General features: G+C 38.9%; 1 protein-coding gene across 1 annotated transcript; it reads left to right on the top strand.

The window, feature by feature from the left end:
• The first annotated feature begins 42,646 nt into the window (after window positions 1-42,646).
• On the top strand, window positions 42,647-129,705 carry LOC122492632 (translation initiation factor IF-2-like). Its single transcript, XM_043596118.1, has 7 exons — window positions 42,647-42,834; window positions 51,708-52,631; window positions 58,099-58,234; window positions 58,774-58,930; window positions 61,390-61,508; window positions 90,828-90,918; window positions 128,743-129,705. The coding sequence occupies exons 1-2, from the start codon at window positions 42,647-42,649 to the stop codon at window positions 52,483-52,485; spliced, it is 966 nt and encodes a 321-aa protein (XP_043452053.1). The 3' UTR covers window positions 52,486-52,631; window positions 58,099-58,234; window positions 58,774-58,930; window positions 61,390-61,508; window positions 90,828-90,918; window positions 128,743-129,705.
• Window positions 129,706-144,179: the final 14,474 nt, after the last annotated feature.

Here is a 144,179-nt window from a genome sequence, read left to right as displayed (position 1 = left end):
AAGTATCTAACATTTGCAAGTATTTTATAACAGCTTTCATTAAAGGAATAATCTAGCTGAGAAGTCACAGAATAAATATATGAAAAAATTAAACACCATTACAAGAGATACATAAATATTCAATATAGCAATGCAAAAGGATCATAAGATAGTTCATGCCTAACAAGTTTTTATAGAATCAAACTGAATAGAATCATTATGGTGGTAAAGGAAATAGAATGTTTACTTCATTTTCTTCAGATCTTTCGAACTAATGGGGAATGTAACCACAAACAATTCTTCTAAAATATTCTAGAATATTTATAAAGAAAATTGAAAACCCATAGGAAGGCATGAAGCAGGTTGTGGAAAGTGTCAGGTAACCTGCTGTTTATCCAGATAAGTGCAATTGTATAATTCATCCACAAAAAGTGGGTGTTATGGTGAACTCGTAATGAGGTCATGAGATGTGTTAGGGTTTGGCTCACAGGCAGTGAAAGATTGAGGAGTCAATTCCAGCCCACAACAGCCAGAGGTATGTTTTAAATGACTCTACTTCTATCCTAAATAGTCATACCTTCTCATGGGGCATCAGGAAAAGCCTCTCTCCTCTGTCATCTTCCCTTGACTTAAAACTGATAGATTTAATTTTTTTTTTTTTTTTGCTGTCAAATTCCTTCTCAGATTTTATTGTGTGTCAGCTCTTCTTTATGGGTAGCTTTTTGAGATAGAAAAAAAATCTGCAATTCTATTTTTCAGTGATGGCTAAGGAAAAAAAAAGTAATTGATCTGTGTGTTCTGCTTCACTGCTCATTTTAAATGTCTCCTATCCTCCTGAGTAATAAATTATCTATTTGTTCTTGTAAAGTCTAATTTTTCTTTTTTTAATGGTTTTATTTATTTCTGAGAGAGAGAGAGGAGAGAGAGACAAAGCATGGGTGGGGAAGGGGCAGAGAGAGGGAGATACAGAGCCTGAGGCAAGGTTTAGGCTCTGAGCTGTCAGCACAGAGCCTGACACGAAGCCCGAACTCACAAACTGTGAGATTATGACCTGAGCCTAAGTCAGACGCTTAACCTAATGAGTCAGCCAGGCATCCCTGAACTCTAATTTTTCTATTTATCTTCCAATATAAGTTAGGGTCAAGGACTGTACCAGACTTCATGACACTGCTAAGATATTAATCCTAAACTACTTTCTTCCCAGAATTCTATCTTTCATGCTTCTACTCTATCCCACACCCCAATTTTTTTACACTCACAAATTTACGGCTTAGTTGCCTGATTTTCTCCACTTGCGATGACTCCCACTTTGTATTTCCAAGGACATTCAGATGAGTTAGAAAGCTCTGAGGTGGGGAGAAAATATGGGCGCAGAGTCACTGTGGCATTTCTAGATTTCTGCCTGTCCCTCTGAGCCAAGGTGTTATACAAAAGTAAAGCTTGGGAAGGATCCAGGTTTAGTGGGCCCAAATATTAACAATTCGAGGAACCCTTTTAAGGTAAAAACCGCACAAAGCTATGAATACAAAACTAGGTAAAAATAAAACTAGATATTTCTTTAGAATGAGAAACTAAGAGGCTTGGGATGAGGGTTGTTTTAAGTAAGGGATCCTGAAGTATAAGCTACATGATTAGGTTATTCTGAAACCGCTCATCGGGGAGAAAATGTTAGGGCATGGTATTTGAAGAATTATTAACAAGATCCCTTATCCTTAGGTGAAAAGAAGTCTAATAGATTTGAATTTAAATGTAATGAAATGATAATTTTATTTACTAAAATGAATCAGAGTGAAGTTCCTTTCCTTTGTTCTCTTTCTTTTTTTTTAATTTAGTTATACAAATGACACACAATATCATCTTAGTTTTAGGTGTACAACATAATTCAATATTTGTATGCACTGTGAGGGGAGCCTGGGTGGCTCAATTGGTTAAGCATCTAACTCTTGATTTCAGCTCAGATCCTGATCTCACAGTGGTGAGATCAAGCCTCGTGTCAGGCTCTGTGCTGACAGCGTGAAGCCTGCTTGGGATGCTCTCCCTCCCTCTCTCTCTGCCCCTCCCCCACTCACACTCTCTCTCAAAAAATAAATAAACATTTTAAATATGTTTTTGTATACACTGTGAAATGATCACCACAATAAGACCAGTTACCACCCATCTTTATAAAAGTTACAAAATGTTATTTTTCTAACATTAAGAACTTTTAAGATTTACTTTCTTGGCAACTTTCAAATATATAATACAGTATTATTAACTGTATTACAGTATTACCATACTGTAAATTACATCCCCATGACTTATTTATTTTGTAACTGGGCAGCTTGTACCTTTTGACTCCATTCTATTTCACCCACCTTCATTCCCTGCCTCTGGCAACAACCAGTCTGTTCTCTATATCCATAAGTTTGGTTTCTTATGTCACTTAGCAAAATGCCCTCCAGGTCCTTCCATGTCTCTGCAAATGGCAAGATTAAATTCTTTTTTATGGCTCAGTTTTACATATATCATATGTTCTTTATCCATTCATCCACCGATGGATACTTAGGTTGTTTTCATATTTTGGCTAACATAAATAATACTGCAATGAAATTGGAGCATATATATATATTTCTGAGTCAGTGTTTTCATTTTCTCCAGATAGATACTCAGAAATGGAACTACTGGATAATGTGGTAGTTCTATTTAAAAATTTTTTTAAGGAAACTCTGTACTGTTTTTCATAGTAACTACACCAATTTACATTCCCACCAACAGTGTGCAAGGGTTCTCTTTCCTCAACATCCTCGCCAAGGCTGTTTATTTTTTGTGTTTTTTATAATAACCATTCTAACAAGTGTGAAGTGATAACACACACTTTTGATTTTCATTTCCCTGATGATTAGTGATGTTGAGCATCCTTTCATGTACCTGCTGGTCATCTATAAATCTTCTTTGGAAAAATGTCTATACAGATCCTCTATCTTTTTAGTCAATTTCTTTTTTTTTTCTATTTAGTTATATGAGTCCTTTATGTATTTTGAATATTAATCCTTTAACAGATATATGATTTGCAAATATTTTGCAAATAAGTAAAGTTCTACAACTTGGAATAAATTGTAAGACTTGAGCTGCAAACTCAAGTACCCTAGTTCTTTCTGCTATGATAGAGATAACATAGATATAGATATATATAGATAGATAGATAGATATAGATATAGATATAGATATAGATATAGATAGATATTATCTGGAGAACATATGTAGAAAAGAGGGTATGGAAGAGAATTTTTAAATAGGCCAGATAAAGGAACAAAGGAGGAGCTTAGTACTGCCTTATGGAAAGCCAGAGGAGGGATCCTGCTCACAGAGTTGCCCAAAAGTCTCCTCAGAGTACAGCAAGTCCATGGGGTAAGAGGTGGGGGATTGGGTGGTTCAGTTTCTTTTTTTGAGAACTGGGCAATATAATCCACACATAACTGCCTCCAGCCCATGTTTACCACTCCTATCTTTCTCACTGATGCTTTGAAAGTATCTTGTTCTGAATCCAATTTGCAACTGACCCAAGCCAAGAAGAGACTGTATCACAGGTTTCATGAGCAGCATAAAGTGTGGAGGGTTGAATGATTCTATAGAAACTATGAGAAGCAGAAATAAATTTTTTTTTCAACGTTTATTTATTTTTGCGACAGAGAGAGACAGAGCATGAATGGGGGAGGGGCAGAGAGAGAGGGAGACACAGAATCGGAAACAGGCTCCAGGCTCTGAGCCATCAGCCCAGAGCCTGAAGCGGGGCTCGAACTCCCGGACCGCGAGATCGTGACCTGGCTGAAGTCGGACGCCTAACCGACTGCGCCACCCAGGCGCCCCTGAGAAGCAGAAATAAAAAGAAAATTCACTTGCGTTTAATGTGAAATCATTTGTTTCCTGTTCCATTATTCCCATTTTTTAGATGGAACAAAACTAATAATGTCTGTGCTTTGCCTCTGGATGTCAGGTCCAGAGAACACACCTCTTGCTTCTAAATCTAGTTCCTCATATAGCCCTTTTCTTTCCCCCAAAGAAATGCACCTCTTACCTGCACTAAGATTTGCACACTGACGGCCACCTGGAGTTTGTGGCCTAAATCTGCAGAGCCTTGTGAGCATCTAAGTTTGAAGAGCCCTATGAGTGTCTAAATCACAAAGACTGAGCTTTCAGTCAGCATTCTACTAGCACACAAATATCACAGCTGCCTGCTTGACTGTTCTATATGGTCAGCTCTATTGTCTGCAGATCAGGGCAATATCTTCATGAACAGTGAAGTGACCTGGAAACATTAAGCACTAATGAGACTTCTCAATGATGCTATACTTTTCAAATGATTGAACGGGGGAATGGATGATTACATTTCCTTTTGTTTGCACTTAGATGATCAGAATTCATTTTTTTTTTATTATTTAAAGTTCTCTGTAGGACACCAGCAATTTACATAAGCACTATTAAATGGTGAGTCATCCTGTATTCTCTCTTGTAACAGTCTTTTTCTTGACAGCTTGTAACTTAAGCTGTTGTATTTATTTGAGCCTGATAGAAGCAGGAATCATGCAAGGTAACAATGTCAATGCTGCCCAGGAATTGGAATCCAGTTGCAGCAAACAGCATACCAGATTTCAGGGGACAGTGCAGACACTGCATAAACTTTAAGAAGTGGATGTATCTACTGTTGGTGGGAATGCAAACTGGTGCAGCTGCTCTGGAAAACAGTGCGGAGGTTCCTCAAAAAATTAAAAATAGAACTGCCCTATGACCCAGCAATAGCACTGCTAGGAATTTACCCAAGGGATACAGGAGTGCTGATGCATAGGGGCACTTATACCCCAATGTTTATAGCAGCACTTTCAACAATAGCCAAATTATGGAAAGAGCCTAGATGTCCATCAACTGATGAATGGATAAAGAAATTGTGGTTTCTATACACAATGGAATACTACTTGGCAATGAGAAAGAATTTAATCTGGCTATTTACAGCAACATGGATGGAACTGGAAGGTATTATGCTAAGTGAAATAAGTCAGTCAGAGAAAGATACCATATGTTTTCACTCATATGTGAATCTTGACAAATTTAACAGAAGACCATGGGGGAAAGGACGGGGGAAAAAAGTTACAGAGAGGGAGGAAGGCAAACCATAAGAGACACTTAGATAATGAGAACAAACTGAGGGTTGATAGGGGGTGGGGGAGAGGGGAAAATGGGTGATGGGCATTGAAGAGGGCACTTGTTGGGATGAGCACTGGGTGTTTATGGAAACCAATTTGTCAGTACATTATATTTAAAAAAAGAAGTGGGTATGTCTGGGAGAAACTTTTTAAGTAATCTGTTAATTGTAACACATTTTCCAATTGCATTTTGGAGTTATTCAGTTTTATTTGTATAAATGGTTTAAAGACTTGAATGGTTTTATATTTGTACAATAATTTATGTCTATTCTATGTGTCGAAAGCCACAGCCACAGTTATGTTCAAATAAGCCTCTCTAGACTATATGTATATTAGGATTCTGCAAGACCATATCTCCAACATATCCAAGATTTAGCTGGATACATCTGTTCAGCTAAAGGGATCTACAAGAAGCCACCTTAATGCTTTCAGAACTACCAGCAAATGTGTAACAACCACCTCCTTGATTATGTCTTTTCCATGATTCTTAGTCTTAACAGCAGTGCTCTGGATTTTTGTTTTTCTTGTTGTTGCTTAGCAGCTTAAAAATCACACTTTAATTATCCTACCCTTTCTGGATGACAGGAGTTTGGGCATGACTTAGCTGGATCCTCTATTTCAGAGTCTCTCACCAGGCAATGAGTAAAGATGTTAGCCAAGTCTGGCGTATCATCTAAAAGACTGATTGGAGACAGATCTGCTTCAAAACTCATGGGCTGTTGGCAGAATTCAGTACGTTGAGGATTGTTGGACTAAGCCTCAGTTCCTGCTGGCTATTGGATGGAGGCTTTCTTAAATACCTGGCCATGTGAAATTCTACAGCATGGAAGCTTGCTATCAAAGTGTAAAAGCTTCATAGGCAATAAAGAGATTCTTATAGCACAGTACAAATTAAAATCTTGGGTAGGCCAATCATAGAAGTGACATCCCATCACTTTGCCTTATTCTATAGTTATAAGCAAGTCACTAGAATATGTTGCAGTGGAGATTATACAAGAATGTGAATACCAGTAAGTGAGGTAACTGAGACGGAGCATCCTAGAGTCTGCCTGCCACAATAATTATGCACTTATTGTGTACTTATTTAATTTTGTGGTTAAATTAGTACTGTAAAATATTGATTTAAAGGTGTAAAATTAGGTTGTTGGCATAAAAAGACATTATATATATTTTTAAAGACCTGATAAAGGCAAGTTGCTAAAGATAAAAGTTTTGAGGGTCACCAAGGTGACTCAGCTGGTTAAGCATCCATCTTTGGCTCAGGTCATGATCTCACAGTTTGTGGGTTCAAGCCCCATGTCAGGCTCTGTGTTGATAGCTGGGAGCCTGGAGCCTGCTTCAGATTCTGTTTCCCTCTCTCTCTGTCCCTCCCCTGCTCATGATCTCTCTGTCTCAAAAATAAATAAACACGAAAAAAAAAATTTTTGAATAAAAAAAGGGGGAACCTGGGTGGCTCAGTTGGTTGAGCGTCCAACTTTGGCTCAGGTCATGGTCTCACAGTTGGTGGGATTGAGCCCCACTTTGGGCTCTGTACTGACAGCTCAGAGCTCAGAGTCTGCTTCAGATTCTGTGTGTGTGTGTGTGTGTGTGTGTGTGTGTGTGTCTCTCTCTCTCTCTGCCTCTTCCCCATTTGTGTTCTGTCTCTGTCTCTCCAAAATAAATAAACATCAAAAGGATAAATTTCTAAAAAAAAAAAAAAGAGAGAGAGAAAGAAAGAAAGGAAAAGATAAAAGTTTTGTAAAGTATATGAGCTAGGCAACTGACAATGACAATAAAAACCTATGATTAAACCTTCAGATTTTTTCACATGTTCAATTTCTTATTATACTTTAAATAAATAGGAATGAAAATTATGGGTGTTTCACTGCAAATGTGATTTAGATAACAAAAAGAATGCAGAAATTCTATTAGCCATACTCAAAAAGGTCTTGTAACTGCATTAAAAATATGGCAGCCCCAAATGTTTTAACAAATTAACTTTTGGTGTGGATACTGGAAAAAAATATATGGAATCTACATACTATGTGCTAATTAGGAGACATTACCTACTGAGATACATGTTCCTCAGGAATTTACAGAAGAGTTAAAGGCCATTCATTGTCAATAAAACTGAATTAAAGGGCAACATTACAAAATATAAGAAATGAGTCTAAAATTAATACGTGTTATATTTGCTTAAAAATATATGGCTTTAGGGCATCTGGGTGGCTCGGTCAGTTAAGCATCCAACTCTTAGTTTTGGCTCAGGTCATGATCTCACAGTTTGGTTCATGGGATGGAGCCCCACAATGGGCTCTGCACTGACAGTGTGGAGCCTTCTTGGGATTCTCTTCCTCAATCTCTCTCTCTCTCTCTCTCTCTCTCTCTCTTCTCTTCTCTTTCTCAAAATAAGTAAATACACTTTAAAAATAATATATAATGGCATTAAAATAAAAATCAGAGTAAGCAGCATCTATCTTCAGAAATCCAAGTAAGAAATTGCATGGATTTGTTTTTTTATTCTAAAGCCCATAGCTTTTAAATGTCCATAGCTTTTAACTGCCTGGAAACAGTTTCATTTTACCACATTGCAGTCCTCATATTTCAGGGCTCTCTATATCTCTTTTCAATAGTTTTTGTAAGCCAGAGGTACTCTTCTGAGCTTATTTCTTCCTCAGTGAACCTTATCAAATGTAGTTTCTAACAGCTTACCTTTTCAATATTTTGCCTTGGAATTCTGTCATACAATGCTTTATGTCTATCAGGTACATTTCTGTCCTTGCTTTGTTGAAAATATGTTGATATTTTTCTAGTCTCCTGTAATAGTTTTATTGACACCTATTGTTCTTTCTCTGTGTTAGTGCAATGCATTTTAAGTTCCTTATGGCAGCATACAACTGTCAGTATTGATTTCTCTATTGGTCAATTGGTATGACAATACTGTGGCATAAGAAGCTCCCCAAATTTAAAACAGCATTATTATGTTCATGGGACTGTAAGTTAACTGGCATTTAACTGATCTCTACTGGCCTTAGTTTCAGGCTGCTGTTTCAGTTCATGCCTACACCAGATATGTTTGTTCAGAGACCTCAGCTAAAAGTACAATAGCTGCATGGTACATACTCTTCTCATGGTGGATCATTAGATCAAAGAGAAAGAGCCCACACATGCATACACATTTCAATGCACTACCTGTGTCAAAACTTCTAGTATTCCACTAGTGAAGCCAAGTCACCTGGCAAAGCTCAAACTCAGTTGCAGGAGAAATGTATATTGTGCCAACCCTATGGCCATGGCAATGGGGAGACTGTGAATATATTACATGGTAGTAGTAAAATTGAGACTAAATAATTAACTCACCATTGTGTTAGACCCAAACTGGGTCAATCACAGTCCTTTCCTTGGGAATGGAGACTAATAATCTGCCCATGTCAATACCATCTATACAGCTATACCAGAACTCATTCCACAATAAGGTTTGGGAAAAGAGAGGCAATTTTAAGAGAGAAGACCAAAGCACCTTTGTCTCTGAGAGAAACATCTATATCTTTGTCATATATTACAATTTTTTAATCTTAAATTCACTCAAGTAATTTATTATAACTTGAAACCAAATGTGCCCACCTGATGTAAAGGCCTGGATGTTACTGAGGCCAAAGGCATCAATGCTATCTCATGGAGACTAGCTTTCTGGCCCCAGGTATTTAGAAAACAGACTACGTGATTTTGTTGGTCTCTGCTACTTCTAAAACTATGGAGAGAGCCTCTCAGTGATGCTACTGTCAGGGGGAATTGGTGTCTTCCACACAATAGCAAGTGAAGAGTGAGTAAATTATTAAAAATAACACCACTCTGTTACTAGAAAAAGAAAACACCTCAAACTGCACACTCTATAGGCAGCATGAACAATTAGTTAAGCATTCACTAAGTATAGTCTTTCTGAGTCCAGTTCCACCATATTTGTTTCAGGATTAATGGATTTTTCTTGCTTATATATGTGAAAAAAATAAGACTAAGTCATAGAATGAACAGGAAGCAAAGGCAATTTACTATATAGATTTCAACGGGTTTTATAAGTAGCAATGACCGTGTCTATAAAAACACTGCAGCCTGTTGTTGTAGCTGACTGAATCACTTCATGATATACATCCTTACATGAAAACTTCCTAGTTAAGTGGGCTAGGGAATCAGTCACTGGTCATCACACTAAACCAAATAATTTAATGCCATATATAAAATGGCCCCCAAAATTGCCTTCACTTAAATGATGGTGGTTCTATTTAGTCTTAGTCAGGCAGAGCACACTGTGTACTTTCGGAACATTCTAACCCCTGTACAAAAATCATGAAGTCAGTGCCAGCTCAAGGGTACTGACTAATGAACCTATGTGTGTCTATGTGTGTGTGGTGGGGGACAGTGGAGAGTGTACTGTCTGTAGAATCCCAGAATCTTGTATTTTGATATCCATTTTATAGGCTTTTATTCCTATAAGAGACACTTCACTGTTCACAGGAAATTCCTTTTGCTTGGTCTGAATGTCAGAAGGTCAATCCTATTATATTTGCCCAAGCGGAGGAGGAATGAAGTTTCATATAATATCATAGACCCTGCTGATCATGTGATGATTAGTTTTTCTCATCACAATGACAGATTAAATGAAATCAATAATGTTATAAAAATAATAAAATAGAAGTACCACAGGAAAAGAAAATCAATACTGTACTGTTTTCATACATCATTCTTTCTGGTATTTGCAAAAATCTCCTCAATTAATGTCCATTGAAAATACAACTGCTTTGTTTAGTTCATTCCAGATGGAGTAAAGGAATAGTGGCTTTAAACTTAGAAAGATATGAGTTTGAATATAAAAACACAACTTACAAGTCCTGTCACCTTACTGTCTCTATGCCTTCATTTATTTACCTCCCAAAGATGAGGTAATAAAGCCTACTTCTTAGAAATGTTGTAAGGATCCTAAAAAGTCACCATGGGAAAAAAATAGCATAGTGTTTGACTCCTCCATAGTGTTAAACACCTCTTTTTGTGATTACTGTTTTATTATCTTTGATTTATAAAGTAACATTGCACATGAATGCCCCATTGGTGAAGATTAATTGTTATTGGTAAAAATTAAGCACATTGCATAATGGTATTCCTTGTTCTATTTATCTATATTTCATTCATATACAAATATTCACTATACTATAGCAAATATATTTCCCTTCAGGCTTTGAGGTTTTTGAGTCATGTGTTTATAGAATTTTAAATTAGAAAAGGTATTAGAACTGGTTCATCAAAGCCCTCAAAAGATAGAATGACATAGTTCAGGAAAGTAAGTGAGGCAGTGACAACTAAAAGTAGAATCTCTGATAAACTGTTTCAGTAAAGACACTCAATTTGTTGATTCCTCCCTCTGCCCATGTCCTTGGGTAGTCCCTTGTCATAGTGGCTCTCAACTCAGGGATATGGTTTGCTGTGGCCACTGAGACCACAGAAATCTGATTCATGCAGAGACTTAAAAAGAGATTGTGCACTGGAAGCTAAAGTACCATGGAATGATCCCTACTACAAAAACTGAGGCAACATTTCATTTTTCTTACCTATCATTCCTTGATATGTCTTGGAATCTTGCCACTAAGATATAAGACGTTCATCTACTAGTAGATAACAGAGATGTAGAGAGAAATAATACTCACCCCAGGTATTACAAATATCCTGTACATCCTAGCCAAGTTCTCATCCAAAAATAGCTAAGCCAGGACCCAATAAGTAGGATAGCCAACCGAGTGGAGCCCAAATGTGTAATCCACACCAACATAAAGAGCTGTTGTTTAAACATACTCTGTTCTAGGAAATTTGGTTACAAAGCAAAATTTAATAGATACAGAATTAATTCCAATTTACCTTTTGTTCTGGCATCTAACCTAAGGGATAAAACTTAAAATGTTATTTTGTTTTTTACATCAAGATAGATGAATGGATAAAAATGCTGTGGTATATATTTGGAATATTATTCAGTCATAAAAATGATGAGATCTTGCCATTTGCAATGACAGGGATGGATCTAGAGAGTATCAAGCTAAATGAAATAAGTCAGACATAGAGAGAAAAATACCAAATGAATTCACTTATATGTTGAATTTTAAAAACAAAACAAATGAATAAACAAAAAAATCAGTATCAGACCTATAAATACAGAGAACAAATTATGGTTGCCAGAGTAAGGGGTGTGGGAAGATGGGCAAAATGGGTAAAGAGACGTGGGAAATACAGGCCTCCAAATACAGGAATGAATCAGTCACAGGGATGAAAGATACAACACAGAAAATATAGTCAATGGTATTGTAACAGTGTTGTATGATGGCAGATAGAAGCTATACTTGTGGTGAGCATAACATAAAGTATGGAGAAGCTGAATCACTACGTTATAAACCCAAAACTAATGTAACATTGTGTGTCAAATATACTCAAAAAAAAGGAATAAAGAAAATGTTATGAATTTTTCTGGGTTGAGTTCCTAAAATTATTGAATTAACATAAGTGAATTAAGGATCTAGTTTGCTCACTTCATTTTAGCTCCAGATTATGTACCTAAACATTAAATTTCAAGTCTCATAAGTAGGAGGCTAGAACAAGGGTGATCATGAGTTTATTTTAGACAAAGTGAACAAATCCATTGGTCCCACAGCTTCTAAAAAACAATTATTTTGAAGAGTCCACTACAGGCCATCTCAGAACTCATACAGGCTAGCACATCCAGGAATACCTATCAGGCAACCAAGGGAGTAACCTAGAAACAAGCTTAATTAAATGCATACTAGTGGATAAATTGGGATCACTTGCACTGTTAAGACCCAGACTCTGGGTCTCTCAAAGCAGAGAGAAGAAAAAAAGAAAGAGAACTTATCCATTGTAATTCCAAGAGAAACATGTTGTGATTGCTAGGATATTCCACCAGAGAGCATCTGCATCAGACAGCTAGATCTGAAAATCACTGTTCTGTTGGGTGTCCAACACTAGAACCAAGGCTTTATCAGGAGCAGATTTCTTAAGCTGCATTTGAAAATAATGACTGTGTCTTTGGGGTACAGTGAGACTTTCAAAACTTATGACTTTATAGGCACTGTTTTGTGGCATGTACTGTGTTGGCCAAGAAAATAATGGAAGGTGGGCCATGGTTTCATTGACACTGGTCTTCTTGACCTTACTGGATAGATGAGGCAGACTACCCTCTCAAGATAAGGATCACCTGAAGTACCAAAACCTCGTTACCATCTAAATGAAACAGCGAGTACAGGAGGAATCCAAGTGAAGAGACTGTGTAGTTGGCGGGGAATGAAGAAAGACTTCATGGACTAGGCTCAGTTAACACATTCCCACGAGTACCCACTTCTTGAATCCTTCTCTTCGCCCATTTGGTCTTGGCATTTCAGTTTGAAGTATATGTCCTTTAGCCGCTGGTAAACTTCAGATTCCGATTTAGGGCATTGAAAAAAATTGCAGCTATAAGTTCCTATTCTTAGCTCTACCTTTCTGAATGTTCAAATATCTGCCCAAGAAGCTCTTCTTCAACTCAACATAACAATAGCTATGCTTCCACTTACATACATTCTAAGCCCTTTGGTCTTCCTCTGGGACACCTTATCTCCATCTATTCGCTCCCCCTACTCCATATTTTAATGTGGTTTCACCCTAATAATGCCTCTGGAACAGTCATGTTTTCCCCCAAAACAGGTATTGCTTATTTGTGCATAAACCACTGGAATTTCTACTTTTCCTTTTGCTCACCCCTTTGAATGAAGCAGTTCCTGAATGATACATGATTTTTGCTTATCTGTGAAATACCAGAGAATCTCTTCACTCTTATAGTGCACTTGTCAAGTTGGATTTAAATATCACAGTTATCTATCCACAACACGAGATAAAAGTACTCTGGGAGCCTTTTAAATTTTCCAAGACATATGCTGTAGTTGTTATCCTTAAGTGGTACTGTTACCATTATTAAATAGTCCACTAACCGCTGTGGGAAAAAGGCACTTGAGAAAACCTTGGAGTGTAAATGGGAAGAATGTTGACAAGAGGTGAAATCATTATGTAGGGTTGTAGGGTTGTTTCAGCAGTGTGGAAGGAAGCATGTGCATTTGTCTTTAGGAGCATTGCTTTGATGACTCTAGTGAGCAGCAAATTAGTTTATATTTGTGAAAGGCTTTGTTGACTTATTTTATTTAAAAAATATTAATTTATTTTGAGAGAGAGAGAGAGAGAGAACATAAGCCAAGGAGGAGCAGAGAAAGAGGGAGACAGAATCCCAAGCAGAGCAGGCTCCTCACTCTCAGCTCAGAGCCGGGTGAGGGGTCAAATCCATGAACCCTGAGATCATGACCTGAGCCACAATGAAGAGCCAGTTGCTTAACTGACTGAGCCACACAGGCACCCCTGTTTACTTATTTTAATGAAAGTATTTGTTAATGGTTCTATTTAGCTATTCCCAGATACATCACCCCTTGGTATAAATAGGCACTCCTTTTATTATAATCTGTAACAGGCACAGTTACTTATTCAACCAAAGCGTGCAGGAGTCCAAAATGCAGTAGGCACAGAACGGGAACAAAGGGTAGGATAATGAACAAAAGGTCTCTGTCCTTACATTTTAGGGAGGAATCTATCCATATGTTTACTAGTGTGAGTATGTGCTTATACCTATTTTAGAAGAAAAGTGCTGGGTCATAATGGAAACTTAAAACAAAATAAATGACCTAGTGTGAGAGTGACTGTTATTCGAGGAAGGTTTTCCTGAGAATGTGAAATCTACACAATGCTCCCAAAAGTAAGCAGGAAAGAAAGAGGATGAAGTAGGGCAGAAGAGGAGTCAGAAAAATCCAGTAAAGAATGGTAGCATGTGGAGACCTCTGAAGCAGGAGGTGGCATGGCGCATTTAAAGAACTTCAGAATATCCAGTGTGGCCAGAAAACAGAGAAGACTGGTTAGAAGTGAATGTGGAGAGACAGACAAGAGCCAGGTCATGCAGTGTCTTGTTCATCATATTGACAATCTTGTGTTTTATCCCAAAAGCAATGTGACCCAGTAGATCTGGGCTCTGGCAATTTTAGCATTACATGTATATAAAATATAGCGTGAATTACCTTTGAATTAAGCATGCCTAATTGAAGCATGTGAATGAAATAATACTGTGAATCTCTTCTTTTAGATGTCTTTCCCAAAAGTACCCTAACAATTTTACCTGATGCTTTTATAACACTCATCAAGAGAAACTGTCCTTGATTATTGAACAGGCAGGGTAGAAAAGAAGCTGGTTCCATAGAGCTATGGCTTGAATGTCTGCTCTTGTGTTATTACATTTTAAAGTCCATTGTGTGTGTGTGTGTGTGTGTGTGTGTGTGTGTGTGTTAAGTTTATTTAGTTTTGAGAGAAAGGGAGCCTGAGCAGGGGAAGGGCAGAGAAAGAGAGAGACAGAGGATTTGAAGAGGGCTCTGTGCTGACAGCAGACAGCCCATTTCAGGGCTTGAGATCATGACCTAAGCCGAAATTGGATGCTTAACTGAGCCACCCAGGCACCCCTAAAATCCATTGTTTTGAGGATTTAAGGTTCAAAGAAGATCGTCATGGAAATGTGACAAGAGAGATGGGGGTGAGTGGGTGTCAGTGAGAATGTAATAGTTCTCTTAAAACCTGAAGAAGAGAGGAGCACCTGGATGTCTCAGTCGGTTAAGTGCCCAACTTCGGCCCAGGTCATGATCTCATGGCTCGTGACTTCGAGCCCCACATCAGGATCTGTGCTGACAGCTCGGAGCTGGGAGCCTGCTTTGGATTCTGTGTCTTCCTCTATCTCTGCCCCTTTCCCACTCATGCTCTGTCTGTCTCTCAAAAAAATAAATAAATAAACACTAATTTTTTTTTAACGTGAAGAAGAGTTTTACCCACTCCTAACACAGACTCCTCATCAGTCACTGTTTGTCATGTTATACCTGTCAACCTGGAAAGACGTGGGTTTTAAATGGATTCAATATTAATTTGAAGTTTACGATCTGAAAACTAAACACACCCCTGGATGTTACTAAAGTCAGCGTCTGGAGAATCCTTTTAGCTAAGAGAGTACCAGCATAAGGGAGAAAAATTTTTATTGATTGCACTGATAGTGCTGCTTTCTAAGATTCATTTGGAGAATATATATATATATATATATATATATATATATATATATTCCTTTCTTTTGATGTAGACTTGTACCCACCTCCTTGGCTAGAATGTACTGTGTCAGTATTGCTTCCCCCATTGTATCTCACAAACCCTCTTTCTTCATCCATCTGCTGAGTGCTTTTTTTTTTTCTTTCTGGTTTTGACTCCCATTGATTTCTTTATGGAGGTGAAATTGTACAGAGAAGATTTCCTCAAGAATTGAATCCAGGAATATTATATGAAGAAGAACTTCCTACTCTTCAGTTCTATTACGTGACAGAACAATTTCCCAGGAGCTATAGTATGAGACCAATCACATGACTTATTTAAAACTCAACCAGATAAAGTCAGGGTGAATGTGCTATCAGGAATTCCCTCCTTTCAACTACAATAGAATTACAGAGACAAAAAGATAATAAAAGGATTTTTTTTTCTGCTGTTTGTTTTTTCTCCTAAGCTGAATTCTGTACTTTCTACTGAAATCAGCTGATACAAATCAGCAATAATAAAAACAAGATTCTTCACTTTTCTGATGCCAAATTTATCAAGAATTGGAACAAAAGAAGGATTGAGCCACTAAGGAAAATCATCAACTGTGAAGAAGTAGTCCAAACTCATGAATGAAAATCTGAACTCTGTGTTTCGGAATGTGGGCCCTAATTCTTCTCTTTCTGATTCAGGAAGAGAATCACAGATCAAAGAAAGAAAAATTGCATGGGAACGGGCAATAAGTCCTGACAACATCTTATGATAAATCTGTCTGATTATAAGTCACTTCCTACAATGTCTATGTATCAATTTTGTCAGCCAAATGTGTAATTAACTTAAATTAGTATCTGTTTTGCTATTAGAGACTGAGATGATTTCTCTCTTATCCATTTAATACTTATAGTGTCACTACTCCTACTACTACCTGCTTCTATTACTATGACTATGATTTTGATTATGGCACATACCCGCCTAGAAGAACATCCCAGAAAATTTTCCTAACCCAAATTATGTAAACTATATGCATTTCAGTTTACAATACAACTATGCCTCTAGTACTATAGTGTCATGGTTTTTCACTGTGATATCAGAAAGAAAAAACATTCTTAAAATGCCCTGAACTTTTAATAAAAATCCCATTATGGTTTCATGAATCAGCAGACTAATTAAATGTAACTTTTAGTTTCTGCAGCACTTTCCCAAACACTCCATTATTTAAACTTCAGGACAATCCTGTGTGGCATGTCTTATTATTAACTTTATTAACATATGAAAAAACTAAGGTTCAGGAAGAGGAGAGGTTTGCTCAGAGGGAGAGTAAGTCCAACCTAAATCCAGCTTGGACTCGATGGCCTTTTACTCTTCCCCTTCTAGATACTTGCCCTTCTCAAGCATTTGGGGGGCTTCATTCTTTAAAAACCATTCAGGTGACAAACTGTATGTGCCAGTTACACTTTCCTTCTTCAAAGTCCTCCTCTACATGTTCTGTTTCAAAACTACACACATAAATATAGGTAGTATTTCAGTGAAGGGCTCAGAAAAAAAGATAGAGCCTTATTTATTTGAAAGTATTTTATTTTTCATTCACAGAGAATTCACATTCACATAGGAATTCACAGTTCCTATGAATTGTATGCCTTTTGGATGAAGTAATTAATCCTTCACTTCACTTCATCACCCAATAACTGGATATATTCTTTCTGCTCACTCTGTAACTTCCTCTGACCCTTAGTCTTCTTAAATGGTTCTATTTACCCACCAGGTCAAAGAATGTAGCATGTTTCTCTGTGATTTGAGAAAAGAGTCTATGATTGAAAAAAAAGACTAAATTTTGGTTAGTTTCAACAGGTAGAGGTGGCAATCTCTATCTTCACTGAGATATGAGCAACAGATGTTTGCATCAATCCATTGCTTATTGTCAGGTAACCATCAAAAACTAAATCTTGATCTCAAAAAAGAAAAAGAATAAAAGATATAAACTGGCAAACAATGAAATAATGAATGCTTTGGTTAATGTGGAAAGAGCAGAAAAGAGACAGTTATTTCAACCAAGATCATACATAGGACAGTGTTTTATCCATTGGCAGGATGAACTAGTTCTACATAAACAATAATGTAAATGGATGTCACAAATATTATTTTCAGTGAGGGAATATAGACACAAGAGTAAATGCTGTGAGATTCTATAGATAATTTCCAAGAAAAATGTAATTTAAAATGATTAAAATCAGAGTAGAGGATACCTCTGGGGAAACATATATATTATATTTATTATTTATATTATATTATTTAATATATTCAATTAAATTTGTGTATTTAGTATGTCATATAATATATATACTATATAGCAACAAAGTGATTAAATTTGCATTTTAAAAGAATACTTATTGGGCGCCTGGGTGGCTCAGTCCATTAAACATCTGACTGAAGTTCAGATCATGATCTCATGATTCGTGAGTCTGAACCCCTCATTGGGCTCTGCACTGACAGTGCTGAGCCTACCTGGGATTCTGTCTCTCTCCCTTTCTCTCTGCCCTTCCCCTACTTACACTATCTGTCTCTCATTCTTTCTCTCTCTCTCTAAAAATAAATAAAGTTTAAAAATAAATAAATAAATAAATAAATAAATAAATAAATAAATAAATGCCTGTTTGTTGGATCTCTGGAGGATTGAGTGAAAGAGTAGAGGAGCTGGAGTCACAAACCTACTCTACAGGCTATTTAAATAGACCAAGTAAGAAGTGATGACAGCAGAGACAGAAAGAACAATGGCAATGACTATTAATAATGCTTAATGGATACCTAGCTGTGAAAAATAATGGTAAGCAAAAAAAGATAAGGGTTATTTTCAATAATGATAATCTTAACTAAGATGATTCAAACTAGATAATCAAATAATTCATCAAATTTAAGAAGGAGCTCATTGTTTTCCTCCTGTGTTTTCTGTGAAAATATAGAAATGAGTATGAGTGTGATTCACCAGGGAAATGTTTATCTGGTGAGGTAAGCCTGTGAGTCATTAGCACGATCACATTCTAAGTGATTATCACATTAAATATTATCCAGGGATACTGTTTAGGGCAGGAAATTTTTAAAAATAAATAAATGAATGAATAAAGGATTAGCAAAAAAGTAAAAAGTGAAGAAAAGAAAAGAGGAACATCTAGGGAAGCGGAATAAGATCCAGATGGTCACAGAAGACAAGGGAAAAAGAGTGTTTCAAAGATTAAATGGTCAGTGGGATCAAATCTACAAAAAATCTACAGATGTGCCTGGGTGGCTCATTCAGTTGAGCATCTGATTCTTGACTTCATCTCAGGTCATGATCTAACAGTCTGTGAGTTGGAGCCCTGAGTCTAGCTCCATTCTGACAGTGCAGACCTGCTTGGGATTCTTTCTCTCTCTCCCTCTGCACCCCCTTTCCCTGCTCTCTTTCTCAAAATAAACTAATAAACCTTAAAAGAAAAAAGAATCTACAAAGCTCAAGTAACTTGAGATTTTACTTGTGGTTATCAGTTATACTTGTAAGTGAAGGGAAATTGGTAGTGTGGGTGGTGACAGGAAAACCAACAACTATGCACCATGGAAAGATTTACAGGTGAGACATAGAATATGTGAAAATGACTGTTCACATAAATTTAGAAGGTAAAAAAAAGAGGTTAAGAACTAGATGCATAGGTTTTTAATTAATGTCATTTTAATAGTAGAGAGACTTCTGGCACTGTACTGGAAGCCAAAGTATAGCTGAAAGAGAAAAAAATTAACAAGAGAAAATGAAAGAGCATGGGATTAACAACCTTAGTGACAGAAGTGTAGGTTTCAATGCCTTTGACATTGGAAGAAAGACCTTATGGACATTGTAGACATAGATAGACTGCACACAGAGACAGAAGAGGTACCTTCTCAAAAAGGAGGAGATGAAGGAGTAAGTCTAGTGTATACAGCAAGCAGGGAAGGTTTAGAATAGATTGAGCAGAATGGAAGAGGTGTTACAACTTTTTGTTCCTTATCAGCTTTTTGTTTAATGTTTATTTATTTATCTAGAGAAAGACAGTGTGAGCAGGGGAGGGGTAGAGAGAAAGGGAGAGAGAGAACACCAAGAAGGCCCCATGCTGTGAGCACAGAGCCCAACACAAGGTTCAATCCCACAAACCATGGGACCATGACGTGAGCCAAAACCAAGAGTTGAATGCTTAACCAACTGAGCCACCCTCACACCCCTCCTCCTCAGTTTTCTAATACCTTGCCTGAAATATTGAAACATAGGAGTAGGTAACCATTCAGATTTGAAGGGTAATTGTAGCATAATGAGAATGAAATGCTACAATTCTCTAAGATCAAGAAAAAGCATACCAACTATTCATTGTTCCTAGTCCCAAACATCCACAGCACTGGATGTGAACCCACCCCTCTCAATCAATGGCAGCCCCTCCTCTGTATGCATGCTTTAGTGTGGGACTAGGGTGAGATGAGTCAAGCACTCATTTCAGAGACAGAATTTAAGGAGGTAACAAATAACTCAGTAATCAAGACAACATTATAATGGATTATCTGAAGAAGTGAAATTAATGAACAACAACATACTGAAGAAAATACAATTTTTATTAAAGATAGGCTCCAGTCCTAAACTGCATTACCTTATCTCACCCTAATTTCCCTGCTTCTGGAAGTCAGCCAGTCTCCTAGCTCCCATTATCACTCCCCCCCCCAAATATATATATATATATATATATATATATATATATATATATATATGGCTGGTTCCTTGCTGTCTTCTAAATGACTGAGCTCTGCAACCAAACTTGCCTTTTTCTTAGCAGGCAATAAAGAGGTTTGTTTCAGATATATTTGACTACTCATCTTTTTCCTCAATCCAAGGATAATAGAAGGACATCTATATTTTCTGTGTTAGTCAAGGGTTCCTAACCCAATGTTGCCATTAATATGCTTTGAGACTTTGCTAAACTTTGTCCTCTCTGGGTATCTTTTCACATGTATTAAGTAGGCTTTTAGGTTTGTAATAATAAATTATTCTTTGGACACCTTCAATGAAGAGCATTACTAGAGGAATCGCAGAAATAAACTTGGGGTTGCTATGGTCACTGACCCTTAACCCTGAGGCATACAGCAAAACTTGGAGAAAGCCCAAGGAAATAATTCTGCTTCTTCTATGACAGGGCCAAAGCACTGGTGACTTTCTTTTATTTATTCTTTAATAACAAAGATACAAATATTTAAAGTGAGGCACTTCCCTGGTAGTTATCTTTCATAAAAAAGAAAATTAACCTTTGAGAGCTAACAAATTATCTCCAATCATCACACTAACTCAGTTACTTTTTTCTACACAAAGCAAAACTAACAAACAATTTTGGGCAAGACACATTATTATGAAATTACCTCAGTCATTGTTAGCTTGGAATGCTAATAAAAACAGAATGCATCAAGCACTAATAATGCTCAAGGCCCTGATCTTTATTTAAATTTTCTTTTGATCTTTATATTAATTCTGCAAGGAAGTTGTTGTTATTACCCCATTTCACACATGAGCAAACAGGGAAGAAAGCAATCCAAGTTTGAACAGTTATAATGGAGAAAAGCCAATATTTCAGCATGGGCCATTTTGCTCTGGAATGCACAATGCAAAACACTATGGGCTTTTGCTTATAAATAAGGTTTATCACATCAAATCAGATTTAAAAAATAAGTTAAAAAGGTGGACTAACGGGGAGTGGTCAAGATGGTGGAACAGCATAGAAGTTTTTTGTGTGTCTCTCATCCCTGAAATGCAGCCATACCAACACTAAATAATCCTGCACAACTAGAAAACTAATTTGAGGATTAACACAACAATCTGCGCAATCTAAACCATAGAATTTGGCAGGAACACAGCACAGAGAGGTGAACTGGGGGAGAGAGAAGCCAAGGAGGGCAAGGAGCTGTTTTTGCTTGTGGAGAGAGGATGGAGATGGGGGAGAGTATGAGAAAAGCACACCCCCCCCCCAAGCAGCTGGAGAGAAAGTGGAAAAGTGGAACCAGCCACAGGGACTGAACAAAAAAGGGAGAAAAGAGAAAGGAGAGGGTTTAAATTTCATTAAGACTCTATAGGGGCGCCTGGGTGGCTCAGTCGGTTGAGCATCCGACTTCGGCACAGGTCACCATCTCGCGGTCCGTGAGTTCGAGCCCCGCGTCAGGCTCTGGGCTGATGGCTCAGAGCCTGGAGCCTGCTTCCTATTCTGTGTCTCACTCTCTCTCTGCCCCTCCCCCATTCATGCTCTGTCTCTCTCTGTCTCAAAAATAAATAAGCGTTAAAAAAAATTTATAAAAAAAAAAGACTCTATAAACGGGAGGGGGGGGCAGGCATACAGGATGAAACTCCACAGCTCGATACGTGGTGGTGCTCTGGTGGGAAGGGTGAATCCCCAGGACAAATAGTGAGGTTCATCCAAGGGGTCCTCAGGCCACACGGGGAGAGGCAGTTACCCTGCTGGGAGGACATTTGGTAGAGGCTGTGTGCCTTCCCACGGGCAAAGGTCCCAGTGCACCCCAGAGAACAACCACATTCACTGGTGTTAGAACAAGGACGTTAAGGGGGAAGGCTGGTGTCAGATGTGTGTTGTGGTTTTCCATAATCCCTGAAATGCTGCTGTTACAAGATCCTGTGAAGGTTTTCTGGGGCAGGATGGCACCCAGCTGCAGTCTCTGGGCATCGGCAGCAGTGCAGTCTCACGAGTGTTCCTGGGTGTGGGCTGGCACCTGGCCATTGCTCAGTGAGATCCTCCCCCAGAAGGTCTGAGGGGGGTCAAAACCACAGTCCCTCAGAAGTGACAGGTTGGGTAACAATGCCATTTGGGATAAAACTCAGGAGAGAGATGCCACCAGGCAGCCTGATGGCTTAGTTACAGACAGTGTAGAAGCAGAGAGTGGACGGAAGCTGGAGACAAAGCAGTGGTGCTTATTTCCCAGTCATGGAGAGACAGAGTTCCGATACTACAGACTGGGTAGCAGGGAAACCAGGTGTAATTTCTATTGTATTTCATTCTGTTCGCTGGTCCTTTTACTCAATTCTTGTTTTGCTTTTTTTATTCTTAAATATAGAAAGAGAAAAAAAATCTATTCTTATTTTCCTTTTTTATTAAAAAGATTTTTAATTTTTTCTATATTTTTTAATTTTTGTCATTTTTTAAAAATTCTATTTTACTTTCATCATTTCACTTTAGTCTATTTTATTGTATTCATTTTTTCAAATATTCAAATGTTTTCCTTTTTTTCTTTTTTCTTTCTTTTCTTATCTTTTCCTTTTTTCTCTAACCAATCAAGCTTCTTTCAACAACCAGACCAAAACACACCTAGGATCTAGCATCCTTTATTTAATGTCTGTGTGTGGTTTTCATATTTTAATTTTTTTTTACTTTATTAATTCTTTCTCATCCTCCAGAATGACAAAATGAAGGAATTCACCCCAAAAGAAAGAACAGGAAGAAATGACAGCCAAGGACTTGATCAACAGAGATACAAGTAAGATGTCAAAACCAGAATTTAGAATCACAATAATAAGAATTCTATGTAGGGTGAAAATAGGTTAGAATCCCTTTCTGCAGAGATAAAAGAAGTAAAAGCTAGTCAGGATGAAATAAAAAATGTTATAACTGAGCTGCAATTTCAAATTGATGCCACAGCAGCAAGGATGGATGAGGTAGAGCAGTGAATCAGAAATATAGAGGACAAACTTATGGAGAATAATGAAGCAGACAAAAAGAAGGAGACTAAGGCAAAAGAGCATGAAATAAAAAAATATAGAACTCAGTGACTCATTAAAAAGGAATAGCATCAGAATCATAGGGGTCCCAGAAGATGAAGATAGAGAAAAAGGGGTAAAACAGTTATGTGAGCAAATCATAGCGGAAAACTTTCCTAACCTGGGGAAAGACACAGACACCCAAATCCAGGAAACACAGAGGACTCCCATTAGATTCAACAAAAATTGACCATCAACAAGGCATATCATAGTCAAATTCACAAAATACTCAGGCAAAGAAAGAATCATGAAAGCAGCAAGGGAAAAAAAAAAAGTCCTTAAACTACAAGGGAAGACAGATCAGGTTTGCAGCAGACCTATCCACAGAAAATTTGGCTGGCCAGAAAAGAATGGCAGGATATAATATGCAGCCAAAAATTCTTTTTTTTTTTAAATTTTTTTTTCAACGTTTATTTACTTTTGGGACAGAGAGAGACAGAGCATGAACGGGGCAGGGGCAGAGAGAGAGGGAGACACAGAATCGGAAACAGGCTCCAGGCTCTGAGCCATCAGCCCAGAGCCTGACGCGGGGCTCGAACTCAGGGACCGCGAGATCGTGACCTGGCTGAAGTCGGACGCTTAACCGACTGCGCCACCCAGGCGCCCCTGCAGCCAAAAATTCTTTATCCAGTGAGACTGTCATTCAAAATAGAAGGAGAGATAAAAAGCTTCCCAGACAATAATTAAAGGAGTTTGTGACCACTAAACCAGCCCTGCAAGAAACTTTAAGGGGACTCTCTGAGGGGAGAAAGGACAAAAAAAAAAAAAAAAAAGGCCCAAAGCAACAAAGACTAGAAAGGACCAGAGAACACTACCAGAAACTCCAAGTCTCCAGGCAACATAATGGCAGTAAATTCATATCTTTCAATACTCACTTTAAACATCAATGGTCTAAACGTTCCAATCAAAAGACTTAGGGTAACAGAATGAATAAGAAAACAAGATTTATCTATACGCTGTTTACAGGAGACCCATTTTAGACCTAAAGTCACCTTCAGATTGGAAGTAAGGGGATGGAGAACCATCTATTATGCTAATGGTCACCAAAAGAAGGCCGGAGTAGCCATACTCACATCAGACAATCTAGATGTTATTTTATTTATTTTAATTTTTTAATGTTCATTTATTATTGAAAGACAGAGAGAGACAGAGCATGAGCATGGGAGGGGCAGAGAGAAGAGGAGACACAGAAATTGAAGCAGGCACCAGGCTCTGAGATGTTAGCACAGAGCCCGACGCAAGGCTCAAACTCACAAACTGAGAGTTCATGACCTGAGCTGAAGTCGGGCACTTAACCAACCAAGCCACCCAGGCGCCCCAGACAATCTATATTTTAAAATAAAAACTGTAACAAGAGATGAAGAAGGACAGTATATCATAATTAATGGGTCTATTCACCAAGAAGACCTAACAATTATAAACATTTATGCTCCAAACATTCCCACCCAAATATATAAATCAATTAATCACAAACATAAATAAACTCATTGATAATAATACCATAATAGTAGGGGACTCCAACACATGACTTATAGCAATGGGCAGATCATCTAAAGAGAAAATCAACAAGGAAACAATGGTTTTGAATGACACACTGGTCGGGATGGACTTAACAGAAATATTCACAACATTTCATCCTAAAACAGCAGAATACACATTCTTCTCCAGTGCACATGGAACATTCTCCAGAATAAATCATACTGGCACACAAATCAGCTCTCAACAAGCACAAAAAGATTGAGATCATAGCGTACATATTTTCAGATCACAACATTATGAAATCCGAAACCAACCACAAGAAAACATTTGGAAAGATAACAAATACTTGGAGACTAATGAACATCCTACTAAAGAATGAATGGGATAACCAAAAAGTTAAAGAGGAAATTAAAAAGTACATGGAAGCCAATAAAAATGATAACACCACAGCCCAAAACCTCTGGGACGTAACAAAGACAGTCATAAGATGGAAGTAAATAGCAATCCAGGCTTTCCTAAAGAAGGAAGGAAGGTTTCAGATACATAACCTAATCTTATACTTCAAACAGCTGGAAAAAGAACAGCAAATAAAACCCCAAACCAGCAGAAGATAGGAAATAATAAAGATTAGAACAGAAATCAATGCTATCAAGACAAAAAAACAAAAAAACAAAAACAAAAAAACAAAAACAAAAAACAAACAGAAAACAAAACAAAACAAACAAAAAAGGTAGAACAGATCAATGAAACCAGGAGTTGGTTCTTTGAAAGAATTAACAAAATTCATAAACCCCTAGCCAGTTTGATCAAAAAGAAAAAGGAAAGGACCCAAATAAAATCAAGAATGAAAGAGGGGAGATCACAACTAACACAGCAGAAAGCAAAATAATAATAAGCAAACAGTATGAGCAATTACATGCCAATAAAATGGGCAACATGGAAGAAATGGACAAATTCCTAGAAACATACACACTACAAAAACTGAAACGGGAAGAAATAGAAAATTTAAACAGACCCATAATCAGTAAGGAAATCGAATTAGCAATCAAAAATCTCCCCAAAAACAAGAGTCCAATGCCAGATGGCTTAACAGGGGAATTCTACCAAACATTTAAAGAAGAGTTAACACCTGTTCTCTTGAAGCTGTTCCAAAAAATAGAAATGGAAGGAAAACTTCCAAACTCTTTCAATGAAGCCAGCATTACCTTGATTCCAAAACCAGACAAAGATCCCACTAAAAAGGAGAACTGTAGACCAATTTCCCTGATGAACATGGATGCAGAGTCCTCAACAAGATACTAGCCAACTGGATCCAACAATGCATTAAAAGAATTATTCTCCATGACTAAGTGGAATCTATACCTGGGATACAGGGCTGGTTCAATATCCACAAATCAATCAATGTGATACATCACATCAATAAAAGAAAGGACAAGAACCACATGATCCTCTCAATAAATACAGAGAAAGCATTTGACAAAATACAGCATCCTTTCTTGAAAAAAAAACCCTCAAGAAAGTAGGGATAGAAGGATCATACCTCAAGATCATAAAAGCCATATATGAAAGACCCACTGCTAATATCATCTACAATGGGAAAAACTGAGAGCTTCCCCCCATCCCCCAAAGACGGGAACACGACAGGATGTCCACTCTCACCACTGTTATTCAACATACTATTGGAAGTCTTAGCCTCAGCAGTCAGACAACACAGAGGAATAAAAGGCATCCAAATTAGCAAGGAAGTCAAACTTTCACTCTTTGCAGATGACATGACACTCTATATGGAAAACCTGAAATATTCCACGAAAACACTGCTACAACTGATCCATGAATTCAGCAAAGTTGCAGGATATAAAGTCAATGCACAGAAATTGATTGCATTCCTATACATCAACAATGAGGTAACAGAAAGAGAAATCAAGGAATCAATCCCATTTACAGTTGCACCAAAAGCCATTAAAATACCTAGGAATAAACATAAACAAAGAGGTTAAAAACCTATACACTGAAACTATAGAAAGTTTATGAAAGAAATTGAAGAAGGCACAAAAAAGTGGAAAAATACCCTATGCTCCTGGATTGAGAAGAACAAACATTCATAAAATATTGATACTACCCAAAGCAATCTACATACTCAATGCAATACCTATCAAAATATCACCAGCATTCTTCACAGAGCTAGAACAATCCTAAAATTTGTATGGAACCAGAAAAGACCCAGAATAGCCAAAGCAATCTTGAAAAAGAAAACTGACGCTGGAGGCATCACAATGCCAGACTTCTAAGCTGTATTACAAAGCTGTAATCATCAAGACAGTATGGTACTGGCACAAAAACAGACACATAGATCAATGGAATGTACCCACAAACATATGGCCAACTAATCTTTGACAAAGCAGGAAAGAATATCCAATGGACCAAAGAGAGTCTCTTCAGCAAATGGTGTTGGAAAAACTGGACAACAACATACAGAATGAACCTGAACCACTTTCTTACACCATACAACAAATAAACTCAAAATGGATGAAAGATCTAAATGTAAGACAGGAAGCCATCAAATCCTAGAGGAGAAAGCAGGCAAAAACCTCTTTGACTTCAGCCACAGCAACTGCTTACTCAACATCTCTGGAGCAAGGGAAATAAATGGAAAAATGTACTATTGGGACCCCATCAAAATAAAAACCTTCTGCACAGTGCAGGAAACAATCAGCAAAACTAAAAGACAACCAATGGAATGGGAGGAGATATTTGCAAATGACATATCAAATAAAGGGTTAGTATCCAAAATCTATAAAGATCTTACCAAACTCAACACCCAGAAAACAAATAATCCAGTGAAGAAATGGGCAAAAGACATGAATAGACACTTCTCCAAAGAAGACAGCCAGATGGCCAACCGAGACATGAAAAAATGCTCATCACTCATCATCAGGGAGATAACAAATCAAAACCACAATGAGATACAACCTCACACCTGTCAGAATGGCTAACATTAACAATTCAGGTAACAACAGATTTTGGCGAGGATGCAGAGAAAGAGGATCTCTTTTGCATTGTTGGTGGGCATGCAAGCTGGTGCAGCCACTCTGGAAAACAGTATGGAGGTTTCTCAAAAAATTAAAAATAGAACTACCCTACGACCCAACAATTGTTCTACAAGTATTTATACAAGGCATACAGGTGTGCTGTTTCGAAGGGGCACATGCATCTCAATGTTTATAGCAGCACTATCAACAATAGGTAAAGTATGGAAAGAGCCCAAAAGTCCATCAAGGGACTAGTGGGTAAAGAAGATGTGGTATATATATATATACACACACACACACACACACATGTGTATATATACATACATACATATATATACATACATACATATATATGTATATATACATACATACCTATATACATGTATATATATATATACACACACACACATATATAATGGAGTAATACTCGGCGATGAGAAAGAATGAAATCTTGCCATTTGCAACTACATGGGTGGAATTGGAGAGTACTATGCTAAGAAAAATTAGTCAGAGAAAGACAAATATCATATGACTTCACTTATATAAGCAATTTAAGATGCAAAACAGATGAACATAAGGGAAGGGAAGGAAAATAATATTAAAACAGGGAGGGAGACAAAACATAAGAGGCTGTTAAATACAGAGAACAAACGGAGGGTTGCTGGAGGGGTTGTGGGAGGGGGGATGGGCTAAATAGGTAAGGGGCACTAAGGAATCTACTCCTGAAATCATTGTTGCACCATATGCTAACTAACTTGGATGTAAACTAAACAATAAATAATTTTTTTAAAAAAGGTGAACTAGAAATATTAAAAAACTCTAGTACTTGGTCAGAGGACTATGTGTCTACAATTGCAAATCATATTATTTATAAGTAAGCCTTTTAATGATTGTACTAGAAAACAACATGGTAAGCTATTACTGTGAAATTAAATTCTAGAGATCATAAATGCATGTTTAAAGGCTGTTTAAAATTTGCTGTAATATTACATAAAAGGGTACTTGTGGCTTAGTATAAAATCTTTAGTATTCACATCGGATACTAATTCAAAAAGTGCTGTCTCAAGCAACTGCACTTTATAAAACATGACATACTCCCCATTTTTTGTGTTATATAACTTAAAATGTGGATCTAGAAATGAAGTTCCTAAGATCGAAAACAGCAATGACAAATTTAAATGCCCACCTACATTCGCTACTCATAAACTTTGTTGCAGTGGTTCAGGTTGTCTTAAAAGTCTTTATAACAGGGGTGCCTGAGTGGCTAAGTCAGTTAAGTGTCTGACTTCAGCTCAGGTCATGATCTCACACAGTCCGTGAGTTTGATCCCCGCGTCAGACTCTGTGCTGACAGCTCAGAACCTGGAGCCTGCTTCGGATTCTGTGTCTCCCTCTCTCTGCCCCTCCCCTGCTCATGCTCTGTCTCTCTCTGTCTCAAAAATAAATAAAAAGATTAAAAAAAATTAAAGTCATTATTATGTGTTTTCTTGCTGTGAAACAGGATACACCCTTTACATTCAATGTGGTCACATATTTGAGCATACATATATACTTTTTTAGACTCTCCACAAAGAAATACTGATTTCATTGCATCTTTACTTAGATATAGAATGACCTTTTTCAGCAGAGATTGAGACCACGTCTCTGAGAGACCATTGTTCCTGCTCTGCTCTGCTCATAGGTGATTTGCCTTAGTCCTGATGCCATCATTTGTGGCCACATAAAAGGGCTCAGTTCCCCTCAGAATGCACTGAGACTGAGTCTGTAGGCATGACAAGCAATTGAGGCTTGATGGACACCTCCACTATCTGACCACAGTTCCCCACCTCTGCCAAATGCAGGTAGTATTGCCTGTTCCATTCATTCCCAGAGACGAGATAGCAGAGCTTTCTCATTTCTTTCATCCAACTATTAATATTAGAGAGTACTGTAGGTAGGCAATTCTTCTTTGCAGTACTTAGTGGAATACTGGAATAGGTATAATTTTCTTAGTCTGGAAAGCCTCTACAAATGTGAAGTGTTACCCACAACAGTCAGCAAGCCTGTCATGGTTTTTGCTTGCTCCCAGCGCTGTCAGACCCTGGCCTGGAACTCTCGACATATTCTACTATTTACTGGTATGTTTCATGAATAAGGGAAAACTCCATCCAATGTCCAATGCCAGGGATACATGCCTTTTGGTTCCCCCACATATTTCAAATGCCAGCTGCATGCCTTTATATGCTTGTTATTCTTTCTCAAAATACTGGATGTCAGAAAATACTACTCAGAACAGCGTGTTGTCCTCCCATTGCCTCTATATTCTGTAACTGGCTGGTGAATATAGGAAATGTGGAATAGCTTCAAGAGAACCAGGATTGTTTTTGGCCACTCTGAAGTCCAATCCTCCTACTTGCTTTGTGACTTTGAAAAGGTAGTTTACCTCCTGAGTATCATTTTTCTCCTTTGTAAAAGGAAGGGATTTCATTAAAAGATCGGAAAGATATCTTCAAGGTAAAAATATCTCTATGATTGCATAGATATCAATAAATGTAATTTTCTCACTTTTACTAAAGGAAATTTGGGAAGCTAAATATAGTGGGGTCATTTGCAAGGATGTGCTCTATTTCATTGTCACTGCTACTATGACATGACAGCTACTTAACATCCCTATTCACATGTCATTGATTTATTTGTGTGCATAAAGTCAGCAGATGTCAGGCACCTGGGATTAGTGGAAGAATATGGTATTATGTGGCAGAAAATCAAGGGATCAAATCTAGGCTGTGTCAAAGATCAGGAACTTATATCATTTCACCTCTCTCTACCTCAATTTCCACATCCATAAAATTAAGGTAGTTATACCTAACTCCCAAGGTTGCCGTGGGGATTACATGAGGTGATATATGTGAAAAATGGAGCATTTTTGCTGACCCATATTGAGTACCCATGACAGCTTAATTTTCTTTGCATCCTTCCTTAACATTAAACCTGGACAAATCTATAAGATCTATAATTATCCATTTCTCAAATAAATTTCTTGTCAAAACTTAGGCTGAATGAGTATCTCTCCCTCCTGATTACTCTGCCTAAGAATTCAAAGATATAAAATCATTGGAAATTACTAATGTTATCTCTCTCCCAACATTCACAGACAGTAAAATAAATGACTTAATGTTTGCCATAATGGTATATAAAAAATTATCTTTGGGAAGTATACATAGAATGATAGAATCCAGAATTTTTGATGCAACATTATAAATACTACCACTTGACAGTCAATACTTTACTGATTTAAAAATATTTTTAATGTTTTTTTTTTTTAATTTTCAAGAGAGAGACAGAGCATGAGCTGGGAAGGGTCAGAGAGAGAGGGAGACACAGCATCTGAAGCAAGCTCCAGCCTCTGAGCTGTCAGCACAGAGACCAACATGGGGCTCAAACGCATGGACTGAGAGATCATGACCTGAGCCAAAGTTGGACACTTAACCCACTGAGCCACCTAGACGCCCCAATACTTTACTGATTTTAAATATTATGTTTATTAGAAAGATGTACATTTCTTAAATATCACCCAGGAATTCTCCATTATGTCATCCTCCTGTTACATATTGCTTTTGGACACTTATTGCTATTTTCTGCTATTTTAATTCACATATACATTTATAGAAAACTGAGATACATATCAGTAGCTCAGATGTTAAGTCTCTCAGTTATTATGTGTTATTTAATCTTGAAAGTGGTAAAAATCCAGGCTGTGTGATTATTATTCCTGATATTATAGCCCCTGACTCTACTAAAATATCTACATTATCCTCAGCTCATGATAAGAAAGCATTCCGCATAGCCTTTCTTGTTGGACGTCCATATTCTTGACCTGAACAGCTAATTACTAACTGTTTTAAGGTCAGAGTGTCAAGTCTGGCAGAAGTATTCCCTCAAGGATCCCATCACCATGTACATACTTACTTTGAACTTGAGTCATATGTTTAATGCTCTAGACACTTTCCAGAGCTATAGTTCTCAACCTGGATAATAGATTGTAGGGAAGGTAAATCATTTTCTGTCTGTTTAGTCAAGCCAACAAAAGTAATCTGTTGCTCTGATAACTATGGGAGAGTACCTTCCCCCACTTTTGATTTCATTATTGTCATCAATAATATAAAGGAATTGGACTGATTCACGTTTGCCATTACATCATCTTCTATATTTTCTGACTTTAAGTATTTTTGAGTAGCTATTTTGTACCAGGTTCCATGGGTTTCTAAAGGAAGTAAATGCCCCTGGCTGGAGGTAAGTAAGTAAGATTCTCCTACTCAACGACTATGTATGGGTACTGAGGCTGCAGTATAATCAACCAGGAGAGAATGGGAACAAAGAATTAATTGTTCTGGCTATGTGTCTTCTTATCAGACCTTCACCCTGAGAGCAACAACCAGGAAGTGCTTAAGTATGCCTGTGCTGGGCACACAAATAAAGATACTTCTATCTCCTTGTTGAGGGCATATATGGACAGTGGAGAAGTTGCCAACCTAAGTATGAATTAGAGGAAGTTAAATATTCCTAAACCAAAATAGCTTCACCACTCACTGCCCATCTCTCTGATCTAACACACATTTAATGAGCAGCCATTCTGGCCCGACATTGAGTATGGTGCAGAGTACTCCAGAACAAATGAGAAACAGCCACCGCTCTCCAAAAACCCAAAATCTGAGACAATGACTATTCTTGCAGGAAGGAACCTTGGAAAGATTAACACATTAAGAGTTATATGTTGAAAAGTCTTGTGTTCAAAATAGGACCTCTTAACTGTATGATTTAAGAGCAATTACTTAACTCTCTGACCCTCACTTTCCTTAACTATACACATAGTCTATAATGGTTTTAAAGACCTTAGAGGAGAGTAAGGCAATGTGAGAAGAGAGCTCCAGAGTTATGATATGATTCAAACAGCTGGGGTAGGAGATTCCAGGAAATCAGATACACACATATGAACTACATATTGGATATTTAGCCATCAGGGCTGAACAAGAATTCAGTTAGCATGATCAAAAATATGCTAAGTCATCAACGTGGGAGTAAGGAAACAACCTGAGATGTCACTGTGGGAGTCTTGGTATGCTCTTCACAACTCATGTCAGCTTCAGTACTTTTGAGATACAAAGTTAGCTAAGCATGGATCTCAGCTGCACGGTCATTGCCTTTTAGATAATACAGTGTGGGCTCTGGGTGCTATTTTAGCCTCAGGTGTTTACTCTTCATGTTTCATGTTGTTTTGATATGATGGAGTCCCTGGAAATGAGGTCAAGGCAACAGACCAGAAGTTAATATCCTTATTCAAAATGTTGTGCACTTGGGATGCATTTGAGAGTGGTAGGAGAGAGAAGGGAACAGGTCAGTTGCCTGCAAAAGCCACTGCATTTCAAGAATATGGATATCTTCCTGATTCATTCTGGGACTGATATGCGCAACCTGGGAAAACTAGGAGAGAGGGAAAGTTCTCAAAATATCCCCTAGAAGAAAGAGCATATTCATCATCTGATGACAAGGCAGGGATGTATCTTCCTGACAGTATATAAGATGTGATTGCCCAGCTGCCTCCTGGGTTTGGACTCCCCACCTTCTGGCTGTTTGGCTGCTGCACCATCCAGCCTCAAGAGCCCATACTCCTCATGCCTACACAGAGGATGAAATGGAGACATAGAGATAAAGAAAGAGTCCACATTTGTTCAGCTTGAATTAGTGAGTATCTATTTTTTACCGATTTAATGCTTGTTTTGAAGTCTGGCTGCCTGGGATGCCCTCTCCTTGAAGGCTCTGCTGAAATGACTGGGGCCAGTGGAAGGGAGAGCTTGCTAACCAGAGGGCCTTGCTGCAGGTTGCTCTGGAACTCACGGGGCCTTCCCGGTAACCAGAGGGCACCAAAGTTTCCATCTAGGACATGATTTTGCCCCAGGCACAGTCAGAACCAGCTTGGGGTGCTCTTTGGTCAAGGGTGCCAAAAGACTTTTGGTCTTTTTCACCTGGTCCAGAGGGACCAGGAGCAAATACACCCCAGCCTCACCCTCAAGGAATATAAACCTCCACCCAGACTGTCCTCACACTCTTCCTTCATAAGAAAGACTGGTCAAGGTTGCTGGTCAGCCTTGATCACACACACAGACAGAGCCTATGCTAGATCTGGCCTTGTGAGGGTGACTGGGATCTTGTCCTCCCTCATCACGCCTTCCTAGTTCTGCTGTTCATTCCTCTAAAATAAACAGGTCTTGATCAAACACACACACACATGCACACACACACACACACATATGCACATACATACACACACATAAACACACACACAGTTTAGGCGCATTGTGTAGTTTTTACCAAGAAAAAAATGTTCAATGACTTTAGACAATTTCCATGCAAGGTCAATTATTGGGGCCATTTTGGTATTATTAACCATGCTAGTAAAGCATTTATCTGTTGTGGTGGCAGTTGTGTTTTAAAAGGCATTTGCAAATGGTCAGTGTAAACCCAGTGTATGTTTGAGTAAAACTATTCCTTAGGGCCAGCTGCCACCTAATAATGGTTATGCAAAGGTGGGTGGGCCTACTCTGTTACCTTAGAATCCTCTTTTTGTTTTGCTGCCCAAATCTAAGTAAATAACCTTGCGAAAAAATAATTACCCTTTTACTAAGAGGTAATTTTTACCCTCAGAACACCCTCTAAAAACTCATTTTACATAGCAATTTTTTTTTAGCCATTGAAACTAACCTTTTATAAGTAAAACACTATTGTTTAGATATGTTTAAAAGTACTTTTTGTAATTTATGTTTTATTTAAGAATTGTGCCCAATTTTATTATTTCACAAGAAGGAACCAAGAAATATAAGTAAGTTTAACCCTTCCTGGCTCCTGACCACTGCTAGTCCACTGGCCACTAATGGTACTTCTTATTCACTAGAGTACTCATGTTTAGAAAGACAGTTACAAGATGAAGGTGTGTCTGAGCTATTATATATAATTATAAAAGCTGATGCTGTAAATTCCAGTCTCAACAGAAGTGAAAATTCCATCAGAAGTAGGTAAGATTTCCTTTGGTGGGTCACACCTTCTCCACTCTTAGCCCACATGTTCCGAGTAGAATTGACCTTATTCACATTTGCAGGAAATGATAACTGAATAGTACAAGTTATTTCTCCAAATGTGGACTATAAACCGTGTCATGAGCATCCCTTGGCAACCTATTAGAAATGTAGTGGCCTGGGCCCTGCATCAGACCTAGTAAATCACAATCTGTCTTTTGAAACATTCCTCAGGTTAACGGACATAAATCATTATAGTCCAAGTCTAAAACAATGGTTCTTAAGTCTGGGTAGACACTGAAATCACTAGGGAACTTCAAAGGATACTAATGCCTCACTCACAGACATACAGGCTTAATTAGTCTAAGGTTGGTGTTTTATTTATTTTTGAGAAAGAGAGCACAAGTGGGGAAGGGGCAGAGAGAGAGAGAGAGAGAGAGAGAGAAAGAGAGAGGAGGACAGATGATCCAAAGAGGGCTCTGCACCGAGAGCAGAGTGCCGGACACGGGCTTGAACTCACCAATCCTGCGATCATGACCTGAGCCGAAGTCAGACGCTGAACCGACTGAGCCACCCAGGTGCCCCTCAACATAAGTATTATTAAAATCTCTGCAGGTGATTCTAAGGTGCACACATCAATTTTCAACCATTGGAGAGCTTACCTCCTTACCTATAATGATTGCTTCAGATGTAGGAATTCAATCTAATCCAACTAATGAGAGGCTCACCCTGGGTATTTGTCTGATTCTGAAGGAAAGATAAGGTCTCTCTTTCAAGCTGGAGGTGAAGTTAAAAGTATATGGAATTCAGAAGAGATGTAGAAGTGGACAGAGATCATACCTGCCTGGCAGCAAAGCCAACACATGGAAGAGAACAGAGCTGAGCAGCGAAGATGGAATGAAATGGGTCCTGGTGAGAGTTTTCAAGCCTCACTTGAGGTCATTCCTGAAGCATTTAAGCTTTGCCTTGTCAGCTGGTACATTCCTTCACAGCTTATAATCATTTGGTTGTTTTTCTGTTTTGGGCAGCAGACAGTGCCCTAGCTGATAAATTCAAGGACCCTCTTACTAGACTCAATCTTTAAAGTAAAATATATTAACCCATAATAAGGTTATAGAATTTTAAAGCTTAAAACTAGAAAGGAACTATGAAGTTCTGAATCAGTACTCGTACTTTATAATTGAGAGGACTAGGGGCTATAATGGGTTGAGAAAGTGCTCACGACAGGCAAGGGATGAGACTGGCCAGTAGGATGGGATGTAGAGCAGCAAGGTGGATCCTAGTGCCTTCAGGACACTTGAACTTTCCTATTTGTAATACTCTCTACCTCACTGACATTCATCCTTGACATTCATAGCATGGACCTTTTAAATTCTCAAATTCTGAAACTCTCATAATCAATTACAACCCAGTGCTCTAAAAGTCACCAGCAACTTGGTAGATAAATGCACAACAAAAGGATTCTTTGATCAAGGAAATTTGGAAAGTGCTTTTTAATAATTTTTATCTCCTCTGGGGTTGTCACAATTCACTTAAGTTTCTGATAAATGCTTCCGTAAGGAAAACTGTTTAAGTTATCCTCCCTCAAAATACCTATTAACATAACAGCTTTCTGAATTGAAGATTTAGTACACAGCTAGTGAGTAGTAACATGGCTCTGGAAGAGTTTGAGTTCATAAAAGGAGAAATGCCTGGATTCAGTTTCTCCCAAAGCAAACCCTGACAAAAATATTTGGATAAAATGATTTACTTAGAAGGTGATCTCAGGGAGCAGAGCAGGACTAAAGGAGTAGATGAAGGAGGGGTGGGAGTAAAAGCCAATTAATCAGTCCCCATTTGATGGGGCTCGGACTTCTGAAAGGGTAAGAAGGTAACAAAATGCTGCTTTCTTTTTTTTTAAAATTTTTTAAAAGTTTATTTATTTTCAAGAAAGAGACAGAGCATAAGCAGGGGAGGGGCAGAGAGATGGAGACACAGAATCCGAAGTAGGCTCCAGGCTGTGAGCTGTCAGCACAGAGCCTCATGCGGGGCTCAAATCCATAAACCATGAGATCATGACCTGAGCTGAAGTCAGATGCTCCACCAGCTCAGCCACCCAGGGGCCCACAAATTGCTGCTTTCAAAGTAATCCTTAGTGGTGCAGATTTGGGGGTGATCGCCTGCTTGGACAACTGAACGGATAGAGCGATTTCTCCTCTGCTCCTAGTTGTTTGCTATAATCCTGGGGCACAGTTCGCAGGCCTCTCCCCTCCTATATTAGCAACAGTGGTCATCTCTGGAGCTTATTAGAGAATTTCAAGTCAGGAAAGAAGAAAAGCCCCCCCCCACCACCACCTCTGATGTGGTCAGACTTCGTTTGTATTGATGTTTTGGACTCCAGTATCCTGGGTCTCACCAGAAGATAGAAATCTGATATTAGTGACTCTGGAGTCATCAGGATGATTTTAAATTCCAATATGCCTCTTAGACAAAAATGGTACATGTTGGTACCAAAGAAATGAAGGTTCACAGTTTAATTTCTCTAAATACTTTAAGCAAAAGGATGTCAGCTCCATTACTGGTGTGGGGCAGGGTGGGTGGTTGCCTGGGTTGAGTATAATAGACTATGGCAGAGAAATATAATATTAAAACATATCTTTATAAAATTCTACGTGGAGAAGCTGGCAGGGACTCTTCTGGGTGAGCATTCCAAGTTGTATTTTGCCTCTTAATCTGGTCCCAGTCTTTACAGCAGGCTGAAATGGGTTGATTTATTTACTACTGCCTAAAACCCTAAAATGACCCTTTCTCTTATCAAAATTTATCAAAGTGCCCCTTGTGTCTTCTGTACATCAGCACTTACACCATTCTTAAGAATGATGATGCTTCAAGTGACAGATATTTATAAAGGGCTCCTGTCTCTTCCATTTAGAAACATCGTAATTTACAATCTCTCAAACATGTTGGGTGCAAGAACCCTGACGTTATTGAAATAGGCAGAAGATTCATGCCACATCTAAGTTTTCTTTTCAAGACAAGGATTGCAATCTCAGATTAACTTTTTAAGCCAAATTTTCTCAACATGGAGAGCAGGGCTCACTGTGCACACAGGACACTAGAAACTACATGGTGGGGGAAAATGACAATGTGAAGAAAATCAGATCTTTTAAGCTTGTATTTAATAATTTTGAGGGTAATTAGAAGAATGCCATTTTGCAAATGAAATAATTTGGGGGTGGAGAGATGGAATCATCCATAAAAATAAAAAAAAATATTTCTCCTTTGTTTATTTTAGGACATCTACTTTAAAGTATATACAACTGCCCTTCAGCCCAAGTATACTGAACACCATGATGATGATAATAATTACAACTACAATTTATATTAGTTGTATAGGAGAGTTTTTATAGTAGAGACTGAGCTATGGTTTTTACCTATGTTACCTCTAATATTTACATGGCAGTTAAACTATCATAGTATGTAAGTCATGAGGATGAGGAGAAATTAAAAAAAACTTATACAAGAGGTAACATGTTTATACCATTAACTATGGCATTGGTATCATTAAAATGAATTTCTAGGCTCAGGATGGAGCTCCTCCTGTCCAAGGTGTCACATCAGCAACCTGGAACTTACATAACTTTAGTGTGTCTATAAATAATGCTCTGCACTGAGCCTCCCACATATATGACAGCTATTCAATGAGGCAATAAGCTTTCTTTCAGTTTCTCTCTCTCTCTTTTCTTTTCCTCTCTCTCTTTCTTTCCCCTGTGTCTCTCCCTATCCCTCTCTTTTCCCCTTTCCCTCTCACTGTGTACTTCTCTTTTTCTCTTTCTCCCTCTCCTTTCTCTCCCTCTCTCTCTTCTCTCTCTCTCTCCCTTCCTCTCTCTCTCTCTCTCTCTCTCTCTCTCTCTCCTATCTCTCTCTCTCTCTCTCTCTCTCTCTCTCTCTCTCTCTCTCTCTTCCCTTTCCCTTTGCCTCCCTTCCTCTCTTTCATTCTCTCAGTTTGGACCACTAGTGTCTTCACAGGAAGATAAGTTTTCCCTAATCACTCCAAATAAAGAAGCTGAGTCAGTTAGGAAAAACACAGCAAAACAAAAACAATCAAAACTTTCCAAAGGATGAATTGCATTTCAGGTGGTATCAGTTAAACTGGATTTGAAAACTTCTAGTATAAGGAAAATACTTGCAGTTTTGCCATCTGGAATGGCAAAGGTGTGAAAATGTGGAAATAGACCGTGCATGCGCAAAAAAGACTGCAAGAGAGAGGTTCCACTCCGCCTGAGCTACAGTGGTGGAAGTTAAAAAAAGCTGCTTCAGTCTCTTATTCTGGAGTTGTTTGCATTTATTCACTCTCATCTAAGCTTGGTGGGGCTGAAACCAGGGCTCCACAATTGATTTCTACAGCCACAAATCGGGACCTGTGGCTGTTGAGTCTGGGACTTTGGGGATGAGAAGGAATGCTTTTGCAAATGTGGACATCTCACAAAATTAGAACACTCTTTACCCGATGGACACCTTTTTCATGACATGGAACTTGTGCCTTTGGTCCTGGCTTGGACAGGAAAAGAGACAACAATGGAGTGGAAGAAGAAAAGTTGCAATACATGAAGAAAACATTTTCAATCCTGTGATAACCTTGCCTTCCCCAAAGTCTGAGTGTAAATTCTAGTTTTGCTCTTTTGCAGTCTGAATCTACTTATTTATCCCTAATAAATGTATGATGCTGTTCTGAGAGGTTTGGGCACTTCTTTTTTAACAGGAAAATTGGTTCCTAATGAGAATCTCTTCTCATTTGCATGGGGATGGTGGTGGCCATGTTTGACTCTGACTCTCCATTACCTACCATGATGCTTAGCATGTAGTGGTTTCCCCATAAATGGTTATTAAATTATTTAATTAATTGACTATTTAATCATTTGTTAGTGTTATATTGCTGGTAACAAATTACCACAAACAGTGAATTAAACAACACTCATTTATCATCTTATGATTTCTTCAGATTAGGAGTTCAGCAGGTACAGGTTTACTGGTTACTCTGTTCAAGGGTATCATCACACTGAAATCAGGATGTTGGTCAGGGATTTAATTCTCATTTGAAACTCAGGATCCTTTTCCAAGCTCACAGATTATTGACAAAATTCATTGTTTTGTAGCTATATTACTGAGATCCCATTTTCTTGCTAGCTGTCAACCAGGGATAACCCTCATTTCCGAGAAAGTGATCTCAATTCCTTGTCTCATGGCTCCAAAGGCAGTTTACAACAAGGCTATTTGCTTTCTTCCAGGCAAGAGGATTACATATCTCTGGCTTCTTAATTCTTCTTTAGTCTGCTGTGAAGTGGTCTAATATAATGTAACATAATGGAATGACTATCCTATCACCATTTGCCATGTAGCACATAATTTCATCAAGGGAGTCCATCGTACTCATGGGCTCTGTTTCAGGAGAGAAAAAGGACTATACAAAAGGTTGGGAAACTTGGGACATCTAAGAATTCTACCTACCACAAGTGGGGGTATTCATCATCTCCATAATGAGGAACTTCATACATGAATTTCATGTGTCTTGTTTAAGATATTGCTGCATCACCATCATGGTTAGTCTATTTCCCATATTTTTAAAAATATATTTTTGTTATTAGTATGAAAAGTAAAAATTATCACTTCACCTGAAGGCATAGGAGTTGCAGGAAAACTTACCCAAATTTGCACAGGTAGTTTGGTTTCTCAAATAGTCCCATTCTTGGTCAGAAGGGAGGCCCCTTTACTCAAAGGGTTCTCCTAATATCACCTACTGAATTTTGGTGATCCCTTGATAGAGAAAGAAATTGTTCACATTATATACTTGCACACACACACACAAAATTGGATTTTCCATCTATGGTTATCCAGTGTGACCACAAACCTTTTTCACTATTCAGTGGACAATGACTGGTAACCAGAACCAAGATGAGCCTAGGTTCATTTGGAAATCAAACATAATGACTATACTTTGTAGAAAGGTCACTATGTGCTCAGGCATGTACCAGCCACCATGAAAAACACACACTTAGATAAAAATAGCCCTTTCTGCAGATACAGGTGTAAAATACCTCCTTTCCTAGGGAGAGATACACAGGTCTTCATCAGTAGTAAGATGTAATTGCCATTCTCAGGGCCTTTTTTGGCATAGATTTTGATCATAATAAGGAATTATTGTTCTATTACAGAAAGTAAGGGCCTCTGAAAAAATACGAAAAAAAAAAAAAGGAAATAACATCTTCTGCCACAGTATCTATTCATACCACCTAGCCCAGACCTCCAAAGATGTGATTTCCTGGAGCTGCCAAGTCTAGGCCATGCTCTTCATCTGGTTTGTTCACTTGGACCTGAGAATCATTTGGAAACCTTCAAGATCATCCCTTTAATTTTCTCCATAGTGGCAATATTGTCTAACATTTCCAGGGTAACAATGAGTGACTGTTTCCTCATGTAGTGAGGTCAGATTAATTCAGGTCCTACCTACCATGTCCTATTTTGTTCTGCTCAGATCTGGTTGTCCAAGGACAATGATTTTCCTCCTGGGATGTAAGCTTGACCATATCATTTTGGCAAAGTGTGGGGTGTTACAACATCTATTTTCATAGCCTCCAACTTACTAAGACTCAAGGATACCAGAGTGCTTCAGCTTCCCCACAATGAGTTGATAAACAAATCAACCGTAGGATGCTGAGTACCTATTGCAAAGGGCACAAAATAAGTCAAAGCCATTATGTATTCCATTAAGAGTTTTTAAATTTATGCAAAGTTTTTCATTTATGCAAAGTTTACATTTATGCAAAGTTAATTATGATACATTAAAAAGTAGAAATTGCAGTGTTTATCAAGTGAAAAAATAAATTAAAACACCCACAGCTCTACTGCAACTATGATTGGGTCACAGTCTGAGTAGACAAAGGATGGACACCTGGATACAGCTGGGTCAGTAAGAGTCTCTTTCCCACAATATTTGAATTATGGGAGTTTTTACTGGACACTTATTTATAATATTTACCCCCCAAAACACATAAAAGATGAAAAAAAAAGATAAGGAAGAGAGGGAGGGAAAGAGGGAGAGAGAGAAAAGAAGAGGTAGCTTTAAAGCTTTGGTTCTTGAAGGCTTTCTGCTGTTGGTTCCAGTCCCTCATAAGATCCACATTCAGGATGTCTCTTGGGTTGTAAAAGATACACTTGTGTTGTTCTAAGTCTTCTACTTGTTTACGCTAGTTTCACTAACATCTATTACTTTTAACTAAAGGTATCTCACAAAAAGAGGCAGTAATCTCAATCTTCCAATGACACTTGCAATAGGAACTCAGAGAAAGGAGAGGTTTAGATAGACTGGAAATGTCAACATGGATTTAAGTTAGTCCTGAAAGAATAAGGGTTAATTGAGAAGCCCAAAGGGATAAATGGTATTACAGGTAGTGTGAATAGTATGACCAAAGGCAAAGAGATAGTAATTGACATTTTGTGTATGGATACCATGAACCAATCTGTTCTCCACAGAGGGTTCACAGCATATACCTATGACACATTTAGGCTGGAATATCAGAAATGCTAATTTTGTGGGAGATCAAAATGTTTGCCTGTTTTATTTAAGTTCAAACTGTTAGGTTTGCAACAATGAATCCTCATTTCTAATCAATGGTCAGTTACCCTTTTGCAAAATATTGTCACAAAAATGAGGAAGTCTTATGTGATTAAAAATCTCATGTTCTTTGGAAGGCAGTTAGACCAGGGCTCTACACCAAGCTCCATCACTTAGTAGCTGTATGATGCTGAGCAAGTTACTTAGTCTTTCTGAGTTTCAATTTTCTCATTTACGCAATAGGGGTAATAACACCTAGTATATAGAATGTAATAAAACTATGCATATATAATGATATTAGAGTCACTATGATATATGATGTGACTTCCTTCTTGACTCATTCATTGTATACCTGCACTGTTGCTAACTCAGCACTAATCCAAAATGACGATGATAGTTATTGTCATGACAAAATGTGACCCAAGAATTTTGCTAAATGCCTATGTGTCTTATGTATTTAATTCTCACAACAATCTTAAAAAAGGTAAAGAGATCCAGTACAGAGTTATTGTTACAAAAATTTTTTGTTGTGCTTACCTCTGGAATTTCTTCCAGCTTATTATCGATTCAGGGTAAGTGAGGATCTCCGGACTCTGAAATGGAGTTTGATTCTGCCATAAAAACAAATTCCCCCCCAATTTAGGCCATTTGGGTGGGCTTAATGAAAGTAAAATGTCACCTTCAGAACAACATGTATTTATTCTTAGGGCAAGTGTTGTATGTATGTTGGCACGGGGTATTCAGAAAGCATGAATAAGGATGCTTGTACTTGATAATTTGAGAAGAAAGAAAGAGATAAGGAAAGGAAGGAAGGAAGGAGTTGGCCTCCAGGTAGAGCTTTACTACAATTGGATTCATCTGTGACTCTTGGGCAAGTCACTTCACTTTCCTGAATTAGCCTTTCTTATTTGTAATAGGTAATTACTTTCATAATGCACAATGTAATGAAGTTCATTGGTTTGAAACCATGGTTTTAATGTCCAGGCCCCCACCTCAGATCAATTAAATTGATTTTCCAGAAAGTAAAACCCATAAATAGATATTTTAACAGTATGCAAGTGATTTAAATGTGCAACCAGACTTGAGATTACTGAATAGATACTTTTTAATGTATAGTTTGTGTCTAAAATTCTAGGTACCATATAGTCATTACATTCTAGAAACAATGAGTAGGGGCAGTATTGTTGGAATTGAAAGGGGATAATGAAAATGATGTCTTTCAAATAGAAGTTATAATAGCCTAATTAGTTTGGGGAACTATTGTTTCAAGACTGAGTCAAACCTAGTGAAAATAATTTTGAGATACAAGCTGGTAATGATAATCAATTTGGAGATGATTCTTCACACAGATTAGTTTAATTCATTGATTCAGTAGAAGTTTTTGACCACCTATCATGGGCAAACCCCTACTGGGCATCATAGTAGGAACAGAGATAAATTAGACATGAATCCTACCTACATAGAATTTAACATTTGGTGGAAATTCATTATTAGCTCACAAGACATGCTAACATTTCTTTCCATGGGCATTTGAAAATATTTCAGAGAGGGAGGAGGTGATATTTGAATTGAGCCTGAGCCTGTAAGAACAGATAAAGACACACATATATGTGGTTTGGGAAATGGGTGAGTGGAAGACCATTCAAAACAGAATTGTGTAATTCATGCTTTTCACTTTTTTTCTCAGCAGTACTGATTTTTTGCATTTTGCCTCATGGGGTCTTATAATTCCATATCATTAATCAAGCTATTCACTTGATCTGTAAAGCCCTTTGCTTCTTTTTCAGCTGCCTCCTCCAGGAAACCTTCCTCTTACACCAGATTTGGTCCATCTACATACATCCCTGTGCTTGTCTCCACCATTATATTCACAATGTAATATCTTACCTGGGTTGAGTTCTTCCAAGTAGGAACTTTGTTCCAAACTGTCATTTATAGGTTTGTTTCTTTTACATGACCTGGCTCAAAATAGGCCATAAATAAGTTAGATTGAACTGTAAAAACTAAATAATTTTTTAATGTGATAAACTATAATGATTCAATCCCTAGCTGGTTTGTCTAGTATGATTTTTTTTTATGGCTGTACTTAACACACCACCAAATTTTAAGTTCTTTACAGGTAGGGATCCTTTTCCTTGCCTTAACCTACAAAGACCCATGTGATATGCCTTCTGAATATTGGCCTACTATTGTTTAATACCCTTGTCCTTGTTTTTCACCCTGTGCTCTCCACACTGTTCTCTTTTATCCTTCTGTAGCTTCGTCTCTTCTTAGCATCATGGCAGTTATTTCTATTTCCTAAGACACTCACCCTTGTCACATGGCTTACTCTTTCCCATTATTCTATTTTTTTTCAAAATTTTATTTGTACATGTTTTCCAGCTTTACTGAGGTATGATTGACAAATAAAAATTATATATATTTCAGTCATACACTGTGACTTTTTTTAAGATGCACAATATGATGATAATGTACCAATACATCCTGGGTTGATTACCACTATCAAGTTGGTTAACACCTCTGTCACCTCACATAGTCACCATTTGTTGTGTGTGTGGTGAGAATACCTGAGGTCTACTCACAGAGAAAATCTCAAGTATACAATACCACTATGCAGAGCATCAGATCCCCAGAATTTACTCATCTCATAATTGCAAGTTTGTAGCCTTTGGCCAACATCTCCCGATTTCCCCCACTCTCCATCCATTTTTATAAATGACAGGTAATACATAATACAATAAATAAATTAGTAAATAAATGACATATACAATAATAAATAAAATAAATACAAATATTATTGTTTGCTTTTTTGAACTCTTCTTTCTAAAAATGAAATAGATTTTTGAGAATCTGTGTTTGGCATCTCTGTTTTTTTGATAAATACCTCTGCCTGAGACATTTAGGGGATGAATAGCATCTGGGTAAGGATAAAAATGGGATGAGGAGGAGGGAGTAGATATGGCTGATAACCCTTAGAATTGCCTCCTGCCATTGAAAGCGCTATGGAATGTTTCCAATCAGGGTTCATACTACGTTGTTTTAGAATCTTTTAAAATTACCATTGTGTCCCGAATTTCTAAAACATTTTAAACTCTTCAGTGTTATTCAAATATTAATATTTTTCAGTCTACACACATTCTGTAGGAATGTAGGGCAGTCACTTTAAGTAGAAGGCAATGAGGTTCAGAGAAGGTAACAACTTGCCAAAGGTCATATTACAAGTAAATGGATAGAAGCAGGAATTCATATTTCACTCAGACATTAATACCCTTAGATAATTTTGTAGTACTGCATCCCGTCTATATTAAAAATCACCCACACCAGTAGTTCATTACATGGTCCTATGAAATGTGTAATGCATTCTATACAACACAACTAAAGTATGGCAGAGTTAAGACTTCAAAAAAAGGATTACACTGAAAGGCAGAAAATCTTCATTCATTATGCTGAATTGCTGTTGCAAAATTACTCCAAATCATTACAAAAGGTTTTAAAAATTACACTCACAGCTGATGCTGCCTTGAAAATCTGGCATTTGTCCATGAACAGACTTGCTATTAGCTGAGCTCTGGCTCATTAAGCATCCTGAATTTGAGGCAAATTGTTTAAGATGCAACATGTGTGAAACCAGTATATTGATTAAGCATGACTTATGGCATAATCAAAATGCAACTTTATTTTATCTCTCATTATTCCTTTACAATATTGAGGAGCAGATCTTTTTCTGGCCCTGAGTAAAAGTCCTCCAGGTTCATGACTTTTATGTTCATTTTTTGGGAAGAGAAAATCTCACTTTAAGTCACAAAGCAAATTTCAATCAAAAATTAGAATATCCAATCCAAGTTGAGTCAAAAGTTTGAATTCAATTTACCATTGAAATCTCTCCTCTCCTCCAGTTGAAGACTACGTCAACTCAAAATCTACTGTGAGAAAGGGACTTTATTTCTCTGCTACTGCAAAGGCCGCTACTCAATTTATACAAATATATTCTGTTGGAACAGTAGGCCCCTAAATCTAGTGAATTGGCTTCAATTAACCTCATTCATCTTTGGATAAGCTCTTTGAAACTAGATGAAAAGAACTAATGTCTTCTCCTGACATGGCCTGTCACTATTCCTTAGGGAAACATTTGGAAAGATGTCCACCTCTCTTGCTGCCCTTCTTCTAGCGAATGATCCCGAAGAAATTATAATGAACAATTTGGGCTCTCCAATTAGTTCTTTCCATGTATGCTTTACAGAGTTGGCTTTGTGAATTTGGTACATCATGTTTTTTGTTTTGTTTTGTTTTGTTTTGTTTAATTTGGATTAGTATGTTAGAGAACTACAGGGTTTGCTTGGGGATGGTTCATTTCAAGACTAATGTATGAAATGGAACAACAAAAATAAAATATGCTAGGCGATTTCAAGATTATTTTGATTTAATAGTGTGTTTTAAGCCATGCCATAAAATAAATATTTTGGAAAATCTAATAAGGTTATGTTTCTTGGATATGTAGATTGAAATTTTCAAACAAATTTGGAAAGCTATCTACCATTATTTCTTTAAATATTTTATCTGCTCCTTTCTATGACTCCTCTCCTTCTGGCACTCTCATTATAACATGCTGGGGAGCTTAATAGTGTCCCACATTTATCAGAAACTTTGTTTATTTTTCTTTATTCCTCTTTTTCTCTGTGTTCTTTGTATTGTGTAATCTCTGTACATCTATCTAATGTCATCAAATGCTTTCTTCTGCCAGAAGAAATCTACCGGTGAGCACTCTAATGAATTTATTTTTTATTGTATGTAATTTTGAACTCCAGAATTTACATCTGGTTCTTTTTTATAATTTCTGTCTCTGTTTTTGATATTACTTATTTGACATATCATCATCATACTTTTTTAACTTTAATCAGTGTTTCTTTTAGTGTTTTTGAGCATATTTATAACGACTATTTTTTTTGAGAGAGAGAGAGAGAGAAAGAGAGAGAGAGAGAGCGCTCATGCACTGAGCAGAGGAAGGTCTGAGGGAGAGGGAGAGAGAGATTCTTAAGCAGACTCCATGCCCACTGCAGAGGCTGACAGGGGGCTGCATCCAACACGACCATGAGATCATGACCTGAGCTGAAATCAAGAGTTAGATGCTTAACCAACTGAGCCACCCAGGCCTCCCTAATGAGTACTTTTAGTGAGTAATGAGTACTCTAATGAGTACTTTTTTAAGTCTGTTAAATTTGACATTCGATAAATCAGACAGAGAAAGACAAATGATTTCACTTACATGTGGAATTGAAAAACGAAACAAATAAACAAAAACAGACTCTTAAGTACAGAGATCAAACTGATGTTTTCCAGAGGGGAGAAATGGGGGGGGGGGCAGATAGTTGATATAGATAAAGGGGATTAAGAGGTACAAACTTCCAGTTATAAATAAGTCATGGAGATGAAAAGTGCAGCATAGGGAATATAATCAATAATACTATAATAGCATTGTTTGGTGATAGATAGTGATTACATTTATTGTGATGATTATATTTATTTTGTATAGAATTACTGAATCACTATGTTATACATGGGAAACTAATACCATATTGTATGTTAATTATACTTCAATTAAAAAGAAATATGGCACACTTGAATGTTCTCATGGGCGCTTTCCATAATCTGTTTTTTTTTCCCCTAGTATATGGGTTACTCTTTTCCACATTTTTGCTGGGCTCCAGTATTTGTGTGTGTGTGTGTGTGTGTGTGTGTGTGTGTGACATTTTGAATAATACATTGGAACAATTCTAGCACTTTCTTTCTCTTCCCAGGCCTTAGTATTACTATCTTGCTTGCTTTTCTCTTTGTTAACTGTCCGAATTATTTTCCTAAATCTATCTTCCCCGCAACCCCAGGGCCCCACCACACGCCCAATGTGAAGCCTCGGATTTGCTCTTCAGGGTACACCGACTTGTCCACAGTTACCCTAGAGTGATGGTGCTTATGGTGGAGCACTCTCTTTTCCTAATCACACACAGTTGTTAGCTCCACTAAATTGCTAACTAGTTGCTCTGTTGTTTTCAATAGTTCCTTGAGAGGTAACTTCCTTTACAGACTAATCCAATCAAATTTAGACTCCTTTCAAGGGATAGTTCCTGAGGTCTGTGACCGATATTTGACTCAAGAGAGTTCTTCCCAGCTGGCACTGTCCTCATTTGTCTCCACCAAAATGAGGACAACTCCCCGGTAGCCTTTGTCATCAATGAATCTATAGGTCTCCTCCCAATTGCCTTTCACCATGACTTTTACTGCTTTTCAGAACGCTCTTAGGCTTGAACTTCTCTGTACTTCATTGAAATTGCAATCAATTTCTTGGGGATCAGAGATGAGATTAGAGCTCTGTTCTCTGGGCTGCCTCGCCCTGTGGGCAAAATATCTGACCCACTGGTCTGGTCTGGAGGTAGGGACAATGACTGGTTTCTTTATGAGTGAAACTCCACATTGAGTTACTGTGTGTTCACTTGATACAAGGTGGGCAACGGTCCCAGGTTGCCTCTTCCTGCCACTCTCACCGAGGAATGCCCACCTTAAGATCCCACTCTTTGAATATCCTTGTAATTCTTTGGTAAATCCACAACAGCTCTGCAAAATACAGTTAAAATTTTTAAATATACATCAAAAAATGCCCATTTTCAGTAAATTTCCATAAATGAATTTTTGGATCATATCTATAAGTGAATTGTCCTAGAAAGTGTATTTGGGAGGTTGGGGAAAGTAACATTTATATGGAGGAAAACCCAAACCAAAACAAAACAAAGCATGTGTATCTTTACCAATTTTTTCTGGAAACTATTTCAGTCTGGATATGCATTTTTGCTTTTATGCTAGGCAGATAATCAATAATCTCTGACTAGAATATTAAAAACATTGTTTCAGAATCAACATTAGTTCTTATCTTTCCAATGCATTTATTCTCTTTCTTTTTTCATTTGCTTTATGGGTAAAACAAAGTTCCATATTTGTATAGGGACCTACTTGCAATCTTGTTTCCCAGCTGTGAAATAATTTTCACACATTTATCATGCCTAGAGAGTAGGTAGGAAGGCTTTTAGAAAGGACACTAAACAAATGCATCTGCGAATTTCTAAAACCATTGTGAGAAAAGAGTGAAACAGGTTTTCTGGGTTTTCACAAATAGTAGTTGTGGCTCAGGGAGGGAGAAGGACCACAGGCATGTTGCTTTATTAGGAGGGCACAGGTCTGTTTTCCAAGGATAAACTCTTATTCATGGGTAGTATGGGTATTTTTGGGAAGAATATTCTAGGCTCCTTTAATGATTGAACTAATCTACCATTTATGACACTTTCTTGTTCATAGAAACACTGAAATTTAATGGTTGAGATGACTGTTTTGCTTACATTTGCTCATATTAGATTAATCTAAAGAGTAAATCTGAAGATTCTTCCAGGGACACCTGGGTGGCTTACTGGATTAAGCATCTGACTTCGGTTCAGGTCATGATGTCCTCCTGGTTTATGGGTTCCACCTCCAGCTGGGGCTCTGTGCTGACAGCTCAGAACCTGGAGCTTGCTTTGGATTCAGGGTCTTGCTCTCTCTCTGCCCCTCCCCCACGTATGCTCTTTCTCTCTCAAAAATAAATAAACATTAAAAAAAAAGATTCTTCCAAAAACACATCTTACAGAAGTCAAAAAAAGGTTTGATTATTAAGTAATTGTTCCCCTGTTTTATTTAAAGTGGTCCCATCATATTTTTCAATGAAGTTACCGCAAAGGAAACAAAGTACATATTTAAAAGATGTTTTTACTATTTTATTTTTGTGGCTATTGCCTTTCTGACACTTATTTTTTGAATATTAGGTGCTTACATGTGCATACAGGAGTGTTATTACTTTTGTGAAGGCTGTGCAGGAATCTGAAGGCATTTCACCCTTCTAAAAATAAACTGTCAATTTGAAAAGTTTTAGAATTTAAAAAATACTTTGCAATTTCCGAAGTCATTTTTCCTCCCTAACATCTCCATTTGAACTTTATAACAGCAGCAGCATGAGAACTGGTTTGGAAGATATTATATTATACTCCCACAGTCGAAGAATTCTGGTCTCCAAAAGGTTTTAAAGGTCATTTAATCTAATCATTTCGTCATATTTTTTAAGGCCATTTTTTTTTAATTTTTTTTTTCAACGTTTATTTATTTTTGGGACAGAGAGAGACAGAGCATGAACGGGGGAGGGGCAGAGAGAGAGGGAGACACAGAATCGGAAACAGGCTCCAGGCTCGAGCCGTCAGCCCAGAGCCTGACGCGGGGCTCGAACTCACGGACCGCGAGATCGTGACCTGGCTGAAGTCGGACGCTTAACCGACTGCGCCACCCAGGCGCCCCATTTTTTCCACTTTCATTTGAAAATAGTACCAGACTACAAAAAGTGGCAAAAGTAAAATTATTATGTACTTTTTATTCAGCTTCCACAAATAAAAAACATACAACCATAGTACAATTTCAAAACTGGGAAATTAAATGTGATTTAATACTGTCAAGTGATTTGTAGACCTGATTCAAATTTTGCCAGTTGATTCACTAATGTCCTTTTCCTGGTCTAGGAATCAATCCAGGATCGTGCCATTTGTTTTCTTGTTTCCTAAATTTCCTTTAACTGGGGGCAGTTCTTCAATTTATTTGTCCTTCCGGATGATGCCATTTTTAATTCTATTGGTCCTTTATTTTGTGGAATGTTCTCCATTTGCAACCCTTTCATTTTCAAGTTTAAGCAACCAAGCTGATGATTCCTGAGATATCACAGCAAATTAGTGGCAGATTTATAAACAAATATAAGGCTGTAAATTGTATGAAAATTTATCCCAAGATTTCAGAAGGCTTGTCTCTTACTAGAAGGGTAAAGACTGATACAAGGAACCGGTGAACCTACTCAACTATTATAACAGGTGCAATCAATACATGTCTCTAGTATCTTCCTGATTTCCTATTAAATCTTGGATTTTGTGCTAAGCCACGGGACTGTAATAGTTTGCAAAAGCCAAAATGGTCCCACGCCCACAGTCTGAGCTCCTTTTTTGTTTCACCCAGGACTTTGTCTTGTCCTAAAGAAGGTGGAAGGGTATGTTCACAAAACATTTAGAACATGGCTAGTAGCAAAGTGCTCTTTCAAATGAGTTATGCAAAAAGACTGGGTTTAGAATGAATGTTATAGAAGATCACGAAAAGGGAGCAAAGCATGGCGAGTGATGGAGAAACCTCTAGATACACATACCATCATTGGAGAGATAGATGATGGAATATCTATCTATCTATCTATCGTCACACATACAACCGCACACCATTCCCTCTACTGTCCCTCTGGCGACCGTCCCAGGCCAAGATACATTGCCTGTGCTCTGGGTTAGATCAAGGTTCCAAATGACAGAGACTAAAGGGAAAGACAAGGAATCCCTCAATCCCTCTCCAGCCAAAGACGCTGGCAAGAGTCCTGGCTGCAGAGGAAATCTGGACTCCAGGAGGAGAGGACACAAGGGGAACAAAGGGAAGGGCGGAGAGCAGGAGGGGAGGGTCCCAGGCGCTCCCAGCCCGCTCCCAGCCGTGGGGAGAGCAGGGCGCGGACTTGGAGTCCCCGCCACTCAGAGACCGCGCCTGCCGGGGTCGCCAGACTCGGGCTCCCGCCCACGTGGCGCGCGGGATTCAACGCGCGACGCCGCCTCCGCTCCGCCTGCCCCCTCCTCTGCCCAACTCGGATCGCAGTCGGGGTCCTGAGCGCCCGACCCGCCCCCCGGCCGGCCAGCGGAAAGCCCCGCCCTGCGCCGCCTCCGCCCGCCCCCTCCGCGGCCCAACTCGGACGCAGTTGGGGTCCTGAGCGCCCGCCCCCCACGGCCGGCCGGCGGAGGGCCCCGCGCCGCTGCCTCCGCTCCGGCCCGCTCTCCGCTGCTCTCCGCTCCCGCGACGGGAAAAGTGGGAGCCGGCGGCGGCTCCCCCGCCCGGGGAGCGCGCTCCTCGCTGGCGCGGGGCTGTGGGTCCTCGGCGCCCAGGGCTCCTGCGGCGGCGGCGCCGGAGGTGTCCCGCGGTACCTGGGCCCCGCCCGGGAGACGCCCTCGCCCGAAGCCGCGAGGCCGGGCTGCGGCCACTCCCTCCCCTCCCGGAGAGTGGCGGGCTTTGCGCGGGGAGCCGGAGTCGAGCTGCCGAGAAAGCCCCGGGGGACTTTGCTCAGCGGGACCCTGGAACTCTTCTGCTAGAGTAACCGAGAGCTACGGGCTGCGGGGCTGGAGGAGCTGAGCTGACGATCCGCACGTTGGCGGTGACCGGGTCTCCGCACACAAAGGCCACTCCACCTGGGTGACCACCACCGCGTCTTGAGTCCCGAAGAGGCGCGATCGGAGAGGTGAGGGGTGAGGGGGGTAAGCGCTAAAGTGTGTTGGTGTGTCGGGTGGGGAGGGGCCTATTAGGCTTCTGACTTGGGAACTGTGCAGAAAGAAGCCACTGCCGGACTCCTGCCTGGAGCTGTATCACCTCCAAAATGCTTCCATTCCCCCGGGCCCTCCATCTTCTCCAAGCCCCAACCCTGCAAGAAACTTCTGAGTTAGCAGGTAAATCCTACACTCTGTCACCATGGTCTGAAGCCCAGACAAAGAGTGGATTTGTTATTAAGTACCTGGGATGTGGGGGTGAGAGGGTTAACTTTTAGGGCAGTCTGACATTCTCAGGAAGGATTTCCCCTGTACTTGCTGCAAACTTACTCATGGCTCCAGTAAGTCCAAGATGAATTATTAGTAAGGGAATTGAAAGTGGAGAACTGCAGTGACAGGCATTGTCCTTTGGTGCAGTCCCTCCCTCTGGGCATTCAGGAGATAGATGTAAGTTACAGAGAGCGTCTGCACGACCTTCTAAGAGCGTGTGTGTGTGTGTGTGTGTGTGTATGTATGTATGTATGTATGTATGTGTATGTTTAGAGCTGGGGCTTTTGCAGCTGGAGAATGGTTGATTGTTTTCCAGTGTGATCCAGTCCTAGAAACATCAGTACACCAGTGACAGCAGCCCCCTGTCCTCCCCCACTGTGTGCCCTCCTTTGGCAAAGAGCATACATAAAGGATTGACCCTTCTTTATGAGGTGAAGGGATCCATAGATCACAGGAGGCTGACACTGGGGACAGTATGTGTGGTGGGCTTGGGATGAAAGCCAGTGACTTTTGGCCATGTCAGAGGACGTTTTAGAATTTGGGGAAGAAATCTGCCGCTCCTCACTGTCAGAGAGTCAATTTAAAGTGAACCTGGAAACTCGTGGGCAGAGAAAACAACAGCTTTGGTGTTTACGATTGAAGACCATTAACAAAGTGTGTGAAAGTTTTCTAGGCTACCATCAAGCAGACATTGAGAACATTAGGAACAAGGGCACACCAAAAATAAACATAAGTGAGTGGTGGATTTAATCAGGAAACAGATTGCTCTTTGAAATATGCACAGATTATCCTGGTTAGCACCTACTACTGTGTTTTCATTTGTAGAATAATTGCCAGAAGCCCTCCCAGAGACGTGGTACTTTAGTTAGGCACATTGTGAGCTTCTGAAATGGAAGTTTCGAGTATTGTAGGATAAAATCTGTTCATTAGGAATTCTGTGGGACATGGGTTTAGAATGTACTGATGCAGGGGCCTCTGGGTGGCTCAGTTGGTTAAGCGTCCCACTCTTGATTTCCGCTCAGATTATGATCTCATGGTTCGTGAGTTCAAGCCTCACATTGGGTTCTGTGCTGGCAGCATGGAGCCTGCTTGGGATTCTCTCTCTCTCTCTGCCCCTCCCTGGCTCACACCCTCTTCTCTTTCAAAAAATGAACGTTAAACATTTTTTTTAAAATGTACTGATGCAGATCATAGTAACAACATTTAGTATTTCATAGCCCTGTCCTGAGAGCATCCAGAATACCCTAGTGTGTAGCCTTGAGGACACAGGTTCCGGTTCATATGTTGTTCAATATACACGTTTACTTCAACAGTTGCAGGAGAGATAATTTCCATGGAGCTCCTGGAGACCTTTGCTCTCCCTGCCTTCTTTAACAATCGCACATCCTTAGTATCATTACCACTAAAATTATTCATTCTGCTTAAATTTGAAATTGTTAAAACTTTCTTCCTTCTTCAAGTAGTTAACTCAGAATTTCTGGCTGTAAAGGGAAGTTTCAAACACATCCAGTACGAAGTAAAGAACTTTGGTCTAGAAATACATATTGTCGTCCAAGCTGCAAATTATCCCTTACCTCATCCTGAAAGATTTCAAACAGAATGAGAGAGGGGAAAAAGCATCTTTGGCAAACCAGATACTTGCGTATTTAAGGACTTACTAAGATGTATTGCCTGGGTGTGTGTGTGTGTGCGTGTGCGTGTGTGTGTGTGTGTGTGTGTGTGTGTGTGTTGCAAGCATGGTCAGATGCTGTGATTACAAGTCATATAGGGGCAATGTTTTTCAAATCTTGGATGGGTTATGTGCAGGAAGGAAGTCTACTAAGGTTACTTATTGTAGTAAGTAATAGGTATGGTGGCTGTCAGTGTTTGAGCACTCAAAGTCTGCTAACTCGTGAGCTTTCTCTTGATTGAAGTCTGTCATTTCTTAATCTTAACCCCCCACACACCCCATACCTTCACGCTCGCGCGCTCTCTCTCTCTCTCTCTCTCTCTCTGTCCTCAGGAGAAGAGGTAATAATCCGTTTCATCTAGCCAGATATATCTGTTTCAGCGTCTTGGGGGAGATAAACTTATTATTTTTGTGAATTGGAGTGCGTAGAATCGGAAGTAACCTCTCAAATGGAGGCAACTTGGTGAAATGAAAAATAGAGGGGAGATTTGAATTCCAGCCCTATTTATTTGTCACGTACCTTGGGCAAATTGACACAATCTGACTTTCGATTTCTCATCTGTAAAGCAAGGTCAGTGCCAATCAGGATTAATCGACAGAATGACACATCTTGACGCACGTGAAAGGACATTATTGTTGTCAAGTCCTAAACACGTGTGTCGCTGCTACTTCCAACACTTTTCTTTCTCTCAGATCATTAAAGGGAACAACCGTTCATCAACCCCAAATATGAAAACAAAATCAGAAGGTCATGATTTGCCACTTTGATTTCCTCCCCCCAGAAAGAAGTGGGTCATAGGTGTCACACATCCTCTGGATCTGTCTCTTCGATCTTTAGCTAAAAGCCGTAGAAAGACTAATGGTTATACTAACACCTGAATCAAAGGTATGGTGATTATAGACTGCCCACATAACTTTCCAAAAATTCTGAATGGTTTTCTTACCTCCTTTTCCTCTTCTTCCTGTCTACTTTCTGTGCATTTTGCTGATGCTCTTGGGACAGCCATTTGAGGATGTACCTTATGCCTTGCACGTGATCCGTCCTTTCTTTATTATGTATATGTGTGTGTCTGTGTGTGTGCGCACATATGAGACAGAGAGAGGGGGACTGAGAGAGTGAGTTCAGAGGAATTTTCAAGATTTTGAGCCATTATTTAAATTCAGGTATTGACATTTGCAGCCTTGGCATACAGGCAAGACTTTTTTGATGAGAACCATGGCAAGATTTGGACCAAATGAGGGAATACTGTAGCATGCAAGATGCTGAACAGATCATTTGTCAGGAGCAGGAACGTGTTGCTTCTACACAACTTATTTTATACATGATCTAACTTTATATGATTCTGTTCACTGCCTGGTGGGGTGTGTTGTGTGTATTATTCTTTGTTCCACCGAGTTTCAAAATGCTAACTAGCACTAGTTCATTAATCCCGATGAAATTCTTGGTAAGTATGTGGTAAGCATTAATATCTTTTCCTCACATTTTTATGCTGAATATAATTGTATGTTTCAGTTTCTTACCCCCATCTCTTTCTCACTGGCAACATTGCTCAGACAGTCCTCTGCATACATAACTTATGCCATTATGATGATATTAATGTTGCATTTATCAAATTGCATGACCATCTGGTTTTTGGACATGTATGTCTTCTCCTTCAGCTGTTTTTAGACCTGACATGTATCAACACAGCCTTGGCAGTTAAACCAGGACAGTATTTTTTTTGGAAATGCATTATATTCATCGTTTAAAAAAATTCACAAATTTTGTGAGGCTTAAATGATCACTTATGTTACACCAACTAGGAAACCATGGTTCAGAAAGAATAAGTCATATGTTCAGGCTCTTACGTGAGTGTCAGGGACAGAGCACAATTTGGAAACTTTTTTGATCTGACTCCCAAATTAATGCCCGCCTTGTGGATTTTAATGTAGACCATAGAAATCCGAGGCTGTTAAGATCTGTTTGTAAAATTATGCGTCATGAGTTAACTTCAGAGGAGTTCAGGAAGAGGCACATCCTGGTTATGGATGCTCCATCTTGAGAAAAAGGAATGCTTTTAATACATACCTGGCAAATTTCATTCCTTAGTTCCAGTAGTGATTACATTGTTCTCATACTGTCCTCTTCATCTTTAAAGTTTATTTTTTGATTTATTTTGAGAGACAAACCAAGCAAGGAGGGGTGAGGCAGTGATAAAGGGAAACAAGAGAATCCCAAACAGGCTGACATGGGGCTCAAACCAACAAACCCTGAGATCGTGACCTGAGCTGAAACCAAGAGGCGAACACTCAACAGACTAAACCACCCAGGCGCCCCTTCTCTTCATCTTCAGAGAGCCTTAAAAGTCAACACTTGAGTGATTCACTGAACACAAGTTCATAGGAAAATTTTGAGTTCTAGTCTTAGTTCATTCATTTCTGAATCAACAAGAAATCTGATTTTAGCTGGACATTGGCTGTGAAAACCAGGTTTGGTGATCATTTGTATAAGATTTTTTTTTCAGTTGACATTTTAAATTTTAGTAGAATTGACTTTCTTTAACAAAGTTGTAGTTTTTCTTTTCTGATCAGGGCTCTGGCCCTAATTATGAAGGCTAGTGCATTGTGACATGGAAAGCAAGACGCTGTAGAGGAAGAAAGTATAAGATGTGGAGGCAGATGGACCGGTTTGAATCTCCTCTCTAGGAATCTAGACTATGTGCTTTCTGCTTTCTGATGACACATAGTCAGCTTTTTCTCTGGAGCTCCACCCAGGTCAGAGGCAATGTTTTAGTGTCTTCCATTTGAGGGTATTGAGCTCTTTGTACTTGTGAGTAAAGTTTTGGGGAAACAAGGATGATAGATTGATCTGTGTCCTTGACAGTGAGCAAACCTTCTATTTCACATGATAGGAAATACCTATCTCCCTTTTATTCACGTACACATATGTGTACAGAAATTCCTGAAATTTGAAACCCACTATTTAAATCAGGTGCTGGTTTTCCTAGTAAGACATAAAGACATACTAGTTTGTTTTATATCGCTTTTGTGTTGGCAAGCATGCAATCTTTAGCTACAAAATGCGTAATCTGAGAATAGGAATTAAGCTTCTTTTTGGAATTTGCTTGTACCTTCTATATCATTAAATATTGACTATAGGGGAGGTGGGTTGGAGGATGTGTTAAATGGGTGATGGGGATTAAGGATGAGCACCAGGTGTTGTATGGAAGTGATGAATCACTATATTGTATACCTGAAACTAACATTACACTGTCTGTTAACTAACTGGAATTTAAATAAAAGCTTTTTTAAAAATTGACCCTGGGGATGATTCACATCTTTATCTTAAAAAAAAATATATGAATAGAATAGAATAGAATTGGACACAAAACCGTAGAATTAGGCACAAAAGTATTTAGAATGTTTTCTTATTTGTATCAGTAATGGCTAACATGTAAGGAATACTATGGGCCAGGGACAACACTAACAACATTATGCAAATAGTCTTACTATTCATTCTACAGGTATTTGCTGAGCACCTGGTATGTTCAGGATACCGATAAAGAAGTGTGTGTGAGATGGTGTAGAAAGTCATGAACCTTTATACGAGACTGTAGAAGAAGCAGGTCATCTGATGGCAGGACTGCTAGGGAAGTAAAGGTGAGACGGGGGCCTTCTGGCTGGGGTGGTTATGATGGCTTGTGACAAGGGTGATACTTACACTGGATCATGAGTAGTAGTGAGAACTTTAAAATGGGAGTTGTGAGAGAGCCATAGCTCGGGATAGGCAAAAGAACTGAAGAGCAAATGTGGAGAGGACAGATTAAAATTCCTTAATCTACAATACCAGTTTTGAATGAATATGGGTATATTGCATGCCTAATGAGAAATTAAAAATCGGTCTCCCCCAAAACAAAAATAAAAACAGAAACAAACCCATGCCATCCCTTAGAGATACGATTGCCCTTATTTGCACATTTACATCTCATCTTGAATATCACTGCTTTTTTTTTTTTATCCTGACTTTTTCCTCAAACACAGTTTTCAAAACAGAGACTGTCGTATTTAGTAAACTCTGTCAGAGACATCCTGAGCCAGGCTACCCAACTGCCACTTTGCTTTATGTCTTTAAATGTAAATGCAAATTCCATGACTTTCCTCTCTGTGTATGTTGACTATTGTCCCATACCTCTCAAAAGTGTGAAGAATGCACGTGTGTCTCCAAAGGCAAACTGGCCACATGTCATCCCTGCGATGGCCAGAGGTGATGGCCTGGAAGAGCTGTGGCCAGTGAGGAGGGACCAGACTCCTTGGAAGATGATGGCCACTGCAGAGTGCACACTCTACTCAGATCAGGTGCGTGTGTAGGAGAGGAAGAAGTTTCCTTCTTTCCTCCAACGTGCTTCCAATTGGTTTAGGAATTAAATTGACATGAGGCAGGTTAACAGGATAAAAAAAAATAACACAGTGAACACAGAGGCACAGTAATGATATTGAGACTTCAAGAAATGACCAGGGCAGTTTTTATACTTTCTCAGCAAAGTGACAATAAATCTGTGAGGAAGTGCCAGGAAAAGAAAATGTAACTATGGGAGCTGCAGTTAGTAAAGAATTCTAAACACAATTTGGGCTGGGATGGTAAAATAGTAAAAAAGTAACAAGGGTTGTGTTTCAAACCTCCTTGGCTCAAATTTCCTATCTCTGGTGATAGAGATTCTCTTTACCTCCCATTCACATTGGAGATTTCTTGCTTTCTGGAGACTAATGCAGGTGTTGGGGCGGGGGTGGTGGCAATCAGAGTGCTCTTTTAACCCTGGTTGTCTCTCAGATAACTTTTATTTAAAATAATCAATATGTCAATGTAGCACATTTGGGAGCAGCTGGCTGTCGGCCCCTACAGATGCAATAGTTGAAGTTTGGCAAGAAACAAAGGTGGAATCTTACTACGTGAGGTTATACTGAAAGAATAGGGCTTACTCTAAAATCCGGGTAGGAATAAAAGGACCTGAATACTCTTGTAGGAAATCCTACCTGTACTTTTACATGTACATCAAAGCTGTCATTGTCTCTTTTTCTGCTGAGATCTACTGAGTATGTTTATACTACCTTATATCAGTAATGTGCCTTTTGCTGTTCAAAATGTTTCGCTCTGGAAGAATTTTGTCATATACTTCAGTTTATTATCATCATAGTCCTCAGAGATGAAAAGGACAGGTATTATTGTCTACACGTTGTGGGAAATGAAGCTGAGGGATGGCTGGTTGAGCAGAGAGATTTACATGCCAGGTGTTGGAAGAAGGGGGGCTAGAATGTAGGACACAGAATTCCGTGGCTACCTGGGCTTGCTCAGGCTTTTTTGCCATAGGTTAAGGAGTGAGTTATGTTTTGCCTGAAGCCATTGGGGACCACCAGTGGGCACAGGGTTCCTGGAGTCCAGGAGAACCGATAAAAGTGATATGTGCTGGGCTTTAGAGCAAGTTAGGTGGTTGAGGGTGATTGAGGGGTCATCATTAGCCTTTAGAAAGTGACCATACAAGGTGCCAATAAGATTTACTTCAAGTCAGGTGCAATTGCCTAATGATACAAGTGTTATTTTTTATGCTGACAATTGTACATCAGACATCAATGGCTTCTTTTGCTCTTCTTGTATCTGATTGAGGCTGGCTGTTGGAGACAAGGCCGAGGGGAGGTTGTTGAACATGAGAGCAACTCTGTTCCACCCAGATACGCTGTTTACATGACATAACAGAAGCTGACTTTTAACAATGGTAGTAAAAGTCACCATGTCTGTTGAGCACATTGCAGAACATCACAGTTATTTAATTTAATCCTTACAACAACCCTGTGAAATAGGTATTATCCCCATTCTACCATTGTGGAAAGTGAGGCTCAGAGTGTTACTAACTGGGCTCCTTGGGAGTTACTACAGAACTACCGAACTCCTTGTAGTGTAGTACAGAACAAATGGGAGTTCCAGGCAAGGCTTTTATTGGGAACTGTGCTCAAGCACAAGGGTGACAGAACAAAGGAGAGGATCCTTCAGGCTGACTCTCAGAGCAGAGGCTAAGGAAAGTTGCTAGAGGCTGGTGGGAAAGAAGTGACATCCAAGTATGTAGAGTGGGGAGAGATACAGGAAGTTGACATACAGGTGCAGTGGGCAGGACATGCTTCATCATGTACTGCATGTCTTATTAAATCTTGTTAAATCTTGTTAAATCTCGACCTTTGGGTGTGATTTTTTTAGTGTTATAATGAGGGAGAAAGTTGGTGAAAGGTCAAGTCAGCACTGGGGTCCACCTTGGCACAGACTGGTTTGGTTCAGTCTTCACCAGTCTTCCTGGTTGAGTTCCTTCTTTGGTAAGCATCCTTCTTCCATATTTCTACAAAGTATACTTCTCAGGAGGCATAGGATTTCAGCTACCAGCAAATGCTGAATTTCAAGGTCAGAGTTGAGAGGACCCAAGTCCAGTCCCTGCTGGGTCTTCAAGAGAAAGCTGCCACAAATTACCTAGCTGAAAGGTGGTAAACCAGGGATTCGAGTTTTGTTCTGACTTTGACTCCAGAGTTCTTTCCTCTGTCACACTGCCCTTTTGTATGGGTTCATTTTGAAGTTTCTTAGAAAGGGAATTCATGAGTCAGTTCAAGTGATGGTAGGGAGGACCCTTGGCATGAAGAGAAAAATCTAATTGTGTTCCTTTCCACATTACTCTGTTCTCAGGTTGTTGACCTCTTTTTCTTCTTTTCATGATGTCCACCCATTCCTATGCATGACACATGTAGCATCACCAACATACCATCTCCGGCTTGCTCTCCAGGAAGAATGAATACGTGGAAGATGACGTTTGATTCTTCCTGCTGGCCGCTGACCCTAGAGAGACATCATGGACAACATGGACACTCACTTCAACATGAGGCTACTGAGACATGTTATCAGGTAATTGGCTAGTCATGCTGTGCCCAATAGCTGAAGGCTTCCCAATAGCTGAAGGCTTGATGGTTCTAGGCATCTTCCCTAATTAGGATGAGAGAGGACACGGGAACCCAAACTCATGGGTCATCTGACCCAGGGCTTGCCTGTTTGAAAGGTCAAAGGTCTTCTGTTTAACTCTTCACTTCCCACACTCTCTAGATTAGAATCAAGGCACTTTTGTCACTCTGGTTTGGAAACGCTGCTCTACTCTGTACTCGTCCTGCCCTTCATGTTGCTGGGTAGGTGGAGGGATATTGAACTGGGCAGGCTTGGGTTCTCCAACTGGCAACCAAAACTGCATTCAAGGATGGTCCTCAGGCCCCACATTTAAATAATCTGGGATGTTTTAAGTAAATTTTGCCTGTAGAATTAGCGTTCATTCTGTTGATGGGTGTAGGGGAGTGAGCAAGGATATTTATGTTTTAATAACCTCCAAATGATTCTTACTCACACTAAAGTTTGAAAAACATTTCCCTAGAGGATTCTTCTATAGGCTTCTATGAACTTTCTGAGCTTGCCCACACATTGTGTGTACTTTTTTTTCTGGAAAGAATTGAGGTCCACAGCTTTCAATAACTTCTCAAAGGAATCTGAATACAGTGGGGTAAGACCCTCTGAAACAGGCTGGTGGACAGATAATAATGTACACATAAGGTGTCAGAAAGAGGAAAGACAATATTTTTCCCTGGGAAGCAGTTTTCTACTGTTGGAACAAATACTTCATTTTGTAGTTTTGTAATTTTGTAATTACATTCCCATTTTGTAGTGGGACCATCTTGGTACCATCTTTCTTGGTTATCCACATAAACAAGATTTGTGTTCTAAGGATAAAATATGGTGTACTCTTTTAACTATAACATATTGATCAGTAGCAAAGACTTTGGAAAAGGCTTCTTGGGTTTGAAATACTGCTTTATCATTTATTAGCTCTGTGACTTCATGAAAATAACTTACTCTATGCCTCTATTTCCTCATATGTAAAAATATTCTTCTTAAAGGGTTCTTCTTAACCCCTCTTAAAGGGTTGTTACAGTTGTAAATGGGTTGGTGAACATATAGCCCTTAACACAGTACCTGGTACATAGTAATAAATATTAGATCTATTATTATTATTATTATTATTATTTATTGTTGTTACTGTCATTCAATTAATAACACTCATCATAGTATATCTAATGTCCACTTAGCAGATATGTAATATATATTATCTCTCGTCTGTAATTATGCTGTCTCCTTTGTCCATTTTCATGTCTTAGAGCACTGATGTCATCTCTCTTTTTTTTTTTTTTTTAAGAGAGAAAGAGTGCCCACATGCATGCCAGCAAGGGAGAGACAGAGGGAGGGAGGGAGGGGGGGAGGGAGGCAGAGAGAGAGAGAGAGAGAGAGGGGAGAGAGGGAGGATCTTAAGCAGGCTCCATACCTAGTGTGGAGCTTGACATGGGGCTTGAGCTCACAACCATGATATCATAACCTAACCCCAAATCAAGTGTCATCCACTTAGTTGACTGACCCACCCATGTGTCTCCCCTTTCTTATCTTTAAAAAGTGTTTTTGTTCTTTTTTCTATATATCCCTCACAGCATTTATACCTATTCACTGAGAGCGAATACTTGCTAAATTCTTGCTGGGTGATTTTGGATTTTGTTTTTTTTTTTTTTGGACTTTTCTTGGTCCTCAAAAGCAAGAATACCCATGACCTTGTACATGAATGTAATAAAATATTATATAGCCATTAAATGTATTGTAGACCTGTATTTAATGTCTTAGCAAATTTACACAGCAAAGCAAAAGTTAAAAAATAAAATTTTAAAATAGTAGGATTTTAAGTTCCATGAAGGTAGAAATCTTTGTCTGTTGTGTATATATTTTAAATATATAACAGGGCATCTGGTACATAATAGAGGCTCAGTATACTTTGTTGAATACAATTCTATTTTTGTAAAAGAAATAAAATGTAGAAAAATTTGGAAAAATAGGACTAAAATATTATTGATTATGGCTTTTTAACTGTCATTTAAATTGTGGGGTTTTTGGTGTTTCTTCTATGAATATATGCTATTTCTGTTACTTAAAATATTTTATTTTTTTAATTAGTTTTTTTAAGTTTATTTATTTTGAGACAGAGAGAAAAATCATGAGTGGGGTAGGGGCAGAGAGAGCAGGAGAGAGAATTCCTAGAAGGCTCTGTGCTATCAGTGTGGAGCCTGACAGGGGACTCAGACTCACAAACTGTGAGATCATGACCTAGGCCAAAATCAGGAGTCAGACGTTTAACCAACTGAGTCACCCAGGCACCCCCCAAAATATTTTAAACTTAACAAAAAAGATTATGAACCTTATAAGCTTCATTATGCTTCACTTAAGGAACCTAAATTTGACCCCAGAAAATCTCTCTCCAATAACTAGTGTTCGTAGATAGTTTTGATGAAAGAGGTGGTGAGGTCACTTTGTGTTTTTTCTTCTTGATTGTGTGATAGCAGACATTCTGGGCCTTTCCTCATCAGTTTCTTTAATTAGAAAAGAGACAGAGTTACTTGCACCAAGACTGTATACAATACACTAGACATTCTGGTGACCTGTAATCCCAACAAAGAAAAAATGTATCTCAGTTTAAATCTCAGACATTCGCTTGATCTTGATATTCATCTACGTGTTTACCTACACGTACATATTCAAATACATACACACACTTACACTGTACACCGTTAACCATATGTATACATTGTGAGTCAGGCATTCATATTCTACCTGAAACTCCTTACCCATGAACGGGAGTCATTAGAAGGTGTCACGTGGCTGTGGAAAAGAACGTGGCTGATTGAATTGTTTAAATCAAAGGCAATCTCAGACAAAGGGAGAGAGAAAGAGAAGGTAGAGAGGGGCTGAGGTAGAGAAAGAGAAAGAGAAAGACCAAAAGACTATGATAGAACCAAAGTGAGAGAGAGGGAGAAGCAGGAGGGAGGGAGAGGGAGTGGGGCAAAGAGGCTATGTCAGAAGCATGGAGACCAAAAGAACCAAAGAAAGAATCAGAGGCAGAGTGAGAAACTGAGCAAATCCAGTGACAAGGTAGAACTTGTAATTCATCAGTGTTTTGACAAGTTCCAGAGTAGAACTTGATCTTACATTGACTAGAACTTTTCCTACTCATGAGTTTGTTTTTTTTTTTTTAAGTGTTGGTATAAGTTCTAGTTTTCTTTTCATAGGTACCATGTCTTACTACTAAAAGTCCCGACACATATGCCAGATTGTGGGGCTCAGGGTAACCAGTCCCCTTTTGAAGGTGTGTGCATGTGACTTCTGACTTTACAAAGAGAAAGGTATTTTGATTTTTTTTTCCTTTGTCTTGGAATGGGTTTTACTTTTGAAACAGTATTCACCCTAGTGGTTAGATTCTGGCAGCCCACGAAAGCCTAGACTGTGTTCGAGCTTATGTTGTAATTTAGATGTCCAGAGGGTTAATTTTATAGGCACATCTGGGCATACAACTAGAATTAGTAATTTCATTCCTGGTGAAAACTGTACATTTGAGAAGATGTGGGGGCCCCAAAGTCTTGGATGTATTTGTTTTCTTTTTTGACTCTGTAGATGCTCAACAAAGGTAGTTGGTAGCTTACCTAACCACATACGCTTGTTCTTCTTTATGGCGAAAAACAAAGTGACTTAGGATTTTTTTTCCCTCTTTGAAGAAACTAGCACAGGTCAATCACTGTGCATTTTTGCTGTCTTTAAAAGGTGCATTTTGTTTAGCAGGGCTGCATAAAGGGTACACTCAACTAACAATACATTTTATAAGAAACTTTTAACAGTTGTTAATTTGGGACATGAGACCATTGTGCACTACAGGGGCGGGCAGCCTATGTCCCCTGGAACAAATTTGGTTTGCTGCCTGTTTTCCAAAGTAAAGTTTGATTGGAACACCACCACATTCATTCGTTTTTGCATATCATCTTTAGCTGTTTTTTGATGCACCGGCAGATTTGAGTAGCTAGGACAGTGACTGTATGTCACTGCAACACCTAAAATACTTCCGATCTGGCCCTTTGCAAGAAAAGTTTTCTGACTATGGGCCTAGATCATGGGGAGGAATTGTTTATCCATTCCTTTTATATTTGTCTGTGCTGTTTTGATTTTTTTCCCCATGTGTATGTATTCCTTTTGTAATAAAACTATTAAAACATCTTAAATGATTGTGCTATTGTTAAGATGTAGCCTTTGCTCCTGAGGTTACATAATTACATAGTAGAGGAAGTAGACAGCTATGCAGACACCAAAAATGCAATTTGTAGAGTGATAAGTGCATAATAAGTATAATGAAGATTGTGCAAAGTCCTGGGAGAACAAAAATGGGTGAGAAGTCAACTATCGTCTGTGGGAGAGGGAAGGAGTGATGGTATAAGGAATTGATATTTGAGTTAGCCTTTAAACAAGATTAGGGATTTGCCAAGCTGGGGACTGTTGGGAGAGGAAAGGATATCTAGAGCCATTTTTCCCTCCCTTTTATGAGACCTAAGTCCACCTTGTGGTTCTTAGTGCATTTAACAGGATGTGATGAGTCATTCTTCCTTTTCAGTCTCCTCTATGCCAATGCCATTTGGGACTCAGTCTTTAAACAGCATGTTTGATTTCCTTTTTCCTTTTGAGCATCATGTCTCTGACTACACCAAAGAATCTGACTTCCCAAACAGACTTGCCTTAAATCTTAAACATTTGCTCTCTCATCAATTCACGGTAGAATTTCACTAGCATGTTGTGAGGGAGTTGTGATATTTGTTATGTTGCTCCTTTTATACAAGATGGGAATGGATGATTTGTCATTTTCTTGGCATGTGTCCTGAACAATGCACTGTTGGGATCCATTATGACAAGTCCATTATCATTTTCTCTTAGTGCACTATTGTTACCCTGGGAAATATGATGGTATTCGAAACAGGGAATGACATCATTATTATCTACAGCCAACCTGTTAAATACATATAAATGTAAGAGTACCTAAGTTAGGTACTCTTATCTCTTGATTTTTAACCTTACCAGCTTTCCCAGAGCTGCTCCCAAAGAAGAAAGTTAACTCTTACCAGACTTTGTAAAAATTATTTTTTTCTCCAATGACTCCTATCCATCTCTTCTTCCCACCAAAGAATTTTTTTAAGTATACATTGAAAAGTGTCCATATTGTTACTGTGCTGCTTGTAGGATTTTCATAAATGAACACACCTGTGTAGCCAGCATTCTAGTCAAGAAAAGAACATTAGCAGCTCCCCATAGGCTTGACTCGTAGCCGCCCCATAGTCAGTAGTCAGTTCCTTCCCTTAGGATAGCCTGTTTTGACTTTAAATAGCATAAGTTAATTTTACTTGCTTTAAACCTCATATAAAGTTTGTATAAATGGAATCTAATTCTACGTCCTTTTTTTATACCCATCTTTTTTCAATATTATGTTTTTGAGTTTCTTTCATATTGTATTTGTGAATTATTTGAAGTTATATAATTTGAGATTAGTATGAGTTATCCTTCCATAAATCTTCTCTTCTTTGTCATTTGGTCAACATGAGGACCCATCTCCAATGCTGAGGGCAGTTGTGCCCAGCTTTAGTAGATACTACTAAATATTTTTACAAAGTAATTCTACCAATTTATACTCTCTTCAACAGTAAATAAGAGTTTTGGTTACTACACATATACCAACACTTGATATTTTCCATTTTTTTCATTTTATCTATCTTTTGATTATGGAATATGATTACATACTGATTTTAGTGTTTCCATGATTACTACTAAAGTTTGTTGTTCATTTGGATGTCCGTATCTCTTTTTTGCAAATTATTTATTCAAATCTTTTGTATTTTATTCTGTTTGCTGTCTTTTTCTTACTGATTTTTGGAAGTTTTTGTTTTTTGTTATATTTGTTGTTGTATATCAAGTCTGGCTGAGTCATTTGTCATATATACATATATTTTCCTATATGTGATTTGACTTTTCACGATCCTAGGGATGCCTTTTAATGTATAGAGTCTCTTGACTGTAATTTATTCCTGTATAGTTACTGCTGCTCAGAACTCTTAAGGGACTGGTTTAAGAAAACCAGACTACATCAAAGTCACCAAAAATGTTTTCCTATATTTTCTTATAAACTATTTAATACTTTATCTTCCACATTTCGATGTATAATGCATCTTGAATAGATTTTTGTGTGTGATATAACATAAAAGTAAAGATACATATACCCATGACTTTTCTCTGTGGCCATGCAGTTGACACAGGATTACTCATTGGTAAGATCAGTTTCCCTTTTTCTTTATTGAGTGACCTTTGCCATAAATGTGTTGACTTATATTTATCAGTGTCTTTCTGGTGTCTCCATTCTGATCCATTCGTTGGTTTTTCCTTATGTTAATGTCATATTATTTTAATTATATGGCTTCATCATAGGTCTTTGTATTGGCCATCTTCACATGTTTAGCAATCTTCTATTATATGCTAAACAACATAGAAAATAATTCAGAGAATACAAATGATTGTTTCCAAAAGAGAAGTTTCCCTTTTCTTCTGTTAGGATCATAGGATGGGGAGCAGACCACGTTAGTCTTGTCAGGGACTGATCTGGGTTTTGTCTGGGTTTTAGCGTTGGTAAGATTCAGTCTCTTTTGGCTAGCCCCTGCTGCCATGGTGTGATTCTCCATGGCTTTCTACTGAAATCCTGGTGTCTCTGGTTTCTTCACCCCCAGAAAACAGTTAAAAATTAAATTTTATTTTTTTTTCGCAGATGTTCATCTTAGCTTTGATCTTTTTAAAAAATTTTTTTGACATTTATTTATTTTTGAGAGACAGAGTGTGAGTGGGGGAGGGGCAGAGAGAGAGGGAGACACAGAATCTGAAGCAGGCTCCAGGTTCTGAGCTGTCAGCACAGAGCCCAGTGCAGGGCTCAAACCCACAAACTGTGAGATCATGACCTGAGCCGAAGTCAGACGCCCAACGCATTAAGCCATCCAGGCGCTCCATAACTTTGATCTTCTACTCTAAGCGATACACTTCTCTTGTCTTCTTTCCCTTCCTTCCTTCCTTCCTTCTTCCTTCCTTCCTTCCTTCCTCCCTTCCTTCCCCCCTTCCTTCCCTCCTCCCTTCCTTCCTTCTTTCCACCCTTCCTTCCTTCCTTCCCTCCTTCCTTCCCTCCTTTTCTTCCTTTTTTTCTTTCCTTTTTTGGTAGAAAATGGTTATGGTTTGGTGTCCACCAAACCCCCAACCTTGTCACTCCAGCAGTGTAAAAAAGCAGAAATGGCTGCTAGTCTATCTGCCAACTATGGAATTGTAGCTTTCTGCCAACGGTCCAGACTGGTCCTCAGACTCTAGCTTTTACCAATATTGGAATGTGCTCCCAGGTGAAATATGATTTAGATTCTCAGTATCAATTCATCATGCCTCCTAAGGCCTTCATGAGTTCCCTGCTCTGGGCCTCTGCCTCCTCCTCCTGGTGGGTTGCTTTTTTCCTTTCTTTCCTTTCCTTTTCTTTTTTTTTTCTATTTTAGTGTTGTTTTATTTTTGAGAGAGAGAGAGAGAAAGAGCATGAGCAGGAAAGGTACAGAGAGAGAGGGAGCCACAGAATCCAGGCTCTGAGCTATCAGCACAGAGCCCGACATGGGGCTCTAACTCACTGACCATGACATCATGCCATGAGTCTAAGTCAGAAGCTTAACCGACTGAGCCATCCAGGCACCTGTGGTGGATCGTTTTCTAACTACAGCAAGACTGCAGGTTTGTCTCTTTGTGTTCCTGTGCATCCTCAGAATTCAGCAAAAGTCTTGTGGAGCAAACTAGACATACAAATCTCTTAGAATAGAGGCAAGGCGAATAGTCAGAAGGCTAATTTAGGTAGGAAGTTATGGTGGCCAGAAGTAGCAGGTTACTTATAAAGATGGATGGATGTAGGATAAAGTGGAAAAATTTGATACAGATTTTAGGATTTATAACCAGTAACCATGGGGGATCTAGGAAGGAAGGTGGGAAAAGGAAGAGTCAAGGCAGGTAATGCACATATTTCCATGTATGGCAATTGTGTGGCCAATGGCAATATGTGTTGTGATAGGGGATGAATTAGGGGTGCTGGATTTGGGGTTGCCTGTAAGGTGGTAGAAAGGCTGCTCTAGCCTGCTGTACTCTGCCTGTATTTGTACCTTGCAAGGCAGGTGAAGCCCCAATAACCACTGAGGGCAACTGTGTGTGTGTGTGTGTGTGTGTGTGTGTGTGTGTGTGTGTGTGTTTACATATGTTCATGTGCATTCATGACTTCAGCTTGTTTAACTTGATCACAAGAGTGCAGTCTCCTCTGGCTTCTGTCCTCACTGCAATATTTTGAATCAGTGGTGACCATACAGAGGCTTTTGATATGGGGGATTTTCTGTTGCTTGATTGAGTCTTGTGTGCTGAATAAACATGTGGTTTACCTATAAAGTCCATTTTGGACATCAAATACAAATCACAAGTGTTTTCCTATAAGTGCTTTCTGGACAAAATTAAGGTGTAGGTCAGAGACTCAACCAGTATTGTCATGAGCAAAGCAATCCCCAAATTTAGTGACCCCACAGTGGTTCATTTTAAACTCATCAACTCTTCATGGTGGCACAGAGATGAGCTGCCACTCTTGATTCCTTGTATCATCTGACCATCTCTCTGAAGCTTCCTGAATGAGGTATACATGATTAGTTCAAATGATCAAGGAAAATATGTGAATCAGGCTGCGGTAATCCTTAAATAAGTTCTGTCATGAGAATTGGCGAATAACCTGAGCTCTAGCTACAACTGCTCAGCCAGTTATATACTGAGCCTACTACTAATGGAATCATTTGTGCTTTTCCACCCTTTCTTGAAATATCCTAATGTCTCAATTCTCATAAAAGTCTGTAAGCTGCACATGCTAATTCTACAGCCAAGAGAACTTTTTATGTTAGAAAGTTAATAAAGAAACCCTTCAAAATGTTTTGCCCCACCCCCATAGACTATTAGTCCCTTAAATTAACAAGTGTCTTGGAATCTTACAAGTGAGAGGTTCATTTATTCAATCTGCAATGAATTAGTAAGTGAATGAGAAATGAAGGCTGCCCCTTCATTGCTGATTTTCTTCTCTCACATCTTGCTTTCTCAAAGTTCTCCTTTATTTAAGCATCTCAGGAGAGAACTGAAGATGAGGATTGGGTCTCGATGTGGGAGACTGAGAGGGTGCAAAGTGGTGTATAAGGAACAGAAAATGTGTGCCTGATCGTCAGTGATTTGGCTGGTGCCTCACCATAATGACCTTTAATGCTCCATTCCCACTGGAGGTTATAAATGTGACTGGTGGAAAAACCTAAGAAATGAGCTAAACTGTCTTTGTAAAAGCATGCCTTTTGATTGAATTGAGGAGCTTCTGTTAATAGTCAACAAAAAGTATCAGGGCTATTTAGGTAAAGCAGGGACTTTCTCTCACTGATGAACTTTTAACAGAATCCCACAAGGTCTTATTTTCTATCTCGGGCTGTATGGCGAGGTCACCCCAAGGCTCTGCATCTCTGAATATCCAGGTGTCTGCCAGTGAATCTCTTGCCATTCTAGCATGAGTAGGTGGCTTCTAGTCAAGTCCAATTCTTCTGAAAACAGACTGCTGTTTTACACTGTCTTGACATCACAGAATTGCTTGTGCTGCTGACTGACTTCAGAACTTTACTGAAACTATCCCTGTGACATTGGTAATTCCTTAAGTGCCAAGGACTGTCTGAGTTCATTCCTACCATAGCAACAGCTACTTGTGTGATCCATATCTTTCTTTCTTTTTTCCTTCCTTCCTTCCTTCCTTCCTTCCTTCCTTCCTTCCTTCCTTCCTATTATCTATCTTATCTATCTATCTATCTATCTATCTATCTATCTATCTATCTATCTATCTCCAGAGGCTCATTTTGATTAAAAAAATGAATCTTTCTATTCCTTTTGAAAAGGCTTGCCTCCGCCAATTTTACTTAGTCTCTGGATTTTGGGTTCCTCAGTGTCTATGAGAAGGTAACATGGAAACCATACCTTAGAGAAACCAACTTGCTTCCTTGAGAAGCAGGACATTGTTTTCATGAAAAGTGATGGCAAGCATCAGTAAAATAATATGAGGGAGAGTAAAGCATCTCATTATTGTAGAGTCAGGCTTATCCCATTTATGAGCTCCATTTAATTAATTTTTAAAGGCTAGGACATTTCAAAAAACTTTATCAGCCTCTGTTAAGGTCAAAGTGTTAAAACTCACGTTTAAATGCTTTAGAAATTGTGTTGTTTCAAGAACTCTCTTTTCCATTGCAAGAGGTAAATTGAAATGTGAAGTGGAGGGACCTAGGCTGATTCAAGAGAGCTGATTCATCTTTCTCTACTGTTAACTGGCTCTGTGACCTCAAATATGGTGCTTCCTTTGCATGAGTAAGGACATAAACATACCGTTTCCCAAGTTGATTGAGAGCGATCCATAATTTAGGACAATGGCTGATGCAGTGAGGGCCTGACTCACTGTAGATGTCCAGTAAATGTTTGGTTCATCATCTACATCAATTTTTCCTAAGCCATTTTGTTCAAGAGGCTTCACAAAATGCTAATGGTTGTGATTTGTGAGCACTGGTCCAGGATATTCTTTTTAGGCCAGGGGACAATTGTCCGACCTCATCCTAGAATACAAGAATTTTAAGCTCAATTTCATTCATGTGTAACTTTGGGCAAGTTGCATAACCTTTCTTGAGCATTTAATTCCCTCATCTGGGCTATTAGCACAATACTGCAGTCCAGTGAAACTTGGGCTCTGAGTGAGACTGCTTGAGTTTGAATCTCCGCTCTACTATTTAATCAATAGTAAATTTAGTCTAAAACCTGGGACTGGCTGAGGAACCTTCTTTGTGTCTGTTTCCTCATCTGTAAAATAAGCATAATGATAATAAAAGCCATCTCATATGATCTTCAAGAGGCTGATGTGAACCAACATGTGGAAAATGTTCTAGAGAGTAACCTGTCACATGCTACATGCTCAATAAATGTTAATCGGATGATTTTTATTTCTTCTTAGACTTCATTTGAATGAAATCACCATCATGGAAAATCAGAATTCTCAGTACACTATTTTTTTTAATGTTTGTTTATTTATTTTGAGGGAGAGATACAGAGAGAGTGAGCAGGGCAGGGGCAGAAAGACAAGGAGAGAGAGAATCCCAAGCAGGCTCAGTGCAGAGTCTGATAAGGGGCTCGATCTCCGCAACCGTGGCATCGTGACCTGAGCTGAAACCAAGAGTCAGACTCTTAACAGACTGAACCACCCAGGCTGAGCCCACAGCTAATACAGTGTTAAAGCCATGGAAGTTCTCTGAAGAAAAAGAAATCTATCTGGTGCTCCCGGATTTCTTTTATCTGATTTTGTTTTCCTCTCTCTCCACCACCTTTGCCCTGATTCCTCTTGTTGGCAGAGCAGCAGCAAAAGAAAACAATAACAACAACTACAGTCTGGGGCCAAACTGCCAGAAACCCAAGAATGAAGGTGACCACCCCTGCTCTCTAGTCTTCTCCTCTGCTCCTGGGCTTGTTTTTTTGTGGTGTTGTTGTTGTTGTTGTTGTTGTTGTTGTTGTTTTTGGTCAGGAATGCTTCATAAATTTTCTAAGGAGCCTCAGAGCTGTGAGCAGCCTTTTTTCTGGAAACAGAGGCAGTAGGTTCCTACTTCCCTTATGGCAGGCTCATGTTCTCACTCGGGGCATCAAGCTTTTCTTCATCCAACTGGAAACGCATGGTCTGCCCCTTCTTGTTTCAGCAGCTCCCACCCCCAACCTCAGACCAAGTGAAGACAAGTAGGGCTGCCTCCTGGAAGAGTCTCCCTGAGCCCTCTGGGGGAGTTCAGAGTGCCTCTCAGAAAACAGAACTTCGGATTGGACTGTGGCTTCAGCTGCGACTCTTTTTTCCTGGCAAACTGTGTGTCAGATGACACAAGAGAAAGCTCCCTGCGGAGTGTAATCCAGTCACAGACGCCAAAGGTTGAGGGGAAGTCGCCATTTTTCCTTCCTGTTTACCCCTCAAGGGTCTGTCTCCCTGGATCTTTGAGTTATTGGCATCCTGGCTGTGTACATTGGCCTTGGTATTTGAGTGCACGGAGCCGGTGCTCCCAGCACTGACGGTGTGTGGTTCTGCCACTCCAGCTGTGTGACTTTGGGCCTTCAGTAAATGTCTCTGAGCTTCAGATTGCTCATCCGGATGATGGGAGTAGTCATGCCTGTCCTGTTTGCTTGATCAAATAAAATCTCAACTTTGTGAATCTGAAAGCACAGGGTCCCAGAGCTTACATGCTACCCAACGCCGCATTTGTCTGCTGCAGGCAGCCACCAGCTTACTGGCATCCTGGGCAAATGATCCTGCAGCATCAGCCTGAGCTCTGGCTGGGGAGCTGCCCTCCTCAGAAGCTTTGATAGAAAGTTCTTCCGTAGACTGGGCCAGGCCCAAATATGAACCCTGCAGTAACTTTTACCTGCTGGTCTCTGTCTCCGTCTCTTCTCTGGACTCAACAATACATTTTATCCCAAAGGTATTCTCTATATTGAAAACTACTGTAAAAAATGCCACCACAGTTTTTTTTTTAACTGGTTATTAGGTCATCTTTTTAGCTTCTTTGCCTGCCCTGCCTTTGGGGTTCTGATCTGGATCGACCGCATGGTGCGGGGTGTTCCTGAACTTTCTTAGGGGTCCTTGTGTCATTGGTTATAAAACTTTTCTTGAAGTTCCCTGGGAGCAGTGTTATTAATAGTTACTAATGACTTCACTCATATGAGGAATTTAAGATACAAAACATGAACATAAAGGAAGGGGAGCAAAAATAATATAAAAACAGGGAGAGAACAAAAACATAAGAGACTCTTAAATATCGAGAACAAACAGAGGGTTATTGGAGGGGTTGTGGGAGGGGGGATAGGCTAAATGGGTAAGAGGCATTAAGGAATCTATTGAAATGATTGTTGCACTATATGCTAACTTGGATGTAAATTTAAAAATAATTAATTTTTAAAATGCCATAGATATGTTTAAAAAAATAGGTGAAAGGAGCTGAAGCAAATATATACATCTTTATGTATACATACATATGTAAGAAATGTATACATGTATGCGTTCTTATATATATATATGAAATAATGTATATATTAGGAAAACTGGTTACTTACATAGCATCATCAACTTAGGAGTTCTTGTTACCTAATATAGGCTGTAATTCTGAATATCATAAATGCTGACTCCTAAAAGTTACATTTATGACTGGGATTATAAAGTATAATCAGACATTCTATTCATTATTATAGCTGTGCAAAGGTACTATGTTTTCCTTTAGAAATAAAAATTTATAGGGAAAAAAAAGAGCCCAAGAGAAGAAAAGATCTAAGGAATAAAATAGAAGTCATTTGTAACCCATCTCTTTGTAAAAAAGTAAAATTATATTTTTATACCTATACCTTTATCATGTATCTGCATATATGATTATGTGTTTATGTGTAACTGTTGAAATTATGCAACACGTGGTTCTGTAGTCCTATATTTTGCTCTCTTACCGAATATTATATTGTCTTTTCCTGTGCCATTACCGATTATTTATAAGTATTATCATTATAAGGATTGCATCATAATATTGAATGAATACACTAAAATTTATTCAATGAATTACCCCTTATTGTAATCCTTAATTTGCAGCCAGTTTTTAGGAGTTTCTCTTTGAGAAATGGAAATTGGGAAAAGGCAACACTTGTAGATTCCTGCTGGAGGATTTTCTTTCCCAAGTGTTGGGGTAATCTCTTCACCCCATTCTTCATTTCCTAATTGGGCGGAGTTAACAAGACATAGGTCAAGTCCTGTTAGAGCTGAAAAAGATGGGTTGATTTGTGTGTGTCTGCAGTTCACATATTCAAATTTAAAATGCTGTGCTGGTGATGTATCTGATTAACAAGAGGTTTGGGTTTGTTTCATTTACTTATACACATTGGATCCAGCAAGGGCTTGAGTGACCCCTTTCCTCAATAGGAAGACTTTCCCTTGATCTAGGAAATCAAGGAAATTCAAGTATCAAGAAATTGCTGTCCTTCAGTGTCAGAAAGAAAACTTTCAATGCACTTGAATCCCCAGGTGGAAATCAAGGAATCCCAGATATGTTTTGCAATGACAAAATCTGAGGCTCCTTTGCTTGTTAGAGCATAGCCCTGGCAGCACAAAGGATTCACTCCCATATAATCAGATTGGTCTTCTGGGGAAATCGAAAAGGGGGCAATACCCCACTTCTCTGCAGACTTACAGACCAATCACCAAGATAGGGGACTAGAAATCTGTTTTTTAAAAGTCTCCAGTGAATTTTGTCAGGTAAATTTAAGAAATGGATCTTATACAATAAAATCACAAAATTACACAAAAAAAATCATACACAATAAAAGATTTCTAGGCCATCAACTTAGCCTGAAAGACAATCGCTTTACCTTGCCCCACACCTATATTTCCAAGGAGTATTAGTGTCTTAGATACTGGGCTTTGCTTAAAGAATTGTTTCATCTTTGGTAACTATCAAAATCACGTGACTGGAAAGGCATAGCTTCATAAACCTGTAGCAAGACTGATGGAAGGGGTTTTCTCCAATATAGAAGTGATCATTTTTTTTTAAATTTTTTTTTCAATGTTTTATTTTATTTTTGGGACAGAGAGAGACAGAGCATGAACGGGGGAGGGGCAGAGAGAGAGGGAGACACAGAATCGGAAACAGGCTCCAGGCTCTGAGCCATCAGCCCAGAGCCCGACGCGGGGCTCGAACTCACGGACCGTGAGATCGTGACCTGGCTGAAGTCGGACGCTTAACCAACTGCGCCACCCAGGCGCCCCTAGAAGTGATCATTTTTGAAGGAAGTCACCCACATCTCCCCAAAAGAACTGCCACTTATAGAGAACCAGCCGCTGCCTCCATCATGGGCCAATACTACCCTTGTGGAATGGATAAAAACTATGTGTTATCACCTATGGGGCCTGGCTGATTTGAGGCAATAGCATATGGTGAACTGTTAAAATAAAACCAAGCAGAAACTTGTAGTTGCTTAGTCTCAGTAGAATTCTCAAAAGCCACTACAAATGGCTAAGCCCAGACACAGCCTTACTCCATATGTATTTTATCTCCAGCCCAGAGGAACAACCTTATTGGGCCTGGTGTGCTGGGATGCTTCCAACATTGTCCAGACTTTTCTGAGGACACAGGTTTCTGTTTGTGCAGATGAGAAACTGCTCATGGTGTATCTCTTATGCCTATTAGGAAAGATGAAAAGTCACCTCCCACAACGACCTGGTCCCAGTAATGAGGATGCCTGTATCTGGGGACAGGTGTCCTCATAGTGGTAGGCTGTGGTAGAGAGGAATAAAAGTTCTAGGTTCTTACCTTTTTCTGTGGTATGATTTCAACAACCAGAGAGGCCAGATCCTTTAACCCTCTAACTTTGGTCCTAATGCAGACAAAAATAATAGATAAGAATTATCTTATAAAAACAAGGAAGAGAGAAAGTTTGAGAAGGAGGAGTGGGAGAGAGATAGGGAAAGCCTTCTCTCTTCTCCACATTTAAAGACATTCAGAAGTGTGGGCTGCTTGAAAATAAGAATAGCTTCTCTTTTCTTTGTTGTGCTGCCTGCAAGAGGAATGGATGTTTTCTGTCCCCTCAGTATTGTGGGGTTGTTAGATTTTGTGGGTGTCAGGTAGAGGTACTTGGCATCCAGCAGAACAGCAAAGTGGGGCCCCCCTCCTTTGAAGTGTTGTCCCTTGCAAGAAATGCAGGTGGGCCTCGGGGCTCTTTGCTCACTGCCTGTGTTTCCTGGAACATTCGGGAAATAAGAGGCAGGTTTCATGAGCATGTGCCCAGTTTTCCCAAGGGAGAGGGACACAGCCAGTGTAGGTAGAGCTGACACCCAGCAGAAAACCTGGGCCCCAAACAGGAGAACAGGAACCAGAGGGACAAAAATTCCAGGGGTATCCCACCTTGCCCCAACTTGAAGAGAAAACTCAGGTGTTGCCTTAAACACCTGTATTTGATTGTAATCCTTGTTTGCTTTTCTTACCGTTCCACTTTTTTCTGACTACAAAAGCAACACATACTTGATAATAATAAGTATCTAGCAATATAAATTATAATATCTAATGTGACAATCACCCATTATTAAATTACCACTTTTAGATACCCACCATTAACTAGTTTTTTTTTTCTTTTGATGTTTTCAGGAGCTTACAAAATGATTGTGTATATATTTATAAAAATAATGTTTCAACAGAGACACCCACCCAGAAAAATCAGTTCATACATTGAATATTAAGCTACTTGCTTACTTTTACCCTGACAATAGATTTCATTTTTTTTTTGTTTAGACCTATGTTGCAAATCTACCTCATTCTTTTTTTTTCGTAAGTAATAGATTTTATTTTTAGAGCAGTTTTAGAGTCACAAAAAAAATTGAGCAGAATGAGAGTACCCACATAACCTCTCCTCTTCACAATGCAGGCTCCTTCACATTCGATACCCCACAACATGGTGTGCATTTGCTACAGTCCATGAACCAATGTTAGCACATGATTATCAATCATATTTCACATTAGGAATTACTCAAAACGTACACTTTATGGCTTTTGATAAATGGATAGTGACATGTGCTTACTATTAAAGCATTATACAGAGTAGTTTCTCTCCTAAAGATTCTCCATGCTCCACCTATACATTCCTTCTCTCCCTGAACTCCTGGCAACCACTGATCATTTTATTGTCTGCATAGTTAGGTCCTTTCCAGAATGTCATAGAGTTGAAATCATATAGGATTAGGCTTTTCAGATTGACATCTTTCATGTGGCCATATACATTTAAGGATGCTCCGTGCCTTAATATAGCTTGGTAGCTCATTTCCGTTTCGAGCCAATATTCTATTGTGTAAATGCACCACAGCTTATTCACCTTTTGAAGGACATCTCTGTTGATGCAAGTTTTGATAATTCTGAATAGGTGGCTATGAACATTTGTGTACCGGTTGTTGAGTAGACCTAAGTTTTCAACTCACTTGGGTTGATACCAAGGAATGTTATAGCTAAATTGTATGATAACAATATGTTTAGTTTTGTGAAAAGCACCCCGTCTTACAGTCTTTCAAAGTGGATTGTGCCTTTCATGGATCATTCCTTTGCTGCTATATTTAAAAGGTCATTGCAAAATGTAATCATTAAGATTTTCTTTTGTTAATCTCTGGGGATTTTATAGTTTTGTATTTTAAATCTGTGTGTCTGATCTATTTTGAGTTAATGTTTGTTAATTAATTAATTTGCATGTGGTTGTCCAGTTGTCCCAGTGTCACTTTTGAGAAGACAACCCTTCCTCCACATAATTGCCTTTTGCTTCTTTGTCAAAGGTCATTTGACTATATTTCTGTGGGTCTATTTCTGGGCTCTGTGTTCTTTGCCAGTATGGTACTGGAACAAAAACAGACACATAGACCAGGGGAATAGAATAGAGAACCTAGAATTGGACCCACAAATATATGGCCAACTAATCTTTGACAAAGCAGGAGAAAGTATCCAATGGAAAAGAGACAGTCTCTTTAGCAAATGGTGCTGGGAGAACTAGACACCCACGTGTAGAAGAATGAAACTGGACCACTTTCTTACACCATACACAAAAATAAACTCAAAATGGGTGAAAGACCTAAATGTGAGACACGAAACTATTAAAACCATAGAGAAGAAAATAGGCTACAACCTCGACCTCAGCTGCAGCAGTATCTTGCTTGACATGTCTCCAAAGGCAAGGGAAATAAAAGCAAAAATGAACTATTGGGACCTCATCAAGATTAAAAGCTTCTTCACAGCAAAGGAAACAATGAACAAAACTAAAAAGCAACCAACAGAATGGGAGAAGATATTTGTAAATTACATACTGGATAAAGGGTTAGTATCCAGAATCTATAAACAACTTACCAAACTCAACACCTGAAAAACAAATAATCCAATGAAGAAATGGGCAGAAGGCATGAATAGACACTTTTCCAAAGAAGACATTTAGATAGCCAACAGACACATGAAAAGATGCTCAAAATTGCTCATCATCAGAAAAATACAAATTGAAACGACATTGAGATACCACCTCACACTGGTCAGAGTGGCTAAAATTAACAACTCAGGAAACAACAGATGTTGGTGAGGATGTGGAGAAATGGAAACCCCCTTGCACTGTTGGTGGGAATGCAAACTGGTGCAGCCACTCTGGAAAACAGTGTGGAGGTTCCTAAAAAAAATAAGAGTAGAATTACTTTACAACCCAGCCATAGCACTGCTAGGAATTTACCCAAGGGATACAGGAATGCTGATGCATGGGGGCACTTATACCCCAATGTTTATAGCAGCACTTTTAACAATAGCCAAATTATGGAAAGAGCCTAAATGTCCATCAACTGACAAATGGATAAGGAAGATGTGGTTTATATATACAATGGAATACTATTTGGCAATGAGAAAGAATGAAATCCTGCCATTTTCAGCAACATGGATGGAACTGGAGGGTATTGTGCTAAGTGAAATAAGTCGTTCAAAGAAAGATATATGTTCTTACTCATATGTGGAATTTGAGAAACTTAACAGAAGACCATTGGGGGAAGGAAGGAAAAAAATAGTTACAAACTGAGAGGGAGTCAAACCATAAGAAACTCTTAAATAGAACAAACAGGGTTAATGGGAGAGGGCGTGGGGTGGGGAAATAAGTGATGGGCTTTGAGGAGGGCACTTGTTGGGATGAGCACTGAGTGTTGTATGTAAGTGATGAATCACGGGAATCTATTCCCGAAGCCAAGAGCCACTATATACTCAGTATGTTAGCTAACTCGACAATAAATTATATTTAAAAAGGTAGTTAAAAAAATATAACATTGGTCTGCATTGCCAAAAATTAAAATGTGTGTGTGTGTGTGTGTGTGTGTGTGTGTGTGTGTGCGTGTGTGTGTGTGTGTATGTATGTAATCTGAAAACTCCTTTTTTAGGATTTAGTTGTCTCTACTGTATCCTGAAGTCTCTTTTATCTCATCTGCTCAGGAAATGTAAGCCCTGAATTGTAGCTGATTTGAAGTTTAAACAGACTATACCTCAAGTGTAATGGCAACTTCAGTGTTCGTTTACCAGGCCATTAAGCCTGTCATTTCCCAAGGTAGCCTACAGAGCAAAGTTTTATTTAATTGTTCAAGCATAAGAAATAAAATATAATAGGTGCCCTCCTGGTCTGAAGCATTTTTCCTGGACCTTGCCGTCAGTTAACATTTAAGTTATAGAGAAATAAATTTGGTGAGATGGCCCCATGAAGACTGAAGACCACAATCAAATGGTAATACACATATCTCAAAAGGATGATTTCAGGATAAACATGTGGCATGAAAGAATTATTTTTCCTCACGTTTAACTACATATTTTTTAAATATTTGGAGAAAATGGTCATTAAGCTAAAATTACAAAATAATCCAGATGAACAGGCCCTATTTCTTTGACTCACCTTTTTAGCTATTAAAGTTTCATCTGTAAGACCAGTAATCAGTATAAGTCTAGCACTATCATTACTAGTTTCCAACAATTATCAGTCATTCTCATCAATTGATACAGAGAAAGAAATTTTGTCAGTCAGGTTTATAAGGAATTGCAACTGTGATCACCAATCTTGAGCAAGATTTTGACCTTGGTCTCCTTCAATAATTGGTGATTTTCTAGTTCCTTACAAGAGATGTAATGGAATCCCCACAAGGGTCCTGTATGAGGGACTAACACTTTGGCTTTGTGGAGGACAGATAAGTTTAAAAGGAAGATGTGTTTCTCTATTTTCAAGTATTGTAGTTTTTAATTGCAATGTTAGTTAAAGGGATAGATGTTAAAAATTAAATAATGTGCAAAGTCTATAAAGCCACAGATACCAAGTAGATAAGTCTTAGGAGTTAGGTTGGCAGATCTGGAGGTGGTGGACTGAACAGTGATCACCAACCCTAAGGGGGCAGCAGATGACCATCTCCAGCTAAGTGTTACAGTATTCCAAAGAGAACTCAGAAGAGATGAAAATCAAGTTTGTTTCTGCACTTAAGCAAATAAATGGCTTGCTTTGGCCAATAAAACGTGAGAAGGTATTATTCATGCAGAAGCTTGAAAAACTGTTTGCATGGGTCCATCTCCTCATTTGCAATCCTGCTACCATGAGTACAAGCCTAGGCTAATCTGCCTGAAAGTGAAAGACCCAAAGAGTAAGGAAATGTATCCCAGATTACCAGCCTGGAGCCAGCTAACTCTCAAATATGAGGGAGTTCAACCAAAATCAGTAGAAACACTTAAGGAGCTGTAGCTGACCAGAGACAACACACACACAGTGAGTCTAGCTGGGCCTGGCATAGACCAGTAGAATTGTTCAATCACCCCACAGACTCATGAGAAATAAATGTTAACTATTATTTAACAATGAGGTTTTATGGTTGTTGGTTAGACAGCATTAATGTGGCACTAGATAACTATCAGTCCATGGAAACTGGTCAGTAAATATTAGATATATATGCTCGTATTTCATTGGTTCTATAATGGTACCATCTTGATATTTCCAGAAGCTGTCTATAGAAGGTTTTTGCCCACTGTAGTGCCAAGGTTTTGGCATTGTAACTGCCAACTGGATGATATTGACTATTATATTCCACTAATTCTAAGATGCATCCAGAACTTTGAAGATGTTAAAATCCAAAAATCCTGCTTATTGTAGAAAATTTCACTAAGACTCCTCAGAGTAGTGGTGATTTGTGAGTATAGCTGGAGCCCAGCTCCTCAGATCCAGAGCATGCTGTGGAAATAGAGGTTGTCAGCATGATACGATGTGGAATCAGAACTTCAGGTTAATGGGAACGGGGGACCTGGAGAGTGTGTGGCAAATGATTCCCTCCATTCAAGCATGTCAGTGCTATCATCCTCTTTGACCTCCTAGGAGACCAGAGGAGGAGTATTTTCGGTGACTCATGAGCATCCTCTAAACTGCTTAAACATCACCAGAACAAAAGCACAGATGCAAAGCTTTTTTTTGCTCTTATAGTTTGAAGATATAAAGTATGCCCCCTAGGGTCTCCTTATGCTGAATTAGGATAGTGTCTAATTAAGCTGCCCATAACTGGTCCTGGGAAAGCCAGGGAGAGTTTAAATACTATAATTAAAGGCTCTCATTGTATGTTTTGCCTTTTATGTTTCCTAACGGTTTGTAAGCTACCCAGAGACAAATTAATATTTTATTCCATTACCTCCACCTTTTACTATCTTTAATGCAGTGGAGCAAACAGGGTTAACATTGGGCATTTAATGGATGTTTAACAAGCATCACAAGAAAACCAATACTGTCATTTCATTGTTATACATCATTTTGGACCAAAAACATTCCCCAGGCTGAGTCCCACCCCTGACTCCAAATAATCTTCCCCTGCTGAAAAAAAAATGCTCTTAAAATAAAAATCTTCTCTGAGGATCACTGCAAAAATAGATGTCCCTAGACTGTTTGGGGAAAAAAAATGATGGCACTACAGGGATCCTGACTGCCCTTTCCATAGCAAAATGCTTTAAAGGGCAGTTATCAGTCAAGAGGAGTCAAGCTGAGTGCTAATCTGATTCTGAATACTCTTTCTGGCAAAGGATTCCCAGTACTTCCTTGTGTCCATGTCTAAGCAAGTGCCCTTGACATTATTGATTATCAGGCTGGGAATTGAGCTACTGAATATCCTCCTTGTCTAAGGTACAGCTTTGGTTTCCTGTTCAAACCCTTTGTGGTTCCCTGGGAGGGCGAAGGTACTATCTACGTGGGGTGAAGAGGAGTCTAACTCTGGCTCCACCGTATACTGGCTGTGTGACCTTACCTAAGTGCTCTGTTTCTGAACTTCAGTTTCTTCTTTTCTTACAAGGTATGGTGATGATTAATAATACTGCCTTGTAAGGTATGGTGACACCTAGAAACAATAAGATACAGCAGGTACCTGTGCATAGATTGGTGTGTTTCCGTTTTCCCTTTTTTTGTTGTTGTTAGTTTTTTGTTTGTTTGTTTGTTTGTATGTTTTGTTTTCAATCCTGAGCCTCTCTCTCTCTGGGCTACAAGTGCTATATCATGATGCCAACCATCTGCCTGAAGGTCCAGATTTGCTCACTCTCAAATGACACAAGTCCATGTTCCTCCCATTAGGTGGGGCACTCTCCTTTTTGATAGATTTCTCTGCAGTGACAACCAATCTAAATTACCAGCATTCATTTTACTCTTGAACACAGTTTCTCTGTTTCTGAGTGTTTGTGTTGCTGACCATCCCAGTGGGCATGCTGTGATCTCTTTCCCTTCCCAGGGAAATCTTGAGACACAAGGTCTACCCCTTTGCAGCCCTGGACTCAGCAGCAACTAGCCAAGGGAGAGCAAGAATGAATCTGTGCAGCCCATCACTATCCCTGTGAACCTTGTTAAAAGACAATTCAATATGGAACTTGGGTTACCTGTGTCACTTTCATATAACAACAACAACTACAAAGGTGGCACTGCTTATGGGATCACCATAAGCATTGACATCCAAGTTTCCAGAAATTTCATGTGTCAAAGCAGGAAAAGAGTGAACATTTATCATACATTTTCTGTGTGTGCCAGGCTCTCTTCCAATGGCTACACATTTATCATTTTGTTTAATACAGCAGACCTATGATGTGAAAGGTATAATAGCTATATTTTATATGAGTGGAAACAGATTTAGAGAAACCAGGTGTCTCACAGAAGGCTGTGTAGCTACTGAGGGGCAGTGTGACTCCGCAGTTCTCTCTGCTACCCTTCAACTAAAGCCATCCTCCGTGGTGCATTTGTCATTTTCAGATTCAAACAGGTTACTAAGGGAACTGGATGTGTTGGGGAAGTTCTTGAGACCTGAAAGGAAAGAGACACCTGTGGTTGTGTTATGGATGGAACTGTATCTTCAGTCACAAGTGATCCATTCAGGACCCTATAAAAGCTTTCTCAGGGGTCAAGGAACAGCAAGAGTTTCAGGTACACTGTGTCAAGTGTCCAATGGCATGGAAGGGATTAAATTCCCAAGGTCAAGTCTTTGGGCACCAGTGCATGGAATGTCTTCAGGGTATAAAGAGAAAGACAGATCCACATGCCCTTCCCTCTCTTGGACTCCACTGTCTACTCTGTGTCATATGTAATTAGAGGGCATGTGTATATGAGCCGATCTGATGCAAATTAGAAGAGATGTTCTCTAGGGGTGCCTGGCTGGCTCAGTGGGTAGAGTATGGGACTGTTCATCTGAGGTTCGCGAGTTCAAGCTCCATATTGGGCGTGGAGCCTGCAGGGAAGAGAAAAGAGAAGAGAAGAGACGAGAAGAGAAGAGAAAAAAGAAAAGACAAAAAGAAAGAAAAGAAAAGAAAAAAGAAAAAAAGAATCTTCCTTCAATGCTAAGTCAAAGAATTAACTTGACATGTAATTCTCTCACTAACTGTAAAAATCAAAATAAAGGCATCAGGAACAATACATCCTGAAGCAGAAACGGCATATTTATTTCTGTTCTTACACTTTAATATCGAAACTCAATTATTTGAAACTATACCCTCTCTAGGGGATTTTAAGTTGCATCTATTTGCCTCTCCTCAAGAAACGTCATACTTAAGCTTTGAATCTTTGGGCGGTGAGGTCACTTAAAGGTTCTTCCTGCCTGTTGGCAATGTCAGGAAGTGAAAACTAATTGTTTTGTTGAACATCCACTTTATTTCATAGATAAAATGAGGACATGTAAAAAAATATGTTCATTGCCTTTGAAAAATCAAAATGTATTAATTAGGGTACATGTTAGGTCACAAGCTCATGCCTCAGAAACTGTTTTGTTTGAAAACCACAGAAGTAAATTTTACTTACCCTTATCAAAAACATATATATATATATATTAGAGAGGGATTTACTGGAAAACTATCTATCATTAGCCCTGGGGGCAGGGCAGCAGGAACCACAGCTAATATTCTACCAAAGGGACAGTAAGGTTCATGCACCACTGAGTTTCAGATATTCCCTTATTCTAAGTATAATTTGATCAAGATTAAAAGTTCTAAAGAAGAAAATCTAATTGACTAAGACTAGGTCACCAAGCTACATCTAGGCTTTTCCAGGAGGTAGGAAGGGAAGAATATGGCCTCGTTGGCTCTCATTTGCGGGAAGTGGCAGAGGAAGGACTTACCTTGAAGAATTCACCCAAAAGGAGGTGACTATGTTACAGAAACAGAGGTAGGAAAGTGTTGAATGCTAACAAGGAAGAAACAAATTATTATTTTTTTCTTCTAGAAACAAATGTACATATCATGTTATATGTGTGTGTCTTATATAACATACGTTTCTAAACACTGTGTTTAAAATGTCTTTCAGTTGTAAAAGAGTAACCATCTAGTTGCAATAATTTGGGTGCTATATCTTTTCACAACTGGTAATGCAAACGGAGCTACAAATTGATTTTGTTGTTTAAAACTAGAGTTATCCCGTAATGGCTTTCTTTAAGGGACAGAAGCTGAATATGTAATTGAACTCCCTTAGGGAAGGGAGTTCTGAATTCTGCCTTCAGGAAGCTTCTGTTTTGAATAGATCTCAATGGAGGATTCCATCACAGATGCCATTACTTCAACCAGACAATTATCCCTTAAGAACCAAGTGTACTGGGATCCCTTTCTCTTTTCTTTCTCTTCATGTGTGTGAGCGTGTATGTGATGCTTGTTTGCAATCACATATGCTATTCCAACTCTGACTGGTATGCTTGGTTTTATCCTCTTTTCTAGGGAATTAAGTAACTCATATTTGTTAGTTGAATACATGCTAGGAGCCACTAGCATCTGTTTTAGAATCTACTTCTGGTGATGAGGCTTTCCTTAAGGATCACCAGCCCACATTTTCCTTGTCCAGAAATTCACTGGGGCATAGAAATCTCATGCTTGTTATCTTTGTCCTCTTCTTTCTTGCGTATGGGTCGTTTATCCCCTACTACTCCAGACTTTCTGGCAATTTTTAAGCACTTTGATAAAACTCAATCTGACCTATTGTTACTTAGGGAAATTGACACTCTTGTTTGTTATTTATAACTGTGGATGACAAGCATGAAAAAAAACACACTTTTCCCACTTTTTATTCTTGTCAAAATACATCAATAATTGGTATCTGTGGCTTTTGTGGGCACCTCTGGGAATCTGCCCACAGGAGTTGGCAATCAAGGAAAGCAAAACCAAAGCCCAGAGATTCTAGTTGGGCTATAAATCACAGAGCCAGGGAATATACGGACTCCTTGCCCTATGGAACCCAAGCTTGGGGATTTCAAGACCTGATCAAAATTTTGAGTGTAATTTGGGGCTGACTTTGATAAGGTATCAGTTTAAGATTAAAATAAAATAACAAAAACAGCAAAATAAATAAAACATCAAAACCAAACTTCCAGCAGTCAACAAAAGATTTCCAAAAAGAACATTTTTATCACCAAAAGGATGGAAGCACATCATCTCAAATTAAATGACAGTCATTTATTTTGAATAAATTTAGCTTTATGAAAAACAGACTTTATTTTCTTACTTTTTTCTTATATTTAAAACATGCTTCACTAAACTCTTCAACATGACACTCTACAATAAAGATAAATCTCATAAACCTAATGGTGAGTGAAAGAAGCCAGACACAAAATAGCTCATACTGTATAGTTCCATTTTTAGAAGTGATATAAACAGGTGGAGCTAATCTCTGCTGATAAGAGTCTGGGCAGTGGGTTATCATCAAGAGATAGATGGGGAGGGTCTAGGGAGAGACGGGAAGGGAATGAGGTAGGGCCCATTTCTAGGGTGCCAGTAGTATTTGTGTGCTGATTCAGGTGACATTATACTAATCTACTCATTTTGTGAAAATTCAGCAAGCTGTCCATCTTTTACATGTACTTGGTAATATACTGTGATTCAATTAAATAAAAAATAAAGGATTTGTCATCATATTCCTGTATAAACCTATAAGCATTTTTGAATCACTGATTCTGGTTTGGTTTCCCTCTTGACAGAAAGGAAGACTGTCTAGTTCAAAGTCGTGAAGCTAACCAGTGATCTGACTGGGAGCAGAGCTTTCTCGGCTTAGTCTGGGGGCTTTGCCACGCTGCCGGGTCCCTCATCCCAAGATAACCATTGAATTTGAAAAGTCTCTGCAAGGAAGGGCCCAACTTATACTAGTGTGTTTATTCAGGTGCCAGGCACTCAGTAGACACCCCATCTTTACTTACTAAGTGAGGTCTAGAGTGCATTTGGCTGTTACTTGTCTTTAACCAGGGAGCTAGGCAATTCTTGCTACATAGCTGTCTCGTTCACACTTATATATCTTTTGGCCATCATATTATCTCTTTAAGAAAATTAATTTCTGGGGTGCCTGGTGGCCCAGTCGGTTGAGCATCCTACTCTTGATTTCAGACCTGGTCATGATCTCATGGTTCATGAGACTGAGTCCCCTGTTGGGCTCTGTGCTGACAGCATGGAGCCTGCTTGGAATTCTCTCTCTCTGCCCCTCTGCTACTTGCACGTGCATGTTTGTGCATGCTCTTTCTCTCACTAAAGGACTCCTTCTGGGTCCTTCCCTTCTGCTCACAGATATTCTCAATATTCCTCTTAGAGAACAAATGATAAAAAAGATAGCAAAGCAAAATAAAAACAGCCCCTTTCTTTGTCTCTGATAGTGCGCTCTCAGATATATATTGGGTGTCCATCCTGTGCCCACATGCCAGCCCAGGCAACAGTCAGTTCCCAATCTCCCTCTTTGGCTGCTTCTTTACATCTTCATACTTTTTGAAGAAGACATGTAATTGTCAATTCTTCCTCTTCCTCATCTTCAATTTTCTCCTCAGTCCCGGACTGTCTGCCTTCTATTCTCACAGGTCTGCAAACACTGTTCTTTTAAAGAATGCCCATGTCCTCTTGGTAGGGCCTTCCTACATCCTAACTTTCCTGGTATAGTTATAGTATATATACCTGTGGTCCTGCAGCTCATATTAATGAATCTCTATTTTTATTTTTATTTTTTTACATTTTACAGTTTATTTATTTTGAAAGAGAGAGAGAGCGAGCATGGGAGGGGCAGAGAGAGAGGGAGAAAGAGAATCTTAAGCAGACTCCATGCCCAGCACAGAACCTGACATGGGGCTTGACCTCATGAACCATGATATCATGACCCAAACCAAAATCAAGAGATGGACGCTTAATTGACTGAGCAACCCAGGTGCCCCAATGAATCTGTTTTTAAATTCACAAAAATATCACAAATTGAAGAATTAATTGTGATCAGTACTACATCTTAGTCACTATATAAATGGCCATTACTGAGTCCGCTTTCTTATTGGCAGCTGTCAACCTTGGGCATACGTGCATTAAGGCTGTAAGCATAGGCTTTGGCACAGTACCCTGGGTTCAATTCCTAGCAGCCTTGTGTAGGACCTGTGTGAGTTTAGGCAAGTTACTAAAGTACTCGGATCCTCAGCTTCTTCATTTGTAAAAAGGGAATAGTAATAATAGTGCCTACTTCATAATGCATTTACATACATTCAATAGGGAAAGTATCTAAAATGTGTTGTGCGTTACCTGGGACAATTAACATTCAATTTGTGGGACCAGTTATTATTGCATCTTCCTGGTTGAATCTATCCCATGTTCTTCAGTGTTTCCATGTTTTGTTTTGTTTTGTTTTGAGAGAGTTTGTATGACAGCATGCATGTGCAGTTGGGGGGGCAGAGGCAGAAGGAGAGAGAATCCCAAATAGGTTCCACGCTCAGCACAGAGCCCTATGCTGGGCTCAGTCTCATGTCTACAAGATCATGAACTGAGCTGAAATCAAGTGTCAGATGCTTAGCTGACTGAGCCACCCAGGTGACCCTACCATAGTGTTTTGTTTTTGTTTTTTGTTTTTGTTTTTTGTCTTCCATGATGTTTCTTGGAATCCTTCTGTCCAATCACCCCTTACTCACTTGGTGTCCATGCTTATCATTTCTGTGTTTGACACTACATTTGTGTCTTATGGTTAAGCCTGTGGACTGAGCAGCCTGACTTCATGGGTTCATAATTTCAGATCTGTCACTTAGAGCTGAGTGTACTTGGACTCGTTATTTACCTTTTGTTGCCTTGATTGCCATAATTATAAAATGAGATTTTTAGCAGTATCTAACTTCATAGCTGCTACCTATTTCACAGCCATAATATTATAAAGATTCAGTGAGCTAAGGCATGTATCAAGTGCTTAACATGACACATGGAACAGGGTATACAACCACAGAATGTTAGCTATTGTCATTTTCAGTCATCAGATTTGGTATTTTGGCCTTGCATTCATTCCCTCCTCTCCCCTGCCCCCATATAGGCATCTGTGTTTAGTCCTGTGCATTTGTTCTCTGTGGAGCCCTCACAAACACCACCTCCTGCCCCACCTTTCCCTACCTTCCACTCTTACTCTGGTTCAGACCATTGTTCCTTCTTTCTGATTTACTAGAATAACTTCCTAATTTGTTTCCCTGCCTACACCCTGTTCCCATTCAACCTATTGTCCATAGTAAAGGAGTTGAATTTTTCCAAACCATATCATGTGCTCTTTGACACTAAGAACTCCTGTGGTCTCCCTTTGTCTACCGATTAGATTTCAAACTCTAAGTTCTGCTGTTCAAGCTCTCCTATGTCTAGACCTTATTCACCTTTCAAACATTATTTCTCTTTTGCTCAATTGCTGCATCCAGTGCCTAACCAAATGAGCCCGTTTTCTCTTCCTCATGTTTGACTGCAGTTACCCCATTGAAGACTTTGTTTCCATTGTTCTGTAATTTTCAATACCCTTCCCTCTCTCAATGCCCAGTTACTACCATCTTTTAAAATTCAATTCAGATCTCACCTTCCCTTTGACTTCCCTGATATGTCCTCTGCCCCTGAAATGGAAGGTTTCTCTCTAACCAGTGCAAACCTCTGAGATATTGTCTAACTCTTCACAATAGGTGCAATATTTTCTACCATGTGTTGAAGACAACTTTTTCCCACAAGAACAGCACCTGCAAATGCTTATTCTCCTTGGCTCTCTGTCGTCTGTCCTTCATCATGCAGTTTACATCAGTGTGTCCGGGGAAGGGAGGGGAGTTGCTTGATTCCATTAACCTCGTTGTGTGCAAGAATTGAACCAGGCTCTGTGAAGGCCACTGCAAAAACCATAAGGGCCTCTATTTCTGCCTTGCAGGTACATAAAGCTGAATTGAGAAGAGGGCACACACATGAAAATGACTTAGGGACATAAACAGGTGCAGATTAATGAAGTACCCCAGGAATTGGTAAGTGCTGAAAACATGCAGAGTCGGGACAGCCCATCGGCTCTGTGGAATAATGGGTGAAGGGTTGGCAGAGAAGGGGGGTTTTGCAGAAGGAATAGAAAGAGGAACAATATAGTATTGCTGGCAAAGAGAAGGAAAGTTACCCTGGTGTGTAGGAGCAAATGGGCAAGGTGCAGCACTGTCTTATCTCCTCAACTACCTGAGGGACAAGGCTGGCTCTGTCCTGGAGAAGTTTAGGCCCAAGTCAAGATATTCTCCACCCCCAGCTCAAACATTGAGGAAATCAATCTTATGTTTAATGGTAAGAACATGCATTTTAGAGTCAGACATGCTGGGTTACTTCTTTTACTTATCAGGTGTGCGATCCCATCAGTTTACCTCACTAAGCCTCAGTTTGCCCTTCATCACAGGTCAGGTTTAAAACATGGGTTTTGTGGTAGATTAAATTCTACCATTCCTAAGTTCTGCATCCGTAACTTTGGAAAAGTCTCCTAACCTCTCTGATCTTTTTCATCTTAATAGGATGGCCATAAGAGTGACTGAAATAGTGTATGTAAGGGTCTTCTATATCTTAAAAAAAAATCAATGCATTTTATTTTTTCAAAGTTTTTATTTAAATTCCAGTTCATTTCAGATGTACAATATAGTAACTGGACACTTCCATACAACACCCAGTGCTCATCACAACAAGTGCTCTCCCTCATCCCATCACCTATTTAACCCATCCCTCCACCAGTCTTCCCTCTGGTAACCCTCAGTTTATTCTCTATAGTTAAGAGTCTGTTTCTTGATTTGTCTCTCATTTTTTCCCCCTTTGTTCATTTGTTGTGTTTCTTAAATTCTACATATGAGTGAAATTATATGGCAGGTGTCTTTCCCTGACTGACTTATTTCACTTAGCATAATACTCTCTAGCTCTATCCATGTCATTGCAAATGGCAAGATTTCATTATTTTTTATGGCTGAGTAATATTCCATTGTGTGTGTGTGTGTGTGTGTGTGTGTGTGTGTGTGTACGCGCGCTTGTGTTTAAAATCTTATACTGTAATCTCCTTTATCCATTCATCAGTCAATGAAAACTTAGGCTGTTTCCATAATTTGGTTATTATAATTTTTTTTAATGTTTTTATATATTTTTGAAGGACAGAGAGAGACAGAGCACAAGCAGAGAGAGAGGGAGACACAGAATCCAAAGCAGGCTTCAGGCTCTGAGCTGTCAGCACAGAGCCCGACGTGGGGCTTGAACCCATGAACCATGAGATCATGACCTTAGCCGAAGTCGGACGCTCAACCGACTGAGCCACCCAGGTGCCCCTGGGTATTATAGATACGCTGCTATAAACATTGGGGTGCACGTATCCCTTAGATTACTATTTTTGTTTTCTTTGAGTAAATGCCTAGTGGTGTAATTGCTGGGCTGTAGGGTAGTTCTATTTTAAAGTTTTTATGAGCCTCCATAATGTTTTCCAGAGTGGCTGCACAAGTTTGCATTCCCACCAGCAGTGCTAGAGAGTTACCCTTTCTCCACATCCTCACCAAAACAATGCATTTTAGAGGATATTATCAGCATTATTCCTTATATCCTTAGAGTCAATAGCATCTTCTATGAAATGGAAAGCTAATCATTATTTACAGAGAATGTTGTGTGAGTTTAGTGAGCCATCATCCAAGATTCTGGGCATTGAGTGGGCACCCGATAAATGAAGGGTTGGTACTACTCCAAGACAATATATACCTGAGATCTTCCACTGGATGTCTGGTACTAAATGTAGTTTCTAATACAATGTCAGTGTAAACTACTGTCCAGACAAAAAGAGGGACTAGGGAAATAAAATTTTAGTGGGAATTATGGGTCATGCACAGCTGATAGATGGTAGATCTCTATGGACTAATGAATTGTGCAAATTATTTCTGCCTTGTTGGAGGCCATTTTCATTAAATATGGAGAGTATTAATAAGGCTGTAGATTCTAACTTTCTCCAGACGATATTCTTCTGTTTTATTTACACCTTATTTGCAACAAATTCATGTTCTTGCACCCATATTCTCTAACTCTATACTTTGATTCTTATTTTATTATGGATTTTATCACTTACTATATAAAACTGAAATATTTGTAGGCAGAGTCACCTTGCTTTTAAGAAAGTGCTTTCTATTAGAGTCTAAGGCATGGTATGTTTCCTGGCAGTTATAATTATTGACTTTTTAAAATGTTTATTTATTTTTGAGAGGGAGAGAGAGACAGAGTGTGAGTGGGGGAGGGGCAGAGAGAAAGGGAGACACAGAATCCAAAGCAGGCTCCAGGCTCTGAGCTGCCAGCACAAGCCAGACATGGGGCTCGAACTTACCAACCATGAGATCATGACCTGAACCAAAGTCGGATGCTCAACTGACTGAACCACCAAGGTGCCCCTGGAAAACTTTAATTAGATCCTGGAAGGGAGGAATAATTCCTTGGGTTAAGTTACACAGAAAAAAAGAGACAAAAATGAAAAAAAAAGTTCTCTAAAGAATGAAGAAGGGAAGGAAAAGAAGCTTAGTCATGGCAATTTAATCAGCTTAGCTAAACTTTATCAACTTGCAATCTTGGAAGTGGCTAGCAACTTCATTTGCAAATGTTTATTAAGTACCTCCTAAATGCAGGCAAGTGAAGTGCTACACTAGGTAGGGTGGGAATTAGAAGGATAGGGCATAGCCTCTGCTCTCAAGGAACTTCTATCTTAGTTGTAGAGGGAACTAGAAATTAATAAAACTTGAGTAAGCCTCTTGACCACTTTGATTTTAGTCTGTAGAAAACAGGCCATGATGTTGAAGGAGTTTGGAAACTGGTCATCTGAGAAATGATGAAAAGATGTCAGAGTCATTGCTTTGGAGAGATTAAGTGGGAAGGTGGTTTCAGAAACTAAATGGCTACTATTAGGAAAAGTTCCAGATTCATTTCATGTGGCTCCAAGAGGCAGAATTAAGACTGATTAATTTACTATTTCAACCATTTATTTAGTCATTAAATAAATACTTACAAAATATCAACTAAATGTCAGATAGTGTTGTAAGTGTCACAGAGGAAAAAAAAAAGCAAAAAAAAAAAAAAATATGCCCTAATTATGGGAATTCCCTAAAGGATACAAAGGATGTTTGCTTCAGGAGTTGGACTTCTTCAGAATCCGAGCTTTTCAGCAATGAGCTTCTTATGGAGGTAGGATCAAAAATTTCTCAGAGCTTTCAAATTGTTTATACACAAAAAGCTTTCAACATATTGATTGATTGATTGATTTAGCAAATATTACTATTTACTATAACCCACAAACCATACCAAGCGATGGGAATACAGAGATAAATAAAACACAAGTGTTATCTTCACAGACCTTACATCCTAGATGGAAGGAGAGACACAACAAACATTTGTACAAATAAACATGATAGTTTCAGGGATGATTCATGTAAAAATTACAAAGCATCCTTTATAATTGTGATAAGGAGAATCTGAATGGGATGCTTTAAATTGGATGATCAGCTTGCAGACAAGTTCCCCATGCCAGTGATTGCCCTCAGCTGAAGAGGGCAGTCACCCAAGACCATGTTCCCTTCCAGGGAGGGAGGTTTATGGGGAGAGTTCACATGCAATGACTCACCAAGTAAGTATATAAAGACCTAGATACCTCATTCTAATAAGGTACAACTATGCAGAGCCTTCTTCTAAAACTCACCACAGTGTTGCCTGAGACTTTCATTGAGATGGCATCACATTTCTACTTCTCCTTCTGACCAACTCTGTTTTCTTCACTTCCCTTCAGAGTTTCATCCTGAGAACACTCCCCAGTAAATTTCCTGCATGCAAATTTCTGTTGTAGAGTTGGCTTCCCACAGTCTGCTTTTACATGGCCTATGACAGATGCAAGTGATAAGGAGTTAACTGTGCAAAAAATACATTGGTCTACTCAACCATTTAAATCAATGAAATTGATGACAATATGGTACTATTATTAATACAAGTCCAAGAAGATAAGATCTTTTTTTTCTGATTTCCAAACAAATGTGATCCTAGCCAGCTGTACCCTCATGGATGTTCTCTGTGACCAAGACTGCCTTAGCATTCCCTCAGCGTGACTCAACTTCAGACAAGTTTCCCTTTGACAAGAGGCCCCTGACTTCCATTTTCTTCAAGCATTTGCTTTAGAACACTTGGAATTATAAATGTTTTCTCTGCCCTTGAAAATGTAAAGCCTTCCTTGCCAGTTTTATAATCCAAGAATGTCTTTGTCAAGGACAGGAACTCTCCCTTTGAAATATGATCATCAGGGAAGATAGGCATATTACCTTGCAGTCTCTGTGAGTGGGCAGGAGCCTAACTTCAGTTAAGCACCAATTAGCAGAAAGTGATGGTGTAACCACATTGACCAAACTCTATCCCAATGCCCTCCAGTAGTTTTCCATGAGCTCACCAGCTGCTTAAAAAACAAACAAACAAACAACAAACACACACACACACACACACACACACACACACACACACACACACACACACACTCGACTTCCTTGTCTGCTGAACTGCTTCTGGTGAATTTATTTCTTTGACACCTCCTTTCTCTGACAATCATTTTAGCAAGCAGGGAGGCTGGCAAGGGAAAAGTAGCTAGAATTAGCAAAGCTTGATTCTTCCAGCAGTAAACTCTCAGGTTTTTATATTATTCATTTGAATTCCTCCTGGTCAGGATCCCAGGAGACTATAAGAGTCCCTGTAGTTAAACTTCTATAAGGGCAGCCATAATAAATCTGCTGATATCTCAGACACCCAACTGGATAATGAGGTGGAAAAGAGCTGGCCTTGGAGAGCCAAGCATGGGAATGAAGATTGGGCTCTGGTGTGGCTGAACAGGCAGTTGAGATTTCAGGCCTCAGGATCTACATTACCAAGCTCCAAAACTGATACTGAGCATCCAAAAGTATGATTAACTTGGCTATTTCTAAGGGCTCTTCCTATTCTGATGATTCTGTATCAACTTCTTTAAGCATCAACATGGACTTCCAAGAGTTCATTTGTTGTGGTTACACAGTAGTCTATTGAGCTGATACACTGAAATTTACCTTACAACCCCCCACTAGAATTTGAGTTACCTATTCTTTGCTATTTGTTTGTTTGCTTGCTTGCTTGCTTCAAGGTTATTTTTCACTAGGATACACTATCAGTGTTGGGATTACCAGGTCAAAATGCATATCTTTTTTATGTTTTTGTTTTTGTTACCTCTTCGGATTGCCCTTTTAAAAGATGGAAAAAAGTTCATTTGCTGCCAGCACTGTATATACCGCTACTCTACAATCTTCTCCAGTTCCCTTTATGTAATTTAAATTTGCTGTTTTCGTCATTTGTTTGAATGGACCTGGTAATTATTTTAAAATAATTTTAATGTATTTAATTACTGTTTAGTCTATTTGTTCCCTGCAGGTAACATGACAGCAAAGACTCTTGACATACGTTTCAGATATCTGTCCTTGGGCACAGCCCTCTGGTTTCATCTTGTCCTTGGCTAAGTGTAAAGGATTCTTTCTGTGGTTATTTAATTACTGTGGTATGAACAATGGTAAAGGAGAGATCTCAGAGGAACAAGTGCCAAGCATGGAGAGGTATCTAAAGCAGGGCTTATTTCTGAGCTGTGAGAGAGGGACCCTCTAAGTTTAGGGAGATACACATTGAGCCTGATTCCTGTACTCTTTTCTCCCCCAATCAACTATGTGACATTATGTTAAAATCAAGTAAGAGCAGCTCAAAAAATGTAAGAAGCCCTCTAGAGGTCGCTTCAGTGTGAGGCAGCCAGATAGGAATGGGAAAGAGTATTGGGATTGGTAGGTCACAGGCTAACTGTATGTATATGAGAATTCGTTTATTTATATTAAACAAGCAAACAAAACTGTATAGAGATAAACATTTTGCAAAAATATTACACATAGTTTGAAACAATGAAACAATATGCAAGAGTATACATTTTTAAATAATGATCATTTTCCTGTTTTATTTCTGGGTGGCATCTTGTGTTAAGTTCTGTGTACTTATATAGAATTTTAAACATTATTTCAAATATTATTATGAAATATATTCATACAAGAAACAATAAGGATTGATGGAATGGATATTTCTTTACCTGTTTTTACTTTACCAAATTTATCAAACTCCTGTATTTCAGATAGTTCCACATTTGTTTTCTTTTATGCCCATACACATTATGTAGTAGGTTGAGAAATTTTTCATTCCATCTTTCTTTCTAAATATACTCATGGTCTGTATACAATTCCCCTTCTACTGGCATTTTCCCAAGTCAGTACATCTAGGATAGTCATTTTCAAATTGACCACACATTATAATCACGTGGAAGCTTAAAATAAATCTTCATATTTATGTTAAGATGTTTAAAAATGTAATTGAGAGCTTCTCAGTCTTTGCTGGATATCTACATAATTTCAAATTATGTGCCCCAAATTACTTAACTGTTACAAAGAGGACAAGGGTGACCTCACAGTAAAAAGGTCTGGATACCACCTTAATTATGTTATCAAAGATAACATTACCAATATTAGGACAAGATAACATCAGTGTGCTTCCTGACATGATGCACTGAAAGCACATAACATCACTTTTCTAATGTTCCTATCAAAAATTCATAAACTGGATCTAATCTTGAGGATAGCCAAGACAAATAGGACAGTCTACATAATAACTGTTTTAATACTCAGGGCCAGCACTTGTGTTTGAAGTAAAATGAAAGAACTATAAACTAGTCCTCCCATTTAGTGACTGCTCAAAAGATGTTACTTTATAAACACATGTAAACAAATGTGAAAGAGGGAGACTAGGGAACCTAATAGGCACCTTCTCACTCTTCAGACATAATTTCTTTTTGCTTTCAAGCATATATTCTTATATTCTTTTTTTTTTTTTTTAAATTTTTTTTTCCAACGTTTATTTATTTTTGGGACAGAGAGAGACAGAGCATGAACGGGGGAGGGGCAGAGAGAGAGGGAGACACAGAATCGGAAACAGGCTCCAGGCTCTGAGCCATCAGCCCAGAGCCTGACGCGGGGCTCGAACTCATGGGCCGCGAGATCGTGACCTGGCTGAAGTCGGACGCTTAACCGACTGCGCCACCCAGGCGCCCCTATATTCTTATATTCTTGATCAGATAATCTCATCACCTAATATACACTTAGCAATGTACTATCATAATTTGTGTATCAATATATCTTCTTTTGTATGTGATTTTTGAATGTTTCATTGTATGATTACATCATAATTATCTAGAGTTACTCCTACAGGGTTTATTATAGAATAGAAAATCCTCCAGGAAATGCTATTCTATTATGGATATTCTATATTCCAATGCATCTGCTTAATTTTTGTCTTAGGCTAAATTGTAGGATTGGAATTACTGATCAAAACCTTTTTTTTTTTTTTCCTCGACTGTTTTCCAATGGCTATGGCATTTCACATCAGATTTATATTACCTATAAGTGAGATAAAGAAGCATTTTATGTATTTATCTAAGTCAGTAAAAAATTTGTGTTAGAGAGATCTAAGTAAAAAGATTTTTGGCAGAATTCTAGATATGAACATCTAGATTGACCCAGTGAACAATTCAGAGTCCCCATCGAGTGTATATACATTGAATAGTGTCCTTATCTGTCAGTAAAGTTCTTCCAAAGAGACTTATATTTTCTAAAAGAGTCACCATTACACTGAACAGCCATAATTTTTAGAATGGAATTTTAGTACTATTTTATAAAATCATAACTACAGCAATGAATTATTATGAAGTGCTAATATAAAGATACATGGTCCATTTCTCTCTCTGGATCTTCTTCCTTTCCTATTGGGTGCATTTCAAAATCATGTGGCTGTACAATATTGGGTGACAAAGACAAACGTGACTTTTCACTTTGAGAGTACAATTCCTGTTGACTCCTAACGATCATGTCTAATTTTTCTCTGTTTATCCTTTCTTTCCTCTTTCCTTTCATCCCTTTCCTCACTCCTTTTCTCCTTGTCCTCTTCCTTCTTTCCTCCCTTCTTCCCTACCTTCCTCCTTCCTCTCTTCTTTCTTTCCTTCCCTCCTTACATGCAGTTGAAAACCATCTGCTTAATAATTAGCTGTGGAGTTTGGACAAGTATTTTTGGAATATTCTAGGTAGAATAAGTCCACATTTTACTATTGAAGGAGAGCTGGAGTTACCTGATGATGATGTGCGTTCATTTATACTCATTCTTATTAGGTTTGTGTTTGTTTATTATTTTTTTGGTTAATGTTTATTAAAACATTGGATATCCATACTCTTTCATAAGACTAGAACCAAAGTCATAGACTATCCAGTGAAGAAAGCATTCGTATTTAGTGTTGGAATTTTTATTCAATATGGAGCCTAAGGATGGATTGTGATTTGAGTAAGTTTATGGTCAGGCAGTGGTAGAGCCTGGACCAGAATCCAGTTCATTGTGATTCCTAGATTAATGCTCTTTTTCTACTCTCTGTTCCCTGACATTTTATTTATTTTCAATTACTATTGGGTATATCCAAGAATTATGCATCCTTTATTGCATTTTATCAAGAGTCTTTCTTTTTCCTATCATTGTCTTAATTTTCCTTTTCTCTTTCTTTCACTGCAAAGAACGTAAATCTAAAGGCTACCAGTTCCTTTCCGTAACAAAACCTGCTCTCAATTCTGTTTTCTCCAGGCTATATATAAGCACTGTGTGTAATACAGTGATATCTGTTTGAAGCCCAGGACATGGAATATGGAACCTGACCTCCACTCTCCACCCTTGAATAAAAATTCCCCTGTCCTATTTGCAGAATATTCCTGGCAAATTTGGATCCTAGGAACGTACATGGTCTGTAAAGGATTTCCTCAGTTTTTGCTGCACATCGAGTTCCTGTGCTAAGTTATTTTTGTGTGATTTGTATCTCTTACCACAGTTGTACAACAATCCCTTTAAGAGATGGTATTATACCTAATTTATAAATGTGGAAAACTGAATATCAGAGAGGAAATGATAATAATTTATGTTTTAGATAATGCATGATGGACCTAGAATCTGAGGAGCAGTCTGTCAGACTCAGCCAGCTGAAGCTTGATCCCTTCTGTCTTCAGTTTCAAGTGTGTGCGTGTGTGTGCGCGTGCGCACATGTATGCCTGAGTATGTGTGTGACTGCATATGTCTGAGTCCATCCACATATAGGTGATATTTGTATCTGAAATGTGTGCATGTGAATCCATACATATACGTGAACAGGTGTATCCGAACAAGGGAGAGACAATATTATAATTTCAAGGGATGTGGCTTCTCGTACAAAAAGGAAGCCACATCAAAGGAAGACTAACCTTTGAATAGTCTAAGCATCTCTCAATACAAGTAGAGCAATGCCTATTCTCAGTCTTTTCCAGGGGAGGAATAGGCTCTCATTTCATTTTTTTATAGGAACATCTATCCCTAGCCGGCAGTTTATGAGCAGCTTTCTGTCGTGGGCAGGAGCGCTGGCTCACTATAATTAATTCCTTTCTCACCCCCACACTTGAGAGTGAGAAATGAAAGGGCACTAAAGGGAATGCAGTTACAACCCACAAAGGAGCTACATAAAATGTTACCTTTTGGCTCAACACACCGCTCCCTTCAGGAGTCCTATTCCTAAGTCCCCATCTCAGCACTGAACACCAAGTTTATTGCTGGCTGAGACCCAATGACAGATTCGTTGGCAGTCACTCTCCAAGATTTGGTAGGGATATTCATTAAAACTTTGCTGAAAGTAAAGATTTTGTGCCAAAGGTTTTCCCTTATACCATATGTGTTATGTATAAGATAAATAAAGGCAAAGAAAAGAGATGAATTATTGGTAGAATTTAAACCTTGGAGTCAGAGAGTGGGGTGTAGTCCCCACATTGTCATGTAACAGTCTAGATAGAGTAGGGTTCAGTCACCTAGATTTTCTGGACTTCAGTTTCTCTATTTGTAGCACAAGCATTGCAATACATGTAAGATTTGGGGGAAGGTTAAGTGAGTAAAGTGTATATACTGCCTAACACTGTGCCTTGTACATAGTTCTCAGTCCTCACAATGATATAAATTAAAAGCAATTAAAACACTTCTCCCATTTATCTTCCCATGTACAGTTTACAAGGCACATTCACATGATGTTGTTTTATCCTCAGAGCAATCTGTTAAGACAGGCATGCATTCTTTTTTCATTTGAACATGTTTCATAAGTGATGGATGGCTGGGTTGGCTGATGCTCTTTCCAGTGCAGTAGACGCCACTAGGAGAAGAGAACAGTGGCTCTTCTAGCTCTGGATCATGCTGGATGACTCTGTGAGGAAAACCTTCAAAACACAAACTCTGCTCCTTTCCTGTAGTAGGACACATGGTCTTAAGGAACAAGGGCCTTACAAGGACCAGAATCCTCACCCTGACCTTTCAGTCTGTGGTAAGCACCTTGTGCAAAACCTCAATCTTGTTTCATTTAATACATTTCATAATGTTAGTTCTATTGACTTCTGTGTTTCTTTTTTTCTTCTTTTTTTAAATAAGGCAGTGTTTTCTGTGTGTAATGTATTATTTGAGGTTCTATCTTCCTCTGTGAATCAGGAAAATAAATTATGGAAAGAGTTGGTACAAATCCAAGGCTTCAGTTTGAGTTTTCCTCCCAGGGGAAATGCCCTGGGGTTATCTCAAGTGGCCACAGAAGAGTACATGTAGAAGGCTTACTCATGTAAGTACATGTAGAAGGGAGGATTCTATGGTAAAATGCAGATATCCTTCCCTGGTTCTCCTAGCAGTCTTTGGTAATTTGGAGAAATAAGGAAAAAGAAACAGGTTGAGGGATCCATTCCTTTATAAAAGGTGAGAGAAACAGAGACAGAACTGGGTGGCAAGGAGAATATGAAAAACTTTCTTAGCTTTATACTTTTGAGCCTTCTACCCTTGCCAATTTGGAAAACAAAGCACGTACATAGTGTCATTATTATTGTTTTAATCAGCATAATGCATCCATCTACCCATATTTTAAAAAACAATTTTATATTTATTTACTTATTTATTTATTTTTTTGAGAGAGAAGAAGACAGTGCGATCAGGGTAGAGGCAGAAAGATGGAGACACAGAATCCAAAGCAGGCTCCAGGCTCCAGGCTCCAAGCTGTCAGCACAGAGACTGATGCGAGGCTTGAACACACGAACTGTGAGATCATGACCTAAGTTGAAGTCGGACACTTAATTGACTGAGCTCCCCAGGCACCCCCATCTACCCATCTTTAGTTTATTAAAACCCAAAATTGTTATCAATGCACTTAGGTGAACGGTACCATTCTTTAGTTCTGGGAACTGACCTCTTTCAAATCATGGAATGTCTCCATGTGCTCTCATGGATCCAGGGTGGAAGACACTATTGGAAGTCTGTGCCTCTGACACTCATCCATTTATTTTTATTTGTTTATTTTTTTTATTTTTTTTTTAAATAAACCTTTTCTTTCAACGTTTATTTATTTTTGGGACAGAGAGAGACAGAGCATGAACGGGGGAGGGGCAGAGAGAGAGGGAGACACAGAATCTGAAACAGGCTCCAGGCTCTGAGCCATCAGCCCAGAGCCTGACGCTGACGCAGGGCTCGAACTCACGGACCGCGAGATCGTGACCTGGCTGAAGTCGGACGCTTAACCGACTGCGCCACCCAGGCGCCCCTATTTGTTTATTTTTAAATTCATCTGCAAGCACTTACTTGCTAGGCGTTTACTTTGTGAATGGAGGAGCTATCCTAAACTCATTATTAATGGGTTCCAAGATAGTCAGGTGAAGTCTGTGTTTCTGGAGAAATGGAGAGAATCAGCACAAGTAGTGTAGATGGATCATCCCCAACCACTGAAAAGAAACTAGAATGTTCCCCGGGACTAGGTGGTATGTATGGACACCCAACACTCACCACCTGCTTTACCAGAAGATGGTTCTACCTTGACATGGTCTGGCTGGAATGCGACTTTTGAATGTTGAAGAATATTCAAAAGTATACATCATGATCAGATGGTGGTGAGGGAGACAGGTGCCATTGAAATCTTGGGTGAAAAGAAGCCTATGCCCTCTGAACCTCAAAGGAACTGGGCAATCTGATCCCACACTTTGGAAATGAAGAATCTGAGATTCAGAGAGAAAAGGTAACTTCACCTCAGCTTCCCATTGGGCAGCAGGGGCATTAGAACTCAGCTTCTCATCCCATGTTTGATGTTTTTGGTTTGGTTTTGTTTTCCATAAATCATACTGCCATGAAGCATTAATACAAATAATCACAAAGTCTTAATTATATCATTATATGTTACTTATGGGTTTTTTGGGGGAAAACAAAAATTAGTTCCAAGAAAAAGGACCATTTAAGTTGAGATGTGATGGGTAAGTAGAAGGTTGGTTAGGTGACAAGTGCCAGGGTAGCACTGAATCATTTTGAAGGTGTTGGTTCTCTAGGCAGAAGGATTTTAGTTTAATTCTACAACAAATTTGTGCGTTGCATCCCATCAAAAGTAAAAGGCAAGAAAAATATTAACAAAACCAATCACTGGGATTTTTTTCATAGATGTCTGTGATGGGCTGCCAATGAGGACCTGATGTCCTTAGTCGAACAGCCTGTGAGGAACTCAATCCTGACAACAACCATGTGATGAGCTTGGAAGGGGCCCTTCTCCAGGTGAATCTTGAGATGACTGTAGCCCAGTCCACAGCTGGATCACAACCTTATGAGACAGGGTCCTTGAGCTGGAGGGTCCCAGATAAGCCATACCCAGATTATGGTTCCAAAGAAACTTTGAGAAAATTACTGTTGTATTAAGTTGCTCGGTTTTGGGGTAATCTGTGACTTAGCAGTAGATAATTAATAATTATTCCTTGCTGGGATCAAGACATGTTCAGTCTCATTTTCATATGTCTTCTCCTTGAAGTCTTTGTCTAGACCCTTGAAAAAGAGGGTCATAAAATTTCTTCTCATAATTTTTCTTAGTGAAGATAGACATCAAACAAACCATTAACCACACAGCTAGAGAACTTTGTCTTTTTCATAGTCATAAAAGTCTGAATCTGAGGTTAATTGACATGGAAACATCCAGTTATTCAGAAACTCTGCCTTAATAGTGATACTATTAAGGGCCTCATGTTAAAAAAAGGCCCGTGGGGCTTCTCAGGCCTATGGTACACTGCACCTTAGGCTATCATAAGGTCAGAAGCTACTTTCTGGAAGGGAGTGGGGGCTGGGGTCATATTAATCTTCTCAACACAGTCTTTTGTAGCTATAGATGGCCTGCTTCGATGGCATGTGTTCTTCCCAGTGAGTTGGTTTCCCTGGCTTCTTTTAGGCCAAGGATCTCCAAAGAAAAGGAGAGGTAATTTGTGATCTCCTGTAAGCCTATGGAAGTTTTTACACTAATAACTAGGGAGACCGTCCCCTGAGGGATTTGGGAGCAATCCCTTGCCCTCTGCCTCCCACTTCTCTAAGGGGAAATATTACTGCCAAGTTTATTCTGAGAACAGCTTAAAAAACACATACCGAACAGCATGTCCTGGCAAAAATAAAAGCAAGAATGAGGATAGGCTATTTCTAGATAAAAATTTAAAAAAATATATATGCAGAGACGAAAAATTAAGCTCATGCAAATTTGTGACTTCTCCCACAGTTGTAGGGACCTACATACCAAGAATTTGGTTTTCTTTCTGTTTGCTTTCATATTTTAATTGTGCAATGTTTCAAACTTATCCAGAAGAGAATAATATGATGAGATCCTGAGTGTCTTAATTCATTCTCAATAATGATCAGCTCAATTATATGTAATCTAGATTCTACTTGACTCCCACCCCCAATGTACACACTGGGTGTGGACTGTGGATTATTCCTTATGCATTTCCAAGACAGTGTACCTCTTCTTTCTGTGTGTGTGTGTGTGTGTGTGTGTGTGTGTGTGTGTGTGTGTCCCCTTCTTCCAGTGCTATTCCAGTGCTATTTCTTCTCTTCTAGTACCATGGTCTGGGATGAATGCATAGGTACTGAGGTAATGTGATTTTGCCTAGATTTCTGTTTGCTAAACATTGTTTATTGAATCCTCTAATAATGCTTTGAAGACAGTACTATTACTAATTCCATTTTACAGATGCAGAGAATGGTCTGGTGAGATGACATCACTTGTTCAAGGCCACGGAGATGGCCAGTCTAGGACATGAAGGAAAATCTATCAGAAAATTGATCAATGCATTTTAACAAATAGTTATACTCTTTCCTAACAGAGGTTTGTTTTCCTCTTTCCTAAAATAGGTTGGATTGTTTTCCATGCAAGAGGAAGCCCTCTTTTTTTAAAAAATGAGCCCTCATTTTTTATCCATTGCTGAAGTAGGACAGTGAGAGACTCAAAGGCCTGGCAGGGATTATGCTGAGAGGGCGTTGTGACCACTAGCCACAGGTCAGCTCAGGACATCCATCTGGGGTGCTGGGGAATAAAAATAGGGGAGGAGAACAGTTTATTTCAGCTCCGATTAGAATCAGAGCAAAGGAATCAATGTTTACCAAATGAAACTTGTCTAGAATAGCACTTATTTCCTAAGTCCCATAGGTATTACAAATTGAAACAGGAAATGAGAAGCTATTAAAATAAATGATCCAGCAGTGTTCTTTAAACAACTATCAGCACTTTGATAAAAAAGAAACCGGTACCACCCTCTTCTATATTTTCTAAGTTCAAACTCCTAGAACTTACTTGATAGGTCAGCACTAAATTTGGGTGATGACTGCTAAGTCCTAGACACTAGTAGTTAATAGAAGCAGAAGTTAAAAACAATTTCTGTACACGTGGATGTTTTGCTTATAGGTAATTGGTTGCTAGAGGTAGAGGAAAGTTGAAAACATGGCTATGAGAAAAAAACATAAGAGGCAAGTATTGCATTTTATTTAATTTAATGTGCTGGACAGAAATGACCGAGCCCATTTCCTCATGAGCTTTAAAGAAAGTGTTGTACCTCTGTTAATATTGTTTCTTTCCTCACATTCCATGGAAGTATCTGTGAAAAGTGCAAGGGGAGAACAATAGATGAAAAGTGAAAATAATAATAATAGTCATCATAGCCATTATAATCATAATAATAGCCTCTTTTCCCAGTATTATTTCTCATTAGTACCTAGAGTTATGATCATTCTGTAGGTTTATAGGACTGAGGGCCTTTTTAAAAGTTTTTAAATGTTTATTTATTTTTGAGAGAGAGGCAGGGGAAGGGGGAGAGGGGCAGAGAGAGAGAGGGGGAGATACAGAATCCAAAGCAGGCTCCAGGCTCTGAGCTGTCAGCACAGAGCCCGATGTGGGGCTCAAACTCAGGAACTGTGAGATTATGACCTGAGCTGAAGTCAGACACTAAACTGACTGAGCCACCCAGGCTCCCCAGGGCTGAGGGCTTTTCAAAACTACTTTAAGGAGGGTAGAGTAAAGGTTACTATAGTAGGTGTTTTAAAAGTATATGAATACATCCTATAATATATACACACACGCAACTGAATATATACCACATTTTCTTTATACATTCACTTATCAATGGATGTTTAGGTTGTTCCTGTATCTTGAGTCCCATGAATAATGCTACAATGAACATTCAAATGCTAATCTCTCTTCAATACTCTGATTTCCATTATTTTGGATAAATTCCCAGAGGTAAGATTGCTTTTTCAAATGGTAGTTCTATTTTTAGTTTTTGAGGAACCTCCATACTGTTTTCTCTAGTGGCTGCACCAGTTTGCATTATTACCTGCATGGTGCAAAGGTTTCAATTTCTCCACATCCTCACCAGCACTTGTCTTTTGGTCTTTTTGATAATAGCCCTCCTGATAGGCATGAGATTATATCTCATTGTGGTTTTGATTTGCATTTTCTGGAAATGAGGCACTACTAATTAGCAGGCATAAAGGTTCACTTACACAAGACGAATAACTTCTAGACATCATCTGTACAACAGTGTACCTATAGTCAACAATGCTGAATTTTACACTTAAAACTCTGGAGGGTAGATCTCGTGTTAAATGTTCATACCACCAGTAAAAAGAAAAGTGTATGAAGAGATCTAAGTCATTTTGTAATTACTTCTATAGATCATGTGTCTTAAGTGGTTCCATGAAAGTGTTCTTGGCCTGAACCATGTGCATCACAGCTTTTATAAATGATGCATCCAGTCTATAGGAAGAGGTAAGCTCCATTTTTCCTCTACATTCTTTCTTCCTGTCTTGATGTTTGCTGCCAGTAGGAAGGGCTGATTGAAATGACTGGTTAGTACAGTGGACAATTCCTCAATATACTAAAGTTAAAATTGTGGTAAATTAAATGAATAAGAAAGTTGAAGACTTTTTGAAGGACTCTGGCTTTAGTTTTTAAAGTTATACATGTATCTTCTGCAATTAAGTTCCCAAATTAAAGTTCCCTTCATACTTTCAAATTTGTATCTTCCTAAGGGTACTTAGCCAAATATTCCTTCAAAGACCTTGTGTAGTTTATCCCCAGGGAGGCTCATTCACAGGGATTTACTCAAGAAGTAACTGTTACGTTTGCAGGATGTTTGACATCCAAGCTTTTGTTCTTGGCTGAGCTGTTAGTAACCTTGGGAGAAGTCCAGCAGAAGTGGCTATGAGCAAGGAGGAGGGCAGGGATTGATTGCTTCTGTGCATTAAAACATTGAGTGGAAGCAAAAAAGCACTGCTTTCTCAGAGCCTTGCAATTATTAATACATGTCAGTACACACATGTACTTTCATAACAGACTGAATACAATTCTCATCACGAATCCTGTGCTTCTGTATTGTCTTTTAACAATGTGGTAGACTTAAGAGTTAGCATGTTGACTGCTAAGTGCAAGTTGTTTACCCAAATGTGGTCACACTGTGGTGAAAAAATAGATACAACAAGAGTCAGGACTTTGGGAAGGCTATTAACAAAATTAAAACCAAACACTTCTCCCAAAACTTTTACCTAACTGATCCAGAACCTCCCATTTGGAGACTTCATTCCAAATAATTATGGATCATTCTCTTATTCTCTATTATTTTGTGAAATCTATTTAGATCTAGATGAGCTAAATTAGTAGAATTCCTCCCACATACAAACAGGTTGATTTGAGAAAATATATCCAGGGTATACCTGGGTGGTAATAGCTGGTATTTCTGAAGCATTTAGTTTTTAAACAGTTATCCTTCAGGGATGCCTGGGTGGCTCACTTGGTTAAGTGACCGACTTCAGCTCAGGTCATGATCTTGCAGTTTGTGAGTTTGAGCCCCGTGCCGGGCTCTGTACCCACAGCTCAGAGCCTGCAGACTGCTTTGAATTCTGTGTCTCCCTCTCTCTCTGCCCCTCCCCTGCTTGTGCTCTTCCTCTCTCTCTCTCTCTCTCTCTCTCTCTCTCTCTCTCTCTCTCTCTCTTTCAAAAATAAATAAACATTAAGAACAGTTTAACAATTATACTTCATATTTTGGGCCTCTTCTATTTGTAAAAGAGTTCCAGTTTGCTACAGCCCAATTTCTATAGATAGGTTTTTGAGAGTATAGTTAGGTTGTGAAACAGAGAAGGCGCATGGCAATGCCCAAAGCAAAATCTTGGATGAAATAGTACACAGGTCATCTCTAACCCTTAAGCTGTCTTGGTGTAGTAGAAAAAAAAAAAAAAAAGGAAAGAAAGGAAGAAAGGTGCTTACCCTTTCCTCAATACAGTTTACTTTCCTTAACAGAATATAGTGATAAGAAATTAATTTGTTTAAAGGAAATTAGATATCTTACTGCTGGTCGTGTGAATGTTTTTCTTAATAACTACACAAAGATCTGATGTTGGCAATGTGCCGATCAGATGCCCTATAGTGTGTTACCATTCTGCACTATGCAATCTGCACAAGCATATGCACCGGCTCCGTGGTTTGATGGTTAGTGCTGAAAGCTAATGAGGAAGGCTTTCCATTTCCATTTCTTAGGTCCTTCCGACTGAGAGTTGGGTGATGCTGACCATTGTGGTGGCAGGGGTGATGCTCTGATACCTTTACCTGGCAGGGGTGGAATGTTTAGAGGTTAAAGGGGCCCCTACAGAGTACCTTGAAATACCACTAAAATGTTAATATTTCAGTCTGTCAGGCTTCATCTTATATTAATTTAATATTAGCAAGTTGAATCAAGCTTTGAGGATTAAATAATTATGAAAGAAAGACTTTAGCTTGAGAAAAATTCAGCCCAATAATTGAGTGTCTTGATGACAATTGGGTCAAGTGCCCCTCTTAAAGCAGCAGAGCATCTATCTGAGTGAGGTTTCTACAGGAGTGGAGGTTGATATCTCCTCCTTCCTTTGAGGTAAGGTCAAATATTAGCATTTGAGTTAACAAGGAGCTCCATTTCCACCAAGGGAAGAAACCAGAAAGCTGAAAGCACCTCCAGATGTCACTAAGGTATCCATATGTACTCGTTTTCTTCTCCTTCTATGCATATTGTAACTCTGCGCTTGAAACCAGCTATGGCCATTACACTTGTTTTGTCCATTGAAATGTAAATGAATGTAACTCTACAGGTTTGGCCTCCCCTTGAGATTGACTTGGAGCAGAGCTCCCAGATAATGGGCCGGTAGGTACTATGAGAGAGAAATAAACCTTTTAAGCCTCTAGAAGTTGAGAGTTCTCAAACGTTAGTGCTCATCAGAATCACCCAAAGGACTTTTTAAACAGATTGTTGGGCCCACCTCTAGAGTTTCTCATTTGGTAGGTTGGTAAGAGATGTGAGGAGCTCTAACAAGCTGCCAGATGATGCCAGTTCTGCTCATCCAAAGTCCACGCTTTGAAAACTGTCTCAGGCTATCTTGACCAGGCAGAGAAGATGCCCTGATTTATTTAAGTTAATATAAAGGATGACCGTGTATTGGTAATTTATTCTATGGTAGACATTGTATTTCTTCCCTGTAACCCTAAAACTATGTTGCATTAATATCACCCATTTTATTGAAAACTCAACACTTTTAGAGCTTACACTATTGCCCACAGTCTTTTACACAGTAACTGGCAGATATGATATCTCAGGCTGCCTGATATTAAATATGAAGCTTATATTAATCTGTTTTTGTATGATTCAGACTATTTTGGAGGTGTTTGATCACCTAAATAACGCTGTCTATCAAACTACTGGGTTTTTGGAACATTTTCTCATGTAGTAAGATTATACTGAGTTACTTCATTTCAATATAATTATATTTTAGGATAATTAGGTTTTTTTGGATGTGATGGAGGCCGCAAAGATGGATAAAGTCCAAAATGTTTTCAAAGAATTTTCAGTCTTTTAGAGTAAGTATCCCCACAGCAAGGCAGATTATAAATGCATTAGGGCGAGAATAAACAGAAGACTCTGGCAGTCCACAGGAGGGAGGGATTCCACGGATGGGAACCTGTAACAGTGACAGGTCTTTAGAGCAATGTGAGAAGGAAACTGTACAATTGCAATACTGAGCTACAAATCACCACTGAGAAGATTGGTTTGATCCATAATTTCTTTAATTAAAAAATATCCTGGGGACACTTTAGTTCTTTAAAGGTTAATTAATAGATGTATTGAGTGCTATGGTGAGGATTAATTGAGGTGGTGCTGGAGGAATACTGAGGAATTGAAAGCATTATGTGGATTTTCTGCTAGGTCATTTTCCTGTGAGACAGCTAAATATGATGGCAGCGACAAGACCAAATCCCAAATAATATTTCTAAGTAAATTGCTTAAATTCTCAATCTAGTTGTTGTTTTTTTTTAATCTAAAAATGTAATAGCTAATAAGTTTAGGAACTGCACACAGGGGCGCCTGGGTGGCGCAGTCGGCTAAGCGTCCGACTTCAGCCAGGTCACGATCTCACGGTCCGTGAGTTCGAGCCCCGCGTCGGGCTCTGGGCTAATGGCTCAGAGCCTGGAGCCTGTTTCCGATTCTGTGTCTCCCTCTCTCTCTGCCCCTCCCCCGTTCATGCTCTGTCTCTCTCTGTCCCAAAAATAAATAAACGTTGAAAAAAAAATTAAAAAAAAAAAAAAGGAAGTGCACACAGATGAAAATGATTTGTGGAGACAATGATGTAAAATATGTTTGTCCCCAGATTAGGTCCAATAGAGTAGCTTAGTAGCTTAGTATAAGTGGGAAGGAATTGGAATTTCTTTTGGAAAGGATCGTCTAGCATCTTGTGCCTTCCATCAAATAACTGGCACTTTTTAAGAAGCTAACATTTGCCAGAAACAAATGGAGCTGTTTTTGTGATGCTTTTCTCACACAAACATGTCACAGTGAAGTCAATGTGTCAGCTGCCTCATAAATTTGATTGGGTTTTGAACTTCACTTTATAGCAATCGCTTGCTTGAGGCATGTCCAAAATGTTTTGAGACTGCCAATAAAGCCACTAGCTGACCGTCTATAGAGACATCACTGTGAAGTGCCCTGATTGTTTTTTCCTCCAGATGTTCTCCACAATATTCCTCCCGTGAATCTCTAACATTTCTGTAATTCCAGGCTGACAAGTGGGGATTGTGGGAAAGTAAGTGGATTTCACTAAGCAGAGTCTAGCCACCAATTCCGGCATCCCTTCTGTGGGCAAGAGAAATGAGGTCAACAGGGATGTGGATTCTGCACTGAGACCGTTTGGATTAAAATACACAACTTCACCTTTCACTAGGGAAGACTGAGCATTATTCCTGTTTGAGGAAATTAAGATCGTGATGGATTTTGGATTTAGACAGACTTTTGTCAAAATCTAAGCTTTACTACTTACTGGCGAAGCATCCTTGGATAAGTCCCTTAGCTTCCCTGAGGTGAGGGCTGTGAGTGTCAGGGAAGCTTTGTGCAAGACATGGATGGGCACGACCTGGAATATGGAAGTGAAGCTAAGATATTGAAACTCCAAGGCTGCATTTGATAACATAAGTTTAAAAGGATCTGACTGATGTGGACATTCTGGTGGGATGGAATTGGACAGGAAATTTGACCACCTCCAGATGAGAAGTGTATTAAATTCTCTGCAGAATTTCCCCTTTTGACATGAATTCACTGGATTTCTCCCAGGCACCAAGGTTTCCATCCTTGTATGTGCTCTCCACTTAACCTATATTATCCAGGGTGAGGCTGAGGGTGACAACCTATCAGAGAGAGAAAAAAAAAAGGGAAGCAAGCAAAGCATTTCTCTTTGTGTGTATACTTTAATTTTTTAAATGTTTTTATTTATTTTTGAGAGAGAGAGAGTATGAGTGGGGGAGGGACAGAGAGAGAGGGAGACACAGAATCCAACGCAGGTTCCAGGCTCTGAGCTGCCACCACAGAGCCCGACCCGGGGCTTGGGCTCACAAACCACAAGATCATGACCGGAGCCAAAGTCAGACGTTTAACTGACTGAGCCACTCAGGCACCCCTGTGTGTATTTTAATATAGACACCTAGACTCAAAAGCTCTGATATACCTGTCTTTTTTGCAGTCAGAACTCTGCTGCTGGGTCTCAAGATTTTGACTTTTCCTCACAGCCAGTGGGTTTGAGTTTAATATTATAGGGAAAAGTTTACCAGGTGTGGTGAAGAGTTTGGTTACTTCCGTGTAAAAGGGAGAAACTTACTGCTTGTAGATAACTCATCAGACTTTAAAGCCATGCCTTTAAAAAAAAAATGTTTCTTTATATTTGAGAGAGAGAGAGAAATAGAGCGCAAGAGGGGAGGGGCAGAAAGAGAGGGAGACGCAGAATCCGAAGCAGGCTCCAGGCTCTGAGCTGTCCGCACAGAGCCTGAACAGGGCTTGGACTCATGCACCACGAGATCATGACCTGAGCGGAAGTCTGACACTTAACCAACTGAGCCACCTAGGTGCCCCTCAAGCCATGCCTTCTAAAGAGTCTTTGGAGTAAAAAAGGGATTTCTGTGGTGGTTGTGTTCCATTCTTAACATTTTTTTAATTTTCATGTCTGAATCTAACTGGTTTATGTGATTGCCCCCGCATGTGTGCCAGCAAATGATTGCATTACTCCTCGTCCCATCACTTGAAATGCGGACTTAGAATATTCAGTAGAGAACATATTTTATTTCCACTAGCACGTCAAGTCATGAGCATGGGAATCAATATTATTGAACCCTAAGGCATAGCCCATCTTTACTTTTCAGACTCTGCCTTAGTTGGGGTTTGACAACTCTAAGACAGTAGACAGTAAGGGCTGGAGGGGGTTGGGGGTGGAAGAAAGGCATGAAATGAAGTGTCAGTCATTTCCTAAGTCCATGGCTTTTCTATTTCTTTTCTTGAAACAGATACGGGCTATAAAAAGGGTCATATTTAAAGTGAGTTAAATGGAAATTTTTTTGAATAATCACAGAACATATTGTCTGTTTCTACTTTTTTCAGAATCTCTAAATTTCTCACATGGTATTTATTTTCCCATATTATAATTCAAGATGTCATATTTTTAAATTTCAGTTTACTCAGTAAAACCTATTGCAGTCTGCCAGAGACTTGTTAACTAAAGAAGAATAAGATTGCCTACTCATCCCAACCTGATCCAGTGGCTTGAACTAAAAAAAAAAAAAGGAAAAACACAAACAATTTTGACAAGCAGCACTGTTAACAATGAGCTGAAGTATCAGTGGATATATTGGGAAATCCTCCGTAGAAAATAGTCCTCCGCAGAAAGCAAGGATTAGCCTTCCAGGCTCATGAGAGAAGATTTATCAATATCACCCAAATTAATTCTAAAGAATGGTAATATATGTTACAAAAAGTGTGTCTTATCATTTGGGGAACATTACGTTAAGCATATTTAACTTTAGGAATTGCCAGAGGCTTTAACATACTACTGCACATTAAGAGAGTCCAATGTATTTGACAATAGGAACATTTTTCTCTTGGGCCTTATTTCAGGACTAATCTTCAGTAGAGGACATTTAGGAAAGCTGATTTAGTTGCCTTATTTTCATATTGATTGTTTCAATGTGATAAGTAGAATAGGGCACACACGAAACCTTTAAAGGGTGGTATTACAAAGGCACATCACATGACTTTATGTTTTGCAGCTTGGTGTTTCTGTCAGAGTTGTAAATGAATCAAGGCATTGAGCCAGAATGAACAGCCTTGCACGGTACTCTTCGATGTTGCCCCCACCTTTACCCCATTAGTCCTTCTACCTAGTATTAGTGCTTCTTCCTGAAAACAGTGTTGCTTTTTTTCTGGGGTGGGGAGTAGGAATGCAGTGTTAAGTGTAATAAGTGTGCTGCCCCTTTTATGGCTTCCCTTGCAGCTAGGGACTCAGTTATGGTCAAAAACATACAATGAGAGCACTGATAGTAAAGGTCAAGCATCATAATAGGAGACAATTCTCAGGTACCAGATCTTTCCATTTCTGCTTGCATCAGATATGTTTAGACTTCTTGTGTCCATCCTGTGAAGGTGAGATGAGAATAATGAGGACGAAGGTAGCAGAGCAGGATGGAGGAAAATGGTTTATTGGTGGCTACTGCCTCAACTGTGAGTGTCTTCACAGTAGATATCACTATCTTAGGAAGCTTAAAAATTTCAATATAATGCATTTATTTGTATTCCCCGATATAAGCAACTTTGCCTTATTTTCTTTATCCAAACTCTTTCTTCATATTGTAAGTGTTTGGGATGCCCAGGTGGCTCAGATGGTTGAGCACCTGACTCTTGATTTTGGCTCAAGTCATGATCCCAGGGCCTTGGGGGGTCAAAGTCTGCACTGGGCTCTACCTTGAGCATGGAGCCTGCTTAAGATTCTGTCTCTCCCCTTCCTCTGCCCCTCTCCCCTGATCACACACTCTCTCTCTTTCTCTCAAGTAAAAACATAAAAAATAAAATAAAACATATTCTAAGTATTCAAAATCAGCAAGGACCTTTCTTTGAATGTTTTGAACTGTGATCAAAAAAGTTAATAACTTTCTAACATATACAGCATTCAAATACCTTCTGGTTTGATTTTTCTTCGCCTGTGTGTGTGTGTGTGTTGTGTGTGTGTGAGTGTGTGTGTGAAGGCTAAGCAGGTCGAAGACTGCTAAGAAATTTGCTTATGTTCTTCAAAGGCACAAACGTTAGACCTGTAATTTTGATAATTAAATATACATATATTATAAATATATAATACATAATATAAACATATATATATAATGGAAAGTGTGTACTGTGTAAATGTAAATATACAGTATACCATACATCTAAATCTAAATCTAAATATATATATATAATGGACAGCGTATACTGTCCATATGTAACTGTAAATATAGTTAATAAATTAGAATCCTCACATCCAGCACATTCACTAATCAATGATCATATGCCATTGGCCTGCCCATGCAAATAGTCACATGAATTCTGTGACCCAAACCAGTGCTGAGTCAATTGGTAGGATTACTAATATCTTTAAAACTTTTTGTGCCTATTGTGGGACAAATTGTTTAATATGGAGATTGTTTTTAACTGAAAGACTACTGATTTGAATATTTATAAAATAAAGGAAAAGCGCCAGCAAAACATAATAATAATAATAATAATAATTTAAAAGACTTTAAAAAAGCAATTGTTATTGGTCAAAGCTTTGAATTTCCTGGACCATTTCAAATAGGATTGTTCAACTAAGTTGCTCAGTCTTTCTGTTGATTGTAGTCTGTTTTTTTTTTTCCTTCCCTCCTTCCTTCCTTCCTTCCTTCCTTCCTTCCTTCCTTCCTTCCATCCTTCCTTCTTTCCTTCCTTCCTTCCATCGTTTCTTCCTGCCTGCCTGCCTGCCTGCTTGCTTGCATTTCATTCTTTTTTCCTGTTTTATTCTGGCTGCTGCTAAGTTTTGTATCCAAGTAGCCATGCAGTTTGGCTAGCAGGGATTCTGGGAGCTGGTTACATGTTCCTGGGGCTAAGAATTTCTATGAAAGACTCAAAATTAGATATAGAGATATAGATATCCAATTAATTGCTTTGTAATCCTATCTCTGATGGGATCAAGAAAAGTTATAAATCTGCATTGGGTATCATCATTGAGAAATATTCTTTGCTAATGTACTTGTTGTAGAATGATATCTTGCTCTTTTAGTTTTCAAATCACTCTAGTGAAAATGACAATGTTTCATGTTTGTTGAAATAGTTGAGAGTCCCACTGAAACTTTGTTCAGGAGGAAGCATCATAAGGACATTTAAAGAAGGGATAAACTGAGGAGCAAGGCTATACATTTAACATTCCAGGTGCTATTTAATCACAGGCTAAACAACTATGTGGTCAGAATGTGTCAGAGACAGTTAACGAGTAATATTTGGAATAAAAGAACTTTCAGTCTCCTTGAATCCTGACTATGTACTTGGGGATAAAAGAATACATAGAAATGAGTTGTATATCAAAGTGCTAGATTCTGAGCAGAGGAATTTTTTTAGGGTCTTCCCCCCTTCCTGATGGCTTCCTTCATTTGTTCACTTCCCTCTACTCTTTACCTTTCCCCCTCAGGAACAAGATGTTGATTATCATTTATCTAATGGCAACTCAGATTAGCACCTTCGAAAACATGCCAAGTTTTAACCTGGAATTCGAGGTATCTTCATCTCAATTGTCTTAAGATCCTTTTTGTTGTCTTTCTTTCTAAAGGAGATTTCTCCTCAATAAATTGAAGCTCATTTCATTTTAAAATGAAGCAGCTGCACGTGGTGTTAAGTACGGGGACTGTTGTGTATGAGATAACAGACTATTGGTCGGATAAAAGCTGTGTCTAATGGGAAGTAGGATCAATTTAGCAAATTGCTGTACTAATTTCTAATGATAGCCTGATTTGAAAGACCACATAATCCTGTGTGAAAATCCTAAAATTTTGGTAATTTGGGGGAAGGTTTCGAGAAACCACAATTAGAAAAAACTTGTTTGTCTTTTGTTTTGGCTGTTCTTACTGTGATGCTGAGATATGATGTTGTTTGAGTATAAGGATAAATACACTTCCCCATATTCCAGAGTCTACCACTCTATATCAGAGGCCAAAATAATGGCAGGGGCTACTCCTAGGGATTCAGTCTAAGGAAGAAGTCTGCATAATATTTGTAACTATTTCCCCCCATGTTATAAATGCTAAGGCCTGGAGAAGAGGAAAGAGTTTTTCTTGGTTCCCATTTGAGAAAAAAGATTAATCCTTCTATTAAGAATTTATTTTGGATCAATGGATAGAAACCTCCTGGGCTATTTTAATGTTGTCAGAGATCACTCAGGTCAACACATTCTCTCTTTCCATCTCTGAAATGTCTCATGAAAAAGGTTAAACATCTGATATCATCCAGAGGTCTGTAGCTGGGGAGTTGGCAGAACTGAATTCTCATCCTAGTTTCATCACTGACTAGTTTGTTACTTGAAAAATTTCTCCAGGTATTGGAGCAGCAGGAACCTCAACTGTAAAAGAACAAAAATAAAACCAACAGTCCCAGGGATAGCTATAAAATTCTGTGGGATGGCCACCAAGTCAAGCAATCTCATGCCTTCCACAATACGGTATTCCCAAACTTGTGGACACTCTATACCTTGTGTTGTATCTAAGTGTCTTAATCATAGTATATAAGAAATGTGAATCATATGCATTTGAGGTAGTTCCCATACAAGCTTCTCCATCATACTCAGTAATGGTCAATCAAGACTTCAGTAGATGTCAGAAATGTTGGCACCTGGTACTTCTGTGGTCGATAAAGTCAAGTCAAAGAGTATAGTGATTAATCATATGGGTTCTAAAGTCTGTTGACCTGTTTTAGAATTCTAGATTCTCTCCTACTAGTCATGTGAACTTAGGCAAGTAATTTAACCTGTCAAGGCTTAATTTTTCTCACCTGTGAAATTGTGGCATCATAAACCAACCTACTGAGGAAAATGAAAATGAAATGGGGCTTTTATGTAAATCATGGTGCTAGTACATTTAGGTGATCCAATAAAGGTTAGCTATTATTTTTACCAACCCAAACCTTTTTAACTGAGTTATATTTAGAAGCTATAAAGTACTGTGTAAAATATGACTGAAATTTCCAGATGGATTGTGGTATTAAGGTATTTCCCCACTTTATTTTCCTTCTATAAGCATCTGTAAGCATCATTAAATTATGCTAATAAACACTGACTTATATCCTCTACTTCTACCTCTATCCTCTTAAATTTTTGTTTTTTTTTAGGAATACTTTATTTCACATAATAGTTCCCTTGTGAGCAATTTAGAGACCTAAGAGAGCTTTCTCACTGATTATTTCACTTCCATTCTGTTAGAGAGAGACCTCCAGGTAACCAATTCAGACCCACTAGGTTGTTAAAACCAGACCTGTCATTTATTTCTTTCTCAAATATTTATTGAGCAGTTACCGTGTTTCATGTAAATGTCTAGTTGTAGTAGTGGATAGTGAGGATATTAAGGAATCCAACTTTCTCTAGTCTCAGTGAATGGAAGTCTGCTACCCTCCTGAATTCGTTGCTGTGAGTGTCAGAATTAAAATTCTCAGGACCTGAGAAAGCTCTCCATGGAGGGTGGTTGGGGGGTGATGAGTTTGGAAAGAGTTAGCAATCAGTCTCTCACTCCAGAGGGTCCTATTACTATAAGTGGGGTCTGTAACCTGAAGAAAAGGGCCCATTTTTTCCCTTAATTTTTAAATTGTTATTTTGTGGCTCATGGATGTCCCTGTCTCTCAGGGTATAAATAGCAAAGATTTTATTCTTCTCATTCCCTGTTCTTGGATTCTCCCTCCCTCTTAACTTTAGGTCTCCACTCTGCACCACTCTGCATTTGCTCTTTCCTGAGACTCTCCATTAAAAGGATGTTGCAAAACATGCAGTTTTTTTTTAAACAAAACATTTTGTTTATGATACTAGTAAATTCTCTTTGGATTTGCCAAATACCCACTGTGGGTCTGAAGGATTTATATGGAAATTAAGGCAGCACTACATCTGCCTAATTAGACAGATGTACTCATAAAAGGAGCCCCGTGTCTGCTGGAACAGGAGGAGGATTGGGCTGGGGAGGAGGGGGCTGGAGCTCTTCCTCAGCTGTGAGGAGCTGTTAGCACACAGGCTCTAGTCTCCTGGGACACTTCCCTGCTCCACAGGCAAAGGGAGGATAAATTCTTTTTCACAACCAATAAAGTACTCAAATTAACCTCCCTCACCACTGTGACATAAGTAATGCCAACTTTAAGGAAAGCAGTTCGCAGATTTCCAGAAGAATGGCAGAGACCTAGCCACTTTACTGGTAGAGAGGTTCTATACCTGTGTTGCACATGAGAATTACCTGGGGACCCTTACAACTTCTTATGACTGGGGCCACCTAAGACCAATCACTGTCTTTCAGCATCCTCCCAAAATCAACTTGAGGGGGAGGATATAGGTCCCAATGTAAAAGAAGAAAATCAGAATTTAAAATTGTTCCCCTGTGGTGTTCACCATGCCTGTTAGAACAATTTAGCAACATTGATGGGCCAAATCACCATTGCCCGACCTCGTCATTTGTAACTAAAAGTGGCATACAAGTGCTCGGAACTGATAGGGGTTCACAAAACACAGCACAGAGCAGGAACAGAGAGACAAACACTAGCATGTTTAGAAACTTCGGCCACACAGCTACAGATACATATTCAGGCACACAGATTCATTCCTAGAACCTCATGAACGGGTTCCTAGACATGTGCACACTCAGATGCACATAAACACAGAGATCTCATAGGAAAGAGATCCACAGATACAGATTCACACAGACTAAGTATTGAGACACAAATAAACACATGCGTGTTTGGATGCATACAAAAGCCCACATGTATCAAGTTAGCCCCAAATGTACAGCAAGACCATTAGAGATACTCAAAAAGAGAAAGCAGAATTACAGAATTAACTTCATGGTTAATTATATCTCAAGAAAGCTATTGAAAAATTAAGACTAAAAATTGCAGAGATATACTTAGCCAACCAGCAAACAAAGATGTAAGAGGGCACAGACACACTCAAGAAATATCCTGTAAAAGTTTTGGGTCTTTTCTATTTGTGTGCGAGTGTCTACAGGTTTTTGGAGCGGCATTGTGATGTTCTCTGCTGCCTCTGGGTGGAAATACTTTTGCCAGACTCCATTGCAAGTTCCCTGGCCCCTTGCCCAGATAGAGCGTGTGGAAGACAGGATTGAAAGTATAGTCTCCAAGGAGAGAATTATCCATATTTTTCTGGAAAAGGAGATTCTATTGAAAAAGTTCTTCTCATGTGAATCTGAAAATTTGAGGAGCAAGTAAAGCATGTTTAATTCAGGTTTGAAATAAAACATCCTGTAGCAATGATAATTAAGAAGTAATACCGGGGCACCTGTGTGGCTCAGTCAGTTAAGGGTCTGACTTTGGCTCAGGTCATGATCTCACCGTTTTTGAGTTCGAGCCCCAGCTCGGGCTCTGTACTGACAGCTCAGAGCCTGGAGCCTGCTTTGGATTCTGTGTCTCCCTCTCTTTCTGCCCTCCTCCACTTACACTCTGTCTCTCTCAAAAATAAACATTAAAAATATTTTTTTTAAAAAAAGTAATATCTTTGTGGCCTTGTATAGGTACAAGTTGTCGCATACCTACTAACCAGTTAATTATATCACAGAGCTGTTCCCTATGATCTCAGTTGAACTTCAGAGTTATCAAATGAATAAGAATTATGTTTATAAACATTTTACACTCATTGAAATTACTGTCCAAAGAAGCTATGTAACATCCAGCCACGGAGTTGAAGGTTTTGAAGTCAAATTCACATCTGATAGACTTGTGAGTCAGTGCTCTTGACAATGTGTGCTAAGTCCTCTGCAGATGCTGGGCTTGGGGTTGATCTTATGGCTCATCTTACTTTGCATATGGGAAAACTTACATTTGCATGTGGGAAAATACTTTACACCTAGCTCCCAGGGACACATACAGACTTGAAGCGAATATTCTGATTCCTGTTCTAGGACTGATTTCACCAGATAAATGAACCTTTAAAGTAGTCCATGGGCTGTATATGAGCCGGACTAGGTGAAGAAACTAAAGCTTAGGAACCAAGATTAAATTAAAAGCCCACTGGCCATAGCTAGAACATCTTCCAAAGGAGAATGGGTTTCCGTGGAAGACAAAGGGGGTTCTGTCTACTTCTCTGTACTCCTCTGTTGCTTTTCTGAGGAATATGAAACTATTCTCCCTAGCATTTGGGCCAGTGACCAAAAAGTTCTTGGAGGTGATTGCATTCTATCCACAAGAGTGGAGGTACAACTTGGCCCTCAGGAAGAGATCTTGTCCATTTGTCATTTTCTCAGGGTGTGGGTCTGGCTGGGATGAAACATGTTCAGTAAGTGGAAAAGCATCCTAATCACATTGTAGCATTTCCTCTAAATTCTCTCCCCAGAATCTGATTATGATTATGAAATTCTTTAGTATTTAATTCCATGGGTAAGTGATTAGGGGGAAAAAAAATTAAGACTCCTTAAAGAAGGTGATCATGCCAAAAAAGGTGGAGAAGCACATTAGATTGTATATTATGAATCCACATATTATTCATTGAAACATTTCAAATTGTTGTCAACCTCAAAACTTAGATTTTATGTAAAAATCTCAATTCATTATGTCTTTTTAAAATGGAAATCAGAAGATCTGACAACTCTGGCAATGATTTCCATGGCAATAATTGACCAAACTTGTGTACCAGTTTCACCCATGAGTAAGTCATAGCTCTGTTGTACATCACAATCTCTATACTCCCACTAATTATGTTCATTCTGACCCATTTCACTTATCTGAGTTACCTGTCTGGACATTGCAGGTATGTATTTAAATTCCCAGTATTCAGATAAAAATCATCACAATTTCAGAGACAGATGTTTTAGCAGTCCAGGGAGAGAGAAGTCAGTAAAAGATTGAGAGCTCAGAGATGGCTTCATAAGGAAAGCGGGAATTAAGCTGTCTTACAACAAATCAAGATTTATTGAGGCAATAAAGGAGGGTACTTTCATGAAGGGTGTATAATAAGGGGAACAAAGTTAAGATAGTGCAAAATTAAATTCTGGTGGACAAAAGACCAACTGCACAAAGTAAAACTTTTAAACATTTTGAATAAAAGGTGAAACATATTTACAATCTTAGGTTTGCAACGATTTTCCTTTTTAAGCAACATAAAAAAGGACAAACCATAAAGGAAAAAAAATAGATAAGTTTGAATCCATTCAATAAAGAACATCTGTTCATCTAAAGACATCATAAACAAGGTAAAAAGACAAGGAACAGATTTTGAGAAGATATTTGCAATGCATAAAACTGACAAAAGCTAAGTATCCAGAATTTATAGAAAGCCTCTACAAATCAAAATGAGAAAAAGATAACCCAACGGAAAAATGGGCAAAATATATGGAAATGTCATTCACAAAAGATAAAAGACAAATGGCCAATAAGTACATGAGAATGTGCTCAGTCTGACATGTTATCAAGGAAAGGCAGATTAAAATAATAGAAAGCTATTATTCTGTACCCCTGATGCTTACATAAATCTAAAGTCAAATAATGTCAAAGGGCTAGACACAGATATGACAGATTTCAAAATCCATACAGTGAGAGCTGGTACATTCTTTCGGGGGGCAAATGACAATATTAAATAAATTGTGTTATATACATACTTTTAAAAATATATATATTTATTTTTGGGAGAGCGCAAGCCAGGGAGGGACAGAGAGAGGAAGACAGAGGATCTGAAGCTGGCTCTGCGCTGACAGGCTGACAGCAATGAGCTCAATGTGGGGCTCAAACTCATGAACTGCGGGATCATGACCTGAGCCAAAGTTGGGATCTCAACCAACTGAGCCACCCAGATGCCACAGTAACTTTCATATGTTCCTTGAAGAAATTTTCACTCGTGGAAAAGATGATGTATGCTTGACTGTTCATTAAATTCTTGTATGTGATTGGGAAAAAAGTTAAAACATCTTAAATGATCCTCAACAGAAAAAATGGGATAAGTAAATTATTATATAGTCAAAAAATTATAAGCTATAAGATAGTGGAAATAATTGCACTAATACACCTGTCAGCTTAGCTAAATCTCCAAAACCTTCAAATAATCAAAATAGAGAGAAATGCACTCAACCAAATATAAAAGCAAGGAAAACAAGAGTGAGTAACATGATTTGTTTAAAAAAAAAAAAAACCTGTCAGGATAGAAATGGGTTTGTTCCCTGGGGAAAAAGAACCATTGTAGGTTCAGGTGGAAGATGGTAGTTTCTAGTTTCAAAACTTATGTCTGAAAATAAGTCTTTTGCAAAGCAGCCAGTCATGAGAGACGGAAAAACCAGTTGATGTTTTCTTCAGCATAGACATCTCATCAAGGAAAATAGTTGGGCTCACATAGACCGTTCCCTATATTAGATAAACTTCTCTTCTTTGTTCACTTGCTTACAATGACCTTACTGCTCTCATGACCCTCTGTCCATTCCTAGCCTCTGCTTCTTGAATACATACAAACCAGCCAAAAACAGAGCTCTGAAAATTATACTCTCCTTCTCAGAAATGCCTGATCCTCATTATCTAATCAGAGGGAGCATAGACTTTAGTCAAAGTCCAGATCCTGTATTCTCTGAGGTTTTTTTTTTTTCTTCTTTTAGAATAGTTTTGTTTTATAGCAAAATTGAGCAGAAAGTATAGAGAGTTCCCATGTCCCCCTACCCCCACAAAAGCACAGCTTACCCCACTATTAACATCCCATACCAGAGTGGTAAATTTGTTATAAATGATGAACCTACACTGATACCTCATTATCACCCAAAGTCCATAATTTGTATTAGGGTTAAATCTTGGTGTTATACATTCTTATGGGTTTTAATACATGTATATCACATGTACTCACCATTATAGCATCCTACAGAGTAGTTTCTCTGTCCCCCAAATCTTCTGTGCTTCATCCCTTTTTCTCTACAACTGCTGAGAACCACAGATCTTTTTACTGTCCTCCATAGCTTTGCCTTTTCCAAAATGTCATACAGCTGGAATTATATAGTGTGTAGCCTTTTCAGATTGTCTTCTTTTGCTTAGTAACATGTATTTATGTTTCCTCCATATATTTTCAGGTTGATAGCTCATTTCTATTAGCATTGAGTAGTATTCCATTGTGTGGATATACTATACTTTATTTACCCATTCACCCATTGAAGGGCATCTTGGTGGCTTCCAAGTTTTGGTAATTATGAATAAAGCTGCTATAAACATCCATGTGCAGGTTTTCGTGTGGACATAATCTTTCGTCTCCTTTTGGTAAATACCAAAGAGTATGATTGCTGAATTATCATATATGATATCTGAACTATAAGAGTATGTTTAGGTTTGGGAGACACTTCCAAACTGTCTTCCAAAGTAGTCGGATCATTTTGTATTCCCACTGGCAATGAATGAGAGTTCCTGCTGCTCTATATCCTTGTCAGCATTTGGCGATGTCAGTGTTCTGGATTTTGGCCATCCTTCTAGGTTTGTAGTGGTATCTTACAGTTGTTTTCATTTGAATTTCCCTAATGCCATACAATGTGGAACATTTTTTCATATGCTTATTTGCCTTCTGTAATCTTCTTTGATGAGATATCTGTTAAGACCTTTTGCCTGTTTTTAAATCAGTTTGTTTTTTTATTGTTGAGTTTAAAGGGTTTTTTGTATCTTGGATACCAGTCCTTTATCATATATGTCTTTCGCAAATATTTTCTCCCGTTCTCATTCTCTGACATTGTCTTTTATAGAGCATGTTTCATTTTAATGAAGTCCATCTTACCAATTATTTTTTTTTAATAGTCATGCTTCTGATATAGCACAGCCTCTGATTTTTGACTCCAGCTTTACTTTCTATCCTTCCTCAGTTCTTCATCTGTTGTGTCAATAGGTCTTTACCATGAACTTTATTGTGATCACAGGGAATTGAGAAGGAGCAAGAGAAACAATAGGGTTATTTTTAGGTAGCGCATACACCCAAGTAGAGGCAGGCCATAAACACACTGACAAATAAGAGAATTTCAGAGACTATCAGTGCTATGAAATATGTAAAACAAAAATATGGTACAGTTTCACTGGGGACACTAGGCAAGGTGATCAGTCTATGCCACTGGGTAGATGAAACCCAAGCTGACACCAGTAAGATAGGAAACAGTCATGTAAACATCTGTGGGAGGGAAGGGTCAGACTCCTCTCCCGTGCTTGGGGCCCAAGTACCCTCCCTACCCTGAAGGCGTCTCTTCCTCTTGTCTAGCCTGGTTTTTTTTCCTACCTGGAACACCTCCACTGATACCTGCTTGTGACAGTCCTACTGCACTTCACATGGCGCCTCCTCTGTGACATCTTACCTGACTCACCTCATTCAGTGCTATTGATCCTGCCTCTGCCAATCCCTTAAGTAGTAAGGTCAGCCTGTTCTCTCTGCTAGTCTGGGCTATTTTGATTACCAGTGATTGAACCACTGAAATAGGCATAAAGGGGAACAAAAGAGAAAAGAGGGCATATATTGGGTTAGAAAGCATGCCATTAAAAAATGATGACAGGTTAGAGCTTCTTAACCCACCTTCTAATTTTAGTACATGGTTTTTGGAAGCAGAGGTTTGTTCTCTCTGGCACAATCTATCACTGTGTCTTACACATATTAGGTGCTTATAAAACATAGGTTGAATAAATCTTTGTATGCTGTTTATAATTGTTATTATTGGCTAATACTTATTGGGCACTTATGTGCCAAGCCCTATGCTAAGAATTGCTTATTCATGGTCTTACTTCCTATATATAGCCTGTGAGCTAGGCAATATGATTATTTATGCTTTACCGATAATGTTTTCAGTAAAAATGTTTAGCTACCACAATAACAAGACAAGATATTATTCTTCGACCATTTCTTTGGATGAGAACAGTTTGGTGAAGCACTTTTCTTTTAAAAACTTTCAACTCACCTGCCATTTCCTGTTGATAAAATGAAACAAATTGGTAGTGGCCAGGGCTGACATATTGGGTTACATCAGTTGGACCTAAAACTATTTCTCAGGACATTGCAGCCCATAGGTTATATGCAAGATCATTTTATTAGCCCTTATTTTTTAATACATTACTTGATCTTTTTTTTTTCCAAGTTCCTGCTTCCAGTCTTTAAAAAAATGTGGAGCATACTCTTCTTCTATTTGCCTTTATGCTTGGCCTTGTCGTCTGTTTGCCCAGTGGAGTATGGGACTAGGTAACAGGCTCCATTTCTAACTCTAGGCCTTACAAGCCCTGGTGTGTTTCCACTTACCATCTTTCATTTCTGGCATCTCTCAGGAGAGTTTTCTCTGAGTTTCCTCCCTCTTCAGTCTGGGCCCCAGAATGAACTCATGTCTGTCAGGACTGCCCCAGCTGACTATGCACTATAGACTGTAGCATGAAGTAGGGGGGTCAGTGGACTCAACAGCCTGAATATGATCCATACCATGAGAAAAAAGTGTGTATTGTTGTATGTCACTGTTGGTGCCTGTTGCTTATGTAGCAATAAAATTTAAATATCAAATAATTTTTATGAGGAATAAAAGTAGAAGTAGTTGGGGGAAGTGATCACCACAGGAATCTGTACTTTATTTAACCTAAGGCACAGTGTCATTCTATCTCTCTCTTTCTTTCTCTCTCTCTCTCTTTCTCTCTCTCTCTCTCTCTCTCTCTCTCTCTCCTGTCTTTTTCCTTTCTCTAGCCTTTTCCTTCTGCCTAAATCAGGTTTAATAAGATTGTTTACCTAAGTTAGCATGGGGAAGTATTTTTGCAATAAAGAATATCACATTATGCTGAACTAAGCCCCAGAAGGAACAACAAAGGTGGCAAGGCAAAAAGAGCTAAGAGAAAGCCAATGTGGATCAAGATGGTTTTATGTGTTTTCTGGGAGTAGATGACATGCAGGTACAGATTACATTCATTCATCCCCACACTGGCTAGCTCTGTCCGCTTCTCCCAAGTTTAGAGTGTCAGCTTCACAAAGTATTTTTGGCAAAGAAAGAGGCATTTTGAAGCATTTGTCTCTGTAATACCTACGCTATGGCATGATCTTACCAGATGTTGGTCAAACAAATGAATGAATGAACAAGTAAACCAAATAATCAATGAATCGATGAATAATAATCAATAGAAAAGATTATCAATGATAACAACAATGATCCCAACAGCAATATAATTTATTAGACACTTAAAATGTGACCAGATTAGAGCTCATCCTTTCCTTCCTTTTCCCATTAAATCTTTAAAATGTCCTATTGATATAGATGAGATCCATGTCACAAATGAGAAGATTGAGGGTGGAGCAATTAGCTCAGAATGATACAGGTGGTAGTAACATCCTTCTAGATATGTCTCCTGAGACAAGGGAAACAAAAGCAAAAACAAACTCTTAGAACTACATGAAAATAAAGAGCTTCAGCACAGTGAAAGAAATAACCAACCAAACTAAAAGACAACCTACCGAATGGGAGAAGATATTTGCAAATGACATATCCGATAAAGGGTTAGTATCCAAAACATATAAAGAACTTATACAACTCAACACACACACAAAACAAATAATCCAATTAAAAAATGTGTAAAAGACATGAACAGACATTTCTCCAAAGAAGACGTACAGATGGCCAACAGACCATGAAAAGATGCTCAACATCACTCATCATCAGGGAAATGCAAATAAAACCTTCATGAGATATCACTTCACTCTATCAGAATGGCTAAAATAAAACACAAGAAACAACAAGTATTGACAAGGATGTGGAGAAAAAGGAACACTTTTGCACTGTTGTTGGGAATGCAATCTAGTTCAGCCACTGAGGAGAACAGTACAGAAGTTCCTCAAAAAATTAAAAAACCCTACTATCCAGTGATTGCACTAGTGGGTATCTTCCCAAAGAATATGAAAACACTATTTCAAAGGGTTATATTCTCTCTCTTATGTTTATTGCAGCATTATTTCCAATAGCCAAACTATGGAAGGAGCCCAAGTGTCCATGGATAGATGAACTGATAAATAAAATGCTATTATATAAGTTTATATATATATATATATATATATATATACACACACACACATATATATGTGTATATATATATATATATATATATATAATATTATAAAAAAGAATGAAATCTTTCTACTTGAACAACATGGATGGATCTAAAGAGAATAATGCTAAGTGAAATAAACCAGTCAGAAAAAGATGGATATCATATGATTTCATATGTGGAATTTAAGGGGGAAAAAATGAACAAAGGAAAAAAAATAGACAAACCAAAAAATAGGCTCTTAACTATAAAGAATAAACAGTTACCAGGGGAGGATAGGAGGACGGGATTGGTGAAAAAAGGGAAGGGGATTAAGAATACACTTGTCTTGGGGCGCCTTGGGTGGCTCAGTCGGTTGAGCGTCCAACTTCGTCTCAGGTCACGATCTCGCGGTCCATGAGTTCGAGCCCTGCATCAGGCTCTGGGCTGATGGCTCGGAGCCTGGAGCCTGCTTCCGATTCTGTGTCTCCCTCTCTCTCTGCTCCTCCCCCGTTCATGCTCTGTGTCTCTCTTTCTCACAAATAAATAAACGTTAAAAAAATTTAAAAAAAAGAATAAACTTGTCTTGGGGAGCACTGAGTCATATATGCAACTGTTGAATCATTATATTGTACACCTGAAACTAATATAACACTGTATGTTAAGTATACTGGAATTAAAATCTTAAAAACAATGAAATTGGTAGTAAAGGCTAAAAGTGAGATGCAACTCCTACTTCTCAGGCTTTACAGAAACTCACTCACTGAATTACTTTTATTGTTGTGGCTTATATCTGTTCTACAGATGAGACAACATGGACTTAAAGACATATGTGAGCCTTGTTTTAGCCACCCGGAAGGACCAGCAGCGGGCAGTGTGGAGATGAGAACTGAGATTTGCTGTATGGAAATCGCAAAATTAAGAGAAACAGATGTGACTCCAAGGCCAAGGGTCCTACAATTGGAAAGAACACCAATATCACACTATGAAATCAGGCTTTGAGGCCCACAGAAGGCTCAGCCATTGTGCTGCCATGAGGACCCTCCCTTCTGAAGGTGAAGATCTGATTGTATTCTACTGCTTACATAAACTGCCTCTCTAAGGGATTGTCACTGTCAGTACACGCTGTGATACCTTGTGAAGATGAGATTTGATTTCTTCTCAACAAATAGTCTTTCTTCCTCTCTTCACTGCCAGATATGCTGAAAATTACACTGCTTAGACTTTCTTCCCTTAGACCAGGATTTCTCAGCCTCATCAACTTTATCACCGTTAACATGTGCACTCAAATAATTCTTCTTTTTATTTGTGGAGGGGGTCTGCCTTGTGAATTGTAGGATATTTAACAGGCTCCCTGGACTCTACTCAGTAGTCTCAAAAATTCCCGTGCATCACCCCCCATTTATGGATTGTGAAAGTCAAAACTGTCTAGCTTAGTTCAATTAAGAATTCCTGTGAAGATTCTAGGATGCCCATTAAGTTGGCTCATCAGTCAATTACCCCTTTTTGTGCGTGAGTTTCAGATTCCTTCTTAATAATATGTATTAATGGAATGGTGATTGGAGGGAAAGAAATAAGGAAAAACTCATGAATGTGAAGATGAGGTTTCAGGCATGAAGACATTGACTGCTAAGACTTGGAGTGACAAACACTAATTTCCTCTTTCTTACATTTTGCCTCTCTTCTTTACATTCTAACATTTCCTGTTGATTCACATATATGTGTCTGTTATCTAATTTAGCAAAAATAATACATTTTTTAAGTGTTTATTTATTTTTGAGAGAGAACAAGAGTGAGCAAGCAGGGGAGGGGCAGAGAGACAGGAAGAGAGAAAATCCCAAGCAAGCTTCATGCTGACAGTGCGAAGGCTGACACGGGACTTGATCTCATGAACTGTATAAGATCATGACCTAAGCCAAGATCAAGAGTTGGACACTCAACTGACTGAGCCTAATTTAGCTGCCCCTAATTTAGCAAAAAGAGTATTAAGAAGCACTCCTTTATGCTCTTTGGGGGTGAATATCAAAATAAAACACAGTTCTGGACATGAAGCTCACAGTTTTGTGACACTTTTGCAGCCCAGATCTTTGCTTGCTGATGTGGCCTTGCTTCATCCTACACCAGACTGACACCAAGAAACAAAAAGCATCTCTTCAAGAGTCTTTAAGTACTCAATTCTCAGGAGCTCACAATTTAGGTGAAAGGCTAACAACACTCAGCCTAAAAGTGAACTGTCAGCAATTTCTTTTCCTTAAAAGATGGGGTATTCAACTAATGAACCTGTGTTAAGGACTTAATTGCAAGGTGCTAATAGATTTGGAAAGCACAGTTTTCCATTTGTTTAATTTAAAAATGGAGGTTAAGTACTGATTTCTTTGTGCTACCTCAGGCTGTAAACACCATGCTCATTCATGTATGTGAAACAACAAAATTCACTGGGTCTCAGAAAATCAAGGGTCAGTAGCCTGCTCTCAAGGGTTCGGTCTCCCTGGGGCAATTTCCTTCACCCTTTAAGCCCTTCAATCATTTGTGTCCACCCAAGAGTAGGATAAGTGGTTGGCCCCTCTTTCACTGCCAGTTATTTTTCAGGGCAGACTTTTTCACATTTCACTGGTTCTGTGGGAGAAAAATGCCATGTTGACCACAGAGGTAGCATTCTTTGTCCATATCGCATTTCATTAATGTGTCCATTCACAACTGGAGAATTTCCCCAGGTGCTTAGGAAAAGGGTGGGTGAATTGCTATTGACAGTATTTTCCCTTAGATAAGAGAGTTACTTGTCATGAATATTCTAAGAAGCTCTAACAAATAGAAGAACTTTTTTTAGAAGGCACATATCATGCCTTATGTGCCCTATTCTTCATATTCTTTCTATTTATCCTCAATTTCTCTTATACATTTTCACATGCTCTCTTTGGTGTAGAGTCATGAGGTTTGTTTACCAGGCATTATCTCCTGTTTAGAGAAGAGAAAACTGGAGCACAGAAGGGTTAAGTGATTTGCCCTGCTTTAGTGAAGCATGCTTCCTCTTTATCCCCAAAATGATGACCGGGAGGAGTGTGTTATTTTTCTAGGGATGCCCTAACAGTTCCACTAACTGGGGGCCTTAAAAAATAGAAATCTATTGCCTTACAGTTCTGGTGGCTAAAGACTGAAATCAAGGTGTCGGTAGGGTTGGCTCCATCTGAGGGCTGTGAGGGAGAGCCTGTTCCAGATCTCCATCTTTGAACATGGAGACGGCCCTCATGTTCACATGACATTCTTTGTTATGTAAGTCCGTCTCCATATCTTCTGTTTTGCAAGAACATCAGTCACACTGGATTATAGCCACCCTAAGACATCATTTTAACATTACCTCAGTAAAGGTTCTATCTCTGGAATAAGGTCACATCTGGAGGTACTAAGGATTAAGACTTCCACACAGGCATTTTGTGGGAAACAATTCAACCCATAACAGGGAAATTCATGTAAACGGTTCTGAATAAACCTTTCCTCACTTGCCCCGGAATAAAGAAGAAGTTTCCCTCCACTATTATGAGCTATGTGTCCCTCCCAGATGTAGCCCTTGACCCTGGCTTCAGCCTAATCTCTTGCCACTGCACAGCAGGAAATCTAACTCTCCTGAACTACTCAGTAAAAATAACTCATATTTATCAAGCACTTAAGACTCTGTGTTAAGTGCCTCATATATGTGTATAATGTAAATATGTTATACTGATCCTCAGTACCACCATATTATAGATTTATTTATTCATTCGTTCATTCATTCATTCAAGCATTCATTCAATCAGGTATGTTTTTGAGCTCTATTACATTGAAGCTTTCTTTGTTCAAGATTCAGGGGGTATAGCTTCCAATAAAATGAAAAACTCCCTAGCCTCACAAACTTACATTCTAGTAAGGGAAACAGATAATAATAAATTAAAACATCATATAATACGGATGACCCTTGAACAACATGGGTTTGTTTGAACTGTGATGGTCCACTTAGAAATGGATTTTTTAAATAAATACAGTACAGTAGTGTAAATGTATTTTCTCTTCCTTATGATTTTCTTAGTAACATTTTCATGTCTCTTTTCTAGTTTATTGTAAGAATATAATATATAATACAAACAATAGACAAAATATGTGTTAATTGACTTTATATTATTGGTAAGGCTTCTAGTTAACAGTAGGCTATTAGTAGTTAGTTTGGGGGTAGCCAAAAGTTATAGGTGGATTTTTGACTGTGTGGGAGATTGACGCCCCTAACATCCCTGTTGTTCAAGGGTCAACTATGTATTAAACGATATGGACTGCAGTAGAGAAAGTTTGGACGTGGATGAAAGTGCTCCAGGAACAAAATGCAATTTTTAAAAATTATATAACAATTTTATATTTATGAAAAGGTTAAAAGAATACTCTGCGTCCAGATTCTGCAAATGTTATTCTGAAATAATTCAAATGTATAAAGAAGTTGCAAGATGGATACAAACATGCCATGTGTCCCCCATTCACTATTATTCATTTCCCAACATTTGTTCACAGTTTCTCCCTTCTCTCTCTCTCTCTTTCTTTTCTCTTCTTCTGTCTGTCTTTCTCCACTTCCATATTTCACACACATGATACTATAACATCCTTCTTGCTTGATTATACTACTGATAACCCTTATATAACATACATTTACTTCTTCAACAAATTAGTCTTGAGAGTTTTTACTAGGTTAATATTAATCTTTTCTCAACAAGAAATTGGCTATGTTTTTACCTTACACATCAACATAAAAGTTCAACTAATTTTCAAATTATTGAGCACTGAACTCGGCTATTACAAATTAGATGCTAATTAATTCTCCTTTACTTGCTCATTTATTTGTAATATTTTTCCCCCTGTCAGGGCCCAGAAAAATGTGAAAATTCCATTAATTATTTTTACTAACCCATTGATGGATTGTAGAACAAAGTAGTAATTTTGAAAATTATAGTTATCCAACACCTACATTTTTAGAAAGATGCAACATTCTGAAGGATATTAACTAGATAGCAATTAAAAATTTCAAGAAGAATGCTTCACAGCAAGATCTGTGATAATTTTAATAAATTTCTGAAATGAGATAAACAGTTTCTCTCAAGGACACCTCTAACCTTGAGATTCCATGAAATTACAACTGGTGAAATGGTGGGAAGGAATATATCATTCAATATGTTTTGATATAATGATTAGAAGATATCTAAAAATGTTTGAACACATTTAGGGAAATTAAAACTTATCAAATATATAATACTTGTATTTCATAGTTTTGACAACCATGATCCAAAGTTATTTTATTCCCATTTTATAGATGAGACAGCTGAGGACTGGAGTTACTCAAAATTTATACTCCTCTAATGGGAGCATTCCAGGTGAGGGACACATGTGAAAATGGGAAGCTAAAGGAATGTGGGCAGCTGGAAGAACTAAAGGGAGGACAACGTGCCTGGACTATAAGTGTCGTGGGAGAGTGGTCTGAGCTGAGGCCAGGGAGATAGGAAGGATGGCACATGCAGTGTTATTTGGGAAATGACACGCACCTAGGACTTCAGCCACCATGTTTCAAGATCATTCTTGTCACAGTGTGAAGAATGGCTTGGAGGGGACAAGTGGGAGACAAGATGCAAAGCAATTGCAGAAGTCCAGGGAGGAGGATGGTGATGATGTTGATGATGATGATGGTTATGCTGCTGCTGATGGTGATGATGATGATGGTGTTGATGATGATGATGGTGATAATGATGGCATGGCCTACAGAAGAAGCGAGCTGAATTTGCTAGAGAGTTCATAGGAAAATGGTAGGAATCACTGATGTCAGGAAAGGTTGATGATGAGGGAAAGAAAGGTAAGGACGATGGCCTCCTTTTCGGATCTGCTCAACTGTCTAGAAGGCAGAAGGGAGCACTGAGGAAAGAGAAATTAGAGAATTTTCTGAAGTGTTTCTATGGCATGGAGAGTTGAACTGAGACATGTAAAAAATGTATTTGAATATACAGATATGGAATTCAGAAATGTCAAGATTGGGGACATGAGTTTGAAAGCAAAAGTAAGGAATATTTTTAAAATTTATTTCAGTGTTTTTCAAAGTGCTCTTTAGACTACTTATGTCCGAAGGCCCTGCATCTCTATTTCTTAAGTCAGTGGTTTTCAGGCTTTCATATGCATCAAAATCAACAAAGTACAGGATACTGAGGAAGATGAAAGCTCTAGGTTCGATCAGCTTTGGTTTAAATTAGCTTAGACACTTTCTAGAATAAATGTGGGCAACCTAGCCTCTGTGCCTCAGTTTTTTTCTCTATAAAATGGAAATAATAATACCTCATTGGGTTTCTTGAAGATTAAATTTAAAAAATAAGAAAATAATTGAGTCAACCAAATAAATTGGATTATAAATAAAACGTTTAGGACACTTATGGGCATTTAATAAACCGCCAAAAAATGTTAGGCTAGGCATTATTATTTTCCAGATAATTTATTAAAATACAGATTCATGGGCCTCCAACTCAGGATTTTCATGTAAATTTCAAGTTACAGGATGCTGTGGGCATTTTCATGTGGATTTGGCTCTGTTTTGGACTAGAGATAGAGGACAAATTAGAATTCAGTGATTCTAGACATAATAATCCTGGACCCTGCCACATTTATTAAATCACATGTTTTTTGTTGTTATTGTTTTTCAGAGGCCAATTAATCTGCATTTTTAAATAAAGTCACCAAATCTTTTTTTAAATTTTTTTTAACGTTTATTTATTTTTGAGAGAGAGAGAGGCAGAGTGTGAGCAGGTGAGAGCCAGAGAGAGAGGGAGACACAGAATCGGAAGCAGGCTCCAGGCTCTGAGCCATCAGCCCAGAGCCCGACGCGGGGCTCGAACTCACGGACCGCGAGATCGTGACCTGGCTGAAGTCGGACGCTTAACCGACTGCGCCACCCACGCGCCCCTAAAGTCACCAAATCTTAATGATGCTGATCTATATCTATGCTTGAAAGGGATAATACTAGACAAAATCTTGTGATACTCATTGTGTCACCATTTCAGTCAGTCGACACCATTGTGTCAATATCCACCATTGTGCAGTTCCATTTCATAGCGGCCATTAGTTTGCAGCAAAGTGGTTTGCCAGCCTGCTAGAACACTGCATGCCCAGTATGAATTTTTGACTATTACTGACCAATAGAACATAAATAGAAGTGATGTTTGTCACTTCTGAGACAATACTTCTAAAACACAGTCATGTCTTTCCCACATTCTGTTTCCCCCTCTGCTCACCAATGCAGAAAACAAGCTCTAGGTGATGCTCTAGCAATAAGATGAAAGAAATCTAGGATTGAATTGATAACAGTAGGTTAGTCTGTTGTTACATGAATGGGAAAAAAGATAGCACAAACGAGGGAAACAGCTTCTAATAGATTAGGGAAATGTTGGAAATTACTGCCTATAGCAGTTGGTACCACACTATTTACTCCTCTTAAACACGAGACTTCTTCTCCAAGTCAGTGTTTATCAGTAGCTGCTGGAAGAACAGTATCATTCGAGTATTAGAATTAATGTGTCAGATTCTTATGATGCAAAGAATAAAAATGTTTGGTTCTTGGAACATAATTCTGTGTCTGCACAGTCCCAATGTTTCAGTGTGTTTACTGGTTGCTTTTTGTTGTTGATTTATAGTTATTGCAAAAAAAAGTGTGCATTTGCAGGAAAGTTTTACATTTTCCTTAGTAAAATTTTAATGTATAATCCTGAACATTGGTAGCTTTGTTTAGTATCACTATTCTTTCTTCTTAGCTCAGGAAACATCTTGGTGGTTTTGTTCCCCCTGAAAGTCGGAGATGGGTCTCTATTATGCATCTCTTCAGGGAACCAAGCATGTGTTTTTTTGTTTTTTTTTTAATAAAATAAAAGAATGTTGTTTGTATCCGGATCATTACTTAAAGTCATAAAAAACAAAAACATTGCCAAACAGTGTAAACATCGATACTCATGAATTATTATTCGTTAAAAATGGTGGCTAAATTTACATATAGATTAAACTTAGAATTTATGAAATGTGATTTTCTTTGAGTCTGATGGCTTAATGTCGCTGGTGTTTTATGGGTAAGGTCCTTGCACAGAAAGCTGCGTGTTGTTCCATGTGACTCAGGACATGGAAGACCTCGTCACTGGCAGACCTCACGGCATTAAATCGCAAACCGAACTTGAGAGGGCAGAGAAAGGATGTGCTGGAGAGTGACTGAGGGCTGGAAATTAAAACTACATGGAGCCAACACATGTCCCTGATAAACTCCCAATGCAGCTTCCTCCTCTTGAAAGGGGGTTTACAGAGAGCAGGTTTCATCATTGAGGGCATATATTTGATACAGCTTTTGTTCAGTGCCAACTCTCTCTACGGAGAGGATGTCGATCTCCTTTCCTGGACGTTTATCAACTGCACACAAGCACATTGACACCCAACCCTAGGCTGGCCGGGCCCTTACTCTCACATTGCCTGACTGTGGGTGGAAATGAAACCAGATCCTCATGCTTCACCTTGACTTTTAGTGCTTTGTACACTAATGACTTTTACTTGCAACTTTGGTGACAGAACGTAACTTCTTTGGCAGATCCCACGACGTTAAACTGCAAATTTACTTTGAGATGCAGCAAAAGGATGTGGCAGAAAGCGACCAAGGACTGGAAATTAGAATGACGTGGAGTTAATACCTGTGACCTGAGAGACTCATAATGATCTTTCTTGCTTTCTAATGAGGGTTTACAAACAGCAGGTTTAATTATGGAGGCTGTATGTTTGATGTCAGTCTTTGATCAATACTGATTCAGCTTGTTCTCTGCACGAAGATGACCCTCCTCTCCTTTCCCGGCAGTCTGTTGCATGTACACACACACACGTGCACACGCACACACATACACACACATACACGCCCATCTCCCCGTGGCTCTGGCTAAAAGAGAAATTAGATCCTTATGTTTTCACCTTGATTCTTTACATCCCAATAGCTTTCTCATTGTGACTTTGGTAACAAAACCAAACTTTTGTTTCTTTATGTTATTTTTTTCCCCAACAGCATGTGATTTAACACAGTTTCTTAATGATAATTGGCCTCTCAATAAATAGCCATTGTGAACAGGACCCACACGTGTTGTGTTCTTCCTACCTCTCCCACTCCTCTTTGACATCGGCCCAGTCCATTGTCCTCTCCAAACTGTACTCTTCGTCAACTGTTAAAAGAACGTTTATAATAGATTGTAATATGTACCTTCCCAAGTCAGGGTATCATAATGTCTCTTTCTAAGTCTGTCTGTAATGTAAAATGTTCTCCAAATGCACAAATATTAAGAAATCGATCAGCAAGTTTTGAGTACTATGTGATTTCTCAAAATATGGTTCCCAGCCCAGCAGACTCACCTCCCTGCTTGTTAAATACTGAGATTCCTAGACCTGACTCCAGACTTATAGAAAACGAAGGCCTAGAGCTGGGTCCTGAACAACTGATCCCAAGCAACCCTGGCAATCATCTAAGTGTGAGAACCACTGGTCTAGTATATACCTATTACAGTGGGAGTTTTAAATGGGGTACAAATAAATAAAATTCTCATAATAAATCATTTTCCATTTTGATATATTAAATGAGAATCCCTTCATCTTCTACCTTACCACACCCATATCCAGAGTCATCCTTTGCTGGAACTCAACAGAACGAGATCCAATCCTTCCCCCAAAGCTGGGAGAGTGGTAAAACAGTGCTCTGGTGGGTACATAAGAAAGTGTGCTTTAAAACATTGCCAATTCCTCTTGCAAGTAGAAAGTACAGCTTATGAATAAATAAATTAGAAAATCAAGAAAAACCCAATGAGTTCTATTAGGAGCCTTGAGCCTCTATTCCTCAGATCTAAGGGTAACTATGAAATTGGCAAAGTAAGTCATAGTCCTTGCAACCTGCCTCAGAATTATCGCCAGCTCGACAAAGTAGGTATGAAATGACAGCCTTTCCTTGTGGGAGAGTATTATCTCTTATCAGTTCCAAGCCAAAAGCTACAGTTAAAATACCTTATCCATTATCCTCACTTTTATATGTGTTTTAACACTTGCATGATATGATTCTTTTTTATTCCCAGGGTCCGTGTTGATCAGTGCTGTATTATTGATTTTTGTTTTTCATTAAATTAGAAACAAGCATCACTAAAGTTTATAAATCCCCAAGAGTAGAGAGTGAAGTGTTTTGCAGAGTGAGGACGAGGTATGAAAAATGCCTTCAAATTTCCTGATTTTTCTGATGATTCTATGTCTCTCGATGTACTACAAAGGAATCAAGATTGACTATTATTATTCTCAACTGGATCATGTTGCTCAAAATCATTCCAACTGTATCGTATGATTCTATGTATTTTGACACAGGTATGTTTTTTAAACACACACACACACACACACACACACACACACACACAAACACACTCACTCACTCATTCATCCCAGTTTGTGTGGAAACCAATAAATCATTGTAGGAAAGCAAAACTCAGGAATGACTTCTGATATTTGATTCTACGAAACAAAGGTTTAAATTCTACTTGTATTCAACATCAGCCTCATTCCTATTATTTTATTATTTTCCCTGACAGTCAAAAGTCCAACTTGTATTTGTTGGTTTTACTTAATTTTGCTTCCTTTTGTTTGTGATGGATGGGTCTAATACAAGGAAGAAGTTCTCACCAAAACAAATAATGAATGGATAATTTTATCTTGTTTTGTTTTTCTATATTTATCTCCCTCAATCTTTTCCTGCTTATGTCCCTTTCTCTAAATTCTATGAGCTAATGTTTATTGGACATTTAGTATGTTCCAGGCCTTGTATTCTGTGTGTTATGCACATTTTGCTTCATCCACACAACTATCTAGAAGAGGTGCTTGAATTTAAAAAAGGAAATAAGTGGGGCGCCTGGGTGGCTCGGTCGGTTAAGCGTCCGACTTCGGCTCAGGTCATGATCTTGCGGTCTGTGAGTTCTAGCCCCGCCTCGGGCTCTGTGCTGACCACTCAGAGCCTGGAGCTTGTTTCAGATTCTGTGTCTCCCTCTCTCTCTGCCTCTCCCCTGTTCATGCTCTGTCTCTCTCTGTCTCAAAAATACATAAATGTTAAAAAAAATTTAAAAAAAAAGAAATAAGTTACTCAAGGTCATAAAGCTAGTAAATGAGAGTCAGTTCACTTACTCATTGGTTCGTTCATTCACTAATTCCACTGATATTTATAGCTCACTTATGTACCACAGTCCTTGGTCTTGGGATGCAGCAATTAAATAAAGGACATAGCCTCTACATCATGGAGCCTTTATTCTTGGGGGCAGAAGGACACACACACACACACACACACACAAGCGCATATATATGGACTATAAATGCTATGGAGAAAAATTAAACAAAATAAGGACTGGAGGCTGATGAGGGTAACATGTTAGTTTGCATATAGTGATCAAAGATGGCATTTATGAGAATGTGACATTTCCATTAAGAGAACTGAATAATGTGAAGGAGAGGATCATGTGGGTATTTGGGAGGTTTGACAATCTTAATATGGCCTATAAATCCCTGTGGGATCAGTTTCTTGCCTTTCCTTCAATCTCATTGTCCCCCATTCTGTACATTCCTGGATTTCTCTTTTTTCCTAATTGACTATGAACTCAATTAACTTGGAACTTTCATCCATGCCATTCCTTTTTTCCCTCCTGGAATCTCCTCCACTTGGGTTCTGTCTGGCTGTTTTGTGCTCCTTTGTCATGGGATGTGGGTCCTGATCACATGCTATTCAAAAGTTGAACTTTATCTGTTCTTACTTCCTCTTAAAGTGCAAGACCCATGAAGGAAGTAGGTATATATCCAAAAGAATTGAAAACAAGAATTTAAATAGATATTTATATAGCAGTGATCATAGTAGCACTATTTATAATAGCCAAAGAGTGGAAACAACCTAAGTGTCCATCAAAAGATGAATGCATAAACAAAATGCAGTATACACATTCTATGGAATATTATTCACATGTGAAAAGGAATAAAATTCTGATGCATGCCACAACATGGATGAACCTTGAAAACATTATGATAAGTGAAGTCAGCCAGACACAAAAGTGCAAATATTGTGTGATTCCACCTACACGAGGTACCTAAAAAAGATAAAATGATAGAAACAGAAAGTATAACTGAGATCACTAGGGGCTGAGGGGAAGGAATGGGCAGTTATTGTTTATTGGATACAGAATATCTGTTTGGGATGGTAAAAATATTCTGGAAAGAGAGAGATGGTTACACAACATTGTGAATGCACTTAATGCTACTAAGTTGTACAATTAAATACAGTTAAAATGGTAAATTTTGGTATGTATATAAAATGTGGTTACAATTTTTTAAAAGTTTTTATTTACTTACTTTAAAAGAGACAGAGTGGGGGTGGGCAGAAAGAGAGGGAGAGAGAGAATCCAAAGCAGGCTCCACACTGCCAGCACAGAACCCGACGTGGGGCTCAAACCCACTAACAGTGAAATCATGACCTGAGCTGAAGTCAAGAGTTGGATGCTTAACCAACTGAGCTATGCAGGCACCTCAGTTATGAAAATTTTTAAAAAGGCCCATAAAGGAAAGCTCTTTTATTATTTTACCTTTTACTCCAGTACCTGACATGCCCAGGAGGTACTCAACACACATTTCTGGAATGAATGAGCCAATATTAGGTCCAGTTCTCTGTCCAGAGCCCACTCATGCTCTTAATCTCTGTACAGTGACTTTCTAAGTGTGTTATGCATGCATCCTCCAGGTGATTTCAGGTAGAACTTAAAATTATTTTACATGGTACAGAGCCATAACCCCATGTACACCACATTATGTCACAGGGAGAAAAAAATGTACATACTTTATGATTCTTTTTTTTTTCCTGTGACCTTTATCAAGGAGCAAGCTTCATTTTTGGTGCTATAGCTCCATACTTGTTAATCTTTCACGATCTTTCCTCCCTCCTCCCTTTTTTGATAACAGGAAACATTCCTTTGTCAACAAGAAACATCAGGCATAGAGCCTTTTCTTGTCTTTTTCTCTTTTCTTTTCTTCTCTTTTTTTCTTTGAGAGAGAGAGAGAGAGAGAGAGTGTATGCATGCTCTGGTGAGCAAGGGAGGGGCAGAGAGAGAGAGAGAGAGAGAGAGAGAGAGAGAGAGAGAGAGAGAATTTTAAGCAGGCTCCATGCCCAGTGCAGAATCTGACACAGGGCTCCACCTCACAACACTGAGATCATGTGCTGAGCCGAAATCAAGAGTCAGATGCTCAACCAACAGAGCCATGCAGGCACCCCTTAGAGCCTTTTTATGGGTAGCAACACTTAGCTAGAATGTCATCATGTAATCTTTACTGTTGTTATTCTGACTTTTTTTTTAAGATTTTATTTTTAAGTAATCTCTTACTACGCCCAATGTGGAACTCAAACTCATGACCCTGAGATCCAGAGTCATAAGCTCTACCAACCGAGCCAAACAGGCACCCCTATTCTGACTTTTTAAATCTATATGTAATAATACTGGCTTTTCATAGTGGTTCTACTAAAATGTTTACATAAAAATATTTAATTAATTTAAAGAAAATTAATTAATTTAAAGAAAATTTAATGAATTTAAAGAAAATTAATATTTAATTAACGGATTATTACAACAACAATAACAATAACAACAAACCAGAATGGTATTATAAAAATGGCTGAGGTGATCAAAACACTTGCCCCTATCTCTGAGGACTCGGTACATCCCTGAGCTTGGGTATGCTTTTCTCATTGTCATTGGTGTCTGCCTCTCTCACTCTCTGTCCCTGTCCTCTCCCCACTGTGTGTTCCATGACTGCCCCTCTTTCTGATGCTCCTGTCTGCTACTCCATCCCCCACCTCCCTACATTGGTGCACCTTAGACTGTGTCTTTGGTTAGTTATGTCACCCACACTATACCCGGGGGTAGGACAGAGTGCTGACAGTCTGAGAGTGACTTTCTATGTGAATAATTGGTGTTTGTTTCCTGTGGGTCCCTGATGAACAGTTAACAGCTGCTTGCTTTATTTACCACCTCCAGCTTTACCCCTGAAAACTCCTAAACATTCTCCCATCCTTCTATAATTTCCAGAGTTGATTCCCAGTGAATGCTCACAGTGGTCACAAAATGACAAAGGGCTAACAAACTGTACCATAGAGGAATATTGCTTTATTTTTTTAAGTTTACTTATTTATTTTAAGAGAAAAAGAGAGACAGAGACAGAGACAGAGAGTGGGGAGGGGCAGCAAAAGGGAGACAGAGGCTCCAGTCCCAAGCAGTCTCCACTCTGTCAGTATAGAGCCCAATGCGGGGCTTAAACCTACGAACTGTGCGATCACGGCCTGAGCCGAAATCAAGAGTTGGATGCTTAGCCAACTGAGCCACTGAAGCACCCCGAGGAATACTACTTTTAATTGAAGTGCATTTATTGGTTCTCTCTCTCTCTCTCTCTCTCTCTCTCTCTCTCTCTCTCACACACACACACACACACACACACACACACACACCACAATCACCACCACCACACTGCCCTTCTTATGATTTGGAATTTAGATCAAACCACGGGTCTAGATATCAGATGAAGAGAGATGGGCTGTTATATTCTGCTGGGTGATTAACTGAGTCCTCCACTGGAAAGGAGTTTCAGGGCACTTCTCTTGGGGTGGGGACCCTGTCAATGAGTCATGAGGGGTGTGTGTGTTTGTGCACACACACCACATTAGTAATGAAAAGACGCTGATTGTGTTCTTCCTTTTTTTAACCTACAAAATCGAATTTCCAGAACAACTCCACCACCTCCTTCCATTCCTGTATCCAGCAACAGGGTGACAAAGTGGACTGCAGGGGAACAAGAGCTTTTCCACACTCTGTTCTACTCCTAAGTCACTTTTCTTCCAAAGCCATCAGGACAAAATTATTTTGAAAAGTATAAACTGCATGTTTGCAAAGCCAGGACTAGGCTTATGCAAAGATGCACAGGAAGGAGGTGAGGTTAGAGACATGGCATAAAAAGCCGGAGCTCCAAATTTTTCCCCAAAGGGCTCATTTCCAATGAAAGACAGATAGACAGCTGGGCACCTAGGTGGCTCAGTCAGTTGAGCCTCCCACTTCGGCTCAGGTCATGATCTCATGGTCCATGAGTTCGAGCCCCACGTCGGGTTCTGTGCTGACAGCCCAGAGCCTGGAGCCTGTTTCAGATTCTGTGTCTCCTCTCCCTGCACCTCCCCTGTTCACACTCTGTCTCTCTCTCTCTCAAAAATAAATAAACATTAATTTTTTTAAAAAGACAGACAGAAAGGCACACACACACACACACACACAGAATAACTAAAGCACAGATGCCTTCTGAATTAATCTTCAAGGAGAAACTGTTCAAGCATCACTGCAGACAGCTCGATGCAACAGACTTTACATTTCACAGAAATCAAGACGATCAGCAAAGCCCTGGAGAGAACAGATGCCCCCACCTCCTCCAGCCAGTGTGCTCCCATAACTAATGGGAGAGGCGTCCAGGCTGCTAGGCTTGCCCCTGCTATTTATCTGCACAAGCTGCGTACCAGTCAGCAACCTTACTTCTTTCCCCCGGCCCCACATTACTGAGACAAATATATTCCTGGGTTCCACTGTTTCCTAAATTTCAACCTTGCTACAGGGCACCTTGCAGTGGACTCATGTGAGTCTGTAAGTGAGCTTACGGTCCACCAATCCCAGTATTCTCTTTCTGTCACAGATGATCAGTAGAATGGCATATTCATCCCCCTTGCAGTGTTAGGCCTGCTTCCCACTGATGGCTAATATCTCATAACCTGCATGACTCAGTGGCTCACGTACATATTATTTAAAACAATCTTGGCCCAGTTTGCATTTTCCACCTATTTTAAGTCTTAGGTCAGTGTCTCTGTGGCTTTCTCTTCTTACCACTTGCCTTAAAATTGTTTAGCTCTAGTGAGCAGTCCCTGTGAACATCCCTGTTATCAGATGAGAGGGAACGGGAAGAGCCCTGATCTCTGAGTCAGAGACCTGGGTTTTCCCCTAATCAATGTACCTCTGACTTCTGAATTGTCTTGGAAGCTTCCTTAACTTTTGTGAGTCTTTTTTTTTTTTTTTTTACTTCACACATGGAGCCATGAGCCTTGACTTTCCCATGTTGTTATTAACATAATAAAGTCCCAGTTAGAAAATACATGT

The sequence above is a fragment of the Prionailurus bengalensis genome, chromosome D2 (genome assembly GCF_016509475.1).
Source record: "Prionailurus bengalensis isolate Pbe53 chromosome D2, Fcat_Pben_1.1_paternal_pri, whole genome shotgun sequence".
Taxonomy (NCBI): Eukaryota; Metazoa; Chordata; class Mammalia; order Carnivora; family Felidae; genus Prionailurus; species Prionailurus bengalensis.
The sequence above is the reverse complement of the archived record's forward strand: the minus strand, read 5'-3'. Positions and strand labels throughout refer to the sequence as shown.

Excerpts from the sequence above, each read along its gene's own strand:
- LOC122492632 (XM_043596118.1), top strand. The coding sequence starts at position 42,647 with ATGACGATGATAGTTATTGTCATGACAAAATGTGACCCAAGAATTTTG. Across the intron at positions 42,835-51,707 it reads CAGCTTATTATCGATTCAGG|CCAAAGACGCTGGCAAGAGT; the intron begins GTAAGTGAGGAT and ends ATCCCTCTCCAG.